Here is a 129,307-nt window from a genome sequence, read left to right as displayed (position 1 = left end):
TAGCGATTATATACAATAGTTGGTCTAACAGTTCAATACGTTCTTTTACACCTTTAAAAGTGGCTGATTCTACCAAATACATTTTCCAACAATTTTTGAAGAATCATGTGACATTTTGCAATATTTCCAAAACCTCTGTTTGAGCCTTTATTGTTTTTATTGAACCATGATTGATCTACAATTAAGGTGGCGCAAAGTGTTGTTTTAATGATCATGTTTACAAGTGACATTTTTCATGCAGAAATATACTGTATGCCCATTATTTTTTTAACCGAAATTTACCAATACATATTTAACAAACATTTGTCATTAACTACTACAGGGGGAAATAGCATAGTATAGATAGCTATGAAGATCACAACATAAAGTAATTGTCGCTAACAAAACAATTCCATACATTCTACCTCTTCTGCACTTCCTTTGGCTGCATAGGTCTTAAATTGGTCAACTTTGAAAGAAACACAAGTTATAGTAAACATGTATTTTCAATTAAAAACTCAATCTGGTACTACTTTAAGGTAAAGACAGTTCTCAGTCTTAGCCTTATTCACACTATGGGCCTCATTTACAAAAGGACACTAAACATGCCTGATCTGCAGTGCAATAGTTGCAGTTATGAAAGATTATACTACACAACATCACTATAAAAGTCTGCACAAAGCATCGTATTTTGAGTTTAGTGGAAATTAAAGAAGCTAAGGAGTCTCAACGAAAGGAAAATTACTTTTTTTTTTAACTTCAGAAGCCATTGAAAGTGCAGAATTACCTAAGTGGTAAGAAACTAAGTTGGTGGGATTACAACAGAGGATGTGTTAGGAAGTGTATGGGTGTGTCGCCTTTTTAAGAGCAGTGCAGAATGACATTTTCCCCCTAAGAATTGGGTGCCTGACTAGAATAGTCCTGGAAAAGGACAGGACTTGTTTACCAGAGGAGAGAACCAGGAAATGCAGACTTCCAGCAGCGCTGTCCTTACAAAGGTACCACCAAATGTTCCTGTCAGGACACTGCACTCTGATTGGTTATCATATTAGTGTTAATAAAACAATGAATAATCCTCTTCCCAACAACAAAACCCTAAACCTACAGCCATTAAACATCTACGTAGTTCATGTTTGGCAGTGAATAGGCATTTTTGTTACTTTAAAAAAAAAAAGTGATCGGAGGTGCTGACTTTTTCAGTTGTCCTGACAGGAACATTTCGTGGTACCTTTCAAGGCACTGCTCCAGCCGCATGGAGAACAAGCCAACAAGCAGAACTGAACTTTGGGTGCATGAACTGAGTGAGTGAGCAAGCAACACCTATGGAATTAGGACAATGACTGTGAAAGATCAGATGTGTATAGAAGGGTGACAGAGTTAGGTGAAATTGTAAGGCGGCATTGGAAAACCTTGGAACCTATATGGAACCTATATAGATTTATGTTCTGAAGTATTGCTAGTTGCACATTGAACAGTGTTACTGTCTGCAATCGTCGAGCACTGCATTAGTGGAGGACAAAGAACCAAGAATCAGGCAGAGCATCTGCATTGCACATACAGACAAACTGACCAAGAGGTAGAAGACCCAGCAGAGCAAAGGGCTGGGTGACCATGGGAGTGTATTGCTTTCACTACCAATTGTGTGCAAACAAGTGTTGCTGTGCTGAAAAAGATAATTGCTGTATTAACTGTGCTTTGCATGTGGTGTGCTCTTTTGCCCTAGCTGTCCTTCTGGAAGTGCCGCTGGGACGCAAGGGAGTGGACACGGCCCTGGGCAGTGACATCAGGGGGACCTGGAAGCATCGCCACACCTCAAGGCTGGGTTAATCAGTAACCACAGGGCAGAAAGTGCTGGAAAGCAATGCATAAAGGGCATTAGCCGGAGCATGTAAAAACTGAGAGTGACTGTGACCATAGAACTATATTACTCTGAGCCGAGTATCCCTCCTTTTCCTTTTCAATAGAGGTGGTGCTTCAGAAGGGAGCTGAGCGACCAGCAGTGAGAGAAGCGGGCCGAGCACACTACCTGTGATGTGCAGTGTTGGAGGATCCGGAGTTTGGGACATTCCAAGTTGCTCGACCACAGAGAGTGCTTGGAGTGAATCAGCAAGCATACTACAGATTGCTATTGCTACAGCATCTTTGTGAGTGACTCAGAGTCCTGCATCGGGTCGGGTTCCCGCGGAGCCCGCGGGCGACCCACAAAAGCGGTTCATGTCAGAATGTGAACTTTCACAGTTTGCTGTTCGTGTGCGGGTCAAAAAAAATAAATATTTGGGTCTAAATTTGAATCACCAAAAACGTTTTCTGTCCTTTCAGCGTACTCATCTGTAACCCTTTCCCAAAAGGTAAATGCACTAGTACAGTATTTCCTACACTAAAGCAGGAGGCGATTACTGAGGAGTCAGCTGACTAAGCATTGTTGTTCTCGCTTGTTTGATACGTCACAAGATTCTTTTATTATGTCTGCTTGGTGATATTAAAAATGTTTTTGAATGAGGTGAAAAAAAGATGGCACTCGGTTTATATCATGTAAGTGGATAATGGCTCAAGAGTTAAATCAGAAGTGTGGAATTATTTTGGAATCATAGCAAATGAAAATAATGAAAATGTGACTGTATACGTTGCTTGTAAATGACAGCCACAAAACTGGTACATCATCTCTGCAAAAGCACAGGTGTAGCTCCCTTTTTTCAACTGGTGGCATGAAAGGAATAGACAGGTATTTTAAAGTACAGTAAGTAGAGATAGTTAATATGTTACAATGTTAAAATATATGCAGACCACTAGAGAAAGCTACCACGCCGTATAGCCTATTGTGTAAACTCAATCTGTGGAGGATGTGAGAGAGTCGGTTGACACAGGCAGTAGATAAAGGACAAACACTTGCGGGTTTGGGTCGGGTTGCAGGTCTTATTAAAGTGGGATTTAGACAACTGGGGGATATTTCATAAGTTGATTGTCAATTTTAACTTGATTGTGCAATAAAGAATTATAATTTTATCTTGTGGTCTATTGGGAATTCAGTGCTGGGTTATATTAGGATTACTGCCAAATTAATACATGTAGTAGTTTTGTAGTAGAACCTTGACAGGTGCATCATATGACTGAGCAAAAGAGTGGTTTGGCAAGTAGAGTGCTGGAAAAAATAAAAGAAATACAGACGTACCCATTTTCTTACACTGGATTTTGCAACAACAGGCATTATGTGGAAAAATTACAGAATTAGAACACGTAATGAGTATTGTTATCAAGTGTAAGAGAAAAGAAGTGTCCTGACAAAAGTTATAAAAAGGTGCATTTCAAAATGGTACTGTTTACTATTTCACATTTTCACAGCTTGTTGGTATCTTTTTTTTTTTCAGTGCTGTTAAAAATGTTATATTTTGGAAGCTAAATATTGAGACTTAGCATTATATACTACTATTTGAGATTTCCACTGAAAGTAAAATACTCTTCGATTTCCTCCTCTATATTACATTTGTGATATTGAGTTTTTGTGTCCGAGTTTTAGGAAAGCTGCTTCTAGTTAATGTGTTTTGTGTAAAGTAGTATATCGGCCTATATACAATTTATAAACATTTTCACTTACATTACGGTGTATATATTCTTTAAGGTGTGGCCCACCAAGGGAACAGTCTTAACTTAAATGGCCCTTACTATCAGATTTTTCAGTTCAAACAAATTTTCATAACCAAGTAATACATTCAGCAAGATGTATTTATTTCGTGTTAGTGAATCAACAAAACAAATCTGTTGAATTGATCCACTAAACTGAATTAATCAAACGACTAGAGTCAGTAAAAAGAATCGAACAGCACATCACTAGTTTTCAGACCAGAAAAATAAGTTTAAATAGCGTGCTTATCAGTGGTTAAGGCCTGGGTCCAAACAAAGTAATTATCGCTCACTTTAATCTGAACAATACAGTTATCGCACTTTAGTAAATACGGTGTGAATGAAGCTCATCTCATTATCATTCAGAGCGGGGTGCCTCATTTAAATACATTATCCCGCATTACCATACAAATCACATATTCATTCTGATTACCATAGCATGGCACAATAAAATTAGTGTGCACCATAATATGCCCACCATTTTGTGCAATAATTAACAAAAATGCAATAGTAAATACGGAAATCATTAATCATTAGCCATTTCGTAAATGAACCCCTATATCTGATACATTTCCTCGGTCATTTCCCATCAGCACTGCGTTCTAGCTCAAAGCATGTTACTGGCTGAAAACATGTCAGTCAAAACAAGAAGCCGCTCTATTGAGGGGTGGGAACAGTTTCACCCGCTAGGTGAAACAACCAAGCAAGTGCAACACTAAGTAAAGCATGAGTGGCAAACTGATATTTCTTTAGCCAAGTGTAGTAGCAGATATCGGGCAGGATTTTCAAAGTTTTGCAAATGATAACGCAAAGGAAAGGAAGGCAGCGCGATGTTAAAGAACTCTAACGTTAAAGAACTTATACGCTCAAAACAGGAGCATAAAGAAACCCGGACCAGTAAGGTTTTATATTTAAATATTTATTGATTTATTTTTAATTCACTCCTTCGCAGGATACGATTTCTGAGCATCTATGTCAAATAAAATTACGAACAGAACCCCCCTGGGCATCCCTAATGGAGGCACATTTACAGTATTTGTTTTTATCGGAGTTTAACCTGTACACGAGGCTTAGAAGAATTATTATCAATACAAAACCATGTTACCTGAATTAATTCTGTGAACACCCATGCACACACATGTGCATACAAGCATGCATACACACAGTATTCCACTGGTTTGTATATAATATCCATGCCGATATTTTTTGAAAACAAGACCTGACAGTCCCACATTGTACTATTTAACTACGAAATATTTACTGAATACTTAAAAACTGTTGCTATAATCATGATTCATTTATTATTAATAGCGTTATCATTAAATTATACCAAATCACGTTTTTATTTACAATGAAGGTAACCTATACTGTGTTGCCCAAATGCTTACAAAGTCAGCAAAAACATGTTTTCCCTTTGTTGTAAATAAAAACGTGATTTGGTATAGTTTAATTATAACGCTATTAATAATAAACAAATCATGCAGCATAGTCCTAATAGCAGTTGTTAAGTATTCTGGAAACATTTCGTCTAATAGTCAAAAGTGCAATATGGGGCATGTTTTCAAAAGATATCGCCACAGACATGAATGCAATATCTAATATCTGGATTCAGTGCTACAGAGTGACGCACGCAAAACATATGCTACTTTAATTTTAAATTACAAAATACATTCATTTTTACATGCTAGTTTCTTTTGAAATGTTTATTTTATTATAGTTTTTCATTTTTTGAAGTAGTGCTTTATAGTGGTAAGTTACAAAATAAACCCTTTTATGTTTAATTGTTCATTTAAATATGGCGTTTCGGCTGTGCAGATGTTTGATAGGATGTGCTTGAATAAAACTTGAGTTGTATCCGATAGTTTGTTTTTCATTTTAATATTGATGTTGTTTAAAATGTAACCGTCATAATGACTGCCAGTGGTGGTTAGGTATGAGTATAACCGTGGCGGTTAAAGGGACATCTGTAATTCTTTCCAGTTGTTAAAAACTCAAGTCCTTTTGTATTTCTTTTTTAATAAGTGTAGTTATTTGAATGCAAGTCGTGACTTTTTGTTTAAATATTATGCACAACAGTGTTTTTAGTTATTCGATCTTCTGTTAAAAAAGTAATGTTTGTTCTTTATTTTGAAAAATACAACCTCAAAGCATTAATTATCATTGATAAATGCCTATACGATAATTGAATACGAAATTATGGTGCTGATTGCACCACTAGTGAATATACATTGATGCTGCATTTTCATCAATGAAACTTCATTAAGCATATTCATTTCTGCTGTATACAACTAATAGTGCTTGTTAAGCAAAGTGCCGGAGGAGAGGCAGCCCCAGCACTACACCACTTCCCCAGTGCTAGGTCCCTTTCCTCAGGGTATAAACTCCCAGCATTCCAGTCAGCCAATGGGGCTCATGTTGGCATCACCAGCCCTCCACTTCCCCCTTCCTGTACAGCTGCCCCCAGATTATATAAGTGGGGGTCTCGAATTGCCCTAAAATATCTATTATACAATTGTCTCACTAAGCCCAGCAATCAAGAGGACAAATAGTGTATCGATCCACTTGTTTCTATGTCTGTACATGCATTTGCAAATCTGTTTAATAAAATTGTGTTGTACTAAGTATTGGGGCGTTTGTCTTGATGTCCTGAATTTATATAGTTAAAATAAAAAATGGACATTTATCAAGATGTTTTACTAATTGAATCAACAAGTTTCTTCTTAAGTAATTGAAAAATGCTTTTATACCTGCCAATATCCATTGGTATCTGTGATGGGGGTGCAACGGGTCGGAGCTGTGGTCGATCCTCCCTATCGCTGGTGGCGTTGCGCAAAACGGGACGAGAACGGTGGAAAAGCAAAGGTTGAGCCGTCCGGGAACTCCAGAAAGATCAGTAACCCAGTCAGGGTTACTATGTACACCGATTAAGTACAGCAGCGACCGGCGCCGAGGCCAAGGGAGGGGTCGGGCAGTATTTAAGGGACGGTATGATCTGAGCTCGCTCTCTCAGTCCTGGGGTAACAGCGAATTTACTTCCCGGAAGAACGACCGGGGCCACGAAACAACCCTGCCCAGGACCGGGAGCCCCTAGAGGCCAGCGCAGGAGCGTCAGCGAAATATTTATCTTTATTTATAACTTATGCTTTAATGTATGTGCGGGACTTTTGTTAGTTTTACCTTTTTATTTTCGCCTCCTCCTTTATCATTGTTGGATACTGGTGGGGGATTTATTTTGACTATTTTTATTTTTTTTCCTTTTTGTTCTTTTTGGTTGGAATATTGGTCGGTGGCCACCTTCGGCCAGATATATAAAAACCCTGCTGCGGGGAAACTATACAAGCCTCCTGAGTATTTTTGCCGGTCCCACCTGACTCAGCCCACCAACCTCCCACAGTATCTTATGCATGACTTTCCTTGTCATCGATATCAGAGTGTACCCTTCACCCCTGCAAGATTCTAGTCATGTAGTGCAGTAGGTTGTCCTGCAAGTTCTACTTTCCCCAATGCTGTGTTCAGCACCAGCTCGTGTGGACAGCGCCTCTGAAATAATAAACTGAATCAAGCATTTATTTTTTTAGATTCACGTTTTCCACCCTCACCTCTATACTGAAGTAGCCTCTGTCTGCATAGTCACCAAGGAAGAGATATCTGGTATTGGACAGAGATCCCCCCACTTCAAACAGTTTCATCAAATCAAAGAACTGACCGTGAATATCACCACACACTGTAATGACAGGATAAGCCTTATTGAAGAAAGCATTTACTTCTACATTATTGCATTTAATATATAGGTTATCTACGGTTATATTGATTGCATTGTGATTGCACAGTATGTGTATATGGCAAAATAGTGTGAAAGGGGATTGGTGCTGTATACGTCTGTACCCCCAGATGGTGCTGTTGTACCACAGCCTTTCTGGTGAACCAGAGATGATTTTTGTTTTCTGCGTGATTATTATCAATATAGTAATAGTGGAAAGAATCTGCCATGTAATTTAAGTCCTTTTCAAAGATTTTCATTAAAACATTTTAACCACTCAAGTATACGAAAATACTGATTATTCTAATCCAAACAGTTACAATAAGTAATTGAATTTGGCCAAATTATTCAACGGCTTAAAATCAACACCAAGAGTAAACTGTTTGTCAAAAAAATATATTTTTTAATCTGGTGGTGCTACTGCAAATACAACTGACGAAACGCACCAAACTTTTATCTGCTTTTCTTTCTGTTTCAATGCTTTTACCTTTCTCTGCTCCCTGTATTTCATCTTTCAGCTGCTTTTCTTTTCTTTCAATGCTTTTACCTTTCTCTGCTCCCTGTATTTCATCTTTCAGCTGCTTTTCTTTTCCGCTTCAATGCTTTTACCTTTCTCTGCTCCCTGCATTTCATCTTTCAGCTGCTTTTCTTTTCTGTTTCAATGCTCCCTGTATTTCATCTTTTAGCTGCTTTTCTTTTCTGTTTCAATGCTTTCACCTTTCTCTGTTCCCTGTATTTCATCTTTTAGCTGCTTTTCTTTTCTGTTTCAATGCTTTTACCTTTCTCTGCTCCCTGTATTTCATCTTTCAGCTGCTTTTCTTTTCCGCTTCAATGCTTTTACCTTTCTCTGCTCCCTGCATTTCATCTTTCAGCTGCTTTTCTTTTCTGTTTCAATGCTTTCACCTTTCTCTGTTCCCTGTATTTCATCTTTTAGCTGCTTTTCTTTTCTGTTTCAATGCTTTCACCTTTCTCTGTTCCCTGTATTTCATCTTTTAGCTGCTTTTCTTTTCTGTTTCAATGCTTTTACCTTTCTCTGCTCCCTGTATTTCATCTTTTAGCTGCTTTTCTTTTGTTTCAATGCTTTTACCTTTCTCTGCTCCCTGTATTTCATCTGTGTGTCCTCCAATATCATGTCTAATATTTTCCCAGAGCTCTAGAGCTAATTATTTGCAATGATTTTCACTCAGTTTTTAGTTTTTGTAATAAGCCCTGACAACATTTCCTGGAAATTTTAAACAAAATATAAAAACAAAAGGCCTTCCCTGTAAAGGCATCCATTTAATTTGGAGAAATCTAAATCCAAGTATCTGTATTGTTAGGAGAATCTAATGCTTGTATAATGATCCCAGTGTTTTGGTTGTTACTGCTTTACCTCACAATACATTTACAGCTGGTTTCACAGAACGTAATTAGCACTAGTCTTTGAGCATTTACCTAAATCAACATTAACGCTAATCTGGGTCTGTGAAACCAGCCACTGGGGTAAAGCAGTGCTCCCTATCCTTTCAGGGATGGAAATACGTCTACAGGAAGCCATAATAGCAGTACAGTATTTCATGTTAGATTTCAAAATGTTACATTTTAAAAATGTTGTCAGTTTTTCATTAAGCATAAGGAAAACTACAAAGTGGTATGTAATTCAATATTTTAAAGTAACATTTTTCAGCCTTTGACTATATGAAGCAAAATTAGTTATTAATTAATTATTTAAGCTGATGCAAAACGTCTGGCCATACCTGTAGTTTGTAGTGCTGGGAAAATTAACTCTCCTACACTTACTGTTTGACTTCCTAGGTTAAAACTATAAAAATAAATAAATAAATTAAAAAAAAAACGTTGCTGTCTTAAAAATAGGTGAAATAACCCAAACGCAAGAAAAATGTTACACAAGAATACCCTAGAGGCACAGAAACACTGTGATTGGTAATAGTCTCTACAGAGGTCAGACCTCATCTGTGATTGGTGCTTCTACTTCTATCATAGTTTTCTCCCTTTGCAGGATCTCAGCGCCTTCGTTAATAATTCGAAGTGCAATTTCTTCATCTACCCATCCTTCTTTAATTAAGTGATTTTTCAAAATGTGCACCCTGGGTTTGCCATCAGCATCGAACACTTCTGCAGGCGCCAGGCTGTGCGTTGGTGGAAGTGGCACAGCTGTAATACACAAAGTATACAACAGAACAGAGAGAGGGGTTAACAGTGCTTTCCTGGTCAGTCTCTGGGGATTTCTTCATAATTGGACATTTCCTTTGGAACCTGCTGCAAAATATGGTATGACCATATTTTGTAAACTATGAACTGCTGTATAGATCGATTTTTTTAATGAATTATAGAAATAAAAATTTTCCCTTATTTACAATCTGGAATTCTTTTCTAACAATCTACAACAATCAGTGTCCTTTTGGGCAGGTTAAATTGCAGATAATTTTCTAGAGTTTTTTTTTTTTTTTTTAACTCAAACAGTATGGGCCGAGGCATGGATCAAATAGGTGCCCATGATAAGGAAGATAATTTTTAATTTCTTACTATAAACACACAGCTTGATAAAAGTAGCAGCCTATAACCAGTCAAGAAAACAATTAAATTAACCCTGGAAAATGCTCAAAGAAGACACTTTTAATTATAATGTATTGTTATTTTAAACAACTGTGTAGTTTCAAAATAAAAAAAAAGTCAGATTATTTAATTTTACAATTAACACAATGTCCCTCCATTTGAATTAATACCTATTGTCCAAATTAAAGGCAGGATACCTATAATGTTGTACGTACAGCACTATCACAATGCAATAGAGGTTTTAAACGTAATAGAGATAGTAATACATTTCAGTAAACTGGCAAAGTATTCTACAGCTATCCAAATGTCAATAGTTGTAAGATTTTTTTGTAATCACTGTGACAAAAAAGCAACAAAATTAATGCTAGTTTCAAATTACTTTCACAACAAATGTTCCATTTAGTAGTGTTCAGTTCACATACGTAACATTGAATATGTCTGAAGAAAACGTTTGCGCACTACATTTTCTTAATGTAATTTATTGCAATCATGAATGTTTATGTTAGCTAAATGCAGAACAGGTGTTAAGATTTAAAAGGTGTTTTTACAGGTATGGATTCTGCTGTTGAGACAGCTGAGGATGACTTATCTGAGGATGCTGATCTGTCAAACTACACAAGGATGCCATGTCTGGCACACACCCTGCAGCTCACTTTGAAGAATGCCATCAAACATCCCAGTACTGAAAATGTAATTAGCAGGGCTAGAAGCCTGGGGAATACTGTACATAAATCTTCAGTGGCCATTGACAAAATGATTTCTAAGTTAGGCAAAACACTAATTAAAGACTGTGACACATTGGAATAGTACTCTGAACATGATTAAGAGATTTCTGGAGACCAAGGTTGCTTGAAATCAAGTTCTTGATGAGCTTTGCATCGACACCTTGCTCAACAGTGATTGGTCCAAACTGCAGCGGCTTGTGAAGTTGTTTAAGCCATTTGCAGCACATACAGTCTCTGTCAGAAGCTGTGCCCTGCTTACTCAATCTAGAAGCACACTCACAGTAATCAGTAGTCTCAAAACCACTTGAACAGATTATGCTGAAGTCACTTCAGAAATGCTTTGCAGAAAAGCTGAACCCTCAATCAACAAATTTTGATGCCAAACCTGCAGCAGCTTGCCTAATGGACCCAACCGTTACATTTGCATTTTTCACAAGAGATGGAGCCCCTCATGAAAGCAGAAAGATCTTTTGTCCTTCAGCATGCTGCACACTACGGCAGCCTTTCAGTGTCACAGTAAGAATCCATTGTCAATCCCCAATGCGCTACCACTGCTAATGCTAATGAAACTGAAATTGGAATTATTATTAAAACGAAAATTGAAATAGAAATTGTTAAGAAAATTCACAACTAAACTAAAACTGAAACTGAAATTGGGGGAAAAAAATACAATAGAAATATAAATTTTAAAAAAAGTTGCAACTGAAATAACCTTGGTGAGCCCCCTCAGTAGGTGTCTCGAATTTAAAAGGCATGTCATATGCAGACAGGCTAAAAGAACTGAATCTGTTCAGTCTTGAACAAAGAAGACTACGCGGCAACCTAATTCAAGCATTCAAAATTCTAAAAGGTATTGACAATGTCGACCCAAGGGACTTTTTCGACCTGAAAAAAGAAACAAGGACCAGGGGTTACAAATGGAGATTAGACAAAGGGGCATTCAGAACAGAAAATAGGAGGCACTTTTTTACACAGAGAATCGTGAGGGTCTGGAATCAACTCCCCAGTAATGTTGTTGAAGCTGACACCCTGGGATCCTTCAAGAAGCTGCTTGATGAGATTCTGGGATCAATAAGCTACTAACAACCAAACGAGCAAGATGGGCCGAATGGCCTCCTCTCGTTTGTAAACTTTCTTATGTTCTTATGTTCTTATGAATGATCCTGTATGCCCTAATGGCCAATGCAGGATCACAGAAGCCCACCTGAAAAAGACTTACGCGGCTAAAGCCCAGGTGCCATGACTTGCAAACACAGGAGGCCTCTTGACGGCCTACCTTGATGGCATGTTGCACTCTGTTACCCTTCCCGAGCTGCTAGCTTCAGAGCTACATGCAGTCTCTGGCACTTTATTGCAAATATCAAGGTTTCCAAGGACAAGCCCTGGGCAGAAGCCTGGCAGGCTTCGTGGTGGCACACAGACTGTCTGTCTAAGGTGAGAGTCCCATATGCGGACAAGTCCACCTTACTGGACACGCCTATCTCCCCTGGCCGTACTTTTGGACTAGCAGTAGAGGAGATCCTGCAATGCTCTCACAGAGTCCCGAGAGGTGGCTGCAATGCTCCCCTCCTATGCCCTGGCACGGGGAAAGGGAGGCGATGGCGTCCGGCAGCTACTACAGTAACCCGGACTATTCCGATCCCTACAACGCCACAGGGCGACCTGAGGCATCGCCTCCAAGCCTCCACGGCAAAGAGCCATCAGCATGGACGGGGAAACGTCAGATGTGGGGCCCCAGCACACCAGTGCCTCTCCTTAGCCCCTCCCACATTCTCAAAGTGCATGGACACCATTCTAGCTCCCTTGCGGCTGTGAGGGAACAGGGTGATGAACGACGACAGGTTGATTTGTTCTCAGTCCCAGAAAGGGGCAGTGGCCTACATAGCGATTGTGATAGAGCATCTGTCAAGGCTGGGTCTCACCCTCAATGATGCGAAAAGCCAATTGATATCGGTGCAGAGTACGGTATACTTTGGCCTCTGGCTAGATTCTCTTAAGATGCGAGCCTACCTGTTGGACAACAGAGTACCTGCCACGCGCAACTGTCTGGCCCCGTTTCAACTAGGGTCCACAGTGCAACTGGTGTTGTGCCAAAAATGACTGAGTCTGATGGCCGCAGCTTCGTCAGCCATCCAGTTGAGGTTGCTTCACATGCGTCCACTAAAAAGCGTGGCTCCCTAGACGCTCATATCCTGGTGACCCATTTTCTAAAGGGTGCTCGGTGGTTACGTCCTCCTATAAATCCTCCCCGAATGGAGACTAGACGTGGTACTGGAGGTTGTCACTAAGGCCCAGTTTGAGCCTATACATTCCATAGAGTTTAAATATCTCTCTATGAAGACAGTCTTTCTATTAGCTATCACCTCCGTTAAGCGGGTCAGTGAACTACAGGCACTGTCAGTGCACAGTTCTTGTATGCGTATTTGGCACAATGGAAACAGGGTGATGTTGCTTTCCATCCCCCTCCCTTTGTGGAAGAGTCAGATAGGAGATTAAATTCCCCCTGCCCGGTTTAGGCATTGAGATGCTATGTGAATAGAACGAGAGCACTGCGTCGGTCTGACCAGCTCTTCGTTTGTCATGATGAACGGACCTGAGGTCAAGCCCTCTCTAACACTGGATGAAAAACCAAAAAATGTGTTGGGCTGCAATGTTTTACTTGGGTCTCTTAGAACAGTCCTTTTTCACCTGCATTATACCAGGCTGGTTTCCATTTTTTGTGTGGTCTCCACTTCATGGTTGCTGTACAACATATTTCCTTCCACGTTTGTAGGACTTTCGAAATTGATACATGGATACCCTTGTGATGCTAATATTTAAGGTTCAGCAGTAGTTCATTTTTTTTTAAATAGTGTTTCAGTGCTGTACAGACATTCTATGTCATTATCTGTTTCTCCAAGATGCAAATGCACCAGCTCTTTTTTTTTTTTTTAAACATATTCGCATTCTGTTGATCATTAATGAACATTTCTGTACTGTGGGTGTTGTCGAGTGATTGAAAACGAGACCTTTTGTGTTTGAATTGAAAGTGATGGTCTCGAGGGGTTGAAAGGGTCAAAGTTCAAGTATATTTTCCTTTTTTACTATAGTATAGGAGAACATATTTTGCACTGCATATATTTTCCAGTATAATGAAACATGTCAACATATTTTCCCAATATATTGCAATATACAGGATGTGGCAGGCTGGTGAGTGAATAGAGGCCCAGGGTCTGCAGTTCAAAAAAGTAACAATTTTACTATAAAAAAACACAAAAATAAAGTGCACAAGGGCAAAATAACAGATACTCAATCACAAATAAAGCAAAAACAAAACTCACAAAAATAAAGTTTCCAGGCTGGGCAATGCCTTCACTGGATTTATCAAAATTCAAAAATCACAAAACAACCACAAACACCAACCTACTTCCTCAGCTCCCTCCTCCTAAATGAGAAGCAGAGGCCTCCTTTTATGTCAGGTGGCTGGGCGCTGATTGACCGTTAATTAACCTAATCAACACAGGCAGGTAGGGGGAATTAACCCCATCCCTGCCAATTTAAAAAGGGCAGAGCTTTGTGAAACTTTTAGAAAGTAAGTTTACTACATCAACACACCATATCATTGATTTGGTAAACCTACTTTCTAATCACTGTGTATTTCATTTCCATAAGGGCATTCTGCAATGGCTTCTTTCACTAATCAACCCCTATTAACTGACATGCTTTCAGTTCGTAACATGCTTTGACCTAGGAAGTACAGGTGTAACAGATATCCTATAAATGAGGCATAGAAACCGATAACTTTCTTTAACCTAAAGTAGTACCAGAGATCATGTTTTAAAATGAAAATATTTGTTTGCTATAGCATTTGTTTCTTTCAAAACAGGCACATTTGAAACCTATGAAGCTAATACAAGTGGAAATCAGCTAAGATATGTGATATTATTTTGTTATATCTATAAATAAGAAATGTGTTGGGTTTTACCCCTTAAGCAGCCATGTATGTTTGTAACATAACTGAGCATGTGATTACTCTGTGCATGATTACTCTGTGCATGCCAAGAGCTAGTCATCAGTGCCAAGCAGGCACAACTGTTAAGATTGGAAACCGATAGAACTGGCGCCTCGAAAGAACACAGAGTAGGGCAGCAAGAAGACATGTTGAGGCTCCATTCAGCTGTGCTGGAACTGTCTGGTCCCCAGCAGCTAAAGCCTGCTGTGATTTCTTTTAGGTTACTAATTAATCACACAGTTTGTGTCGATTGGGCTACAGTATATTAAAATTCAGGAGGTGATAAATGTACAGCAGCCTCTGAAGGCTCCCCAGTATTTCTGCAGTAAAAGTACTATTCGTGTGCCCATCTCACACAGGAGACAGCTTGAATCATGCAGATTGACACAGCAAGTCTGTCCTCGACACTTGTGGTTAGATCTCGGTCTTAACTTTTGTTATATTAACATCTACTTGCATTTACTATATTTTTACAATACGTTGATATATTCCTTCCTCTCATTCACCACTGCACTTCACCCATCCAAATAAATCCTTTTTGCTAAGGAAACCATTACAAAAGGGGGCAAAGGTGACTCATTTTTGGTTAGACAGTAAAATGGTAGCGATGCCGTCAATGCTGGCTAGTGGTAGGAATAGCGACTACAGAGGCAAAGTGTATATATATATATGTGTGTGTGTGTGTGTGTGTGTGTGTGTGTGTGTGTATATATATATATATATATATATATATATATATAATTATCTATATATCTCTATATATAGACAACTATATATATATGATTATCCAAACTTATTGATTAGTATAACTTCCATTTCTCTGATTGCTATGTATTGATTGTAAGACAGTTCCATTTGAAAGAGAACAAATCTAAATTGAACAGACTTTTCATACTCCCCCCCCATGCAAACATTGACCCGTTTGGCGGATGCACTTATCCTTCAGAACACCAACTGCCGCAGTTCCACCAATGGAAGACAAACAAAGAAGCATGTAGGGCAACAACCAACCGGCAGAACAGGTGGCCACACCATAGGCTTGGATTAGCCTGCTGTAAAGTGATGGGGAAGGTGTTGGGCCGATCTCTATGACAGGAATTACAACAAGGCTGTCTATATATGACATCACAAAACCAAGAGAAGGGGAGCTGCTTCACATAAAATAAATAGTGTAAAGATTTTTTTAACAAAAAGCTGTTCCAGCTCTTTTTTAAATCAAAGTATTACTTTCGTTTACAGAATACAACTAAAAATGTTGGTACCAATTTAATATTTTGATAGAATTCCATCTATGTTCAAAATACTAAATATTTACTAAAACGCATTCAATAAGTTAAATTGTCTTGTTTTCTTTTTTTTCCAGACCAAAAATAATCTTAAATAAAATTAATTCGGCAATAATAATAATAATCTTAAATATAAATAATAATAATAATAATAATAATAATAATAATAATAATAATAATAATAACAACTTGCTAAACTATGCTAAATATTATAATAGATTCAAGAAATGTATAATTATTTTTTTCTTTGGGTAGCTCCAAATTCCATATTGACTAACATGTCCTGGTCTTGTGAATTCCATAGCCTATATCTTGTTTTCCTTTCAGAAATATGTATTCTGCCTACACCCCCTGCATATAAAACATACTCTTCAAGTACAAAACAGAAAGGCTGTAGCAATTTCCAAAACTCCTCTAGACAATAAGGTCACAGAAATTGCATGCACAGTCAGTAGGCACAATATCTGTTCAACAAAATATGGGGAACATGTATATTGTTATATACAGTGCCTTGCAAAAGTATTCAGACCATTCCTATGATGTCCCATTTTATGAAATTGCAAAATGATGGATACACATTCTTTTAACTTAATATTTTATTCAAAATGTGAATACTCAAACTGAAGACTTCAAGGGTAAGATAAGTTATAGTAAATGTCAGCAAAAACTAAAGAGAAAAAACTGAAACATGTTGATTGCATAAGTATTCAGACCCATCAACTCAATATTTGGTGGAAGCACCTTTGGCAGCAAAGCCGCAAGTCTTTTGGGGTAAGTCTACCAACTTTGCACACCGGCTTGGTGCAATGTGTGCCCATTCTTCTTGGCAGATTTGCTCAAGCTCTCTCAAATTGCTTGGGGATCGCTTATGACAAGCAGCTTTCTAATCTTTCCACAGATTCTCAAAAGGTTCAAGTCAGGACTTTGACTGGGCCACTCAAGGACATTCACTTTCTTATTCTTTAACCACTTCAGTGTAGCTTTGGCCTTGTGCTTTGGATCAATGTCCTGCTGAAAGGTGATTTTTCACCCCAGTTTAGCAGACTGAAACAGGTTTTTCTCTAGTATTTTTCTGTACTTTGCTCCATCCATTTTTCCTTCAATCCTAACAAGCTTTCCAGTCCCTGCTGAGGAAAAGCATCCCCATAGCATGATGCTGCCACCACCATGCTTGACTGCAGGGATGGTGTTGCCTGGGAGATGTGCTGTGTTGGGTCTGCGCCAAACGTAACGCTTGGCATTTAGACCAAAAAGTTCCAATTTGATCTCATCTGACCACAACACCTTTTGCCACATTTTTGCAAGATCATTCAGGAGCTTTGTTGCAAACTCTATGCAGGCTTTGAGATGGCTTATTTTTATTGAAAAAACAGGCTACTTTTGTGAAGTGTTCTGGATATTGTTGACTGATGCACATTTTCTCCCATCTCAGCCATTGAACTCTGTAGCTCTTTCAAAGTTCTCACAGTGGCATCCCTCACCAGTTTGGAGGGGCGGCCTGATCTAGGCAGTGTCTGGGTGTACAATGCACCTGCCATTTCTTGATGATTGAGTAGACTGTGCTCACAGGGATATTTGCAGATATTCAATATTTTTTCGTTCCCTTCTCCTGATCTGTGCTTTTCAATGACTTTATCCCTGACTTGCTTTGAAAGCTCTTTGGTCTTCATGGTTGAGTATTTGCTTGAAATTCACTACCTGACCAAGGAACCTCACAGAGACAGATGTTTTTATTCTGAAATCATGAGAACCTCTAATATTGCACACAGGCAGAGGCCATTCAACTAAAAATAAACTTATTCTGAAAGAAGATTATAACTTTTGCAAAGATTATATATAAACAGCAGTAAGAAATGCGCTCCCTGTTGCTATGCATGACTAGAGCAATGTATTTTACATGGGTGGTGCAAGGGAAAAGGTCAAACGAACTTGAAACAACCCAGCAACTAGTTTATCGTTATTATGTATACACTAACTACATAACTCTCTATATATATATATATATATATATATATATATATATATATATATATATATATATATATATATTAGCTCCGCTATTTTCACAATCACAAGTGCAGAAAAGTGTTACAACAATAAACTAGCCAGACTCACAGTTCATCATCCGTTCAGTGGTGGAGAGCAGTCCGTCCTCAGTGGACAAGCTGATGTGGTCTGTGTGAGATTTGTATTCTGTTTTTATCTTAGAGTATTTGATTCTCCGGTAGGCCCCCTTCCACACCTTGTTCAGTTATTTTGATAGAGCCACTGTGAACGTGTGTGCCTGTGCGGAGACGGGTGAGTAAAACGCCAACACACACACACACACACAGATACACAAACACACACACGTACGCTTCTGCAGCTCAGATCAACATGGCAGGGTCTGTGTATTCAGTGTGAGAGATATATTCCCAGATATCAGCGACACTCTGTGTGTCTCAGACGGACTGATTTCGGGGTGCTAATGTGAATTATAATACTCAATCAAGGGAATGGGTTCAAGGATATACTGTACAGCAACAGGAGTGAAGAGTATGTATGTCTAAACAGCCAGTTATTCTCAAGTAATGGTTATGCATTGAGTCCAGTATCCACACTTCTGGTCTCAGACATGGGCCGTGTCATCTGTTCTGACCTCTTCTTGACCTAGGCCTCTTGTCTCTTCACTAATGACGGAGGGGGGCAGGAATGTCGTTTTTATACTTTATTTCTGACAGTGTTTGTAATAATGGCTGTTAATAACAATAGCTACTGTACCAGGGCCTAGATTAAATAACAATTGTTGCAACACCATAACCATTATAAAGTATACTTACAGCAGTGCTGTAAGATTTGATTTAAACAAACGTAATCTCATTTCATAACTCCCAACCACAGGCCATCTGTGTACATGGATTGGGGAATGAGTAAGTGCAAACAGTCTCACTGATACAAGTGCTGTAGGTGTGTAATCTGTTATGGAGATTTACACGGATCCTGACGTTACAATCTCCAGCACATCCTTCTCACTAAAAGACTAGTGAAGCAACAGGGTTACTGCAGGCAGAACTATGCTTTTATGCCTGAGAAAGAAAACTAATTTAATAAAGTGGTCAAGCGTTGCCAAAGGCAAAAAAAGGCAACGTCAATTTATATAATTGACATTAAAGCTGTTTTTCATAACATTCTAAGTGTATTCTGAGCCAAACATCTTTCCATATGGAGCAAAGGAGTGTTCGTCCTTGAAAATATAATAAAATATATTTTTAGTCTACCAGTACCTTTAGGAAATCATCGCATTTGAAAACAGCAAATACGTAAAAGGAGAGCAAAGGACTTCTTCAGTCAAGCTGGTTGGCTTTCCATATATTAATCTGGTTGTTATCACAGCACACACCTCTCAATTTGTACTGCCTTTATATATAGATTATCATATATGGTGATATTTACTCGAGGTTGAGAGATGACTTGTCCTTTATTAAGGTCTGTAACTCAGGGAGAAGACTGTTCTTGTGATGCATATAAAAATGTCTGCTTGGAGATAGTGGCTTAGTAAAGTGACAGCAGTGGCTGTTAATGAACCAACGCCCACTCAAGCCACAGGTAGGCGCCTCAATACAGCACTTGTTTACATTTGCAGTTATAGTTTTTAGACTGTCTCGCCAGCAGGGGGCAACATCCACAAAAGCAGTTTGTCACATGGCTTTTCCACTTGTACAGTGCAAGCCAACTTAACAAGAACAGGTCCATCCAGTCACAAGGTGTCTGTATGTACTGCATGCAAGTTTCAGTACTGGTCAACTACAGTATGCCACATGACCTAACAGTACTTGTGTTTCTGACATCTCTTGAGAAAGCTGACTTTGCTCTGAACATGGTTTTACCCTTTGGTTATTTCCAATGGATAATACTCCCCCCTCACAGTGTCTGGGACAAGGAACAGCTCCATGCAGGTATCAATTTCTAGATAGAAATTCTGTAGTTCAGAAAGCAGTTTTAAAGCCTAGGGTTGGATGACATTGTAACGTCTTGTTAAAATGACATATTCAATTTAATATAAGTTGTCAAAACCCTGAAGAACCAGTTCAAGTGCTGTTGTTGAAATCATTTCATTGTAATTGTTTAATTGTTTTATTGTTTAGATAATCCCCTGCACCTGGTGCTAATTGTAAATTGGAGCCAGGTGCAGAGTATTTAAGAGAGGCAGCCAGTCTGTTCTGGGCTGCTGCTGAGTGAGGAGCCCAACTGTGTGTGAGAGCAATCATTTTGAAAAGGTATGGTGTGAAATTTGTGCGTTTTTTTTTGGCAGGTAAACGGCGTATCTATCCTGCCAGCTAGTCAGGAATCTGCAACGAATGTTTAGTCAGTGCTCTGAAGGAGCTAGGTGTTTGTTTTGTTTTTTTTTTAGCTTATTTTTGTTATTAAAGTTGCACATCAGTGCTATTTTTCTTTCAATCTTGTGTGTTGTCTGTGATTTTAGAAGGGATAAGTACCCAAGCGGGTCTGTTTGGTGAGCCGGCCGGCACAGTTCTATACTGTATATGTGACCCCAGTCTTGAAGAGTTAAGAAACCCAAAATGTCCCATAGCACATCTAGTTTTTATTCTCCTCCAGGGTTGCAGCTATGTAGTGGAGGTGGGCATTGGTACGTGCAGTATGTACGTCTGTATATCACACTTCACACATTTTAAATATATCTGGACAACCACTTGCTCAATTGTCATGAAACTTGGTAGTAAAGTTAGTATTAAGCTTTCCTAGATTCTGGGGATATAGAGGGATGTCTGTATGTCAAACTTTAAAATTATTTAATTGCTAATTCTTATTCTATCGTATTCTGTAATAGTGTTGATATTTCATGGTCAAAAACTTTTTCATCATGCTGATAGAATTTACAGCCGTCGCAGGGGAAGCATGTTACTACCATACTTGTTCATTGTACTATTAAAAAAGAACATTGTATTGTAAGAACGAAGAGGCACAGAGACTCCTGATAATGGAAGAGTTACAAAATGGATCAACAGTTTTTTTTTTCTTTTTGTTTTCAGCATTTGAGGAAACAACTTACAAACCTCTGTGTATTAAATATGTTATCACTGCAGACCTTACAGGTCTAAGAAAGGTAAATCCACTCAAAACAGTAAACTAATAATATACTAACGTTTATAAGAGAAATTTTAAAAAAATGTCAGAACAAATGCTCAAGTATACAGCTAACGGTGTACAGCTATGGTCAAGTTTTGCATCACCCTATATAATTAACACATTTTACATTAACATATTGAATTACATACTGCCTTGAAGTTTGCCATATACTTAAAGAAAAACTGATAAACTGAAAAATATATTTTCCAAATCTAAAATACTGTACTATTATAGCTTCGGGTAGGTTCTTTGATAATATGATGTTAAATAAAATATCTACATTGTGTTCATATGTTTTTTGTTTGTTTGTTTATTTTAATAATGTCCCAATTCTAAAATTATAGGTGATGCAAAACATTTGGCCAGAGCTGTAGATAACAAGGAGCCTACTAGTCTAGGCTGTAATGGTTTTGAGTTTGCCTCGTTTCTGGCAATGCACAAAACACATGATTAGGGGGTCTACTTAAATTGCGATTGCGCGGAAATCAGAAAATTGAGGTGTCACCGTAGAATTCACCTCTTTTAAGGGCCAATGCATACGAAGGAGAAAAAAAGAAACTGCTTTTCAACTGCATTTAAATGAACTACTGCACAACACAAGCGACACAAACTACGTATCTTCCTTCTGTAGATAGTCCTTTTTTTAATTCCTTCACCGTCCTGTGTGCATTGCACTTTGGCAAAAAAAAAGACAAATAAGTTAAAAAAATAAATAAAATAAAAATACTCTAAAGCAGTTAATTTATTGTTTGCTGTTCAAATTATGTTTTAATCAGTCTGTCAGTGTGTCTGTAGTAGCTTTTCTGTGACCTGTACTGGACAGACTGTAGGAGAAGGGACAACGTCAGTGCTGCATTGTTTTGATTTAGGTTGCTAAAATCTAGTTTTCAGCTTTGGAGGTAAAATACCAGAAATGGACGACAAAGCAAAAAAAAACTAAGTACCCTAACCCTAACATTTTGACATTTCCCAAAGAAACTGGAAGGAGGTATTGTTTTGCCATCTTCTAATGTGACTTTGGAGAAAATACGATCAATTGCTATTTAGGTTCAGAATCACACATTAAACGAAAGGCTATGTGGCAAAATGGTTTACTGCCCAGGTGTAGAGGTGATGTGATTACAAAACAGAAGACAAACAATAAAGTTTACTATCCAAACAGAAAACGTTTATTTATAATCCCGGTCTGGTGCCCACAAAGAGGAATCCCAGTCAATACGTAGCAATGTGTATTGCACTGTTTCCAGACAACGGATTTCTTTCCCATAAGAATAAACACAGTAGAAAACACACAAGACACACATAAGATCACAAGTCCAAAGTGAGTGCTAAAGTGCGAGTGTTGACATACAATTTATTCGTGCACAGTTGTGAAGTGTTGTCCGGGTTTGGTGCTGGCCTTAAACAACAGCTCTGGCTCCAGCAGTCTAACAAGAAAAAACAAGTATAATTTGGCACGACAAACAAACAAAACACTCATGGCTATTTTACAGTTCTCCTTTCTCTGTTAAACCTGAACCATAACAAAAGGAACAGATCACCTAGCCACATCCCCTATTTGTATTGTCGGTCACACCCCCTTGGTTAGCGAGTGCAACCGTTTCTCCTCCAATCTGCTGTTGCCACATCGCTTCCCTTCTGGGGTGATGACTTGGTGTACCGTAGCTCCGCCCCCTTTCTAGATGGCCGACATCCACCTTTCCCTGGAATGAATTATAGGACCGTTCAGTCCGGGACATTCTTTTCTCTTTATACAGCACCCTCACAGGTCGGGAAGGAAATTTATAACCAATATTCATTCTTTCTCTGTCACAGGCTACTACAGAGGATGCTAAATAGAACACAAAACAAACAACAGCTTTCAGAAAACAAACCTGAAAGTCACTGCAGACAAAACGTATTCCTGTCAGTTGTAGCCAAATTAAATCTGCACTAGAGGTACGATCTAGCGCAGGTACCTCAGTTCAAAGAACCTGCAGCTGTTTACTTTTTAAACGCAGTTAGAGCCTTAGACCTTTAGAGTTTTCTTTGTTTTGAGTTGGTACTAATAAAATAAATTCCTGGATTGGACAAATAACATGAAAATGAACGTGCTGCATATATTGCCTTTATTAAAGAATACCAGATGCCCTTGGGTAACTGAGTTTTGGGACTGTTTCTAATCGATTTCCACATCTGTATAACTTGGTAAAGCTGTGCCTTACTCATCCAAGCAATCCAGTGGATTCAGACGTACAGTCTCAATGTATGGACAAGTCCACACCAGACAGAGAATGTTGGCAGCAACAGCTGGGGGATGTTAAATGTTTTCCTTTACAAATGACAGCACTCTGTTTTAGTAAGGAACCAAGTACCACTATTTTTAGGCCTTTATAGTGCTCTGAAATATTATATACTGAGGTTTATTTAATGTTTAAACAGGTCCACGAAATGTCAGCAAAATTCTACTATTATTTCATAAACTAGCCGCGAAAAATACGTACATTAATCGAGATTTAAGTAGGCCCCTACACATTATGTAACTATATAGTTTCAGCAGTGGTTTTATTTCCAACCACAAGAGGGGCTGTAGTACTGTGATATCTTCTGTGTTTCTGTCCTTGGGCTGGGGAGTGATAGAAGCAGCCCAATAGGCTTGCCTGCCTTCTGTCATTGACAAATCCAGTTGAAAGTTTATCATTATTGTAAACAGAACAGGTCAAATACACGTCTCCGCCACCTCCACTATCAGGAGCAGAGCAGCAGGAGCTGCCTCTGCCTCCGTCACCTCCACCAGCAGAGGGTGAATGTCTGCTGGGTTCCCGTCCACCAGCAGAGGGTGAATGTCTGCTGGGTTCCCGTCCACCAGCAGAGGGTGAATGTCTGCTGGGTTCCCATCCACTAGCAGAGGGTGAATGCCTGCTGCTCCGCATCGCCTGCAGTTGCCAGCCGCTCCGCATCGCCTGGGGTCTCTGGAACTGCTTTGCCAGGGGTCACAGTCAGCTCTGCTTGGCCTCATGGGTCAGTGTGGCCGGAGCCCCACCAGAGGGAGCTGCTGGTATGAAAACAGGGGGAAAGGTCAGGAGACCACCTTTCCCTGCAGCAATTTCGCTACAGGAGTTCTGGGGACTGGAGTCCCCCCAGAGGGAGCTTTCGGCTATAATGGGGGGAGAGGTTAGGAGACCACCTTCCCCTGCAGCAGTTTCGCTGCCGGAGATCTTAGGGAGGTCTGGAGACCACCAACCCCAGCAGCTTTTCCGGTGCTGGACTTGCCCCTGCTGAAGGAGTCAGTCTGGGAGCATGTCTGCTGACAGCCGCACCATTGGCAGCATTTCCACTGCCAGTGGTACAGCGGGAGGAGAGATTCGCTTTTATTCCAGGTACTTCCTGGAGCCCAAAAGGGATGGTGGATTCAGACCAATTATGGACCTCAGGGTCCTCAACTTGTTCCTCAAACAGAGGAAGTTCAACATGTTGACAGCACAGCGTATCATCCAGTCCATCAACTGGATGACTGGTTCACATCGATCGACCTGCAAGACCCCTACTTTCAAGTCCCAATCTGCCCTGTGCACAGAAAATATGTGTGCTTCGCCTTTCAAGGTAACGTGTACAAATTCTGCGTGCTGCCTTTTGGCCTTTTTTCAAAGAGCATGGATGCAACACTGGCTCCACTCAGGCTGCCGGGTAACCCAACAATCCTTCCACTAGGGCTGCTGAGAATGCGCCCGCTTCAAGCCTGGGTAAATACACTCAAGGGAGAGAAGGACAGTCAGTGATTCATCAGTGCTATGATTATATATATATATATATATATATATTATTATATATATATATATATATATCATATGACAGGCACCTCACTTTATCCATAGATTCTCATGCTGTCAGTAATCTGTTTATGTAAAACTATAAAATGTCCAATACTAGCCTACAGCCATCACCTCTGTAATCCTCTTGCCTGAGATATGCAATTTCAGTATAAATAAATAAATTAAACAAGATGTTACAATGATAGCAAAACTTCAAAAGCATACTGTGTATATATACAATACGGTTTGCTTTTATATAGCGCTCTTCATATGGACTATCCCAGTGAGCTTTACAATAAAAGAAATAAAAGCTATTGGCCAATTAATCTACATATATATTGTTAATTTTTCAAACATATTCCTGGTCTATGGCATATGAAATGACTTGGAAAATAGAAAAGGTATTTTAATGTTAAAATCCTGAGTGTAACATTGAAGTGGTCTGAAAGCCCTTCACTGGACCAGTTTGGTACCAGGGTAGCAGAATGCCCAAAGTCTTGGGGGCACAGACTCCAAACCTTCCCGAAACTAACACAAGACAAAAGTTATCGGCTAGGCTTAATATTTCTATTACACTTCGAATCTGATAACAGAATCAATTAGCTGTGCAAAAATAGGGGGGTTTCCAGCAGCAGCTGATGAATGCTCTTGTCGGATCCCAAAAAATTATAGCTTGAAGAAAATCTTCGGGTCCCAATCAGATCCTTCCTTGTGTGGAACTATTGTGCGGCTGTGCTTGATACATTAGCGTATCACATCGTACAGTCAGGCCTGATGGATCCTTGCACTGTATGCTGTATATAACGTACATTCCTCATGGCCCCCTGAGAGGTTGTTAAACAGACTGGACTGTACATAACAATATGTTACAATATATCTCACTGTAGTGTTAACCTTTATGAATGTAACGATGCAAGTATTCCAGTCCATACCATACTGGGATAGATGAATACATGTAGAATAGCTTGTACAATATTCCCAATTATAGAAGTTTAAAGTAGTGCTGGGTATGTATACTTAATATTATCTTATAGTAACTCTTATTTAGTAAAATAAAACTGCCACCCCCATCAAATTATCTTAAAACAAAGAAAGAAACACTATTCAGTGGAATGTGTTATTTATTTCAGACACAATTATTCACTGGTTTCCTTTGCATTGTATCTTTTTGATACTGTAATGTATACATTTTGTTATAGGAATGAATAAAACATGTTTGCCTTTAAATAATGTCTTCTTGAATATTCTAATTAGGACTGTCAAACAATTAAAATAATTAATCACAATTAGTCGTATGATTTTCTGTAGCAATTAATCACAATTTTTGAATGTGCTCAAATTTGGACCTAAATAAACAATTTTCCATTTAAAAAGCAGTGTGTTATGTTAAAAGCATACTGTGTTTTATTGTAAGGGAAGGAAACACAAAATAATTTATTTTAAAACCAAAGTTCACTGTAATTTACAGTTTTTCATGCCCCCAATGTTAATAGGCCTACTTCCTAAGCGATGTTTTCGAAGTTGGAACACACATGTGCTTGTTGTTGTCTACAGTTAAAATCCCCAACGTATTTATATTTCCACACACTGGGGTATGCAAACTTTTGGCGACATCATATCTCTCTCTCTCTCCCTCTGGAAGCGACAGCGAGTGGGAGAAGTACAGCGTGGAAAAGTACAGAGCAGTTTCGAAGCAGAAAGGAGAAATTGCATCTTGAATTGCTTTAATCAGAAAACAGAGGACATTGGGGAAACATAGCCGCGTGTGTTTTTCTGATAACAAACAAGCTGAAACTCGGAGCAGCTGATTCAAATTCAGCGCCGTTTTGAGACACGGGCGAGGGGAGGAGCCGACAGCACAGCAGAACAACGCAGTTAAACGAGGCAGTCTTCCCAGCGACAGCGAGTGGAAGCGACAGCGAGTGGGAGAAGTACAGCGTGGAAAAGTACAGAGCAGTTTCGAAGCAGAAAGGAGAAATTGCATCTTGAATTGCTTTAATCAGAAAACAGAGGACATTGGGGAAACACAGCCGCGTGTGTTTTTCTGATAACAAACAAGCTGAAACTCGGAGCAGCTGATTCAAATTCAGCGCCGTTTTGAGACACGGGCGAGGGGAGGAGCCGACAGCACAGCAGAACAACGCAGTTAAACGAGGCAGTCTTCCCAGCGACAGCGAGTGGAAGCGACAGCGAGTGGGAGAAGTACAGCGTGGAAAAGTACAGAGCAGTTTAGAAGCAGTTTGAAAACAGGCTGACGGCTGCAGAAGAAACTAAACTTCAAAAAAAAAAAAAAAACCCTCAACATGGTCTTCAAGCCAGTAATCTGTGACACCTGCTTGATGTGGGAAATCCGAGAAAACCCAGCGGAGCTAAACCAAGTGTGCGTAAAGTGCCGCGCGATCCAGGATTTGCATAAACTAGTAAGCATGCTAGAAATGGAGCTGGAAGAAGTGAGACAGCAACAGGATCTTGAGGAACTGGCACACCCACAATTCATGGAAGTCTGCATCACCCCTAACAGACTGAAAGCCACCAGGGAGATAGAAGGTCAGAACAGCTGGGTTCAGGTAGGCAGAAGCAGGGAAAAAAAGAAACTTCGTCAAACACAACCACCAGAAATCAAAACAACCAACAGATTTGAGTCACTTCAGAATTGTGATGAGCAGAACCAACAACAAGAGAATGAAAGGAACAACATCCAGGACCCTATTGACAGTGGTGACCAGACAGCAAAAAGAAGGGAGGTCATGATTGTTGGGGACTCCATATTGAGAAACACAGCAAGTTCAGTTCGCAGTTTGGACCCCCTTACTACAACAGTGTGCTGCCTTCCGGGAGCCTCGGTCAAGCACATCACTGAAAACGTGGACAGGCTCCTAGAACGAACAGGAGACGACCCGGTAGTAGTCGTCCACATCGGTACAAACAACATTGGAAGAGACAGACCAAAATCCCTGCAAAACAAATTCAGAGAGCTAGGAAGGAAATTAAAAGAGAAAACAAAAACTGTGGTATTTTCTGGTATACTACCCGCACCTTGCAAAGGACCATATGGACAGCTGGAAATAATTAATCAAAACGCATGGCTGAAGACGTGGTGCACACGGGAAGGCTTCACCTATCTTGATCATTGGACCACTTTCTACAACGAGGACTATCTGTATAGACGGGATGGACTGCACTTAAATAACAAGGGAACCAGTCTACTTGGAGAAAAGATCCTCGAGCAGGTTCAGAAGCATTTAAACTAGAAAGGAAGGGGGGAGAAATCAACAAAAAAACAGAAGGGAGACCGCATCAAAACAAGAACAACAACTCAGGTAAGACAACCATTAAATGTATTTATCTAAATGCTAGAAGTATCAGAAACAAAATTCTAGAACTTGAAGCTACTGCACTAACAGGTAACTATGATGTGATAGGTGTTACAGAAACGTGGTTGTCTGAGAGTGATGGGGACGAATATAATATTTGTGGGTATACACTGTATAGGAAAGACAGGCAGGACAGAAGAGGAGGAGGGGTAGCGCTATACATAAGAAACAGTCTTGAAGCCCAGGTGTTAAACCTGGACAAAGAAAATAAAACCGAATCAATATGGGTCAGAATAACAGACAAAAATTCAAAAGGCATAATAATAGGAGCATGCTATAGACCGCCAGATTCAGACGGTGAGCACAATAATCTGTTATACAATGACATTAGAAATGTGTGTAGCAAAGGAGAAGCCATACTAATGGGGGATTTCAACTTCCCCCAAATAAAATGGGAAAACCCGGTGGGTAGCGCGAAGGATGAAATAGAAATGGTGGAAATGACAAATGACTGCTTCCTAACACAATTTGTCAAGGCACTGACTAGAGGGGAGGCATGCCTTGATTTAGTCTTTTCAAATAACGAAGATAGAATAACTAAAACAGAGGTCAGAGAACCACTGGCAAACTCAGACCACAACATGGTCTCATTTGAAGTGTTTTTTAAATCCTCAAAAGTAAAGACTAAAGCTAAGGTTTACAATTTTAGAAAAGCAAACTATGAAGGTATGAAACAGAGACTAACAGAAGTAGATTGGAGTAAAATAGAGAAAACACCCACAGAAGAAGGATGGTTGTTCTTCAAAAACGTAGTACTAGAGGCGCAAAACAATTATATCCCTAAAGTAGACAAATCTAAATGTAAAACTAAATTGCCAAAATGGTTTAATAGATCAATTAAAAAAAATATTCAGCGAAAAAAGGCACTTTACAGAGCATTAAAAAAGGACCAAAAAGAAAGTACGCAGAAAGAGTACACAGAACTGCAAATGCAAGTCAAAAAGGAAGTTAGAAAGGCCAAGAGAGAAATAGAAATGAACATTGCTAAGGGAGCTAAAACCAATTCCAAAATGTTTTTCCAATATTACAACAGCAAGAGAACATTCAAAGAGGAGATAAAATGTTTAAGAGATACAAATGGCAAAATCGTAGAGGAAGAAAAAAAAATAGCAAATATGTTAAATGATTACTTTTCACAAGTTTTTACAAAGGAAGATACTGACAACATGCCCCACATGTCATCCAGTTCCTATCCAGTTTTAAATAACTTTAGCATAACTGAGGCAGAAGTGTTAAAGGGACTAGGAGCTCTTAAAATAAACAAATCCCCTGGGCTGGATGAGATCCTCCCAGTAGTACTCAAAGAAATGAAAGAAGTAATTTACAAACCGCTAACCAAGATCATGCAGCAGTCTCTTGACACAGGGGTGGTACCGACAGACTGGAAAATTGCAAACGTAATACCGATCCACAAAAAGGGAAACAAAACTGAACCAGGTAACTACAGACCAGTAAGCCTGACTTCTATTATATGCAAACTTATGGAAACTATAATAAGATCCAAAATGGAAAATTACCTATATGGTAACAGGGTACTGGGAGACAGTCAACATGGTTTTAGGAAAGGGAGATCGTGCCTAACTAACTTGCTTGATTTTTTTGAGGATGCAACATCGATAATGGATAATTGCAAAGCATATGACATGGTTTATTTAGATTTCCAGAAAGCTTTTGACAAAGTCCCGCACAAAAGATTAATTCTCAAAACTGAACGCAGTTGGGATTCAAGGAAACACATGTACATGGATTAGGGAGTGGTTAACATGTAGAAAACAGAAAGTACTGATTAGAGGAAAAACCTCAGAATGGAGTGTGGTAACCAGCGGTGTACCACAGGGATCAGTATTAGGTCCTCTGCTATTCCTAATCTACATTAATGATTTAGATTCTGGTATAGTAAGCAAACTTGTTAAATTTGCAGACGACACAAAAGTAGGAGGAGTGGCAAACACTGTTGCAGCAGCAAAGGTCATTCAAAATGATCTAGACAAGATTCAGAACTGGGCAGATACATGGCAAATGACATTTAATAGAGAAAAGTGTAAGGTACTGCACGCAGGAAATAAAAATGTACATTATAAATATCATATGGGAGATATTGAAATTGGAGAAGGAATCTATGAAAAAGACCTAGGAGTTTTTGTTGACTCAGAAATGTCTTCATCTAGGCAATGTGGGGAAGCTATAAAAAAGGCTAACAAGATACTCGGATACATTGTGAAAAGTGTTGAATTTAAATCAAGGGAAGTAATGTTAAAACTGTACAATGCACTTGTAAGACCTCATCTTGAATATTGTGTGCAGTTCTGGTCACCTCGCTATAAAAAAGATATTGCTGCTGTAGAAAGAGTGCAAAAAAGAGCGACCAGAATTATTCCGGGCTTAAAAGGCATGTCATATGCAGACAGGCTAAAAGAATTGAATCTGTTCAGTCTTGAACAAAGAAGACTACGTGGCGACCTAATTCAAGCATTCAAAATTCTAAAAGGTATTGACAGTGTCGACGCAAGGGACTTTTTCAGCCTGAAAAAAGAAACAAGGACCAGGGGTCACAAATGGAGTTTAGAAAAAGGGGCATTCAGAACAGAAAATAGGAGACACTTTTTTACACAGAGAATTGTGAGGGTCTGGAATCAACTCCCCAGTAATGTTGTTGAAGCTGACACCCTGGGATCCTTCAAGAAGCTGCTTGATGAGATTTTGGGATCAATAAGCTACTAACAACCAAACGAGCAAGATGGGCCGAATGGCCTCCTCTCGTTTGTAAACTTTCTTATGTTCTTATGTTCTTTCTCTCCCTATCTTCCTATTCCTTTCCACTGAGCCAGTTACTAAGACAAACAAGCCTGTTGACATTTTCACCTGATAAAGCTATTCTCTTCTTCTGGACAATATGCCCAGAGAGAGAAAACAACCTCTCACAAGGTACTGATGTGGCAGGCGTTGTCAGGTACCTGCGTGCAATGGGGGCCAGCCTGTTTTGTGCCCCTGCATGCTGTGGAAGATAATTAAATCACTTCTGTCAATTGTGAGAGGCTTGTTGCACAAGGAAACATGCAAATACTCTTGCGCTCTCTCTCTCTCTCTCTCTTTCTCTCTCTCTCTCTCTCTCTCTCTCTCTCTCTCTCTCTCTCTCTCTCTCTCTCTCTCACACACACACACACACCCACACACACCCACCTCTCTCTGTCTCTCTCACTCACACACACACACACACCTCACTCTCACATCTCTCATTCACACACATCCCTCTCACTCACCCCCCCCCCCCCCCTCTCTCTCTCTCTCTGTCTCTCACATACACACATTTAGTATAACTGTATCATAAAAGCTATACCTGCATGGCTCCAGTAGTGCCTCCAGCTTCAGCAGTTTCTCCAGTTCAGCTGTGGTTGGCATGGTGATGTTGTTTTTTTTGTTGTGCCAGAGCATCCCTCAGTGGTTGTTGGTTTCTTTGCACACGTTTGACCATTTCCAGAGTGGAATTTGATCTTGTTGTGACGTCTTGTGCAAGTGACTCCTTCTTTTGCCCATTTGCAACTTGTGTTGTTCTAGCTCTGCAGCATTTGGTGGACAGTGTTTGAAATGCCCAACTGCTTTTCTGCATTTGGCTAGGGAATTGTCAAACCCGCTGTTCTGTAGGGACACTGTGACTGACCTTTGCAGACTGTGTGATGGTGGCTCTGTATGGTAATTCATATGTTGAGTCGTTGCTAGCCCTCTCACTACTGCTGCCGGCGTCAACTCTGTGTTTTGCTTGTAAATTATACTTCAGACTCGATGTACTTCGGTGATAAACAAGTTCACCCTTACAGTAGCTGCAAAGTTTGAGGAGTACTTAAAGAGTAATCTTTAAACTGACCTAATTTTGGTTTACAACAATGCAACTATTTCTTCTTGTTTTTGTGTTTCATAGCACAGGTCCAGTGTGAGGTGCTGATAGTTTATACAAAGGATGCTGCTGAGTGGAGCACATACCTGCAGAATGTGCTGGCTTCATGCAGACACTTTTCCATGAAGTCAGTCTTGTTATATGAGGTCGAGAGCCATACCCCTGTGGCCCAGCGGGACCTCAGTATCTTCCAGAGCAGCAGGTGTATCTTCCTGTTGCTGTCAGGAGAACTCTTGGATGTTCTTGGCAGCTTTGAGGTCTTGGAGAGCTTTCAGAATGTTCTGCAGCCCCCTAGTAAGATGGTGATGTTATTTTGTGGAACGTCAGAGAGTGAAATGCTATCGGAATGCTTCCAGGACTGGCATCAGTGGAAACAGCTCAGTCCTGAAGATGAAACGACGACCTACATTTCAGTGGTTCTACAGGCAGTGTCTGAAGGTAGGTGGCCCTCTTATTAAGATGTTCTTTTAGTGACAGAGATGCACAGTATATTTATGGAGGATTTGGTTAATTTTGTAAATTTGTCAATAGTACAAAACCACCATACAATTCAGCACAATTTGTACAAATACAATTCAAATAATATTCAGATGTATAAATGTGGTGCACTATTTAAGAGTAATAGTCTTCAATTATTTTGATTTTGTTTGAAACCAGAACAAATGGCTAATAATGAAGGGTAGAAAGCACAATGCTTCTTTAATGCCAGGTTTTCAGCATAAATGTTTATAAATTTACAAGCACAAGACAGCAGATTTTTTTAAAATCATCTCTTATCTCAAGCAATTGTAAAATATTAATGATACCAGCAATACAAAAATAAATATCTGTGACCAACGGCTTGATGTGTGACATTGCAAATAGAAGTTCAGGTTTGTAATTTGCATTCTTACTCACACTAAGACTTTGTCAGTTTGGGGTTCCATTGCCTTGTATTTTATTATAATTTTATTTTACAATTTTATTGTAATTTTTTTTACTTTGCACAACTTACACATTTCTTTCATAACTGTGGACATAAAGGGGGTCCCTTGGTCGGTAAGGATCTCTTTAGGGAAACCGACCCTAGAAAAGACCTGTATCAGCGCTTGTGCTATGTTCATTGAATTAGTATTCCTTAACGGTATAGCCTCGGGGTATCTAGTGGCATAATCCACAATGACCAGAATGTACTGGAACCGAGAATTGATTAGGGGTTTGCTACGCATGTGGACTAGCAGAGCTATACTGGTGTTCTTTTCTGAAAAGAGACTAATATTGCAGATAGCAGACTGTTTGGTTCAAATTGCATGTACTGCTAACCACTGATAGAGACGATGCGTCTACAAACTGCCCAACAATGACTGCAAGCTAACGAGATAACAATGCTGTGGACTAGAAGGGAACAGGCTCTAGACTTCAGAGAGATCAAAAGAGATAATCCCACTGGCATCAAAGGGGGTCGCAAGGAGATAACAAAAGGCAGATGTATGGACCTTTTGTCTCCAGGAGTGTGAAGAATGCACTGAGTTCAGAGGTTGTCACACTAGACCACACACACAGACACACACACATTAACACTCACACAATAAATTAAATTACCTTGACCATTGGTTAATGTCAGAGAAAGGGGAGGTGGACCATCTATACAGAAGGGTATTTAATGTCACGCAAACATTGTAATTTTGAGTTCTGTATGTCCTGTACCTGGGACCAGACTCCCTGCATATTTCAATAAACCTGGCAACTGATTGAAGAAAAGGACTCTGTGCATTTTCTTGAATCTACTTACTCACCATCATATTTTTTAAGTTACTTCATTGGCGAGCCACCTGCGGACTGTTTCCTGAAACTTTTTTTTTCCAAATACCGGGGGGTTGATACTTGATTACGGAGAAACCTTTTTTGCAAGCCTGTATCCCATGAAGAGGACCAGGACAAAGCAGACAGAAGGAGACTGTTTCTACTTTCAGCTCAGACGGTGTGGAGAATCTTTGAATCAGGACTTCAGATCGAACATATAACCACGTACATTGGTGAGTAGTTACTGGTTTTTTGTTTTATATGCAGTTTTTAGAATGTAGTGAGAATCAAGGGTAAAGTATGAAAGAGGACTTTTGACTACTTGATAATTCATGTACATTGAGGACACAATTAGTTAAGACTGCTTAATTAAAAGTGTATTGACTATTAGGACTTTATGTATGAAAGAGGACCTCTGGAATCCTAAAAAAAGTCATGAGTAAATCGTGTAGTGTTATGACGTGCCAGTAGAGTTTATTGGACTAGTTACACGGACTTGTATTGCTCAACAGGTACGGGCATACTCGGATTTATGTTTTATGTTTGTTTTTGAGAAGATTTGTTACACTTGTTTTGTCTTTGTTTGTACTGTTTGGTTTATATGTCACGATAAGGGGGCAATAGGATAAGCCTCTTATTTAACTGTCCACATTAGGTGGTACAAATAAGGAACAATCAGACAGTAAGTTCCAGTTAAGAACATTGGTAACAACGAGACAAAACTAAAAAGTGGTGTTTTTTTTTTTTTGTTAGTTTTGTTTTGTTGGGAGAGTCTGATCAACTCCAAATATGTTAAAATATAATATTGACGGTCATCAAATGGATGACTGGAGAATATGGAACATAGGCTATGTTTTAAAACATGGCAAAAAGGGAAGCTATGTACAGAACAGTAATGTACATGTTCATGTAACAGATCAGGAGTGTGTGTCTCGTAAGAAGAAAAAGACAAAGGCAATTCAAGACTGGTAGCCCACAAAAAACAGAACAAAAAAAAACCTGTAATGCTAAAGATTCTATATCAACTTTGAGGAATACATGTTGTAAAAATAAAATTAAAAGGTCACATTAAAATGTAATTAAGAAGTTGTTTATTAATGATTGTTTGAGTAATTCTGATTTTACTCAAGCGTGGAGATAAAGTAACTTCTTAGTAAAACTACGTACTAATAAGTTGTTTATTAATGATTGTTTGAGTAATTCTGATTTTGCTTAAGCGTGGAGATAAAGTAACTTCTTAGTAAAACTACGTACTAATAAGTTGTTTATTAATGATTGTTTGAGTAAATTCTTGATTTTGTACTAATAAGTTGTTTATTAATGATTGTTTGAGTAATTCTGATTTTGCTTAAGCGTGGAGATAAAGTAACTTCTTAGTAAAACTACGTACTAAGAACCAGCACGAATACTTATTGTGTTGCCCCGATCATAAGAGGGTTTGATAAGGGAAAGAGACCCAGGTTAATGGATGAATTGTTTGACTGCAAAAGAATGGCCAACCTTTGGACTGAAACAGTAACACAAATATACAAAGGAACAATGAAAAAGTTTGTGTTGGATTATATTGATATACACAGAGCTTTTTGTTTTTCTAAGGGTTAACTAGAAAAGAAAGTGCAGAGAGGGAGCGAGAGAGAGATAATGTAGAGATTGCTGCTACATTGACTGCTTGAAAAAACACTTAGGAAGAAAACAAATGTTTTTGGAGATCAATAAATCTGAAACTAAGTAAATCAACCTTGAAATATTTTATTAAAAATATTTTCATGAAGCAAGTTAAGTGTTTGTTTGTTTGTTTGTGAATTTTATGTTTAAGACACGGGTGAATTTTATGAATCACCTATGAATACATATTTGAAACCACAGATCACATGAGAATGAAATAGGAATGTTGGCGCAAGGGATTTTACAGTGCAGTATAGGACTGTAGGCTTGGTGGATGGTGGTACTGGATAATCAGCAGTACTGATTATGGAAAGTTTTTAGAAACTTATTTTTCAAGAATTAACAGATTTATTTGAAACTTATTTTTCAAGAATTAACAGATTTATTTGTAAATTCTTGAAAATGCATGGCGTGATATTAATCAAACTAACACGTTTTTGAAAAGGGTTTTATAACTTGATTTAAAAAAACAATAAAAACAGAGAAAGGAATCTGTTTGCTACAGGCAGATAAACTAACACAGAGAGACTAAATAACTTACCTAATAGGCTACTGTTTTATCAGCTGCAAGAGGGTGGGTTATTGAATTGAAAATTGAATAAGCCAATACCAATAACTTTTTTTTTTTTTATTACATATACAAGATATCACTGAGGGATAATGTATACTAAATGGACCAGCAACTAAGTGTAAAATCTTTGGTTGACATTAGGCTGTCTGTGTTAGTATACTATCACCCTACAGGGGTTTCTTTGTCAATTATAAGCACAAATCGAAGTAGTGCACAATTAGCATAGGACTAAGCCCCTACCTAAAGGGTTACAATTTCAAATTGGGGAACAAATGTTGCTTATGAAAAAAAAAAAAAAAAAATGGGGGATGGCTAGGGTGCCAATTGGGAAAGTTCCATATGAAACTATGGACAAACTTGTGCAAATCAATAAAGATTGTATAAAAGATATTAACTTGAAGTTTTTTTTTCGATTCTGGGTGATGTGCTCAGAAATAGCTGTTTTGTGATAAGACAAAAATAAAAAGACTTTGCACTTAAACACCAGTAGAGATCTTGTAAATAAATAAGCTTACAAAGGCTTAAACAGATCACTGGATTTAAGAAGCGAGTATTATATTTCTCTGTTACAAACTGCTTTAATAGCCTATACATTCCCAGATGAAATAAAGAAAATTCAAGGAGAGAATAACCCCATTGAAGGTTTAAATGAAATCAGATGTTATCAAAAGAATTAATATTGCACTTGATTTTTCTTCTAGGTTTGGAAAAGAAATAATTCTGATGGAGATTCAAGTATTGGGACACAGGTGGAGACAACGGTGAAACAACTGATCATACAGCAGGGGCTGTGAATGGGATGAGACCATTGAAAACTGCTGTGCTACTGAAGAATATTGTCAGCTATACTGGACATTCATTTTGAAAAGAACGTGACATTTGAATGATTCAGTGTTGTATATGTCTAAAATGAATGAAGGGAAATTCATGTTAACATTATTTGTAATAGGTTAGCAGTAGAAGTGTTGTGCAAAATGATTATATTTGTGGGGGTATTGTATAGAGAATATCACAAGATATAATTAAGGTTTTTTATAACTATGAGAAAAGAAACACTTACCTACTAATGTGTTACATATAGATAGTTAAGCATTCACACGCTATTTTAGTACTTGTTCAATGTATAGTGATCATTTTTAAGTCATAGTTTTAGTTTGTAATCAATCTTACGTGCATTTTAAGATTGAGATGGTCGAGCTAGAATATTGGATTCTAGAATGATGGAATTTTACATATGCAAGTTAAAAATAACAATGATTCACCTAAATGTGTAAGGTCAGAGCAACATACCAATATCCAGAATTGGCTTCAAAGGGAAATAGGTAGTACAATAAAAGATTACAAAGAGGCGAAAGCAAGGTAGATACCTACACATAATGGAGAGACTTAGAATAAAGGAACATGCTTCACTATAATATATTATACAAACACGTTACTTGATGTGACTACTCAGAACCAGAGAAGAGGACATCTGAGGGCTCGGGATCACGTGAGCAACATGGTTGTAGCGGGTCACCCCCCTCCATCTTATATTCTAAAAGTAGGGTATGTTGGAAAACATGGATTGAGAATTGATTAGGGGTTTGCTACGCATGTGGACTAGCAGAGCTATACTGGTGTTCTTTTCTGAAAAGAGACTAATATTGCAGATAGCAGACTGTTTGGTTCAAGTTGCATGTACTGCTAACCACTGATAGAGACGATGCGTCTACAAACTGCCCAACAATGACTGCAAGCTAACGAGATAACAATGCTGTGGACTAGAAGGGAACAGGCGCTAGACTTCAGAGAAATCAAAAGAGATAATCCCACTGGCATCAAAGGGGGTCGCAAGGAGATAACAAAAGGCAGATGTATGGACCTTTTGTCTCCAGGAGTGTGAAGAGTGCACTGAGTTCAGAGGTTGTCACACTAAACTACACACACAGACACACACACATTAACACTCACACAATAAATTAAATTACCTTGACCATTGGTTAATGTCAGAGAAAGGGGAGGTGGACCATCTATACAGAAGGGTATTTAATGTCACGCAAACATTGTAATTTTGAGTTCTGTATGTCCTGTACCTGGGACCAGACTCCCTGCATATTTCAATAAACCTGGCAACTGATTGAAGAAAAGGACTCTGTGCATTTTCTTGAATCTACTTACTCACCATCTATTTTTTAAGTACTTCAGGGTTAGGTTTTGCTTATTTTTCTTTTTTGTATTTTATAAAGTGTGTGTTTAAAACATTTATTTGAAGAAGGAAAACATGTGACTGGAGGGCAATCCATCACAAGGCAAATGGTGGTCACACCAAATACTGATTTGATGTAGTTTTTTCTTCTGTTCACTCACTTTGCATTTAGTTAATTGATAAATATAATCTATTAACATGTCTATTTTTGAAAGCATTCTTACATTACAGCATTTTTTCATACCTGCCTAAAACTTTTGCGCAGTACTGTATGTATGTATGTATGTGTATATATATATATATATATATATATATATATATATATATATATATATATATATATATATATATATATATATATATATATATGGATTGTCCTCCAGTCACACATTTTTCTTCTCCAAATAAATGCTTTAAACACAGGATGCCAGAAAAATAATAAACAAAACAAAACCTAATCCATTCTCAGGCCCTATCTAAAAAGTTCTTTCTCTAACTAATAATGAGGCAGGCTAAGCCTGTTCCCTCACCGCCCAAACCAAATCTTAATCCAAATCGTTATCTAAATACCTTTCCAATAGTTCCTTGTCTCGCTTCCACAATAACCCGCTTGCTTCCCAGCTTCCCAACTTCCCAACTTCCCAACTTCCCAACCAAACTCCACACATTCTCCCTCATCCAGCATCCACAAACACAGAGTTTTTAAATGCTACACAATTACATTGTTAAAGACAATTGACAAGACATAAATTGAATAATTAATTGAACTGGAGCCAACCCCTGACTCCAGTAGCTTCTACATGGCCCTATCTTTTTTTTTATTTAACTTTATTTACTATTTATTTTGGGAATAAACAAAACAATGATTAACTAACTGCTATTTGGCATCCTTTGTTTTGTTGTTAATTCCTTGGGGTAAAGTAAGTCCTACACAATTAATTCTTTACTCCTGGGGTATTTTTCTATTTTAACGTGTTATATATTGTAAGGTATTGCTTTTAAATCAAGGCACACACACAGGGGCCATGGACACGCCCCCTGCTCCTGCTGCTTTGCTGTGCCCGTATTCAGAGCAATATCATGGATTTTATTACTTTTTGAAAAACAACCACATATCTGGACAAACATTTAAATTCTGAGCGAATATCCAAACATGAAAATGCTGTGTTCGTCCCAGCACTACTGTTAATACATTTATCGAAGTATAAGCTGATTCGGGGAAACAGCTTTTCTCCATTGAAAAATAGTAACATTTTATTTTGATTTGAAGCTTTCAGCTTTTCTATAAATATGGATATACGTTTGTATTGCATTAGAAACAACCATTTATTTAAAATAACCGTTTATTTCCCTTAAACATCTTGCTGGTTGGCGTAACTTTAACATCAAAAACCAATGTGTCTGTACCTAGGAGGTGTTAGTAAAGTATAGTTGTTCTGTGTGCGAAAACTAACTTTATATGCAATTTATCATCCAAAGAATTGCAAGCTATGTATTACCATATGGAGGTATTATTATTATTATTATTATTATTATTATTATTATTATTATTAGTAGTAGTATTATTAGTCCTATTTAAATGCCTAAGAAGAGCTTTGTCAACTCCAGCTGTCAATACAGCGACTGGAGAAATAAATTCCAATTAGCATCCTCTTGAAAGAGGATGCTAAATAAGTAGGCATTTAACTAAATAAAGAAAAAAAATGGGTAAAAGGACTGTAAATTAAATGGTGAAAACAAAGGGGGAGGTGGTACAGAGCACGCCACCTAGATCCCACTGGTCGACAAAGGCCGACATGTCGCCAGCAAGCTCCGCGTGGGTGTGCTCTAACTTAATCCGGGACCGAACCGAGGCCCTGAACATGGCTCCGCAGTCAAAGAGACCCTCCTCGGTGATCTTACACTTCCTGATCTTGTAGATGCCCAGTCTAGCAAGAGCCAGGAGCAGATTCACCAGGTGGTCTCTCGCCTTGCTAGAGCCATGAACAGGGTGCCCAAGGATGAGAAGGGTTTAGGAGAATTGCAGCCAGAACTGCAGCAGAAGGTTCTTTAAGAGCACAAAAAACGGCTGCAGCCTGGCGCACAAATAATAAATATGAACTGCCGACTCAGACTGACTGCAGAAAGGGCATGCAGCGTCCGAGTCGGTAAAGTGACGCAGGATCTCTCCTGATGCAAGCTCTCCATGCAGCACCCTCCATCCCAGGTCCCCAGGTCCCCAGCTTCTCTCAGGACCAGCGAGGAGTACAGGGCCTCCCACCAAGCTGTGTCTCGGCGGAAGACGAGGGCGAGGAAGTGGAGGATGTGGAGCACCATCACGTACAGGGTCCTCCTCGACGTGGATCGCAGGGGTGTTGAGGAGAACTGCAAGATCCTACTCAGGTTGTTCTCGAGGGGAGGCTGAGGGGGGTCCTGCACCTTGGGTTCTATCAGCAGGACCGGAGAGCCAGGGGTAGGATGGGAAGCTTACTCTCCGGTCCTGAGGACCCCCTCGAGATACCTGACAGTCTGGGTGCAACGCTGCTTTGCACTCCTGGATCGCTCGGCGGGCCGTTCTGATGGTCCCCCGAGCTGCCCTGGCAACCAGCGACTCGGAAGTCAGCCACTCCGAATGGTTGTGATCCAGGAGGCTCTGGACTCCAGACTCTGGTCACCTTGGCCGAGATCAACAGTCTCTGCACCGAGGGGGACTCCAACGCCTGCGCACCTAGGTGGGGGTTGTGCAGCAGAGGCTCGTCCTTCGCCCTCGGTCGGAACAGCGTCTCGGCCGATATTGAACATGCTCCGGGTCCTGAGCAGGTCCTGGTAGAAGACCGGAAGCTCGGGGAGACGGATTCCCCGGAGATCGATCCAGAAGAGTTGCTGGTTGTAGCCCAGGTCGTGCAGCTGGTGCAGGAGGAGGCAAGCTAGCATGCACCACTGTGGGACCGGGTCTGCATACAGGAATCTCTGCAGGGTCTATAGACGGAAGGTGTGCACCTGACTCTTGATGCACACCAACCCCTGCCCTCCCTCGGCCAAAGGGAGGCATAGCACATCGACAGAGACCCAGTGCTTTCCAGCCCAGTCCGTCAGCTTCCTCTGAACCCTGGTGACAAACTCGGAGGGCAGGCTCAGGATGGTGAGTCGATGCCAGAGCATTGACATCACCAGCTGGTTGATGACCAGAGCCCTGCCCCTGAAGGAAAGCAGTTTCAGCAGATCCGACCACTACCTCAGTCACGCAGCAACCTTGTCCTCCAACTCGGGGGGACTCTCAGGTGGACTCCCAGGTATTTGAAGCTGTCCGTACTCCATTGGAACTGCTGGTGCGGCAGAGAGGGAGTCCATCCGCCAGGGACCTATCAATAACCTGGAGCATTTGTTCGGGACCATATAGGACTGGTCGGGGTGGATCACGTCTGCCAGCACAGACTTGATCCTCAGGGAGGCAGCCTTGGCCACGATTTTGTAGTCTGTGCATAGCAGTTATTGAGGCAGCGCAGATACCCTTTCTTGGGCAGCAGCGTGATTACTGCCCGCCTCATTGAAAGGGGCATCTCTCTGGTCTCGTAGGCTTCCACCAGGACCCGCGCAAGTCCCAAAACTTTTTGTAGAACTCCACGGTCAGCCCGTCAATGCCCGGCATTTTGTTGTAGGGCATCTGACTGAGGGCGTCGGTGAGCTCGGCCAGGGTCAGTTGGCCCTCGAACTCTTCGGCGACGTCCTCACTGACCGTGGGAAGTCCGTCCCACAGAACCCTGCATGCTTCGGAGTCGACGGGATCCGGAGAGAAGAGGGCAGAGTAGAAAGCTCTGGTCCTCTCGTTCACGTTGTCCGGATCTGTCAGAAGGGAGCCGTCCTCCACCAGGAGGCAGGTGATGTTCTTATGATCTCCCTTCTTTTTCTCCAATGTGTTGAAGAAGTATGTGCCGCGGTCCATCTCCCAAAGGAACTGGACCAGCGAGGGCACAAATGCCCCCCTGGGACCGCTGGAGCTACAGGTCCCGCAGGGTGTTCTTCTTCTCCTCGTACGTGCTCTGCTCAAGTTGGTCCCCATGAGCCAGGCAGCACTCCAGATCGAGCAGCTCCCTTTCCAGCCACTCAATCCGTGAGTCCCTCCGCCTGCTCGCGCCCCTCGTATACTTCTGACAGAGGATCTTGATCTGCACTTTCCCCACATCCCACCACTGACGCCACGTAGGGAAGCGAGACTGCCTGCCGTGCCAGAAAGTCCAAAAGTCCCAGAAACACCACTCAAAGCGCTCGTCCTCCAACAAGGCGTTGTTAAAGTGCCAGTAGGCAGCTCAGTGCCCAGCTGGCACCAGGGCCACTGTCATGGCCACCAGGTTGTGGTCTATGAGGGCCGCTGGCCTTATGTCAGAGGAGCAAAACCAATGAGCGTGGTTCAGTGAGACGTAGAACCTGTCGATCCGGGACTGAGACACCCGCCCCTCCCTCACCCTGGTGTACAGTAGGTGAATGCTGAGGTGTCCGGATGTTGCCAATGCCAGATGTTGAATAGAGAGAGCTGAGCAAGATGGGCTGGATTTCTGTTTTAATCTCCCCCAGGGCCTGAGCAGGTTGTCCTTCAGAAAAGGTGGGACGTTCGATAGGAGGACCCTTGTGCCCAGGCCCGCGAGCAGTTGGACGGGGTTAAACATCCCCGCCACCGCAAGATCCCTCTCACCTTGGCCATGGCCTTAACAAATCCCTCAATCGAGAGGGTGTCTTGGAAGAGGCACCTGACCCTGTGCTGCCTTGTTATATTTTTTGTTTGTTTGTTTGTTTGTTTGTTTGTTTTTTTCCTTCCATAAATGAAACAAAAAAACATTTTAAACTTAAATAATCAAAAAGAAAACAGGGCAGAAATCAGTTTGTCAGTTTACGTCCTCTCTATTTTTTCCTACAGTTTTTAATGAAGGGGCTACATGCTATCCAGATAAGTCAGGTGCAGTCAGATCAGTGACTGGCATTTCTTGACTAAACTCTGTTGTTTCCTACAGTTATAGGCATAATGTCATTTTTTCCTACCTTGTCACTAAGCATGCCCAAAGCTTTTATTCCCTTGCAGCTCAGGAGAGGTAATCCAATTTTGCTTGTACTGTTAAATATCAGAATTTGTTTCATTCTAATTATTCAATGTGATCATGGCTGCAAAGGTTTCAGTTATTTGTGACTACCTAACCAATAGAATTTATCCTGAAGACTACAAAAAAGCCGAAAAGCAAAATTTGAAACTAGGACATTTTGGCACAAGGTGAACAGCCATCCAGTTTTTCCTCTTTTGAATGTTTATACTTTGAGACAACATTTTGGTGCAGGTATTAAAATTTGACGAGTTAGCAAAATCTGACATGTTATACATGTCATATTTTGCTACCGGTAGGGAAATTTGATGAGGTAGCAAAAATGTATGTTACACCTGTATTAATGAAAGGGATACAGTCTGTTTGGATAAGTAAATAAGTAACTGCCATTTCTTGATTGAACTCATTAAGGAAATCAGAGTTCAAATCAAAACAACAAGAGAATTTTGAAATGATATAATTTCAACATTTTACAGTTGTTATAAAACACTTATATGTGGCAGCATTGTTTTAACTACCGAAACGCAGCCTCATGCTGAATTTCAGCAGCAGCACTGGATTGGAATGTAAACAAACACATTGAAAACTAGTCCCGGTAAGCATGTTATCACACTTTTGTTATCCCACTTAAGTGAGTTAACAAAAATATATCCCACACTAGATATACCAACGCTTGTATTATAAATTATATTATAATCACCTTCTACTGGTGAGAGCCTTAACTGCCACTGCAGGATTCTTCTTCTTCTTCTTCTTCTTCTTCTTCTTCTTCTTCTTCTTCTTCTTCTTCTTCTTCTTCTTCTTCTTCTTCTAACAATAATATGTAGTGGGAAACACAGTGAGTAGGTAGGGTAGCCTGATTTACTATCAATATTTAAACAATGTTCTGTACTAAATATTTTGACTGGATCTTTTTTATATCATTAACCTAAAGTGCTGGTATTTTATCTCTGTTAGTGGACTATATGGATCAGATTTGCTGAGGATATGGTTTGGTAGGAAAACTTGTACATGTATATATGTACAGTAAGTGTGTATATATCCTTTGGATGAGACGTGTGACTCTGCTGCAGCAGTTGCATAGACACCCCTAGTCTTTGTCGCTGTGGATAAAAGTGTCTGATAAATGACATTATTATTATTATTATTATTATTATTATTATTATTAAGAAGAAGAAGAAGAAGAAGAAGAAGAAGAAGAAGAAGAAGAAGAAGAAGAAGAAGAAGAAGAAGAAGAAATATATGCAGTCAAAAATGTTTAGCAAACAATACATTCCGTAAGAAAGCGCTGTGTACTATCCTTGGACAAATGAGGCAGGATGAACTTTCAGTTAAACTCAACCTAAAAACTTTGTGGAAACCCAGTTTAAGAAAGCTGTATGCTTTAAGTAGTTGCAGAAGGCCAAATTGGAACTCAGACACAAACATTAAACTATACCCTCCCGTATTATAATATGAATTAGGTTATTTGCATTTGGAACAGCAATTTCTCTGGCTAAAAAAAAAACTACATGGAGACACACAACCCGAAAGTACTACCAAAATAGCGTGAGAAAAAGGTGAGATTTCTCTTTTTTTATGGAAGTTGCACGTATGCCGGGTCCTTTTAAGATCTGAAAGACTTCACTCATGTCATCTTAATTCTTTTTTATACAAGGTTAAAAAGTTTAAGTTCTTTCTGCCTTTATTAGAATACACACCTGTATTGTATAACTTTATCTGAGATGAGCTTGTTGGGGTATTTGAGTGTGGTCATGCCGGAATCTGTACAACATTTATATGTAAAACAGCAGATACTTGGGTACTGTACCAGAAAACACTAAATGAGTGATCTATTACTGTCACACTGTTGTGCTGGGTATCTGCTCAGTTTAATTCCACAGCTGATAAATGACTAATAACTATCAAAATAATTGTTCCGTTAATAGAAAAAATGTGCCCCTTGCTAGATCCTCCATTGTGGTGTAAAATAATATATATTAACAATTAGTACCACTTTTATTTCTATTAGTCTAATGTTAGTGTAACATGATACCAGTGAACAACTCATTAAAAATAGCTAACAGTCTCAAACCACATCAGACGCAGTCTGTACTGTTAGTCTGTGAGACATATGCGTGTGGTCATTTAATGAAAGATAAAACATTTTCTATTGAATTCACAGCAATGCATATACAGTGCAGGTTTAGATGATCACTTATATACTGTAGTGTCACGAGAGCATTGCTAACAATGTCACTCTGAAGAGCTTCTCCGTTTACAAGAGACAGTACAAGCATAAATATACACTGCTGTGCAAAAGTCTTAAACACATTCAGAAGTTACAATATATATCGATGTAATGAGCATCAACAATTTACTCAAAGCCTCCACTAGTATTTTCCACTATTATAACAGCTTTGACAGTTATTAATACAGCCTAGTTTGGGTGAGAAGAAACCAAGTTTGTCATTTAGCAATCTTTAATGTACATTGATCAGAATCTTCAAAAACTTGTGATCACAGCAAAGTAAACTATACTTGAGTAGCTAATCCAGCACATTTACCCAGTGGTTCTCAACAGAGGGGGTGCAAGAAATGTCGTCCCCCCCAAATGTGCAAAATGTCTTTTGCACAGCAGTGTATAACTTGATAGAAAGACAGCAACCTTGTTTACTATATCATTCATATATTGTGTCTGTGTTCTGTTTTTTGAGCAAGACATGGAGGGAAAGAGAAAAACATTAACTTGAAACTCTCAGACCAGTTTAAACAGTGTATCTTGCATCCAGCAATACCTGATTTGACTGTACTGTCCGCTACACAGAACATTTGTCAGAGCAACCGTAAGTCAAAAGGGATCTGTAGGTTCAATTCCATGTTGCAAGCTCATTGTCATTTTTCATTTGTTTAGCAAATTCTCAAACAAACCCCTTGGCTGCCCTTGAGCGCATTGCACTGTTTGCTTTTCAATGGCTTCTCCTTGGTTTAGTGCTCAGTAAACTGTGTTCCCAGTTACATTACAATAATAACTCTTGCTGAAAGTTAAGTGATATGAACACAGAAGGACGCTCAAAGTCTTGCTAATACTGTATATCTATATTTACACACGCACACAGCACACCACGTCACCATCATGCTAGCTGTACTAAAATAAACTTGCATTCAATGACACTGAGAAAGACTTCTAGTTGAAACCTTTGTCACTGATAAGTTTATTTTAGTATTTCTAAATTCACTATTATTAAATGGAGTGAAGTGACCACCTGATATCCACCAAACCAAACTCTCTAATAAAACTGTTAAGTAATTGAGTAATTCTGTGTGGTTTTTTAGTATTTGATGATCTGTCCAAAGCCACATTTAAAGGTACATTAAGATCCTATCCCACCATTACCTAGGGTAAGCATGTTAATGTGATGAGAAACCTCTTTCAGGAACTGGTGAGATATCCTGAATGTGGACAGTTAGCTCCCATAGAACAGTGCGTGATTATCCCCTTTCAGGTTTCTGTGCAGCAAGTAGTTGTTTTTGAAACAGATATGCAGAACCAGACAAACAGTAATCTGTTTCCCTTTAGAGTACAAAGCATGCTTATACTGTATTTAGAATCCAGGAAGCCATTTTTTAAGGCTGTCTTTAAACAAAAAAAGGAACCGTTTCTAAACCAAATGAAAATATTTATCTACCTGGAGTGTGCAGTCTGCAGCTGTACCACCAGTATACAAAAGAAGCATAACACATGTGTAGTATCTGCATGGTAAAACACAGAACCGTCTAGTAAAGTATGTTACATGTCACAGTTAAGGAAATGCATCTAAAATAATGTAAACAGAAGCTGTCTATAATAAGATTCTTTGCTGTTAGCTATGGTTAGCCATCCTGCAGGCAAAGAAGTACAGAACTGGAGTGATCATGTGAAGGTCTTTCATAGTAAAAAAAAAGTCACTTGCGTAGAAATAAGCTAATCACTCTCATAAAAGGAAGTCCTGACATTCAGGATATGTGTCATTGCTGGCAGTTAACAGCACTAGACATTTCCAGAAAACTATTCACAGGCACTGTTACTGTTGAGCCAGCATTTTAGAAGTTCAGTTTTCTCCAGGCCAAAATTTGGAGAATTGGCATCTACAATAACACAATAATGAAAAAATGTCTATGTAACGTTTTGGATAAAAAAATAATAATAATAAAATAAAATAAAAACAGTCGTCTGGTAATATAGTGATTTGTTACTTTGCTGTTCACATGCATGGTGTAGTTTATCACGTGCAAGCAGGCACACAGGAGACAAGCATGTTGCACAGTCAGTGTATTGGTGCATGACTGGGTTGCATATGACTTGATATTTATTACATTCAGATTGAACACAGCTCAATCAACTGAGATGTACTGTACAAGGCTCAGGGCTGGATTTTCAAAAAACGGTGTTATTGTATCAAACTCATGGTATAGTAACGAGTGCTTTAGTAGCAAGTGATTTTCAAATGAAATGTGTTCATTAAATCAATCCGTTAATGCTTTGAAATTGAGTCAGTGAGGTCATTGATGAATGCATTTCGCAATAAAAAAGCTTAATTGCCACAGGTCACATAAATCACTTTCTGTCTCAACAACTTGATAAGGGGAACTTCTTAATCAAAATGCATGTTAACGAGATCAAGAAAAAGGAATAGAAGCAGAATTCGCTGTTATGGAAATTACTAGCGTACAGGGAGGAGGCTCTCCCATTAGGAAGCAGCAGCCAAATGGAAATAAAAAATAATGGGAATATCTATTTTTGTGTCAAAATTCTAAACATTTGTTTAGAACACGTCACATATAAAATGCTGATATACAGTTATCGGACGGCACGGATTAAAAAATAAATTAATTGAGTCCCAATAGTCGTTTACCCTCATTCGCGGGGATATTTTGCCACAGCATACTATATTCAACTGTAGTGAATTTGGTATACAATTTATTTATATATAAATTTCTCTATAGATGGACTGTTTAAGAACGTCCAAATGTTAATAACTGAGACACACCATAATAGTTTGGTGATATCATGTAGAACTCGGATTCCCTTGACAACAATTGAGATCCAAACAACGTGTCAAAAATATAAAACAATTGTTTATTTAAGAACAAAAATGGGTGCACAACTAATCTAATATTACAGAAAGGAAAGCTATTGGTTAGAGATATGCGTGAATAGTATACAGTTCATTGATTCCATAGTCAAACGATTACAATGACCATAACATCATTAGCATACATTATTAATATACTAATACTGAATATGTCTTATCACACAAAGTGTCTACTTTGCATTAGTATTTTCAATATCTGTTTCTTGTTGTAATCGATCATGTCAGTATGCACGAGAATTAATTAATCTTCCCATTCAGAACGGAATCCAACATTCCAGTACCTAATTTAGCAAATTAGTTTTACTGTGTTAATTTAGTTTAGACGTGATGTACCAAACTGATAATATGTTATTAACCTCAGTTGATTATATATTCAAATGACCTCAGAAATGGGGCAATGATCAAATTCTCTGCATTTACAAGGCAACTCCTTTGAGTTAAACGTAATACATTTCTTACACACTCTAAAACAGGAAGTTATATTCTATTCCTAGAACAGTTTCCACTTAACTTGATAGCATTTGCTTCAGTTACTTTCTTGAGTCATAAAGTATTTAATATTAGATATGTTGAATACTTCTTGATTTCCATATAGAGAAGTCGAGTCTGTATTGATGAACACTGCAGCTCTCGAGCCGAAGTTCCAATGAAAACAGCACTTGGCTGTACTCATTGTATTGCATGGGCTGACAATAAACAAATACTTCTTTTCAAATGAAGATTTCTCTAAGTCTTGCAGAGTTAGTTGTTGTTGTCGACAGTTCTCCAGCTGGGAATAGTTCCATTCATCAGACGTAAGTCAGTTCAGCATTGCAATTGAAAAGTTATGTAGTTTGTAGAAGTGTTCTTGTTGCAATTCTTCTGTACGGCTTTGCTTCCTTTTACTGTTTCAGTGTCTCATAGGCAAAACAGCTACGGTTCTCTTCAAAGCTGATTTTAGCCATTATTCAGAACATTGGTTCTTCCTTGCCTTCCGTGAATTCGAGCATGACTTCAGAAAATTTCTTCAGAGCAGTGTAGCTTCCATTTCGTTTCTCCGAAATCCAAGCCACTTCCTCTCAGCACCACTTTCTCTTGCCTGGAGCGCTGTTCCTTTTGTGTGGAACCCTTCTCTGTGTGGGACACGCATGAGTAGCTTGTATAGAAAGCTCTGTTGGGAAGCAAGCATGAGAAAAGCTCCACAATAGCTTTTGAGCACTTGAGTCGCTTGGAGCACACTTCCTTTGTCCAGCTCACTCTCTTTGAAAGTCAAGCAGTGAGTTTTTGTGATTCTGTCTTCAGCCCTCTGATTGGTTAGTTTGGTTATTTTGGTCTGTGCCTGGGTCCACGTGGGGTGTTTCTCATTGGTTGTTCTTGTTCAGAGACAGTCCATTGGTCTCAATGGGTCCGCTGTTCCACCCCCCTGTCGGCCAGATTTATGAGATGGTCTGGTCACTGTTTTGAGTATCAAGACATATTTAAAAATGTCTGGAAGTTGCCTTCTGCAAGATACTGCTGGTGCCTAAATGATTCATTAATTGAAAGGTAAATATAAAACAATTGTCCATCAGTTAGTTTACTACTCTTTCTAAAAGTTTTCTTTGTCAGTGAGGGAGTTTGTGACCAGACCAAGAAGACACAGAGAATAGTTTAAGATTCCCCTCTGCATAGTTCAATTCTGCTAGTTTCATACCCAGAATGATATTGACCCCCTCTGATGCTACACAACTCTTAATGTGCATGTTGCAATCTTTTTTTGGTTTAAAAGAAAAAAAAAATACTGTAAGTCATCTATTGTGGTAGAGCAGATCGCTGCCTGTAAATAATGTGTGTGTTTTGGTGGTTTGAGAATGTGGCTGGTCTCAAACGAGGTAATTGGTGCTAAGTGGGGCCAGCCACATGAAATAAGACGGTATCTTGAAGCTCCATTAAGAGAAACACCAGGGAACTGAAGAGAGAAGTGCTGTGTGTTAAGAAGAAAACCAGTGAAGGGTTTTGCCCAGCCTGGTTAAATTAAAAAAAACAAACAAACCAAAACAACTTTTTTTTGCAGAAAATGGCTTAGCGGTCCCAACCTTTTAGTTTAGAAGAAAAAAAAGTTCAGTCTAGCATTTCTAGAAGGAGTTAGGCTTTTTCAACAAAAAAACAGAAGGGAGACTGCATCAAAACAAGGATAACAACTCAGGTAAGACAACCATTAAATGTATTTATCTAAATGCTAGAAGTATCAGAAACAAAATTCTAGAACTTGAAGCTACTTCACTAACAGGTAACTATGATGTGATAGGTGTTACTGAAACTCGGTTGTCTGAGAGTGATGGAGACGAATATAATATTTGTGGGTATACACTGTATAGGAAAGACAGGCAGGACAGAAGAGAAGGAGGGGTAGCGCTATACATAAGAAACAGTCTTGAAGCCCAGGTGTTAAACCTTGACAAAGAAAATAAAGCCGAATCAATATGGGTCAGAATAACGGACAAAAATTCAAAGGGCATAATAACAGGAGCATGCTATAGACCACCAGATTCAGACGGTGAGCAAAATAATCTGTTATACAGTGACATTAGAAATGCGTGTAGCAAAGGAGAAGCCATACTAATGGGGGATTTCAACTTCCCCCATATAAAATGGGAAAACCCGGTGGGTAGCGCAAAGGATGAAATAGAAATGGTGGAAATGACAAATGACTGCTTCCTAACACAATTTGTCAAGGCACCGACTAGAGGGGAGGCATGCCTTGATTTAGTCTTTTCAAATAACGAAGACAGAATAACTAAAACAGAGGTCAGAGAACCACTGGCAAACTCAGACCACAACATGGTCTCATTTGAAGTGTTTTTTGAAACCCCAAAAGTAAAGACTAAAGGTAAGGTTTACAATTTTAGAAAAGCAAACTATGAAGGTATGAAACAGAGACTAACAGAAGTAGATTGGAGTAAAATAGACTAATCTAAATGTAAAACTAAATGGCCAGAATGGTTTAATAGATCAATTAAAAAAAATATTCAGCGAAAAAAGGCACTTTACAGAGCATTAAAAAATGACCAAAAAGAAAGTACACAGAAAGAATACACGGAACTGCAAACGCAAGTCAAAAAGGAAGTTAGAAAGGCCAAGAGAGAAATAGAAATGAACATTGCTAAGGGAGCTAAAACCAATTCCAAAATGTTTTTCCAATATTACAACAGCAAGAGAGCATTCAAAGAGGAGGTTAAATGTTTAAGAGATACAAATGGCAAAATCGTAGATGAAGAAAAAAAAAATAGCAAATATATTTTTAAGTTTTTACAAAGGAAGATACTGACAACATGCCCCACATATCATCCAGTTCCTATCCAGTTTTAATTGACTTTAGCATAACTGAGGCAGAAGTGTTAAAGGGACTATGAGCTTAAAATAAACAAATCCCCTGGGCCGGATGAGATCCTCCCAATAGTACACAAAGAAATGAAAGAAGTTATTTACAAACCGCTAACCAAGATCATGCAGCAGTCTCTTGACACAGGGGTGGTACCGACAGACTGGAAAATTGCAAACGTAATACCAATCCACAAAAAGGGAAACAAAACTGAACTAGGTAACTACAGACCAGTAAGCCTGACTTCTATTATATGCAAACTTATGGAAACTATACTAAGATCCAAAATGGAAAATTACCTATATGGTAACAGGGTCCTGGGAGACAGTCAACATGGTTTTAGGAAAGGGAGATCGTGTCTAACTAACTTGCTTGATTTTTTTGAGGATGCAACATCGATAATGGATAATTGCAAAGCATATGACATGGTTTATTTAGATTTCCAGAAAGCTTTTGACAAAGTCCCGCACAAAAGATTAATTCTCAAACTGAACGTAGTTGGGATTCAAGGAAACATATGTACATGGATTAGGGAGTGGTTAACATGTAGAAAACAGAAAGTACTTATTAGAGGAAATTCCTCAGAATGGAGTGTGGTAACCAGTGGCGTACCACAGGGATCAGTATTAGGTCCTCTGCTATTCCTAATCTACATTAATGATTTAGATTCTGGTATAGTAAGCAAACTTGTTAAATTTGCAGACGACACAAAAATAGGAGGAGTGGCAAACACTGTTGCAGCAGCAAAGGTCATTCAAAATGATCTAGACAAGATTCAAAACTGGGCAGACACATGGCAAATGACATTTAATAGAGAAAAGTGTAAGGTACTGCACACAGGAAATAAAAATGTACATTATAAATATCATATGGGAGATACTGAAATTGGAGAAGGAGTTTTTGTTGACTCAGAAATGTCTTCATCTAGACAATGCGGGGAAGCTATAAAAAGGCTAACAAGATGCTCGGATACATTGTGAAAAGTGTTGAATTTAAATCAAGGGAAGTAATGTTAAAACTGTACAATGCACTAGTAAGACCTCATCTTGAATATTGTGTTCAGTTCTGGTCACCTCGCTATAAAAAATGATATTGCTGCTCTAGAAAGAGTGCAAAGAAGAGCGACCAGAATTATTCCGGGCTTAAAAGGCATGTCATGTGCAGACAGGCTAAAAGAATTTAATCTGTTCAGTCTTGAATAAAGAAGACTACGCGGCGACCTAATTCAAGCATTCAAAATTCTAAAAGGTATTGACAATGTCGACCCAAGGGACTTTTTCAACCTGAGAAAGAAACAAGGACCAGGAGTCACAAATGGAGATTAGACAAAGGGGCATTCAGAACAGAAAATAGGAGGCACTTTTTTACACAGAGAATTGTGAGGGTCTGGAATCAACTCCCCAGTAATGTTGTTGAAGCTGACACCCTGGGATCCTTCAAGAAGCTGCTTGATGCGATTATGGGATCAATAAGCTACTAACAACCAAACGAGCAAGATGGGCTGAATGGCTTCCTCTCGTTTGTAAACTTTCTTATGTTCTTATGTTCTTATTTGGTTTTGAGTTTAATAAAAGTGCGCAACAGCGGTAAAACTGAAGTTCCATGTCTGGGTCAGTGATGTTAAAGGGTACAAATGAGCCCGTGCCAAGGGCTTTGACACAGTGTATTGGTTGGAATTTATTTTGTTATGATGACATTTACTTTTGTATGTATTTTAGTATGTACGACTGTAGGCTATATATAAATACATACTTTTCAAGTACCATTGGTGTTTGTAGTTGGGCCCCGTGAAATAAAAAATGTCCTGCTGAATTTCTCTTTACACACTTAAGGATTAGACACACAAATATCTTTACAGTGAAAATAACTTTTATTATCCTTAAAAATACCATTCAACCCCCCCTTCTCCCTGACTAAAAATGGTTTGGTCCAGGATTGACCGTTACTGATCGTATCGTGGCAAAACTATTTGTTAAAAACAATGTACATCCTGTGAAGCTTGCACCACTAGCATTTAAGCGTCCTGAAGCATCATTAGTAACTGAAGAGTTGAAACAGTTGCTCTGATTTGGTGTAGGAAAGGTATTACTAGCATCGCAATTGTTTCCCCATTGAAATTATTTTTGTGCTAGGAGTCTCTGGGCAGGGGCCTAAATCATCCTCTACATTGCCTGGGGCTATCAATATGACCTCCCTTGCCTGCCAGGACTTTAATAAATTTACATGTTAAATTTCACATTCATTACGGTGATTGGGCTGTCTAATTTCATAATTCACTTTTCCTATAGCTCGAATCACTTCAATGGTCCCATTTAGCACATAATTTCGATTCTGATGAGGGAAGCAGCAGCATTACCTTGTCTACTGGTCGAAAGGTTCGAATAAGTTCATTTTTATTAATAATGCTGCTGTTGTCGGTGCTGAACCGATTTGAGGTTGTCCTAGGCCAAACGACCAACCAGGAGATCTCTTAGTAGGAGCACATGCTTCACAACATTTTTAGACAAGCCTTTGTGCTCCTCCCACCCCTCTCTCAACAGATCGAGAATGTTACATTGCCCAATGTTTTTGCTCTTGTGTTATAAAACGTCTCAGCAGATGTCCTGATGGGACAGATTTTTTATATTTTATATACCTGCCTTAAGGTGTTAGACAAAAAAGTTCCATGATCAGTCAAAATCTCAGTGGGGATCTCTACTCTAGCCATAATCTGCACTAACTCTGAGGCTATTGCAGTGGCACTAGTGGACCACAATGGAACTGTCTCCAGGTATCGCATTGCTTAATCTACCACTACTAATATATGCATATACCCGGAGTCAGAAGGTAGCAAAGGGTCCACTATGTCCATTGCAATGCGTTCAAAAGGAGTGGAAATAATCAGCAGTGGAACCAAAGGAGCAGGGTGCACTCGACCTGGCAGTACTCCCTGGCAGTCTGGGCATGTGCTACATATTTCGACACATCAATATGAAGACCTACCCAATAGAATCGAACCAATATCCGCTCCAAGATGCCCCGCAAAAAGGATATCATGCGCCAGCCTCATGATCTCGGTGCCACAAGATGGAGGAACCAATAATTGTGTTACAGGCTGTCCTGTGTCCGCGGCTAGATTTACTCTATACAGTAATTGCCCCTTGATACTGAAGTGTGGAAATACTAGTACCCCAGTGCCATCAACATCCTTACCTTCAATAGACCAGACCTGCCCCCAAACGTGCACTAATGACGGGTCATTATGTTGGCCCCACACTATGTTTGCACTTGAGTACCACATGTCCAGTATATTGAGAGGGGCTGGAGTAGCATCTGCCATAGATGGCCCAGTAACCTCACCCTCTCGGTCACACAATGCGTTCCAACTCCCTTTGACTGGCATTTGTTACCATCTGAGCGCCCTCCTACCAGACCCCAGCCTTGTCTCAGTGACACTTCCTCCCATTTTGCAGTCCTTCTCGCTTTATTTGTTTTTCTAGGACGGAAAATAGGAGAAAACATTTTAGCTTGAAAAGGAAACACATCACCAGTTCGTTCCCTTTTCTTTTTTTCTGCCACATTTACGTGTGAGGCTGAGACTGCCGTTATTTGCATTAATTCTTTAAATTTTGTCCAGTCTCTGCCCAGAAAAACTTGGTGTGGCAACCTTTCCGCCACCCCTACTACCAGGTGACGTTTTATCGGTCCTACCGATAAATATATTTTTAATGTGGGGTATGCTGCCGTGTCTCCATGGTACAGGAGATGGCCATCTGACCTCGTGGCCGCCCAAGAGAGCTGTTCTAATAAAGGTTTTCTCACATCCTGTGTCCACTAATGCGTGGGTTTTCACATTTCCTAAAACCACATCAATCATACAAGGCTCCTCCTGACCATTTCCCCTGTGCTTACCTATCTCAGGTGGGGGCAGTGATTAGATATCTGTCTAGTTCCTGGTATGGCCCCGGGCAGGGGTGGCACCTCTACCCTAGCTGGGAGCCAACCTTGGTCTCCATGAAGGGGAGGCAAGGGGGCCCATTGGGGTTGGCAGTCTCGGAGGTCTGAGTCCCTGGGCTGATGCTGGTGGTGGTGGCAGAGGAGAGAGAGGAGGGGCTTGGCTATTCTGAAGGGCAGGAACTGACAGTATCCTGGTCAGTTTCACTGGGTCTTCCAGGGTGTCTGGGTTGTGGCGCCGTATCCAAGCTTGGGTATTGGCGCTGACCACATGGCAGAATTGCTCCACAATCACTACTTCCCCCATTTGCAAGTTGGTTTTCTTCTTGGGGGTCAGCCAGTGTACCATGTGGTCACACAACCTCTCCGCAACCACCCTGGGGCATCTCTTCGGGGATCTTAATTACTCCCTGAACCGTACCCTGTGGGTCTCTGCTGTAATGTTGAGGTGGTGGAGAATGGCCAGCTTGACTAGGTTGTAACTGGTAGGCTGTCTGAGCCTCCCTGATCAGGCAGGGTCCTAGCTGCCTTGCCCAGAACTCCCACGGCCACGACGCGTGGTAGCCATTCACTCAAACGCGACTAGGTACGGCTCTGGGTCATCCTCCACTGACATCTTCATCGTCCAAGTCTTCAGTGCCAACATCGCTGGTGTTCGTTTAGGTGCTGTGGGAAAGTGCCAGCCCTACCCGTTCAGTGAGCACAGTGTAGCGCTTCTCCCTCATTCTCTCCTCTGTGTCCCATCTGCTGTCCAGTGCCTCCAGCAGCTTTGTCAGTGCATTGTGGTCCATGATCCTGTGTTCTGACATCAGTTTGACAAAGTGCCTGAGTGGAAACAGGTGCAGGGGTGATGCAGTGCAGTAATTAAACAGACAGAGCCTTGTAATCCAGTTTGGAACAGTGAAACTTTATTTTATATTCCAGGTCTGGTGATCTAAACAATAATACACACCGATGTGTACTGCACGGGGTAAACAATAACTGGATTGCAATGGAGTCCCAACTAATAAACACAATATCTGACCCACACTAATACATACACGGGCACCAGTCCTGAATGCGTGCAGTAGTGCTCGTGGTGGCTGATAAAGTTTATTTAGTGACTCTTGGTAAAGTGCCATTCTGGCATAGTGCTGGCTCTAGGTGACAGCTCCAAAACGGTGTTAGCTGTCTGGTAATGTGCAAGACAAGGCAAGGCAAAACAAACAAAACACTCACTGTACTTTTTTATACTGTGGAACAGGGTCTGTCACAGTCCTTCTCAGTTTAGTTACAAAAACCAGTGCGAAGGAACAGATTACAATTCTCCTTCCCCTTTGATGGTGTCACACATGACTCCTTGGTACGAGTGCAACCGCCTTTCCAATCTGCGGCTGCCACGTTGTTTCCCTTCCGGGTCAATACGTTATTGCAACAGAGACTCACCCCCTTCCTGGCTGGCTGACTTCCCTTGAACCCTGGGAAAGAACTGTCAGGCCAGCCCATCCAAGTATCCATCCTTGTAAAAAAAAATAACACAAAAATGCTTAACCTGTCCTATGCTGCATATCAGTCTGTCAGAGGGCAGGATCGCTCACTGTATGCAACCCTCTGATTGGTGGAAGTATTATTGGAACCAACATAGACGTGGAGTTTGGTGAAGCTGAGTGATTGGTTGCGCTCAGCATTTAATTATTAAACAAACAGAAAATAAAAGGTTGAAAGACAAACAAAACACAGGACTTGGCACTTTAGCCAAAATAAAGAGACAAACAAAACAGACTACACAAATAGACACGTTGAGCTGATATTATTTTAATTTTAAGTATTCTTATTACCTCTGTATCCAATCCCGTTCTCCACTCACCGTACACACAGCCCAGAGTGAGCGAAAACATGCTGCTTTTAAGCAGCTGTACCGGGACTCGATTGCTAACACTATGTAACACAATTTTTGTTCCTGGGTAGTAAGTGCTATTTCCTAATTGCTTATGGCTCAAAAGTATAGAAAATGGCTATTATTCCCCACAAACTTTGCTTTTGTGACCAGGACAGGTAAATTTCAAAATATCACTATTTCCAATGAGAAAACGGGCGAATTTGTGTCTTTTCGTTCACATAAAGTCAGAAAAAAACAACATATGAATCCAAATTAACATGTATTTATACTAAAGTAATGACTACAAAAGATTTAGAAGTGAGTAGTTTTTTGAGATTTACGATTATACTGTAAATTCCTGTTAGATGATAACCATGCTCTGGAGTAGAGATTTGCAGAACATACAGCAACTTTTGGACAGGTACAGTCTTTAAATGTTTTTTAATCCCTGATATAATTGATTATTTTTTGTTTGTTTTCTATTGGTAATATAAACATAGAGCTATGTTATAATTGCACTTGCACACATTGTACACTTGGTGGTTGATCAACGCACCAAGGGCATACCAATTCCAGCACAATGCAGAGCCCTAATGCTTACGATGTTACAGAACACCCTGAAATGAATTACTTTATCCTCTATTGTCTGTATCACAAATTCAGATGTGCTGTTCTTATAACTGGAAAATATTCTTCTGGTATAAAATGTATAAAGTATACAACAATGAACAAAGAAAATGACCTGGTAGACACACCTCTATATTTGCAGTGTGCTACTCTTCAATAAACATTAGGGCAGACAGAAGTGGGAGGTAGGTGGAACATAAAATATAAAGAATGATTCTACAAGTTGGAAATTGTAATAAACAATGACAAAGCCCTTTAGATTACTACATATTAAATAATGGTCTTCAGCTAGTAAATCAGTTGCAAATTGTGTGTGTGTGTGTGTGTGTGTGTGTGAGAGAGAGAGAGAGAGAGAGAGAGAGAGAGAGAGTGTAAAAAGAGGAAGAGAGTGTTTCTGGAGTAATTTAAGAGTTATCAGATATTTTTTCAGTGTTATGAACCTGTGATTTAATGTCAAGGTTGGTTTTATCTGGGATCACAGTTCCTTGAGGAGAAATACTGTACAGTGTGATGAAGTGGAGGATGTCGGATCTGTTGGATGAGACCAAGTGCAGCCTTTTAAATCTGAACCTGCACAGAGGTGTGTTCTTTGTTATTGTCATGGAAGCAAGGAGGACACAAGGCCAGTTTTCTTTAATTATTATTTTTTAACATTGGTATTTAAACAGGAATTATTTTTCATTTTAGTTGTATTTTATGAAAAATAGTCTTTAGATATTACCAAACCAGTAAAAGCCACTTAGGTGCACTTAAATGAACCTTCTTGGGTGTTTATTTGTTGTCAAATTGAGCATCACTTATTGCACTGGGATACAATGCTTTAAACAGTGGCAAGGGGTGCACATGCATCCTAGCGTGTTTAAAATGAACTTCTCACAGCTCTTTGAAGATGGCAAGATAACTTTACATGTGATTACACTTGAATTGCTTAGCTTTATTTTGACACCAAGAATACCCTTGTCCAAAATGGTACACTTTCACCTCTTTCCGCCTTCCGAGGGTTACAACAAATTGACAGTTTTTCACAGACCACAATCACAGCTCCTGATTACTGTCAGAATAGATTGTTGAGAGTTGCAGGAGAGCTGAAGGAGATGATGAAAAAATGTATCACTTCTAACATGATTGATTGATACCTAAATATTGGTGTAGCTAATCGTCATTTTAGTGAAGCTGTGCATCTATGTGTGTATAATACATTCGCTTCCAAGACTGTATTTGATACCTGCATTCTTTACAGTATCCTGATACAGTACAGTATTGAAAAGAGGCATGTCATTCATTTACTGTACATGCTACCATGTGTTCTTGCAGAATAGAGTGCTGAGGGTTGCAAGGGATAGATGTAGAAAAGACGTACCCCTTCTAAAATGATTTATTTAACCGTACAGATAAGTATCAGTATCTTAGAATGAGCGTGTGTGTATAATACGTACGTTTACAACACCATATGATTACTGCTTTTTTAAAATAGCCTAGTTATTACTTCTTACAGTACATTATTAAATTATACTGCAAGTTTTAAAAAAGACATCTTTCATATACTGACTTACCACTATTGCACAGTCCCTGTTGACTTACAGAATCAATGCGGTCAACAAGACACGACTTCTAGCGTAAATTCTAGCTTGTATCATGCAGCTTCCTGTACGATATATATATGTGTGTGTGTGTGTGTGTGTGTGTGTGTGTGTATATATATATATATATATATATATATATATATATATATATATATATATATATATAAAATGAAAGCATGGTAAGACAGAAAGTAGTTACTAGTTTATTATTAAAATGGTAACAGAGGCCTGTATCATTTTAAGGTTCAGTTTTTATAACATCACAATTATTTCTAGTCTGCCTCTTCAGCTGGAAGCTGCACATACTTCCTCAAACAACACTGTGGTTTAAAGAGCTTTCATTTATAAAGCTGTTATTGTGAGGGCAAATATGCAGAAGGATTTTCTAGTGCCATCTTCCACACATTACGACATACAGTATTGCATCATATTGTGAACCAGACTTGGAACTGAGAAAAAAAACAATGTCTATGCCTAAGAACTGGGACACATTGTTGTTAATTAGCATGATGTTAAAGCCAACACACTGTTTTGAAATTAATTTAACAATTTCTTAGAATCAAAAAAACAGATTTGTTTCCACTGATTGGAAACTATTAGCCTGGAAAAGGTGCTTTTAAATATGACAGTAGGTAATAACCGACGTGGATGTCTTCCCAGCGACAGCGAGTGGAAGCGACAGCGAGTGGGAGAAGTACAGGCCTGGAAAAGTACAGAGCAGTTTAGAAGCAGTAAGGAGAAATTGCATCTTGAATTGCTTTAATCAGAAAACACAGGACATTGGGGAAACACAGCAGCAGCTCAAAGTCAAACAGCCGCGTGTGTTTTTCTGATAACAAACAAGCTGAAACTCGGAGCAGCTGATTCAAATTCAGCGCCGTTCTGAGACACGGGCGAGGGGAGGAGCCAACAGCACAGCAGAACAACGCAGTTAAATGAGGCAGTCTTCCCAGCGACAGTGAGTGGTAGCGACAGCGAGTGGGAGAAGTACAGGCGTGGAAAAGTACAGAGCAGTTTAGAAGCAGTTTGAAAGCGGCTTGACGGCTGCAGAAGAAACTAAACTTCAAAAAAAAAAACCCTCAACATGGTCTTCAAGCCAGTAATCTGTGACACCTGCTTGATGTGGGAAATCCGAGAAAACCCAGCGGAGCTAAACCAAGTGTGCGTAAAGTGCCGCGCGATCCAGGATTTGCATAAACTAGTAAGTATGCTAGAAATGGAGCTGGAAGAAGTGAGACAGCAACAGGATCTTGAGGAACTGGCACACCCACAATTCATGGAAGTCTGCATCACCCCTAACAGACTGAAAGCCACCAGGGAGATAGAAGGTAAGAACAGCTGGGTTCAGGTAGGCAGAAGCAGGGAAAAAAGAAACTTCGTCAAACACAACCACCAGAAATCAAAACAACCAACAAATTTGAGTCACTTCAGAATTTTGATGAGCAGAACCAACAACAAGAGAATGAAAGGAACAACATCCAGGACCCCATTGACAGTGGTGACCAGACAGCAAAAAGAAGGGAGGTCATGATTGCTGGGGATTCCATATTGAGAAACACAGCAAGTTCAATTCGCAGTTTGGACCCCCTTACTACAACAGTGTGCTGCCTTCCGGGAGCCTCGGTCAAGCACATCACTAAGAACGTGGACAGGCTCCTAGAACGAACAGGAGACGACCCGGTAGTAGTCGTCCACATTGGTACAAACAACATTGGAAGAGACAGACCAAAATCCCTGCAAAACAAATTCAGAGAGCTAGGAAGGAAATTAAAAGAGAAAAACAAAACTGTGGTATTTTCTGGTATACTACCGGCACCTTGCAAAGGACTATATGGACAGCTGGAAAGAATTAATCAAAACGCATGGCTGAAAATGTGGTGCACATGAGAAGGCTTCACCTATCTTGATCATTGGACCACATTCTACAACGAGGACTATCTGTATAGACGGGATGGACTGCACTTAAATAACAAGGGAACCAGTCTACTTGGAGAAAAGCTCCTCGAGCAGGTTCAGAAGCATTTAAACTAGAAAGGAAGGGGGGAGAAATCAACAAAAAAACAGAAGGGAGACCGCATCAAAACAAGAACAACAACTCAGGTAAGACAACCATTAAATGTATTTATCTAAATGCTAGAAGTATCAGAAACAAAATTCTAGAACTTGAAGCTACTGGACTAACAGGTAACTGTGATGTGATAGGTGTTACAGAAACGTGGTTGTCTGAGAGTGATGGGGACGAATATAATATTTGTGGGTATACACTGTATAGGAAAGACAGGCAGGACAGAAGAGGAGGAGGGGTAGCGCTATACATAAGAAACAGTCTTGAAGCCCAGGTGTTAAACCTGGACAAAGAAAATAAAACCAAATCAATATGGGTCAGAATAACGGACAAAAATTCAAAGGGCATAATAATAGGAGCATGCTATAGACCGCCATATTCAGACGGTGAGCAAAATAATCTGTTATACAATGACATTAGAAAAGCGTGTAGCAAAGGAGAAGCCATGCTAATGGGGGATTTCAACTTCCCCCAAATAAAATGGGAAAACCCGGTGGGTAGCACGAAGGATGAAATAGAAATGGTGGAAATGACAAATGACTGCTTCCTAACAGAATTTGTCAAGGCACCGACTAGAGGGGAGGCATGCCTTGATTCAGTCTTTTCAAATAACGAAGACAGAATAACTAAAACAGAGGTCAGAGAATCACTGGTAAACTCAGACCACAACATGGTCTCATTTGAAGTGTTTTTTAAAACCCCAAAAGTAATGACTAAAGCTAAGGTTTACAATTTTAGAAAAGCAAACTATGAAGGTATGTGTAGCAGGGAGAGATCTGTGCTGACTCTGCTGGCGTGTTCACAGTACTGCAGGAAGAGGGCAGCAGTCTTCCAACAACCTCCTGTGAGTCATGGCAGTGACACGGGGAGGTGGGAAGGTAGGTGTGTGGACTTTCCCCCTCTCTGAATGGCTGAGAGGCGCGTCTTGACAGATTGCTAGCCCTATAAATTAACGCTCTGCTGTTTCCTCAGGTCTGCCCACGTAGACGCGCTGAGAGTGCAGAGGCTCTGATTCAGGACCGGGAATCAGCGGGGAGAAAAGAAAGAGGTTCACAGTGAGACAGAGAGAGCAGGGAACCCTTGGGCAGACCCCGGCGTATTGTAAAAGAGCAAGCTAGTTAGCCGACAGAGTAGGACGGTGATCCGGGTAGTGCGGGTAGCGGCGACCGGGATAACGCTGCCGAGAGCAGCACCTTTTATTTGTAGTTTTATTACTGTTTTATTTTCCCTTGTTCTTTTCGCCCTCTGTTTTCATTATTATTTCTTTGAGCATCTGCAAGGCGCCGATATTGTGTACTATCGCTTGGTATGCCCGTGGTTCTGTTTACATTCGTTGGTAAATCAGACCACGGACCCATAGCGCCATCTGCGGGACTAAAGAAAAACACCACCTGAAATAAAACTAGGCACCTGTGCGGTGTTGCCAAATTCACCTGTCTGTCTCCTGTGTCAGTGAATTACCCACCACGCTTCCACAGTATGAAACAGAGACTTACATAAGTAAATTGGAGTAAAATAGAGAAAACACCCACAGAAGAAGGATGGTTGTTCTTCAAAAATGTAGTACTAGAGGCGCAAAACAATTACATCCCTAAAGTAGACAAATCTAAATTTAAAACTAAATTGCCAAAATGGTTTAATAGATCAATTTAAAAAAATATTCAGCGAAAAAGGGGACACAGAGCATTAAAAAAGGACCAAAAAGAAAGTACGCCGAAAGAGTACACATAACTGCAAACGCAAGTCAAAAAGGAAGTTAGAAAGGCCAAGAGAGAAATAGAAATGAACATTGCTAAGGGAGCTAAAACCAATTCCAAAATGTTTTTCCAATATTACAACAGCAAGCGAACATTCAAAGAGGAGATTAAATGTTTAAGAGATACAAATGGCAAAATCGTAGATGAAGAAAAAAAAATAGCAAATATATTAAATGATTACTTTTCACAAGTTTTTACAAAGGAAGATACTGACAACATGCCCCACATGTCATCCAGTTCCTGTCCAGTTTTAAATAACTTTAGCATAACTGAGGCAGAAGTGTTAAAGGGACTAGGAGCTCTTAAAATAAACAAATCCCCTGTGCCGGATGAGATCTTCCCAGTAGTACTCAAAGAAATGAAAGAAGTAATTTACAAACCGCTAACCAAGATCATGCAGCAGTCTCTTGACACAGGGGTGGTACCGACAGACTGGAAAATTGCAAACGTAATACCGATCCACAAAAAGGGAAACAAAACTGAACCAGGTAACTACAGACCAATAAGCCTGACTTCTATTATATGCAAACTTATGGAAACTATAATAAGATCCCAAATGGAAAATTACCTATATGGTAACAGGGTCCTGGGAGACAGTCAACATGGTTTTAGGAAAGGGAGATCGTGTCTAACTAACTTGCTTGATTTTTTTGAGGATGCAACATCGATAATGGATAATTGCAAAGCATATGACATGGTTTATTTAGATTTCCAGAAAGCTTTTGACAAAGTCCCGCACAAAAGATTAATTCTCAAACTGAACGCAGTTGGGATTCAAGGAAACATATGTACATGGATTAGGGAGTGGTTAACATGTAGAAAACAGAAAGTACTTATTAGAGGAAAAACCTCAGAATGGAGTGTGGTAACCAGTGGTGTACCACAGGGATCAGTATTAGGTCCTCTGCTATTCCTAATCTACATTAATGATTTAGATTCTGGTATAGTAAGCAAACTTGTTAAATTTGCAGACGACACAAAAGTAGGAGGAGTGGCAAACACTGTTGCAGCAGCAAAGGTCATTCAAAATGATCTAGACAAGATTCAGAACTGGGCAGACACATGGCAAATGACATTTAATAGAGAAAAGTGTAAGGTACTGCACGCAGGAAATAAAAATGTACATTATCAATATCATATGGGAGATACTGAAATTGGAGATGGAATCTATGAAAAAGACCTAGGAGTTTTTGTTGAGTCAGAAATGTCTTCATCTAGACAATGTGGGGAAGCTATAAAAAAGGCTAACAAGATGCTTGGATACATTGTGAAAAGTGTTGAATTTAAATCAAGGGAAGTAATGTTAAAACTGTACAATGCACTAGTAAGACCTCATCTTGAATATTGTGTTCAGTTCTGGTCACCTCGCTATAAAAAAGATATTGCTGCTGTAGAAAGAGTGCACAGAAGAGCGACCAGAATTATTCCGGGCTTAAAAGGCATGTCATATGCAGACAGTCTTGAACAAAGAAGACTACGTGGCGACCTAATTCAAGCATTCAAAATTCTAAAAGGTATTGACAGTGTCGACCCAAGGGACTTTTTCAGCCTGAAAAAAGAAACAAGGACCAGGGGTCACAAATGGAGATTAGACAAAGGAGCATTCAGAACAGAAAATAGGAGGCACTTTTTTACACAGAGAATTGTGAGGGTCTGGAATCAACTCCCCAGTAATGTTGTTGAAGCTGACACCCTGGGATCCTTCAAGAAGCTGCTTGATGCGATTTTGGGATCAATAAGCTACTAACAACCAAACGAGCAAGCTGGGCCAAATGGCCTCCTCTCGTTTGTAAACTTTCTTATGTTCTTATGTTCTTACCTGACTAGTAATGCCCTGCAGAGGCTGTTTTTTTCATACTTTTTTTTGTTTTAAAAGGGGATCTGCACTGTGTAATCATCCAGAATAGAATGTTAAATATTAACAGCGTAAGAGGATGTGAGTTTAAATATACTGTAAAAGGGTGAAAGACCAATAAGGTTTTCTAAACTCACACAACTCACCTTTCATTGGATTGTTTAGGGTCTTACCTTTCTGACGGATTTAGTTTATTCACGGCCTAAAAATGTCCAAGGATCTGATAACAAAATTCTCATGAAAAATGAAATATCTTTTTTTTGGGGGGGGGTTGGGGACTAAACTGTAGCTATCAAATCTTTATGTATAACTGTTGTTACCTTGCCCAAAACATTGTTTTTCAATTTTTGAAAATCTTCAATATGAGATTTGTGGTCTAACTGGTCAATGTTTCATAGCTGACGCCTACAGTTAATTTTCTTAAAACAGAAAACTCTCCCCACCTGAAAGACAATGATTTGAATAGCTTTTTATTATTCAATTTTCCGTGATATTGTGCGTATTTACAGAATAAAGCATTATTCATGATATTGTTCATACCAATTTTAAACGTCACATCATAGGACGCTACACTTAAGTTTGGATGATATGATAATGATTTGCGAAATGACAAATGAGGAAACACAAGGTGAACAATGGGAAACATTTTTAAACAAAATAGAGCTTTTTAATTTTGTTTTTGTTTTTAAAAGTAAAACACGCTGAACATAAAAGTACAGTAAGTATGGATAGCAACAGCCAGCCCCCTTTAGGGACAAATTATTTTCTTTTAAGGCACTTCATGGCCAATTTTAGCAGCATTGACAAGTAAATAACATGAACTAGTAAGCAATATTAAATAACAGGTCACATGAAGTATAGTAAGTAACAAGTTACGTAAGGAAACAAGTACCATTAAGTACATAGCCTTTTCACACTTGCACACCCGAGCCAAGCCGAGCCGAGCTGAACCAAGCCGAGCCCTCACGGTACGATTAGTTTCACACTAGCAGAGCTGGAACCGTGAAACTCTGGCCTCACAAGATATCTGGTACTGGCATGGTGGTGAGCAAGGCTGGGGGCGGGGTTAACTCGTACTGTCCGAAATGATAAAGTCCACCAAAAAATTTCACAGGAATTGAGAAATATGGGCTTAACCGCAGCGCGAAACAGTGTTGTGAAAAAATTAATAAAATAAAACAGGATTACAAAAAAAGCCAAAAGACCATAACAATAAAAGCGGGTCAGAATACAAAAAAAAGTAAATATTCTGATTTATGGACGCAGTTCTTGGTCGCAGACCTGCAATGACCGGCACCGATATGTTGAATTCAGCGACTTGTCTTCTGGAATCGATGTGCAGTCCCACACGGAATGAAGCTAAGTTTACACATTACAACATTGTTTAAGCTTTGCAACTTTTTTTTTTTATGTATTTCTCCTTTAAATTGTTTAACGCTGACATGTATCTTTTAAAACAAATTTTTAAAGGGGAAAAACTGACCGCAAAAAGCCCCGTAATGTGTGTGTTCAGCACGGCCGTACTCAGCGTCAAAATAACAACCTTTTTTATAAGACTAATTAGGTAAAGCAGGCAATAACGCAATCAACCAATTTAAATACCCCTCACCACAATTAGCAGTGGAGAATTACACACCTCTCACAAGAAATAGTGGATTTGGGACAACCCTGCATGTGTAGGCTACACATTCCTAAAGAAAATGAATGACACACAAAGACTTCAGCCTGGTACTAGCCATGGTGATGAGGATGCTCAGAAGTGAAAACTGAAATTTACCAATAAAGAATTGGAGATTTTGGCGACTGTACTTGCTCTAGCTACAAACTAACTGTGTCATCTGTCCCTCTATCCTTTTTTTACCATTTTCTTTCCAACTCGAATTCAACAATACTGCCTGAGCCAGTATTGTTAAATACCAGAATGCCATATTACAAAAAATACATTCTGTAGGCATTAGTAAAATAACGGTGGAGGATAAGCCCTCATTGTATTTGAGACTTTTTCTTTCGTGCACCTTCGAATATCGTTCCATCTTTTCTTAATCCCCTCCACTTTCCTTTCGCCTGCACTCTAGAAGTAAAGGCTCTCGTTAGAACCTTGCTTTGCCACTGTGGGGAGACCTTTTCAGGTGCTTCTAAGAACTTTTTTACACAGATTCTGTAGTCTCTATTTGCAGACTTTCTGTTTTGTCATGCAAGCTGTGAAATATGTATTGAAAATTGGAGTTTGCAAAACAATACGGTACCGGTATTATAAACCGTAGTTTACAAACTGACTTGATCAGAAGGGTTAAAAAATGAGCTCTTTGCAAAATGTTATTAACTGTTTATTTGTCCTTGAAAACAATGTCTCTTTCTCGCTGCAGACAAGTCTCCCACATAACCTTGTTTTGTATATAGCTTACTGTCTGACTGCGGCAAACTGACGCCTGCTTTTCAGAGCTCTTAAAATAATCAAGCAAATATGAGGCCCGCAATTACCGGCAGCTTTAATAAATTAGACAGGATATTTAATAGACCTCATTTGCAAAATCCCCTCCCAATTTTAGGTGTTTCATTCAAAAATGCCCCAGAATTACATATGCATCAAGGGCACTGAGACATTGCCCCCGCAAATTAAGTCTTAATTGCGTGTTTATGCCATTGCGTGTGTTTTATAAATCCCATCCAAGAATTCAGAACCCTCAGTGCCCGTTTTACTGTCGTAAAACATGTGCAATCCTTTTATAAATCTGGGCCTCTGACCTCCTTGGTCACTGTCATTGTGACACTCAGAACTGCACCTACCTTTTCATTCAAGTGCTCTTGTGACTCGTGTGGAAAAAGGTACAGCATGAGAGATTTAAATTAAATGAATAATGTTAATGCATGGAAATGTATTTAATTTGTTTCCCCTTAGACCATGGGGGAGGGGTTTGTTATACTAACCATATTCACTTAAGCACAGTACCTTTGCTAAATGTCTAAAGGTGTGATAACAGTACTTTGTTTGGAAAGCAGGCGGTTTCAACTTAATCACAACATAAATAGGGCAGCCCACTACTAATGCCATTCGCAAAGTCATATCCGCAACATACATACGAGCATACAATAATAATAATAATAATAATAATAATAATAATAATAATAATAAAGTTAATTTTATTACCTTGTGTTTAAGCTGCAAACTGCTTTGCGTGTCCCTCTTCAATGAGATTATTTTATTCCCAAACTGCATCGAATTTGTATTCTAAACTATACACTTGAATGTGAACATGTGGATTGGAGTTTATTCAAAGCTCACTTTTGACCACTTCAACACCTAGGCGATTCGTTTAGTCAGTCCAAAGGTTTAACATTAAACTGAAAACTCGCTCCAGGAATGCCTTACTGCATGGCACAGAAACATGCTGAACTATTTTCAAGATATTTGGTCCTTCTACTGTCTTGAAAAATTCTGGTGATACCTTCATCTTCCATTATGCCAGGGGCAACAGTCGAGATAGAACTTCCTATACATGAGGTCCACTTTATTGTAACTGTTTATTTTTGTTGATCGCCTGCTGAATAGAAGGCTCTTAGGCTAGCATTGTGATGGCTAGTACAGTACTTTTCATTGAGACAGGAACTGTGTTTAAGAACTGAACACGGTAGCCTATTTTATGAAAGGTATGTCAGAAATTATTTCAGTTGAAATGTGTATATTTTGTGACAACTGTAAGTTTCCCTGGGTAGGGGCGTCTGCTAAGAAATAAATAATAATAATAATAATAATAATATAATAATAATAATAATAATAATAATAATTAAATCAGGATAACATTGCTATTGCAGGCATTACTGTAGATTAATTATGGTTTCTGAATATATGAGATGTCGGGAGCTACACACCAACCTTTTAATTATTGGAAGTAAAAAATATTGTGGGAAAGTACATCGGTCATCAGTACCAAATGAATGTTATTTATCATTCATTCATTCATTCATTCATTCATTCATTCATTCATTCATTCATTCATTCATTCATTCATGTGCTGCTTTGAAATATAAATGCACTTTAATCTCATTGATGTATTTGTTTTTACATGGAATGTCTTATATTTATACTCATTTAGTGTATAAATGGAGAATAGGATTCTATTGTATTTCGAGTTGGATATCTCATACAGAGGCACCTTAACTTGTAAATTGGCACTCTGTTTAGCCCATACTGCATGGCATGTACGGTGTGTTACAAGGTGTATGCTAATTAGATGGTTACTCCACCTTATTTTTCACACAGTATAATGTCCAAACACTGCCGTTTAGTGAACAAGACCCAAAAAGTTCAATCTATCAATAAATTAAGCAGCATATATAAGAGAAAATACGTTTCTATTGTTTACTGTATATTATCATTTTTTTCTTGGTTGGCACAACACATATACAGATGCTCACCAGTAACTGTATATACTGTTTCATTTATTCTCCTTGCTAAAGCTTATTTTCCAGCATATTTCAATCTGTTTTATATGTTTTAAAGGTAATTCTGAATATTCCAAAGTACCTGATCAGTTGTGACATCTCTGTTTTCAATGCGCAGTTTTGTAATTTTTTTCAATAGGGTAGAATCTCAATATTGTCCGACACGATTGATGTCATAAATGGTTTGTTAATAAAGTGTGTGTGGCATACAGTACAAAACATGAAACTCAGGCTCTGGTTTTCAGCTTATATACAGTCTCTGATATTGTAAGCTAAATGGACTACAAGGAATTCATTGGGAACCAAATGTGTACTTCCTTCCTTTATTTTTTGTTTACTATTTAAGTCACAAAACGTGTGTTGAATCTTCTACACATCAAATAGTTTGTTACAGAAATGTACCTTATGCCACAACATCCTCTGTAGACAAACTCGTTGATCAAGTCTCTCAACAGTCATCCAGATTTATTCCTTAACTGTCATACTGGATTGAGACCACAATTCTCATTTGAAACCCTGGCCTTTAAAGGCCAGAGAGACAAGCTTGTCTGCAGCTTCATCAGACCTCTTGACGGCTTGCTCTTATCAGCAGTTAAAAATACAGGGAGGAAAACTAGAATTCTCTTTATGGACAGATCGAGCCATTGGCATCTCATCATACATACTAATTTGTTTTTGTATAAAAGTAATAAGCATTCAAAAAAAGTGAAGAAAAAATATTTTTGCTGTTCCTCTTATCCAATTGTGATGAGACTTGCTGAGACCATACTTGCACACAGGTTATTGCTGGGGGTGTATGGAGGCATTTATAGTATCTGTATGTGTATGTCAAACTTAAGTATGTGAATAAGGTAAGAACACAAGAAAAACATCAAAACATTTCTGAACAAGAGGAGGCTATTCTGCCCGTCATCGGGTTCCTAGTAGTGATCAAGTTGTAATACCCGAGTGAAAGTAAAATGTGCATACAGTAGAGAAGCTTTCTTTCTGTTTTTACACAGATACAGTATTTCCACATTACAAACAGATTCTTATTTTTAAGAAAAAGAACAGCTCCATTGCTGACAGTGTAAACCCAGTGACAGTGAGTGTGGAAAAGCTATTCTCAATGAGACTCACTCACCAAACTAGATATTTTTCAGGTTACCCCAACAAGAAAATGACTTGAAACTATGCCATTAAACCGGCTGTGTTGGAAATTGATCAAAACTACCATAAAATATATTTATATTTGAAGAACATCACATTGAATGTACCTGTATCACAAGGGTTGACTCCAACGCTGTACCAGCTGCCAGACCAGGGTTCAATTACAATTATAATTCTAATTACAATGACAGCAGAATTGTTTGCTTAAATTGCAATTACAATTACAACGATGCTGCAATAATTACAATTATGATTAAAATTACACTGAAACATAAACAACTCCCCACATTAACATGTTTTAAATAACCAAGCAATAATCACAGGTACAAATACTGACACATACTATAAAACCTTAATTTTTTTCAACCAAATCAGGTCACCAGAAGTGGTTGAAAATAGAGAATAATGATCGAATGACCAATACATGCGTAATTGAACTGTGATCGATCCATTTTATGGTATTATTACAATTACAACTACGTAGGTGTGACATTGTAATTGCAATTATTTATGAGTTGTAACTGACCCCAGGTCTAGCACTAGTACCAGTGATCTCCCTGCTTACTTTATTGCAAAGGCCCAGGCTGCTGGTGTGTTACTGAAGTGCTCTCTGTTCTCTCATGAGACTCAGGTTGTGACAGCGTGACTGACCGCGAGGCAGAGGTGGAGGCAGAGGTGGAGACGGAGGCAGAGGAGGAGGTAGTGGTGGAGTCAGAGACGGTGGTGGTGGCGGAGGTGGAGATGGAGAAGGATGCAGAGGATGAGGCGGAGGCAGAGTCGGTGGTGGAGGAGGTGGAGGCAGAGGAGGAGGTAGTGGTGGAGTCAGAGACGGTGGCGGAGGTGGAGACGGAGGTGGAGGATGAGACGGAGGCAGAGTCGGTGGTGGAGGCGGAGAAGGAGGCGGAGGCAGAGTCGGTGGTGGAGGCGGAGGAGGAAGTAGTGGAGGAGGTGGAGGCGGAGGCAGAGGAGGAGGTGGAGGTGGAGGATGAGGCAGAGGCAGAGGAGGAGGTGGAGGAGGAGGTGGAGGCAGAGGAGGAAGCGGAGGCGGAAGATGAGGGGGAGGAGGTGCACACTGAGCTGGTGTGTTCCACAGAGTCCCTGCAACATGTGGACCCCCAGCCCCAGCCAAACATGCCGGTCCATGGGAACTGCATCATCCAGCCAGACAGAATAAGATGTGGGGTAAGCACCAGCCATCACTCTGGACAGTACACATGCCAGGTAGCAACTGATCTGAGGTTGGGTACCTAAGTTAAAGAAAAAAAGTTTGCTTGCTTTTTTTTCATGCAGTCACTTCCAAGGTAATTTTACCACAATGTCTTTTGGATCAAAACTTGTCAGTCTGGTTAGTTAATTACAAGAAATAGTGGAGTTGCAAGACTAGTTAAAAGTACGGCCTCTAAACTGAGCTTTTATGTTTTTAACGTACTGTAGTACTAGATTATTTTTTTATGAAAATACATGTTTGCTATAAGATGGCCTTCTTTCAAAACTGCACATTTGAGTCCTAATAGCAGTGTTTCTCAACCTTTTTCGTAACAACGTCCTCTAAGGATCAGCTGAGCTTAGTCATCCCTCCTTTGTCACTTAAAATAAGTAAGCAATAAGACACGACAGGGTGTAGGATGTGCTGGAATTAACCACACGCCAAGGGGCGTCATAAGGCACAAGACTATAGGCCGAAAATAATGAAACCCCAGTCAATGGTATAATCAACATGTAGATACATAGGGCCTCATTTACTAAAGGTTAACAGTGTTATCCAAAGCTAAGATAATCCTGTATTTATCAACCATGATAAAGCGTGACTTAAAGCATAAAACGTGAGTTAGCATGCAAACCTTAAAAATAACACAATGGATAGATTAACATCTGCTGAATATGCAAAATGCATGGTGATGTATTCAAATGAAGTGGCATAAGAGCCCTAATTAGGTAATAGTCAGACAATATTTACTAAGCTGTGCTAACCATGAACACCTTAAATTGTGTGCTAGATAGTAGTGATGGAAAACAGGTGTTACGAGCCAAGATCTGTCTTAAAGCTGTCTGTCAGCACAAGGTACAGGTATATGTATGTACGATACTAACATCCGAAACTCTGTAAATAAGTAAGACAAATTTTAAAATAAATGCGTTTATATACCGAAACGCACATATATCAAGTGACTGCATAAAATAATTAAATAAAGAAAAACTCATTTTGAAATGCGTATTTATACAGGTATATTGTGATTAAATAAAACTGTACAAACAAAATAATTAACAGGACATTGAAAATAAATCTGTTTATGTAGCCTGTAGACATAAAAAGCTTGCAAAAGCTTACTATGCAAACAAGAAAAAAATGGTCATAACTTACCATGCAAATGAAAAAAAAAGACATAACTGCCTTCATACAGGCATAATTGAAACACAGTAATATAAATAAAGAAAGAAAATTGGGTTTACAATCACAACAGCACATAATATCCTAAATCACATACCTGCTTACAGTGCACTTTTTTTTCTCTACAAGATTTTGGAACAGCTGTACCATTGCATGTGTCGGCTGGCACTGGGGTCGATACCTACTGCATACCTGCTTTTATTTTGTTACAAGTAATTCAATGCCTGAAATATGCCACCTGGTCTAAATGCCAACTCCGTACTTCTTTGTATTCACAGTTTCATTAATGTAGCCTAAGGGCTGCAGACTGATCTGATCAGTGATGGATAAAAAAAAAAAAAAAGAATAGGCTACTAGTACTATACTGTATAAGCGAAATGCTTTTTATATATACTGTACAGCCATGACAGTGTCTAGGTAGGATTGTTTATAACTTTTTATTAATTTATTTTTGTGATCCTGCCTTTCAAACGCCATATATAATACATCTATTTAGTAAAAGTGAAGAACTGACAACTGCGTATCTCAATCTCTGCTCATTCCATTATAGTCAGTGGCCCCTATGTCGTCATTTCGTTAAGACACTCCTTCTCTTCTGTGATAAGACACGTCTTAGTATGCTAATGATTTCCATAGCATGCGTCTTAATAAGCTCCATTCATATTAGTAAAACCAACTTAATTATAGTTTCAAGACACGCGTTACGGGATTGTGTTAACACGAGTCTTGTGGTTACTTTTCAGAACCTGAGTGGATAGAGGCCCAGAGACAGACTAGTTCAAAAAAAATAACTATTTTATTATAAATAAACAAAAATAAAGTGCACAAGGGCAAAATAACAGATACTCAAACACAAATAAAGCAAAAACAAAACTCAGAAAAATAAAGTTTCCAGGCTGGGCACCTTGCCTAAACTGGCCCATTACCTGCTTCCTCAGTACATAAAATGTGTACTATTATGGAATATTGCTGCCATAGTACATAAAATGTGTACTATTATGGAATATTGCTGCCATATCTTTGCCTACGCCATTGTGTGGAAAACAATAATAATAAACTGTGAAATTCAGCATGGCAACAGGCATAAATGGAATGGCTGCTGCTTTCTGATTGGACCATGTTAAATTTGCATGACAAACCGGATATCATAACTCGCAGTGACGTTGCTGCGTAGCAACAGATTTCTGACTTGATGTTTACACAATCTCGTAGTGCACAAGTCTCTGGCACATTGTGTGTAAGTAGTTAATCAACATTTTGAAATAAAAGTTACCTTAAAATTTTAAATAAGAAGGAAGCATGGCCCTTTTTTAAGATGCCCCTTCCACAGTAAATCCACCTTTTTTAGTTGGAAAAAATGCCACATTTTAGTATGTGGAGGGTGGGGGGGTGGGAGAACCTTTATAGCCCTTATTTGGCTTCAGAATGCCCCTTGGGGAGCGGTAGTGCCCACGTTGAGAAACACTGCCTTATAGTGATTTATTTTGCTTGCTATAACCTTTTTAAGTTAACTGCCATTATAGTGGGATAATCTGTCTCTAGTGACCACCATAATGCATCTCAATGTGTATAGTGCTCAATTATATCAAAACCACCTCCCTACAAATACATTATTTATATGGTCCCTTAGACATTTTACATAGGGTAGAATGGTTACTGTTTGTGTGCAAACATGTTTTTTTTTTTAAATACCTTTTCTTACGTGAATACATATTTGTTTATATTCTGTGTTGCTATGGAAACAGAAACAATATATCCTTGTAATCTTCATGTACATAGGTAGGTACGTGTTTTCTGTTTGTGAAAATCCTTTGTGGTCAGTTATTAAAATACAAAAACATTAGCATACTGCACTCATTTACGTTGGTCTTATGTTTTCCCACTGTTCTCCTCCAATGGCAGTATTTGAATTACAGATTACATCTATTGAGGTGAGCAGATAAAACTTGATCCCACAATACAAGTCAGCCTGACTTCCCAGATGTACTTCGCAATATTTTTTATTCTTTTTTTTTATTTTTAGGAAGACTGCAGAATTCCAAAATGTTTTGGTCAAGCTTTATTTTAAGGGCCATTTTTTTAGTTTATTAACTGTTAACAAGCATTGTTAATTTTTAGTTAAAGGTTAGAGTTAGTGTTAGTGTTAGGGTTAGTGTTAAGGTTAGGGTTAGGGTTAGGGTTAGGGTTAGGGTTAATAAAAACTTGATTTAATTTGCTAAACATTACTACAGTAACAATGAGAACCGATTTCAAGCATATAATCGACTGGGTATTGATCATCCATAGGGCTCTGGTGTTTGCAGTTTTAGCTGGCCTATTATATATTATTAACTAACAGTTAACAGAAAATAAATAATGTACATGAACATGTTTATTAGCTGTTTGTTACAGTTAATAAACAAAAAATGCCCTTAAAATAAAGCGTGACCAACTTTGCAAATGTTCGTAATATTTGTACCGAAAAACACTCTGAAGGTTTAATTATAATACTGGCTCTTTTAAAATAAGGGTCATGTTTTTGCCATACACTGTTTTTGCGATACAACCCATACACTGAACTGAATGAAATCACACAATATAAAAATATTTGTTTTTTCCACCAGCATCTTGACCGTAATAAATATCAGTTTCTCACTTTCGGTATGAGCACTCTTCAGCTCACATTTCCCATCTCAGCCCAGCTTCCTGTAATGTTCTGTGCAAATGTATCTGTCACAAAGTTGCAATGTTGATGAGGGTCACTGGCACTGACATCTGTTTTAGGGGAAAAACATTTGTGTTCAATTTTAGTAGTTAATATGCTGTGGTTTTTGAATTTTAAAAAAGCTCTGCTGAACAAAATGGTACAGTATTTAAAAAAGTAACAGTATTTGTACAAAAGTCATGTTCTAAAGCATAACATTTTTAACAGAAGGAATTCAAACATATGTATGTGTAACTTTATTATACCCCCACCCCCCCCCACCCCCCTTCAGTGGTTCAAAAGATTAATCCAGAAACAAATCTGTTATTGCATTTATGCATCTAATTATGCTGCCTTTATGTTTTAGGCACAAATGAAGATATACCTTATTCTGAAATGTAAGCTGGACAACCAGGTAAAAACTCAAGTGGAGTTCTCCAGCAAAGACTGTTCTTCCAAACGAGAGTCTGTAGTACTTGAAAATGAATACACTGTGTCAGTCAAGGCTCCTGGTAAGTATGTTAGCTGCTGGGGTCATTTGTAAAAGAATACGTTGCAATTTAAGACATTGAGGGGTAGATGTTGCAGCTGTTGCAATGGTCACAAACCAGTTGCAAAAGAGTCAGAAGTCTAGTGTGAAATGTACTAAACAAGTACAATGCTGTTAGCGACTTTTTAGAGAGAGCTTTGGTGCAGCAGTTTTTCTTTGCGGTTCAACCTCAGATGAATATGTAATTTTGAGTGTTCCTGCATAAATTCGCAAAACTGGGGTGGAGATAGTGCAAACAAGGTTCTCAGATATTAAAATATACTAAAGCTGCTGGCAATTGCAACACTTACGTTTGCATCAATTTGTTAAAAACTTTTGAAAGCATGTTTTAAACATTCGCAATTGTTGCTGGCAATTCCAAGTCCACTTTTTATTTGCACCCCAGCATTTACTTACAATATTTCCCAGCAGCCCCAGCGCCTATTGGAGACCGGCGACTATTTGAGACTCTGTGTTTATTATGTAAGATCACTAACATCTGCAAATACTTCAGATGCAATCATGAAAAAGCTGCCTGAACACAACCTTATAGAAACGACATAAGTAAATTACAACATTCCAGCAACATCATTAAAGGTTGAGTCAGTGGGTAACAGTTTGAATTGTAATAATAATAATAAAAAAAGGTAAAATCCACTAAAGACAGCCCTGTAAATATCGGAACACAAGCGTGTATTAAGGTAGGCTTGCAGCACAATAAAAAACAAACATGGTTTTAAAATTAATAAAACCCCCCCTAACGCTTTAATTTGTACTGACGCCGGAGATATATATTATTCGTTTAAGCGTGCTGTCCCACACCCTATATGAGATCAGTATAGTGTGAGGGGCCCCACGTGGCTTTATTTGACTGACCCCTATACGCTGATATATATATATATATATATATATATATATATATATATATATATATATTATATAAACGACAACTGTCCACTGAAACTCCAAAGATGTGACCAAAGTAAACAGGCACTCGCAAACAGGGATGGAAAGACTCATTGCATAGCGGTTTGATCCATCCCTCATTTTACTTTTGAGTTTAATAAGACACACCTGGGCGTGTTGCCTATGTACTCTGGGGCTAATCAAGCTTGTATTAAAACGTGGAACTGCTATTCAGTAGGAGTCTTATTTCCACACCGGACATATTACATTGGTGAAGTATTTATTATATGACATTTGAATTCTTTGCCATTCACCTGCATTGTGATTCCAAATCCTGTTGGAATATAACATGGCACAGTTATATAAACAAATGTTCCTATTGACAGCAGAGTGACATTACTTACTTGGTTTCATTCAGAGCTGAAGCACCACATGGCTTATTTTATTTATATATAAGGCCAAACACTTGTCATATATAGTTGTCATCTAAATATTTGAATTCCAAGATTAACTTAAAATCTTCCTTTGCTTTGAGTTAAATAATTGTAAGTGCAATGTTATGAATGTTACATACAGTAAATACCAGGGAAAACTAACTCATAGACTGGGATAATTTATATAATTATTTTATAACCCAATTTATATTAATAATGTCTAGGGGGTGTATCGGATATCAGTCTCACGCACTATAGTATGGAAGATATCCCCTATTTCATTTCACTCTCACCAGTAATACAGTTATATCACAACCACGTTAATAACTTTACATTTCTCACCCCAGTTGTCTATCTAATAAAAACACAGGATTTATAAACAATGCACCCTTTCACTTACACTGAGTATCACAGCAGTGACCTGTTTTACTCTTACTTTTACTGTCTGAGATAATGAAATGCACTGGTTCTGATTTAAAACAAAGAAACAAGGAAAATAATAAAACATGAATTCAATCCAGCAATAAACAGCAGTATGATTAAACAGAGGCAGAATTTATTTTCAATTTTCAAATCTTATTTTTTCTTTTTTAACTCTGTTCTCACTGCTTCAGTAAACCATCAGTTTCGTTTTCAATATCGAAACTCCAATTCGCTCACTGCACAATATAATTTTTTTTTTTTATAACTAGTCAGTAGTCTAGCTTAATAGCCTTTTGAAATAGCACAATACAATTTCACAGTATTGAACATTTACAAAAAAACAACATCCAGCACTTCATTCAGTCCCTTTTATTTACTCACAGTCCTTAAGCAGTAGTTATCTTATTTAAAGCACATAATAAAAAAATCTTCCTTAAGCAAAGTCCTAAAAATAGAAAATATCCTTTTTTTATTATTATTTTTTTTTTTTTTTATTTAGTCATCGGCACTGGTTTTTACCCCGGTTTTCTCCCCAATTTGGGATGCCCAATTATTATTTTTTATCCCGGTTCACCGCTGCAACCCTGTCACAAAGACGGCCGGAGTGGGTGGCGTCAGACCAGAAACTAACAGGAAAATAAACAGTGAGAGAGGTGGATTTTGGTGGAGCTGAGCGAATGGGTTCGCTCAGCATTTAATAAATAAACAGAACAGACACGGCACATTTGCCAAAATAAACAGACAAACAAAACGGACTAAACAAAACACGGTGAGCAGATATTTTACGATTATTATTATTCTTATTATTCTCTTTACCTCTGTCTTATTCTAAATACAAATATACATTTTAAACACTCGTGTTACACAGACCCGTTTATATCCCATGTACCAATGACTACACCAACATTTAACACACCACACGCAACATATAACAGATAATATACACAGGGGAGGGAACTTTGTCACATGTAACCCCCTGTGCAAAGCGCACATGGCCTCAATGGCCACCTCCCCCCTTAAAAGCCCAAAAGTCCAGCACAAAGTCCAGGGCCAGGACCGGAGGCTTCAAGGGGCACACAGGTCGTAAGGCTGTCAGCAGCAATTCAGACAGCGGGGTGGCATACTCCTGCCAGGGTAGTCCTGGCAGCGGAAAGGCTGCTTTGGGGGTGGTCTCCTGACCTACCCCCTTCTTCGGAACCGGCAACTCCCCTTTGTGGGGATCCGACCACAGTACTTCCAGCAGTGAAGAAGCTGCAGTGGGAGCAGGTCTCCGGACCTCCCCCCCGATCTCCGGCAGCGAAACTGCTGCTGGGGGTTGGTGGTCTCTAGACCTCTTCCCCCTTCTTCGTGGCCGGCAGCTCCCCTTGGTGGGGTTCCGGCCACAGTATTTCCTGCTGCAATGCGGAGCAACAGGCAGCCCCAGGCGATGCGGAGCGACAGGCCACCCAGGTGATGTGGAGCGACAGGCCACCCCAGGCGATGTGGAGCGACAGGCCACCCCAGGCGATGTGGAGCGACAGGCCACCCCAGGCGATGTGGAGCGACAGGCCACCCCAGGCGATGTGGAGCGACAGGCCACCCCAGGCAATGCGGAGTGGCTGGCAACCCCAGGTGATGCGGAGCGGCTGGCAACCCCAGGTGAAGCAGTTCCAGAGACCCCAGGCGAAGCAGTCCGAGTAACCCCAGGCGATGCTGAGCAGCGGGCAACCCCAGGCGATGCAGTTCCAGCGACCCCAGGCGATGTGGAGTGGCTGGCAACCCCAGGCGATGCGGAGCGACAGGCAACCCCAGGCGATGCTGAGCGACAGGCAACCCCAGGTGATGCGGAGCGACAGGCAACCCCAGGCGATGCCTGGCAGGCATCCTTGGGCAAAGCGTGGCAGGCATCCTTGGGCGAAGCGTGGCAAGCATCCTTGGGCGAAGCGTGGCAAGCATCCTTAGGTGAAGCGTGGCAGGCGTCCGTGGACGAAGCGAGGCAGGCATCCTTGGGCGAAGCGAGGCAGGGAGTCAGGACAAGCTGGGGTGCGGGTGTTGGCCCTCTTTTTGGCCACTGCGGCCGGGCAGTTCTTCCCCGTGCTTCCCTCAGCAGCCTATGCAAGAGCTGCTGAGGACTGCCAGCATCCAGTACTGGTCCTTCTGGTGCAGAGAGAGGCAGTTCCTGCTTCTCTCCCCTGATGGTGATGGAGGCAGAGGCAGCTCCAGCTCCTTTCCTCGTGATGGTGAGGGAAGTGATACCAGCAGGCATTCATCCTCTGCTGGTGGGGGAATTGCTACCAGCAGGCATTCACCCTCTGCTGGTGGGGGAAGTGATACCAGCAGGCATTCACCCTCTGCTGGTGGACAGGGACCCAGCAGGCATTCACCCTCTGCTGGTGGAGGTGGCGGAGGCAGAGGCAGCTCCTGCTGCTCTGCACCTGCCAGTGGAGGTGGGAGCGGCGTGTAGTCTAATCTTGTTTCAGGGGACTGGTGTGGCTCTCCCTCTTTTGCAGGCGACTGGTGCGGCTCTCCCTTTGGCTCTGGAGGCAAAACCAGCAGGCATTCTTCCTCTGCTGGTGGAGACTCCTCTCCATACTGCGTAGGGCATATGGCTAACGTGTGCCCATAAGCCCCACAGCCAGGACATAACTCTGCCGCGAGGTTCTTTAAAAAAACCTCCCAGCTGATGATGGGGGAAGACTGAGGCGACCCCTGCTCCTCCCTCTCCTGATGGACAGGGCAGTGGGCCACGTAGTGCTCACCTCCGCAGTTGGGGCATAGTTGGGGTAGCTGTCCGAGGGGGTACCAGGGGCAGTTGGTCCTAGAATGCTCAGGCTCAGCGCAGCAGTAACACCCAGGCTGCTGTTCCTCCAGCTGGTATTGTGGCTGCTGCCTTCTGCCATTCTTTCCCATTTTATTATTTTTGTTGTTGTTGTTGTTGTTGTTGTTGTTGTTGTTTTTATTATTATTTTATTTTAAACAACAAATTGCAGTTCCTGCTCTGGTCTGACGCTTGGAGGCGATGTTATCCCACTGCTATAACCACGTGTCACAAAGACGGCTGGAGTGGGTGGCGTCAGACCAGAAACAGGAAAATAAACAGCGAGAGAGATGGATTTTGGTGGAGCATTTAATAAATAAACAGAACAGACAGAAAATAAAAATCTTGTACAAACAAAAACACAAGGACATGGCACATTCGCCAAAATAAACAGACAAACAAAACGGACTAAACAAAACACGGTGAGCAGATATTTTACGATTATTATTATTCTCATTATTCTCTTTACCTCCGTCTCCAATCCCGTTCTCCACTGAGTGGGTGAAAACATGCTGCTTATGCAGCTGTACCAAGACTCGATTGCTAATCAATCATTCAATTGGAGTCTCGGTACAACTGCAACGTGAATTAATAAAGTGCAATTCCCTGTGCTCACATATTATTACTTTTTACTTGCACGTGAAGTGCTGTGCAATCCTCGTGCCTAAATACAAATATACATTTATATTTTTTATATAAATGTATATATCCCGTGTACCAATGACTATACACCAACATTTAACACACCACATGCAACATATAACAGATAATATACACAGGGGAGGGCACTTTGTCACAAACCCCCAGGTGACTCGGGAAATGGAGGCTGAAACACGCGTCCTCTGAAACTTGTTCCTGCCAATCTGTCATTTTTCACACTGCGGATCCACAGCAAAGCCACCAGACAACACAGATCTGAATGGCTCCACTGCAGACCTGCAGGAGCCCTGTCAGCCACAAGGCTCTCTGGTGCATGGTAAACCATGGATTGCCCTGCTGACTTAAGCCCTCCCAATTGTGCGCCGCCTAGGAATATATCCTTTTTTTCCTTCTTTTAAGCAAACAAAATATATCCTTGCAAAGTATCAAAAAAACATAAAAATATCCCCAAAAATGAAAAACAGCTGGTATGTTTACATGTCCGAATCCCTCACATGTGCTGTGCATGTGTGTTCCAAAGATGACTCCGCAAACGACCCAAAGAATGGTAAACTTCAGCAATTTGTAGATTTTTAAACAAACTTCTTCTGGAACAACTGATAATAGTGACTAATAATATTCTCAAATAATAGCGATTAGATTCTGGCATGCGCCTTCAGTCACCAAATACTATCTTCTTTGATTTTTTAAATTTTTTTATTATTATCTCTTTTAGCTATTTGAACACTCAGTTTTCACAAGTCATAAACTGACAATCTTAATGCTATAGAATATATATATTATATATATATATATATATATATATATATATATATATATATATAGAGAGAGAGAGAGAGAGAGAGAGAGAGAGCGAGAGAGAGAGAGAGAGAGAGAGAGAGAGAGATTCCAAGTGACTCGGAACGCAATGCACTTCATGTGTCTTTCAACAGTCCCATAATTCCTTACGAAATATGCTTAACATCACTCTGTATACTGTGTACTGCATAGAATCTAAACGATTAGCATAACAGTTACTACTAGTACTTAGAGACCTCCATAGTATAGTAATATATTAAGTGCTTTGTCCCTTACATAATAATAGTGAACTGTAAAAAAATCAGGTCACTGAAAAATAGAATCCTTTACTATTTGCTAACAAGACATATCAACAGTTACTGTGCAGTGAAACATTATTGCACAGTTCTAGTTAGAGTGCTGCAGCCTAGTTTTTATTAATACAAGTTGTCTATGAGTACTTGGAATGAATGATTATTTTTTGCTACAGATATGCCTTATGGACCTGTTTCTGTGACTCTCTTCTCTGGGGATTTAACTGTGTGTTCAACATCCGTAACTTATTACACTGACATGGAAGAAATCGGAAACTACCTTCTAAGTGCCATCAACCCAATACAGTTTATGTGTCAGGTAAATAGATCAACAATTTCACAATGCTGTAATTTCTCATTTATAATAGTACCCCCAGATATGTTTAGTTGGGACTGCAGCACTTAAAGAGCAGCTTGGTTGAGTAAGTGTTTAGATACATTCTTCTGATTTAGATAATTTTTGTACATACTTTACTGTTTTAAGTCATCAGATTAGGTGCTTTAAACTCTTTTGGCTAGTTCCACATACATCTGGTTTGCCCGGATCTTGACTACCAAATGCTGCTTTAGGTAAGGTAGTGCTAATTGGGGTCTGTGTCGCTGATACACCAGAGTGTAACTGTTAACAAGTTCCCCTACAACACTGCACCTAGTGAATGTAAGAAATACTTAATTGAACAAATGTGGTATTTCTTACATCCACTGGGGGCACAGTGTTGCAGAGGGGGACAGGTTATTGGTTACACTCTGTGTACAAACTGAATTTATAGGCCGTAGGGGAGCTTCTAACTTCTGAGTTTTAAAAAGTCACTAGGATATGATAACTCAAACAGAAAATGATCTACAAATTGATTATAAACAAGAAACTAGGCTATTTAAGATAACTGTGATATTTCATACCTGTATAATGTTAAGAGACTCATCAAATCTCAGAAGCAGAGCAAGGTTGGGCCTGAACAGTATCTGGAGAAGATATCTCCAATGGACACTAGGTGCTGTAGTGTATGAAATGGTGGAGATGGCTCTGAAGGTCCTACACAAATATCATGTCAAAGCACCGGCATTTGCCGCCACACACACACTTTTTACAACATAAATGTATTTAAGGGGTAAAGATGCCATATCAAGTTAATTACTCATTCCTTTATTATTAATGTTATCTTTTAAACTGTGTTTTCATGTGATCCTAATCAAGATGCAACCTGTATCATATCGTAAATAAAATAATGGCTAAATGTACACTTTTAGATTCATATTTTATAAAACTCACTAGAATCACTATTGACAGTTGCATGAAGAAACGGTAATACTGGTCTCCCAAAAACAACAAAAAAGTGTTTGTAAAAAAACATTTAAAAACATAACTTGTCATTTTCATAACAAAAGAAAATCGAGAGGACGTAATTCCTGATTGATCTCAAAACTTTGTCAAGTCGGGTCTTAAAGGATCCAAGTAATCTGCCTCAACAGCATGACTAGGCAGCCCATTCCATACCCTCACCACGCTGTGTGATTAAGCATCTCCTTCCCTCTATCCAACTGTGTCTTCTGGTTTCTGTACTGCACTTAAAGTATCAGGTATAAAGTATTAGGGTTAAACAAGTCAACTGCTTTTAAGATTTGAAAGACACTCATGTCCCTCCTATCTCTTCTTTGTTCTAGGCTACAAAGATTCAGTTCTTTCAGCCTATCTTCATATCATGATCATAGCTCTTGATTTACCACATGAATCACTTATATTAGTTTTCTTTTTTCTTTTTTAATATCTAGGCTTTTAAAATCACAACAAATAATATAGAAGCTCTGGACAACTTATTGACTGAGTCGTTAAAGAACAATATCCCAGCGACTGGTCTACAGCTGTTTGGCATAAACCAGCTAGAAGAAGAAAATATGTCCGCACGTAGGTGATTTTTCAATATTGGGTCATGTCTTTATATACACTATTAGAGGCAACAGTGTCAAAACATAGATTGTGAAAAAATGACTGTGTTTATAACAGCTGATGTTTGTTGTTCAAGTTTTAAAAGTAGAAGTACAAAATAAAAAATTCTCACCCTCATTTATAATTTCCAATCTGGTTTTATTTCTGTTTTTCATTAAATCCTATTTGAGCTCCCCAGTTAGTTAGTTAGTTAGTTCCCCACAAAGGCTTTGTACATCATCCATATAAGACTAAATGTAAGAGATTGAGACTAATTTGACTATTAGTCTCACCTTCAACACATCTGCAACACATCCCCTCGTAAAACCTAGGTCCTTTTATGACTCAGCAGCAGCTGTAATTCATACTTCAGCCTCTAGCAGTAGAGAAAATATTGCTATGAACCATGCAGAACTAAAACTTTTGTTAAAAAATGATTAAGGGTGTAATGAAAAACTGAAGCAAAACAAGAACTGGAAACCAAATAAATGGAATGTAACTACAAAACATTTTAAAATGACAGTAAGTAGCAGCAACGAGGGTATATCCATAACAAATGATAATATTACAACTAATGTTATAAACAGAGGAAGCTTAGAGTTAATTTTTATTTTACCCTTTAAAAAGCATGTATTTTGCCATTACAGTAATCCGTCGTGTATCCACCTGTCACATATCCGGCTTAAGCGTTTATCCACCATGATCAATCTCTTCAGCAGTGTTTGTTTATTATTGATTATTATTAAGATTAGTTCAGAGATTGTAGAGCTTACCAAAGTTTTCATACACTGTGTTGTATGTGCTCCGTGCGCTGCCATTGCTGGTAGTGTCACTTGAGCTGTTCAGTGTGTTGATATGTAAATAAATGCTGTTCACCTGTGGGGGGCGTATCAACTTCAACCTCAGTCTCGATCTCCTGCCTGTCACTCAGCAGCGAATACACTCACCCACACTGCCGACAGCTGCTCTGTCACAAGCATTAATACCCTGTATCTTTCTAAACAAAGGATTTAGGAGAGCTCCCTAATAAAAGCTGAATCTCACAACAATAATTGTGTGAATATAGTCATTGTTTCAGCTGTGTATAATGGTATTTAAAACAGGATTCATTTATCTGCCTTTATCTGCAGTTGGATAACCGATGGATTACTGTAGATGTACAATCCACAACATGAACCAAATGACACACCCACTTTCATTATAAACTACAAACAAAACCAGATCACAGACTAGAATAGGATACTATTACTATTTTAATCCTAATTGTAAATGTCATCAATCAGACAAAAAAAAAAAGCCATCTTGTTACATCAGCATGACAAACAGGAAGCACTGTCTGTTTATTAGGCATAAAGCAGGCATGTAGCAAATAATGCCTGTTGTGTTGACTTCTTTAACAGACCAAAGGAATGAAGAGCTCCCGACTCTACTTCATTTTGCTGCTAAGTATGGTCTGAAGAAACTCACAGTGCTTCTGCTGCAGTGTCCCGGGGCACTGCAGGCCTACAGCATGGTCAACAAGTATGGTGAATATCCCAGCAACATTGCAGAGAAGAACGGCTACAAGGACTTGCGCAAGTTCATGGATGAGTATATGGTAGGGAATAGCCATGTACTATATATTCAGCGGGACTTCTTTGAAGCTGGCTGTTGTAATTATTTAATTGATCAACTTAATTTAAACCTTGTAATGCCCATTTCTGTATCACATATGATACAACGCTTAGCCACCCCTCAATTATTATTATTTTTCCAGCCATACAAGCCAGTATGCAGTATTGCTGTTTTGTACAAGAAATTGAATGTACTTACATCAATAAAATAGCTTTTCTCATTTAAAAAATACTTGGGCTTTATAGGGTTAATTCACACTGCCTTGAAGGGTGAACTTGTCAGATCCCTTGAGTTAAGCTATGTTAGGTCTCATTGGTGCTTTGGTGATCGTCAAGAAAAAGCAGGTGCTGCCAGGGTCTTCCCTTCGATCCCAAGCTCAACCAGTTGAAGTTTATAGAAAGGGAAGGATAGGAAAAAGTGTTCTAAGCGGTTGTCATAGCTTGAGAGAGTGCCCGTTTCACAAGCTGGAGTTTACCTGAAATGACAGCTACAAATAGAGTTGGGGTCAGTTCCGTTTTTCAATTCCAATTCCATTTCCAATCCCAGTTCCCTTTTATACAATTCCAATTTCTATTCCGTTTTACAGCATAGCCTTTACTGAGGTTTATGTCATGGGCTTTATCAGGTTACCTGACAAGTTCATTAAGTTGTATACAGTATTTGTTTGCTCAATAAAGCCTTTGTTGTAAAATGATTGTAATAGGAATTTGAATTGATTAAAAGGGATTTGGGATTAGAAATGGAATTGAGTTTGTTGTGTTACAAGATTTAAAAGGCATTAAATATCCCTTGGAGCACAGTCAAGTCGATCATTAAGAAGTGGAAGGTATACGGCACCACCCAGAATCTGTTTAGAGTAGGCCGTCCTCCCAAACTGAGCAGCCGGATAAGAAGGGCATTGGTCAGAGAAGCCACCAAGAGGCCAATGACAACTCTGAAAGATCTACAGCATGCCATGGCTGAGATGGGAGAAACTGTCCATGTGTCAATGATAGCTGAAGTACTCAACAAATCTGGCCTGTATGGAAGAGTGGCAAGAAGGAAGCCATTTCTGAAAAAATCCTGTGTAAAATCCTGCTTGGAATTTGCAAAAAGGCATATGGAAGACTCTGAAAAGATGTGGAAAAAATTCTGTGATCCGATGAAACAAAAATTGAACTATTTGGCCTAAATGCAAAGCGTTATGTCTGGCGCAAACCCAACAAAGCACATCACCCAGGTAACACCATCCCTACTGTGAAGCATGGTGGTGGCAGCATCATGCTATGGGGATGCTTTTTATCGGCAGGGACTGGGAAGCTTGTTAGGGTAGAGTGCAAAATGGATGGACTAAATACAGGCAATCCTTGAGGAAAACCTGCTTCAGTCTGCAAAAGACCTAAGACTGGGACAGAGATTCACCTTTCAGCAGGACAATGACCCAAATCACATAGCCAAAGTGACACTGGAGTGGCTTAAAAACATGAAAGTGAATGTCCTAGAGTGGCCCAGTCAAAGCCCGGACTTGAATCCGATTGAGAATCTGTGGCAAGACTTGAAGATTGCTGTCCACCAACAATGCCCATCCAACTTGACAGAGCTTGAACAATTTTGCCAAGAAGAATGGACAAATATTGCACAGTCCAGATGTGCAAACCTGGTAAAGAGACTTACCCCAAGACTTACAGCTGTAATTGCTGCCAAAGGTGGTTCTACGAAGTATTGACGCAGGGGGGTGAATACTTATCTATCCAAGGCATTTCTTTTTTTTTTCATTAACTGTAGTTTCACAATACAAATTCTCTTGCCTCTTCAAAGTGTTGAATAGGTTGTGTAAATCAAAAAATCCCATTTAAATGTATCAAGATTTCAGGTTGTAACACACCAAACTGTGAAAACGTCCAAGGTGGGTAAATACTTTCTATAGGCACTGTAACTGCAGATTCCCTTGTTACTATGTGCTTGATTAACCTCATTCTTCTAACATTGCAACCAATTTCCCAGAATCAAACATTCCAAATTGATGCTAGATTCTCAAAGTTAATTGTAATTAGCAAATTTGAGAATTGCGCCTATTCTATCTCGCACCTCTGTCGGTACATACAGTAGCAAGATAACCCAACTGTTCTGCTTTATCAAAGTAAATGTGAATGTGCTTGCAGTGTAGTAATTCTAGCCACAAACTGGTACTTGCAGGAGACTGCTGAAATGCTGAAGACCCATATAAAGGATAATATTACACAAGGAGAGGACGAGGAGACATATGAATCCATGTCCAACATATCCAGAGACACTCTGATGAATCCAGGATGTGATGAAGACATCTACGAATGTATGATGGAGCTGCACCCTGATGGCATGGAAGATATATGTAAGTATTCAGGAGATGTGTACAGACCAAGATATTCAGGAAACAGCATTCTTTTCAATATGTTGTGTTTAATAAAAATGGTTGACAGCACACTTTTCCTCTTTAGATGAAGACATGGAAAAACAACCAGAATCATCACGGGACATCCCAGACCCTTTTTTTGCACAGGAATCTATGATACACAAATTCTTAGAAGGTAAGCCAATAAATTAACAATGGTATGGTCTGCTTGATCTGTCATAGATATTACAGTTCTCTGCTGGGTTGCTACTCAAAATACAAGTTAACTCTCACACTCGTCACAGGAAAATCCAACAGGAGTTTTGATTCTACTGAAGAGGGGGGGCAGGAGGAGGAAGATCCTTACAAGCTCTGTATAGATGAAGACGTCTATGACACTGTGGAGCCGGGGGCCAGCAACCCACCGGAAATCATAAACCGACCTCCAGCACCCATCCCAAGACCCTCAGTCAACCTGGAACCACAGGAGATGGAGCCATACATTTCCAAAGGTGAGTGAACATTAAAATGATGCTGGCATTTCAGTTACAAAGTTTTATATCCTGACTGCTAGAAGACGCAGAATAGTTTTATTGCTAATTCATATAAGACTTTTTTAAATGCCTCCAAACAGACTGTAAAAGTAACCCAGCCTTAATCAGTTTGGTGAATGTGATATTGTTACCTTGCCATGTTCAACAAATAATACCAGTACTGCCTTGGCCAGATACTCAACCTTTCCTTTGGTACAAAGTGACTGGAGTGATTTTGGTCTCAGTGGTTGAGATCTTAAATAACTGTGTTCTAATCGTTTAAGCATTTCATCTTAAATGACCCTATGTTGTTGTCTGGGATGCCCTTTAGATGATTCAGTCCTGAAGTTCTATAACTTGCTGTATAGCATTTTAATTTAGAATTCTGTTGAAATACAGAACTTCTGAGCAAGAAATAGCTGAACTACATTTAGCTTGTTTTTATCATTGGTAAGTCCACCAGGTAGTCTCGCAGTCCACAGTGTACCAAGCAATAAATGAGACACAGCTAATACTCACATTGTTACAAATTGGGGTATCTTGCAGTGTTTTCAGCCAGAGAAGAGGCCAAACTGGAGAATCTGTATGCTCTCGTAGAACCAAAGTCAGGTAAGGTTTGCAGGATTTTAATTAACAGAAGTTTTTGAGAACAGTTTGGTTTCGCAGTCAGGAGGAAAGGACAAGTGAAGAGATCATTGGTTCAAGATCTAAATGTTTGGCTTTGTCTGGCTTGTATTCCAGCTTCTATTTTTAAAGCTTGAACAACTGACCATGTTTTGCTTTTACTGCATTTGTTGCAGATGTGGTTTATATGTTTAACTGCCAGAGTTCAATATGTTCCTTGTTAGTCTATCCCAGTACACAGTGACATCACAAGGGAATTTTAGGGGTTAGAATGCCCATTATACCTTTCCAGTGTTTTGGAGATCATTGATGTACATAGGTGTTAGTGGTTCTGCAATCAATGTGTCTACTGTCAGCTGGGATCTTGTTTGTTTGACTGGCTGGTCTAGAAATGATCAAACTCAAGTCCCAATCTTTTCTGTTAGTTCATTGGGTTATTGCAGTGTCACGTCAGGTTTAATTTATCAGTTTCTGTATGCCACAATGCACTCTGCTCCATTGTTTTGTGAAAGGGAACTGTCAATGTTACAAAACCAGACAAAGGGTCAGGACTGAGGTGTGCTTGCAGAAGCTCTCATGGTACCTGCCTGCATCTTGTAGCCAGTGCCATTGCCGCTCACCTTTTACAAACACCTACAGTTTATATATTAATGCATACAATAAGTGACATAGCATCACGCTGGTCAGTAGATGTCAAACGTTGAAACAACCAAAACAAAATATCACAGTGGGGTTTATTCAATTGATCTAAACTTTGTCAAATCGAAATGCCATTATCATTTAAATAACTAAACAGGATACCTCTCTGGAATTAATTTTACGTTTACAGAGAGAAATGGACAAAATAGATTCACATGCACTGTTAAATGTTTCCTTTTCATAACCTTATTTGTCAAATTTTAATTCTCTCTTTAGATCAGTTGAATAGACCGCAGAGTGTGATGATAATATTATTACAAAAACTTGATCAAGTCACTGGCAAAATGCCCCGCCCCATAGTCATTGGTACACGGGATATAAACGGGTCTGTGTAACACGAGTGTTTAAAATGTATATTTGTATTTAGGCACAAGGATTGCACAGCACTTCACATGCAAGTAAAATATAATAATATGTGAGCACAGGGAATTGCGCTTTATTAATTCATGTGCAGTTGTACCACGACTCCAATTGAATGATTGATTAGCAATCGAGTCGCGGTACAGCTGCATAAAAGCAACATGTTTTCACCCACTCGGGGTTGTGTGTTCGGTGAGTGGAGAATGGGGTTGGAGACGGAAGTAATTGTAATAATAATAATAATAATAATAATAATAACAGTTAAAATAGAAGCTCATCATGTTTTGTCTGTATAGTCTGTTTTGTTTGTCTTTTTTTGTTTTGGCGAAAGTGCCGTGTTCTGTGTCTTGTTTGTCTTACAACCTTTTATTTTCTGTCTGTCTGTTCATTATTAAATGCTGAGTGAGACCATTCACTCAGCTTCACCAAACTCCGCCTCTGTTGTTTATTTCCTGGTTCCTGGTTTCTGGTCTGATGTCACCCACTGCAGCCGTCTTTGTGACAGTCACACATTTCACTTGAAGGAAATGTGCCTAAAATTCTGTTCACATTTTCCAGCAGCAAAAATCTAGTGATGTCACTAACCATTACATTAAAAGCATGGATCAAAGACATGCAACAGTTTGTCACTGAGATATCCCTGTTGTTCCTGTTTGTGAACACACTGCCCGTCCTCTGTCTCACAGGGTCAGTGAGACCCGTCAGGGACAGGACTTCAACCACCACCTATGACACCTACGATGGTGTGAAGACTCCGGGTCAGCGGCAGCTGATTGCCCTGCAGGAGAAGGTGAAGGAGGGGATTTTCACTGTGGAAGAGGCTGTACAGCAGTTCAAGGCGTGGCAGCTTAACCAGAAGAGCAGAGCAGAGTCCTTCAAGTTCCAAGAGGTAGTCGTCTGTGTTTTTTTAAATGTAAAACTTGTTCCCAAAAACAGCTGTGTCTCGTCAATTTAAGTGACATTCCAATTTGAATATAAAGTATTGACAATGTTCACATTGATCAGTCCCACGTGTTTGTAAGTTTCACTGATCTGCACATTATTCAAGTTATGTTAAAAATGCTGTGCCTCAGAACTTGACTGCTTATTAACCAGCAGCACAGCTCCCACGCCTCTACACAGCAATGCACTTGATTGCTAATAGCTTTACTTTGAGCTGTGACCTAACATAGTTTGCCATATTGTAGTTCCCACATCTAATTCTTTGACAGATTGACTTGGCTCAATGGTAATGTGTCATTTTCTAGGTCAAGTTTTATCTGGGTATTGCACAAAAAAAGTAAAAGCTTTGTGTCAGTAACTTTATACAGCACTGTACAAGCCTCATATCTCAGTCTATTTTAAGCATTGACTTCATATTTTAAGTTTTTTTTTTTTTTTTTTTTTTAAACACTACATGCTTAATTTGTTGGCAACCATGACATTGACCTAAGATCTAATGGGGCTGCTATAATGAAATCTTGTGGCTAGATTGCAGGGGTTATTCAGTTCAAATTGAGTTCATCTTGCAGATATAGGAGGGGGAATTCCACCAGACTAGCAAGTGCCATTGTCCGTCACCTTTCGTAGCACACCATGTCATCACTGAAAGCAGAAATAAATGCAGTTCCCTAAAATAGCGAAGAATGCAACATCACCAGCATTGATTCTGAAAAAATATTAGCTGAATGTGCTGGTGTGGAAGTGGTGATAGAACAGAGGAGCCTTGTGACTCAAACCCATTCACTGTAATTTTACAGTGTGTTAAACAGCAGCTTCTGTTGGGTATGAAATATCACAGTTATCTTACCTAACAAATTCTTCTTGATGTTTAGATTCACTATGTAAATAATTTCCCATTTCCTTCATTACATTCTGCTGCTTTTTTTACTACCCACAAGTTTAAAGCATTGAATGCAAAAGGCTGAACTATGGAAGGAGTTATCCTGGGAATTATTGAATATTTTATGTAATGTCTTTAATACACCGCCATAATTTTTCATTGGTGAATACCATATTTTATTGTTTTTATACAGAAAGTAAATTTATTAGCTTGTTATACACATCATTGCTGTAATACATTTCGACATTTTATATTTGAGAGTGTTTAATCCAACTGTCTCTTGCAAAGGAGTGTAAGGCCAGCGCTTACTCCATTGCCTTTGACTAGCATGTTGTGTAAAGATTAGGTTTGTCACTGCTACCACATCTTATTATTTCAAAGTATATTACTTCTATCAGATGCACGACCATCATCACAATGATCTGGGTAGATTGTACTCTACTGCCACCTGCAGGTACAATATCTTACTGCAGTACAACATCTGAATTCTCTTCAAGGATAAAACCCTCCAGCCTATTCAAGTTAACTATTGTATCAAAAACAGAATAAAGGAAGTTGTTTAGATTTAATGGAATTCATTAGTGCCTAGAGCTTTGAAAGGGCTTTCAGAGAAGTATAACCGATGATTTTTGTGTTGCAGGAGAATTTGAGAAAGTTACGGGACAGCATAACAAGAAGACAAAAAGAAAAAAGAAAAAATGGGAAATCTCTTGGTAAGAACCACACACATTTACACACAGATTAAACCAATTGTAAAAAATATACTACCTTAGATCTCTCTTTGTATTAGTGCTTGCACTTTTGAGATATACCTGTGCTGGCCCTGCGGGCACAAAGTGAATAAAATAAACATACATACAAATAAAATATGATAATGTGTAAGCAGGACTGCTTATGAAAGTGAACTGATTGAAGAATATGAAATTTAATATGACTAGGTAACCCGCTTCACAGAGGGGATGGAATGGGCTACCTAGTCATGTAGTTAAGGCAGAATCACTTGGATCCTTCAAAGACCCATCTTGTCAAAGTTTTGAGATCAATCGGTTACTAGTAACTGGACAGGCTTAGCTCTTCTTATGGTCTAATAATACTTAAATGTGTAAATTAAATATTCATCTCTAATATCTTCACCCTTAGATCTGCAGATTACTGCCCCAATTCAGCATTTCCAGGGCCCACCCATGAAATTAGAATGTGCTGTATATGAATCCAACCCCAGAGTGTTGGCAGCCCCACCTCCGCCCAGTCACACCAACAGGGGCAACTGGCAGACTAGGAGCACAACTAGTACATCCAGTAAGTTTGCAACACTTCAGTACAGAGTTGGTCACTTTATTAGGACCTGTCTACCAGGTTGAATTACCGGATCACTGTCCAGTTTGCAGTGCTGCTGTGGAATATTCCACAGTCTTCAGAAAGGGAAAGGGAACTGTAGAAAGGCTTTCAAATCTATTTCATGATACTTATGGCTATAATCTGTGTTTTATAAACATACATATTTTAATCAAATTGCATAACAGACAGTACAGGAAAAGATATTTTGGGATTAAACAAAACTTTAAAAATGTGACTGCAAATGACCGGACAAACATTGATTGTTGTTTGTAACTTGTCTTACTGTATGTTCCAATGTTGTGGTAACCAGGCAGTGCAAGCAATAGATCCAGCATACTCAGTAACATGAGCTTCAGCAGTGGGGCCGAAGGGGACAACGAGGTAAGTCTGCAAACTGTAACTGGCTCTAAGTCTGGCGTGGGAGCTTTCTTACTTTGACTGTGTCGTGGTTTTATTGATCTGGCAAAATGATTGTGGCAAGGTGTGTTGCCGTGCGCAGGTGTAGAGGTGATGCAGTGTTCAAGTAAATGGCATAAAACAAAGTATTGGTGAAGTGGTGGTTTTAATTTGTAATCCAATAGTCTGATGACAACAGTAAACAATAAATGGAGGACTGGCAGTACACAACGATGTGTACTGCTCAGCTAAATAAACACAGGGTTCAGTCCCGAAATAGTAAGCAGTATTTAAACACACACAATACACAAACACGATTCCAAGTCCAGGGTAAGTGCTATTAGTGCTCGTGGTACAAATACAATTTATCCGTGAACAATAGTGCAGTGTTGTCCAGGTTTGTGCTGGCCTTAACCGACAGCTCCGGATCTTGTTAACCGTCTAATAAGTAACAAACAGTACAATTATAACCGATAAAACAAACATTAAACACGCATGGTAATATTTCACTTGTCCTTTAGCGTTCGCTTAACCGTAAACAAACAAACAGATCTTCTAGCCACGTCCTCTGTTTGTACCTTCAGTCATGGCCTCTTGGTTAGCGAGTGCAGCCGTGTTTCCTCCAATCCGCAGTTGCCACATCACTTTCCCTCTGGGGTGATGATTTAATGTATCGCAGTTGTGCCCTTTTTAGATGGCCAACTTCCACCTAACCCCGGGAATGAATTGTCAGGCTATCCAGTCCAGGGCACTCTGTTCCCTTTACACTGCAACCTCACATGTTGGGAAGGAGATTTATCACCAAGAATCATTCTCTGTCACAGCTTCCTCACCTTACCAAAATGGCAGTTTCAATCTACCACCTCAGTATAGACTTGCCATAGTTCCTAAATCCTCTGTATATCCTTCAGATAACAGCCCTCACTGTCAGGTGATTAAATACACCTACTCATAATCTCATAACCCATTGCACCTTACAGCTTCATATTTTCAGTGTTATGGAAACTCCTTGTGCAAAGTTGAACAGCATGTATTCTATATTAGGCACATTGCCCACATTGTAGTTTTATATCTTAATTATTTTCTGAGCAAAGTTTAGGGATAGAGAACATAGTGTATGGTTCTAATAAACGTTGAGCCATGAAACTTGGTAAAGTAACTATACTTCATTAATCTGGCAGTGAGTAAGACTTACTGTATGTGTTTATAGTGTGAGCAGGGAGAGGTTTAATTTCCTCCCTGCTAAAAAATAAATAAAAAAATGTGAGAATGCACATTTGTGTTTGTTGAATGGTTTAATTAGTGATATTTGTGTTAATTGTTTGATTATTAATTATCTGATGATTATTGTAAATTAAAGCCAGGTGCAGGGTATTTAAAGAAAGCAGACAGTTTGTTCAGGGCTGCTGTGTGGATGGCCCGGTTTCAACCTTACAATTTTTTTTTGTTTGTTTTTTTTTATAACAGGTAAACAGCCTAGCTGTCCTGTGTTATAGTTAGGCTTCTGTTTGTTCAGTTAGTGCTCCAGTGGGAGCTAGGTGTTTATTTTATTTCATTTTGTTTATTAAAAGTGCACGCAAGCGCTGAAACTTCCATTTCTGTGTCCTGGGTCTTGCATGGAAAGGGGCAACGAACCTTGGTGAGGTGCAATCTTATTACAATAGATATAAAAGCTTCTTGGTCAACCTTTCAGCTAGCTTTGATTTCATTATTTTAGGTTTTTTTTTTGGTTGCTTCACTTGTTGCAATGCTAACAAATATCATTCGCAAAGTGAAACAAACAAAAATAAATTAATCAAAATGATACCGAAGAGAGCTGCAATATCTGTCAAGAATAGAGGGTAACTACATGTCATTTCAAAGTGTTGCTGTTCTTACCCGTTCCATGTTTGACCTAATTAAAATCTGTCATACCTGAGAACCTGCCAACACACTTGTAAATTCATGATTCTAACCTGCCATGACGCACATGCATCAACATGTGAAATGAACAGAATAAGAGAAAAGCAATAGGCAAGCATATGTCAATAATCTATAATAATAAACGAACTGACAAACTAACGTTAATAAACGAATTGACAAACTAAATTAACAAAGTACCCCTACATGTGAAAAAATTGCAGCAGCGGCTCTAATAATAATTATGAATATGAGAATGCATTTGAACACATTGGTTATTAACACAGCACCCCTGCACATGTTAAAAAATGCAGCAGCAGCTCTAGATTACTGTTGCCATTTTAATTTGAGTCTGATGATGATGAGTTATCAGGTTACAAAACACTATTTTACCAGTTTTGAATCAGTTAGCAACGAATCTCTACCGGTGCAAAAAAGGTGTTCTTATAAGCGAAGTTGCTGTTCCTATAGGCGGAGCGTTTACGAAGTGAAAATTCAGTTTCACCACAAAGTGTTCTCTTAGGAGTTTTTCCTATACACAGAGACTACTGAAATGCAAAACTTGAATGTGTTTTTAATTTACAAATGTGTGCATATTAACCCAGCCATGGTCCTTTTCTTCACAGGACAATGTAGACAGTTATCGGAGCCCCAGCCCCCTGCTTCATGCAGCAGAGAGACGACCGGAGCTCCCCCCACCTCGAGTGCCTCCCCGGACCCTTACAAGGTATCTCACACAGTACTGCAGGTCTTCCTTATAGATTAGACTATGCTACTAAACTGTACATACATTTACTGCATGTCGTCTAGCAATTAATTATTAGTTGTTTGTGATGCTGTGGATGTACCATTAACCCCACACACTGCTTGCTGATTTTATGTTTTGGTATCTCTGAACAATGTCACTATTGCAGAAACCCATTTTCTATCACATGCCTGGTTCGCTTCAACTGCTACGACTTACTCACCGTAGATGAGCATGGTTGCGCTGGGATAGCTGGCTTTCAATCAGAGTTGTGCTTGGCTCAGTGTTTTTCCTGATGCTCGCCGTGGATTAACAAATATTGGATAATTTTGCCGTTGACCGCCCCTTAATTTACATACCTCAGCTAACTCTTCTTCCAAAAAGATACACACCAGTAATGGCCTCTGTTGTCAACTTTATAAAAGGCTAAAAGATATCCCATGCTTTGGCAGTGATGTCTTGCTTTATGGAATCATGGACAAATTACAAGTAACAGCAGTTGCTGCTTGATAGTGAAGGCAGTCAGGAATGCTGTACATATTATACAGTACAATATTTGAACTTGGTTGGAACATTATCTGTTACAGGCCTCCACAGAATAAGAATATGGATCGGTATGTCCCTTGTCCAACTCGTCACATCCCTGGTCCTATACGCTGCAGCCCTCCTCCACCAATACCACGCAGAACTCGTTAACTGAGTCTCCAGGCTGCGCTGGTGGATCAGTTACACCTGCACCATTGAGATAATCATTCAAGGAATTATGTGTAACTGTTCTGCGACATCACCTAGGATGGAATTTACAAAGTTACTATGCATGATGCAGACAGTTTCTGTCACTGACAGTCCACTTCCGAACGCAAACCTGAATGATATATTCAATCAGACACATGCTAGTCACAAAATAGGTTATAGGGTTTCCAGAGAAGTAAACTTGAATAGAAAGAGCTACTGGCTAAACTATGAAAGCTTTATCAAGACGTTTTTCTTGTTTGCCGTGTAAATTCGCTGCTTCTATCATTTCACTTAAGTGAATATTGACCAGCATTTGTTTGTTTTTCTTTAATAGTTCATTTGAATTTTTGACTTGGACATATGTTGCAGACAAATAACAGAATGTGTAGAGGTTTGCAAAGAAAACCCAGACTCAGGGTGGACACTATTTATTACTGTAGAATCCCTGCGAATAGCCAAGCATGTTTCCAAATGAAATTGCCCTAATAAATGTTTACATACATTGCTAAGTGTACGGGAAACATGGCAAAACATTGCTAAGTGTAGGGGAAACATGGCAAACCATTGGAAACCATGATGAAGAACTATGGTAAAACAGTAGCATAAGCTTTTACTAAGCTGTTATCAGAGAGGGACGTCACAGCCTATAACAACATTGTCGTAATCTGAATCCATGCAGCTAGCAAGTGCATTTATAAACAACAAAAAGCAGGAGGTACATCCACTGTACAGTACATTTGTATTCATACATTTACCTACTTTCTTCTGCACTTAATGTAACAGTATTTAAAAATATAGCAACAGAGCCCTGTTCACTGAACAATGTTGGAGCTCAATGACCAGCTATTGTCAGTTCCATACCCCCTGAGCAAGTGTACTAACCTCCTTATGTTGTTTATTTAATCATCTTACAAACCACTTCTATTTAGAAACATTTACCATAGTTCAAGCACAGCAAAGTGTAATAAAGCTTGGTAAAGCATATGTAAGCATTGTAAAGCCCAGAGAGGTATGGTAAAACATGTTTTAAAAAAATATGGCAAATCATTGTAAACTATGGTAAATTCATAGTATGGCCATGGGGATGGGAAAACTGCACCTTGTCTGGGCATAACTTGGTAAAACTGACTAATTTGGGGTTCACTGCCCACCTGCCCCCCCACCACCACCTTCTCCGTGGTTATAGCTTTTTAACATTTTTTTTGTTTTAGTCAAATGTTCAATTTTGTTGTTGTTGTATCAGGTACAGTCTGCAGTTTTATTTTTAAATAACAAATTACTGTAGACCTCAGGTAATTAAGAAAATTGAGTTCTGTCAGTCTTGAAATTAACAACTATATACAAGACCCTCATTAGTTCTAATCTTGGGCAGCGTTACAGGTATCTAAATAACATGGACTCGTCCAAGATCAGGGTCTGAAGTCAGCATTATTGAATTATACTTTTAGGTCAATTACGTGATAAGCCTATGAATATATAATTATTATTATTTATTTTTTTCGGATCATTAAAAACTTTTGAATATACAGTACAGCCAAGGTCATTGCATGCTTAATCCATTTTTATCCAGCTTTAACATGCAACTACAGTAATATTAATTTAACAAGCATGCATATTTATTACTGTATTTTGCATACCAAGTCTGCAGTTGTTGTAATGACAGTGATACATTGATTTTTATGTGTGTTAAAAATTATTATGAATCTTGTATGTATCTATTAACATAAAATCAAATTTTGCCGTCTTTTCCATTGTGTACGTCCCATTGAAGGACGTTTTAGTTCTTACAGGAAAACACTTTAGAGCTTTTATTTTATATATAAATGGCTATATATAGTTTCCTGCATGGAGCGATCAACACACTTTCTTCACTAATACCGTAGCTTCTGATAAATTAACATTAAAAAATGTAGAGCTCCCTAATAATGACAATACATATTAAGTAAGATTTAATATAATTATTTTGCTAGCTCTGTGTACTTTCTTATTTTTAACATGATAAACAGTTGTAGTTCAGTTTTAAATCTGGTACTGGTTAACTTCAAAATAATTTAAGTACAGCTATAAATTTACATTTATATATTGAAATAATGTCATCTAATCGTTCACAATCTGTGCAGAAAATCTGATCTGTGGTCATAGAATAAAATGGTTTGTCTTGAAAGTTTTCCATTTACTAGAATGAGCCTGTTTGGAAAGAATTAAAAGCTATGTGCACTTTTGCGGTACGTTATTTTAAATTATTTAATCATCAGCAGTATTGTGCTGTTTGCTTTGCAAATATTCCAAGTGCCTGATCGGTAATTGCATAGTAACAGAAATAATAAACAGTATTCAATAAATCTCCACTTTGGGGAAACAAGTTGGATTAATATCCCTTTCGGTCACAATTTTTAAAATCATTTTTTAACAAAATCAGTTTGTGTGAACTCTATGGTATTCAAGAATGCATTGACAAAATGTATATGCATTATACAATAGATACATAGATAGGAAGCATAACATGGTACAATTATGCACTCACCGATCAAAGGGTTTATAGAGGGGGTTTGTATCTGCCACTCTTTATGTCATTAAAATAACACCACTGTAGCTGTTGTCATTGCCTCCTCAATGAATCTCTGTATCTATTTATGTTTGCCAAAATATATCTATTACTGATACATGTTTCATTTAAAATTTTACTCTCATAATGTAAAAAGAACAAAATATATATTAGGTGTTTTTTTGTTTTTTTTTCAATCGTGAAGAGCTTTTTTATGTATTCCAAAAGGCCTGTTTTTGTTTCAATTTTATTAAAATAATTATCAACCAACTGGGATGTTGTGTATTTTTTTTCTTCTTTGGTAATTTAAGCTGTTGCTGTCTTGTTAATGGACTGTTTGAGCTAGATTCTCAAAGCTATTTAATCCAACTAGTCAGTGTTGTTTTCTTTTACATTGTAAAACGACTACTCATAGATTTGGTAACAGATTTCATGTGAGTTTTTACAGCCTGAAATTAAACTTGCTAATGAAGTTTTGGAGCAAATCTAAACATGTTTATCTTAACGCTACCATGGCATTTTATCACAGGATAACAGGATTGAAGATCACAGTGAAGGCCTGAGAGATTCCCCTTGTTATATAATTAATGATAACTGAACGTTAATGCAATAGGCATGTGGCATCGCACTCGTTAATCAGTCACAACTCTCTGATCTTGAATCAAGCTTCAAAGCATTCCATTCTAGACCAGACACAATTAGCCTACACAGTGGACTGTGTTAAACTATAAAAGCACAAATATATTGAAACAGCGCAAACATTGTTTGACTTGATTGCTACTATTTAATTAGCTTTTTAGTTTTAGTAAACTACACTCCAGGTTTGTATTTTATGTATGGCCAAAGAGGAGGTTGGACAGTTATGGTCCTCCCTTAACAAAGACTATAATTGAAAAACTGACTATTTTTTTCTTGCTTGTTTTACTGTATATTGAATGTCTCTGCTCTGTTCCTCCCCTTACGTATCATATGCACAGTTCAGAGCAGTGGTATTGTGGTATGTTCCTCAGTAATAATTTCCTTGTTCAAAGATTGACTCAGCAGTTCCATTATTACCTCGTAACACATCATAGCAATACAGTTATCCCTTAAAGGAGTGATAATCAAGACTGAAGTAAATAAAAAGTTTAAAACAAATCTTAGTTTTTTTCTGCTATTTCTCTAAAATGTTCTTCTGAATAAGCAGTGCATTGCTTTGTGATTATGGCTTCTTATTTTTTACTTTAATTTCAAGAACCACTTTTAAACTGGTACATTTTACTTCCCGTGTCAGACTTACTCACGTGATCTACCAGAATGAGACTCAATGACCAGACCTTGGAAATTAACCATTTCCACAGGAAGTGATATGGTACCAGGAATAAGAGTTCATAGACTTGTTTTTGCTACAGTGTGGCACTTATAAAGAAAGAAAAAAAATATTTTGCACAAAAATATGGAGACCAGATATAAAGTTGACAATAAAATACATAGTGAAATTTATTTTAAAGTTTTGGTGATCACTTCTTTGAAATATTTAATTTATAGTTATATAGTATATTTTCGTTTAAGAAATCATTTGGGTCCCATGTGTCAAAAGCAAGGACATTTAATGAAAGCCAAGCTAAATTATCTACAGGTATTTATGCTATAGCATGGTAGCAGGGGGTGGAGGGGCAAGTATTATTTGTTAATTGTTTTGTTGTTTTGGCAGTTGGCCTTGTTATTGCAAATTCAGGCCAGCTGCCAAGTATAAAAGGAGAGTGGCCAGTCTGCTCGGGGTTTCTCCTGTGTGAAGAGTCCCAACTGGATGTCGTATAATAAAGTACCACTTTTTTGTTTAGTTTTATGTCAGGTAAATGGCTTAGTTGTCCTTCGAGTCAGTGCACTGAAGGAGCTAGATGTTTGTTTTGTGTTGATTAATTTTGTACCATTAAAAGCAAGCCTGTGTGTGTGGTTGGGTCACATTTTTAAAGGGACGAACGAACGAACGAGTGAAGCTCTCTTACTATATATATATATATATATATATATATATATATATATATATATATATATATATATATATATATATATATATAAATGGAAATTTATGATTTCTAAAAATATCTCGAAAACAAAGAATTTTAGGAAAAATCTTTTGTAGCAAACTTTTTGCTTTTGTGAATGAGGAAAAAAAGTTAAAATTGTTTTGCAAAACTCAAGCAATTCTAATTCAAAAGTATTCATACGCTTTGATGCTATAATAATATTGTCTACACTGTGCAAGAAATTTCAATGTGATAATGCAGAACCCAATTTTAGCAGGGTGAGGAGCCATGTACATTTATTTGTTTTTAGAACGGGGTTCCCCCTCCACCCCTGTGTAATTTATTGTTTTGTGTTTGTTTGTATTGTGATTTATTTATTGTATTTATGTATTTATTTTAAAATGTTTGTGACGCCATAGCCGTGTGTTTTGTTTTTGTTATCGCTTTGTTTCTGGCAGAGGCGAGATTGGCAGCTCAGTTTTAGGCAGGTGTGAAAAAATGCTGTAAAGTAAGAATGCTTTCAAAAATAGATATGTTAATAGATTGTATTTATCAATTAACTAAATGCAAAGTAAGTGAACAGAAGAAAAATCTAAATCGAATCCATATTTCGTGTGACCACCCTTTGCCTTCAAAACAGCATCAATTCTTCTAGGTACACTTGCACGAAGTCAGGGATTTTGTAGGCATATAGTCAGGTGTATGATTAAACAATTATACCAAACAGGTGCTAATGATCATCAATTCAATATGTAGGTTGAAACACAATCATTAACTGAAACAGAAACAGCTGTGTAGGAGGAATAAAACTGGGTGAGGAACAGCCAAACTCAGCTAACAAGGTGTGGTTGCTGAAGACAGTTTACTGTCAAAAGTCATACACCATGGCAAGACTGAGCACAGCAACAAGACACAAGGTAGTTATACTGCATCAGCAAGGTCTCTCAGAGGCAGAAATTTCAAGGCAGACAGGGGTTTCCAGATGTGCTGTCCAAGATCTTTTGAAGAAGCACAAAGAACTACTGTCTGGAGAAGTCTGGTCAGAAGTGGCCTTCATGGAAGACTTGCAGTCAAAAAGCCATACCTCCGACATGGAAACAAGGCCAAGCGACTCAACTATGCACGAAAACACAGTAACTGGGGTGCAGAAAAATGGCAGCAGGTGCTCGAGACTGATGAGTCAAAATTTGAAATATTTGGCTGTAGCAGAAGGCAGTTTGTTCGACGAAGGGCTGGAGAGCTGTACACGAATGAGTGTCTGCAGGCAACAGTGAAGCATGGTGGAGATTCCTTGCAAGTTTGGGACTGCATTTCTGCAAATGCAGTTGGGGATTTGGTCAGAATTAATGGTGTCCTCAATGCTGAGAAGTACAGGCAGATACTTATCCATCATGCAATACCATCAGGGAGGCATCTGATTGGCCTCAAATTTATTCTGCAGCATGACAACGACCCTAAACATACAGCGAAAGTCATTAAGAACTATCTTCAGTGTAAAGAAGAACAAGGAGTTCTGGAAGTGATGGTATGGCCCCCACAGAGCCCTGATCTCAACATCATCGAGTCTGTCTGGGATTACATGGAGAGAGAAGCAACTGAGGCTGCGTAAATCCACAGAAGAACTGTGGTTAGTTCTCCAAGATGTCTGGGCCAACTATAAATGAGAGTTCTGCCTATACAAATATAAATATATATATATATATATATATATATATATATATATATATATATATATATATATATTATATATATATATATATATGATTTTGATTTTAATTAGTAACACAACTGCAAATCACTACAGTTTGTTGCCCCTTTCAAAGCAGACCCAGGACACAGAAACGTGATTTTTCAGCGCGGATGCGCTAGTTTAATAAAAAAAACAGAAGTACACAACAAAACAGAAACAAAAACCTAGCTCCGTTTTGGAGCACTGACTAAACACTGACAGGTCCCTGACTAACATGCAGGACAGCTAAGCTGTTTACCTGTCAAAGCACAAGGACTACCCTTTTTTACGTACGAGTGCACACACTTACCCAAACGGGCTCTTCTCACAGCAGCCCTGAGCACACTGGCTGCTTTCTTTATATACCCTGCACCTGGCTCTAATTTACAATAATCACCAGGTTCAGGGGATATGTGGCAGAGCAAAGCTCTGCCCTTTAAATTGGCAGGGATGGGGTTAACTTCCCCTGCCTGCCTGGGTTTATTATGTTCAGGTGGCTGGGGTTGATTAGTTGATTAGGTTGATTAACGATCAATCAGCGCCCAGCCACCTGATATAAAAGGAGGCCTCTGCTTCTCATTTGGGAGAGAGGGAGCTGAGGAAGCAGGTTGGTTTTTTTTTTTGGGTTGTTTAGAAAGTTTGAATCCAGTGAAGGCATCGCCCAGCCTGGAAACTGTTATTTTTGTAAGTTTTGCTTTTTATCTTTTTTGTGTTTAAATTGCTTTGTTTTGGCCCTTGTGCCCTTTCATTTTGTGTTTATTTATAATAAAATAGTTATTTTTTTGAACTGCAGTCTGTCTCTGGGCCTCTATCCACTCGCCAGCCTGCCACATTTGGTGTCAGGGTGGGATAGCGCCACCTAGAGGCTCAGAGCAGTATTTTTGTTTTGTTTTGTGGAATTTTTGGGATAAATTTTTTTTTTTTTTTTTTTTTTTTTTTTTTTTTTAAAAAATGGGAAAGAGCAGACAGCGACAAAAGCAGGAAAAGCAGCAGCAGCTGAAGAAATGTAAGCTGCTGCAGCCACCGCTGGAGGACCCGGCCAGCCTCTTCCCCTGGTGTTCCTGGTGTGGGAAGGAGGACCATCGTTGGCGGTCCTGCCCAGACGTGCCACCGGCAAACTGGTGTGGCCGGTGTGAGGAGGACGGCCACAACTGGGCAGGATGCCCCTACAACCAGGCCCAGGAAGAGGTGCCGTGTTCACCCCGGGCATCAGGGGCCACCCCACTACCTCCAGCACCACCACCTTCACCACCTTCACAGGAGATCTGGGACTGGTTGATGCACCCTGAGGCAGACCTCGTCCACGATCTCTCCATAGTTATCAACACGCTGTGGCGTCGAGATGGGGAGAGGTGGGAACAGTGGGAGCAACAGCACCACCCGGTCTCCTTCCCTGTAGACATGGGAGATGCCCCGGTCACTCCAATAAAGAGGGGTGAGCCGCCTTCCCGAGAGCCAGAGAGGGGTGAGCCGCCTTCCCGAGAGCCAGAGAGGGAGGAGGAGCTGCCGTCGTCCCCAGAGCCAGAGAGGGGTGAGGAGCCGCCGTCGTCCCCAGAGCCAGAGAGGGGTGAGGAGCCGCCGTCGCTCCCAGAGCCAGAGAGGGGTGAGGAGCCGCCGTCGCTCCCAGAGCCAGAGAGGGGTGAGGAGCCGCCGTCGCTCCCAGAGCCAGAGAGGGGTGAGGAGCTGCCGTCGCTCCCAGAGCCAGAGAGGGGTGAGGAGCCGCCGTCGTCCCCAGAGCCAGAGAGGGGTGAGGAGCCGCCGTCGTCCCCAGAGCCAGAGAGGGGTGAGGAGCCGCCGTCGCTCCCAGAGCCAGAGAGGGGTGAGGAGCCGCCGTCGCTCCCAGAGCCAGAGAGGGGTGAGGAGCCGCCGTCGCTCCCAGAGCCAGAGAGGGGGAGGAGGAGCCGCCGTCGTCCCCAGAGCCAGAGAGGGGTGAGGAGCCGCCGTCGCTCCCAGAGCCAGAGAGGGGTGAGGAGCCGCCGTCGCTCCCAGAGCCAGAGAGGGGTGAGGAGCCGCCGTCGTCCCCAGAGCCAGAGAGGGGTGAGGAGCCGCCGTCGTCCCCAGAGCCCGAGAGGGGTGAGGAGCCGCCGCCGCTCTCAGAGCCCGAGAGGGAGGAGCCGCCGCCGCCGCTCTCAGAGCCCGAGAGGGAGGCCGCCGCCGCCGCTCTCAGAGCCCGAGAGGGGGAGCCGCCGCCGCCGCTCTCAGAGCCCGAGAGGGAGCCGCCGCCGCCGCTCTCAGAGCCCGAGAGGGAGGAGCCGCCGCCGCCGCTCTCAGAGCCCGAGAGGGAGCCGCCGCCGCCGCCGCTCTCAGAGCCCGAGAGGGAGCCGCCGCCGCCGCCGCTCTCAGAGCCCGAGAGGGAGGTCGCCGCCGCCGCCGCTCTCAGAGCCCGAGAGGGAGGAGCCGCCGCCGCCGCTCTCAGAGCCCGAGAGGGAGGAGCCGCCGCCGCCGCTCTCAGAGCCCGAGAGGGAGGAGCCGCCGCCGCTCTCAGAGCCCGAGAGGGAGCCGCCGCCGCCGCTCTCAGAGCCCGAGAGGGAGCGCGCCGCCGCCGCTCTCAGAGCCCGAGAGGGAGGAGCCGCCGCCGCCGCTCTCAGAGCCCGAGAGGGAGCCGCCGCCGCCGCCGCTCTCAGAGCCCGAGAGGGAGCCGCCGCCGCCGCCGCTCTCAGAGCCCGAGAGGGAGTCGCCGCCGCCGCCGCTCTCAGAGCCCGAGAGGGAGGCCGCCGCCGCCGCCGCTCTCAGAGCCCGAGAGGGAGGAGCCGCCGCCGCCGCTCTCAGAGCCCGAGAGGGAGGAGCCGCCGCCGCTCTCAGAGCCCGAGAGGGAGCCGCCGCCGCCGCCGCTCTCAGAGCCCGAGAGAGGAGCCGCCGCCGCTCTCAGAGCCCGAGAGGGAGCCGCCGCCGCCGCCGCTCTCAGAGCCCGAGGGGGAGGAGCCGCCGCCGCCGCTCTCAGAGCCCGAGAGGGAGGAGCCGCCGCCGCCGCTCTCAGAGCCCGAGAGGGAGGAGCCGCCGCCGCCGCTCTCAGAGCCCGAGAGGGAGCCGCCGCCGCCGCCGCTCTCAGAGCCCGAGAGGGAGCCGGAGCCGCCGCCGCCGCTCTCAGAGCCCCAGAGAGGGAGCCGCCGCCGCCGCTCTCAGAGCCCGATTGCGGCCGGTGTACGTTGTACATGGGGGGAGGTGTGTGGCAGAGCAAAGCTCTGCCCTTTAAATTGGCAGGGATGGGGTTAACTTCCCCTGCCTGCCTGGGTTTATTATGTTCAGGTGGCTGGGGTTGATTAGTTGATTAGGTTGATTAACGATCAATCAGCGCCCAGCCACCTGATATAAAAGGAGGCCTCTGCTTCTCATTTGGGAGAGAGGGAGCTGAGGAAGCAGGTTGGTTTTTTTTTGGGTTGTTTAGAAAGTTTGAATCCAGTGAAGGCATCGCCCAGCCTGGAAACTGTTATTTTTGTAAGTTTTGCTTTTTATCTTTTTTGTGTTTAAATTGCTTTGTTTTGGCCCTTGTGCCCTTTCATTTTGTGTTTATTTATAATAAAATATTATTTTTTTGAACTGCAGTCTGTCTCTGGGCCTCTATCCACTCGCCAGCCTGCCACAGGATAATTAATAAAACAATTAACAAACAAACACAAATGTACATTTGCACATTGTTTTTAGCAGGGAGGAATTAACCCTCTCCCTGCTCACACATCCTCCCCATGTCTTTTTAAGACACCAGCCATTTAACAGCCATCTCCCTCCACCCTTAAAAGACCACCCACTCAAGTCCCATCTCTTTGATTTTCACCCTCTTCCACGGGCAGACTTGAGGGTGGGATGGTCCCTCCAGTGCTTCCAGGGAGGGACCGCGAACCGGTGACACGGGACCCCACCTGATTGAGTGGGGCGACGGCCGGGGAACAGGCGTCTGCAGCAGCAGGCAGAGGTCTTCACCTGGTGACCGGCGCAGCGATGTCCGATCACCCACGGGGAGTGAAACAGCAAACAAGGGGTGCACAAGCTCTGTCTGGCAGCAGCCTAGCGATGTCTGGGTGCTCGGGGAGAGTGGAGTAGGGAACCGGGAGCAAAGCTGTGGCCGATGATGCAGACTCCAGGCCTCCAGGTCTAGTGCAGGGAGGTCTTGGCAGACCGACAGGGTGTCCAGGAGCAAGGTACCACTCACATTAGTGCCGGACTATCACAGGGGTGGTGGTCGGGGCTGTGGTGAATGTGGGCTCTTCATCTCCTCCCCTTATTTGTTGCTTCTCCCTCAGGCGCTGGATACAGCGGGGCTTCTGCCTCAGGCGCTGGATACAGCGGGGCTTCTGCCTCAGGCGCTGGATACAGCAAGGTTTCTCGTGCCTGCTCCCATTTCTGGAGCAGCAGCGCCGGCTTTGTTGGCTCCTGCTCCAGTAGCTCTAGCTCCAGTTTTCACTTCTCATTCTGCTCCCATTGAGCAGCGGAATTCTTGTTGATCAACTCTTTTAACTCCATTTTTCTCTGGGTCGTGTTGGCGCCGACACACGCTGCCATCATATGTTACACGACTGCACCTCACCACAGTTAGTTGCCCCTTTAAAAGCAGGACCCAGGACACAGAAACTTGATTTTTCAGTGTGGATGAGCTAGTTTTATAATAAACAAAACAGAAGTACATAACAAAACAGAAACAAAACCTAGCTCCGTTTTGGAGCGCTGACTAAACACTGACAGGTCTCTGACTAACATGCAGGATGGCTAAGCTGTTTACCTGTCATAAAACATTATAAACACAAGGACTACACTTTACCTTTTCTACGTCCGGGAGCACACACACAGGCTCTTCACACAGCAGCCCTGAGCACACTGGCTGCTTTCTTTATATACCCTGCACCTGGCTCTAATTTACAATAATCACCAGGTGCAGGGGATAATTAATAATAAAACAATTAACAATCAAACAAACACAAACATTTGCACATGTTTTTTGTTTTTTTTTTAGCAGGGAGGAATTAACCCTCTCCCTGCTATATATTAGCAGCAATTCCCACTAATCAGGGTTCTATTTCTTAAATATATGAAGACACTTGTTTATTTCACTAATTTGAATATATACAATTTCCAGATCACTTCTATGAAATCAGTCAGTACAGAATTCTGACATCACTTATGACATCTTCTGCTGTCACAATGCATGAGCCAAAACTAATCTTCTGAAACATGTAATTGAGTTCTAGAATTTTCAGTACGGTATCTCTTAGATGATGTTTGAATTTTATGAGAGTAAGGTGTTTTTGTGGTAATTTTTGTTTAGAAAAGTGTTTTATATTTTTTTCTGAAACAGTGTCTTTGACTCGCTGGCCCTCTAGGAATGTGGCGCATTTCCAGGGTCTCTTATGAAGTGACTGTTTGTGTGCCAGTGCCTGGTTTCCGCGTGCGGCCGCTTCTCTTTGCAGCAGGTCTGGCTGTCGGGGCCTGTACGTGTGCCGCTGCTTCCTACTTCATGTACCACTGGATGCAATGGACAGAGCCTGCTGAGGGGGACAAGAACAATCTGATGGAGAGCTGTATGCGGGAAGGTAAATATTTACCATATGGTTTCTCGTCACTTAAACAGTGTTATAAGATTCATGTCAGAACTTTTTTATTTGAGGGTATACTGCATTGGAGGCCCCTATCTGTATATCTTTCTACTTTTTCATGATACCAGTGACTCCAATTATGTTTTTGTTATTATGCCTAAATAAGGATAACGAATAAGTTAAAAAATAACAAGATTCAGAAAATTTCAAAAGTTGAGTACCCTTGTTTTGTTTCCTACTTCCTACTGTGCTTCAAACAATATGAAATATTTAGTATAGTAGATTCTTTGCTGTGGCAGGTCTGTTATACACAGAGTGAAAAAGCTAATCCACTCTCAACTATATTAGTGGTAGTCACTGAGCATTTGTAAACGTATTATAAGTCATTATATTAAATATAAACAGTCAAAACCTGATTTTAATGTATTTAGTCTGTTTATGTATATTATGTTGTGGTTTAAACATTTACAATTATTTGTCATTGAGATTTTGAGAGACTACACTCTCAGCGAAATTGTAGTTACTACTAAGAGGTTCCAATGGGAGTGTGATTTATAATTATCAATAATATAGACCATATGCTTTACAGCAGCTGTACTGATTCACCAATGATACAGATATTTTTCACATACCTTCTATCCAATTTTCTTTACAAACTATACACTCAGAGATGCCATTCCCTTACATTATAACCTGTGTATGCTTTTTAGGTTTGATATGGTTGTCTGAAATATAAACACATTTTAATTTCAGAAGCACAAGACTCTCTTTTGAGGTTGCAGCCAGCTGACGAATTGAACATAATCAGCATTTTCAAGGTAGGCTCTTTGGTATTCAGTTTAGGATACTGTTTAAAACTGCCATGTTGTTTAATAGGACCGCCAATATCAAACCCAGAGAGAAAATACGTTTGTCATCTTTCACTTCTGAGAAATTTTTGAGTCTTTTAAAGGAGGAATGAAAGAGGCACAAAAGAGATTTTAAAGACAATTGACACGCTGTAATGAATTTGAAATGCATATTCCTTAATTCACTGGAATACATATGAATATGATCTAATCTACATTTTAAGAAACTGTATCTCTCAAGTAGAAACAAATTATATTTAATACAGCATATATTTCAGAAGCAGTGAGAGAAATAAACTTTAGCTAAAGGTGTGAAACGAAAAAGAGAAATACATTTCTAAAATTGTGTCTGCTCTATAGAATGTACATAGTGTCTTTCACAATATAATAAAATATATCTGAAAATGTTTATATCAACAGAACAATAAACTGTATCCTGTAGAACAACATTATAACTACTATTTTAATTGTACACAAGAAAGCATACATTCCCCTCTGTACAAAGTATTGGGTCTCAAAACAGCTCTCTAGTAATTGGAGTGCAGCGTGTACTAGAGAACAAAGTGGTCTATTTTATACATCTATATTGTACAATTCTCTATTGCAGTTGCCAGGTTTACCAGCATTAACAACGAATGCCCCTTTTCAACTACTTGGCCTCATTGAAAGACTAAATAACATACTTTTCCTAAAAGCTGAATTTCTGAAGACAGCTGGTTTTAGAAATGGACACTTAGGAAACTGTGTCATTTCTTCCTCCTCTTTAATTATAACTTGAGATGAGACAGAAAGGGGCAAATTACAGCTGTATTTCAGGAGGAAGACTGTGGTATTTAACTGTAAAATCAGCTTTGAAAGTCTGCTGCTTTGACTGATCTCAAACTGCACAAAACAGGTCATTGTTACTGGTTTAGTTTGTTGTACTGTATGTGATTTATAATTACTGCCACAAGCATCCTTTGTCAGAATTTAATTTTTCTTTGCATTGCTTTGTTTGTGTGTTTTTGTAGCCTCTGTGTTTTGAAAGTACGAGTTCTGCGCCCCCAGCCCTAGTTCTCAGTGAAGATGAAGAGATTTCAGAAGATCACACATGGCCATATCCTCAGGTGTGTTTCTATAAGTTATCTAAGCTTGGTATTAGACTGTCTTTACATGAGCAATCAGGGTGGTAAAGCAGAGGGAGGCAGAAAAACGTGTGTTGTTTCAAGCAAAAAAGGAAAAAATAATTTGTGAAAAATCAGTCTTAATTCCCTATAGTGTTCTTTTTAACCAGCAGTCAGCTTTCCATAAAATGCATGATATCGCAAATTAGCTATTAAATTGTTCCACTGTCATCCATTGCTATTGAAGTGTGAATGATTTAGAGTGTGGATTCACAGTGCAGGCACTCTCAGCGGAATTGCACTGCAGTTACCACTCATGGGTGGCGCAAAAAGGCTTTTTAGAGCCCAACCCCTGTGTTTGAAAAAGATAACAATCTCCTGGTGTAGACTGGTCTGTCAATAACTTTAAACAAAGAGACTGACTCTTCTAAAAGTCACTGTGGCAATGTTGTCCCGCCCCTAGGTGTATTTCTGTGTTGTGTGTTGCATGTAGTGTGTTAATGTTGGTGTATAGTCATTGGTACACAGGATGTAATATGGGTTCAGAGCAAAATGTGTATTTGTATTTAGGCACGAGGATTGCACAGCACTTCACGTACAGGTAGAATGTAATAATATGTGAGCATGGGGAATTGCACTTATTAATTCACATGCAGTTGTACCGAGACTCCAATTGAATGATTGATTTATTTTGGCTGCAAGTGCCGTGTCCTGTTTTGGTGTCAGTGTTTGTTACAATCTTTTTATTTGCTGTCTGTTCATTTATTAGATGCTGAGCACAACCAAGCGCTCAGCTTCATCAAACTCCACCTCTCTGTGTCTCTTCTGTGTTGGTTCCTTTTTCTGGTCTGACGTCACCCACTACAGCCGTCTTTGTGACTGTCACAACCTTTTAAGTATCTTTTAATTCCTGAATTCATAAAGTCTCCTTTTGTTTGTTAGGTTGAGGTTAGAGGACGGGCTGTATCAGCCCCATCTGTCGTGGCTCCTTTTAAATTAGAGAGAGAAACTTTCACCCGGAACAAGCCTATGGTAAGATTACTAGCCACTGGCTTGGGTTTAACATACTAACTTCTGGTAATGTTTTTCAGTACTGGCTGCATGATATTCATATGATTGTAATAAATTGCTAATCCCTTATGGAACAAACATTTCTTTGTAATATATGATAGAAAAGTATGCTCCTATATTTTTCATATATAGGAAATGGCCCCTTTTTATATAGTTAAAATATATTCTAGCATGTAATCCATATATTTATTTTATATTGATTACAGACTAATGAAAATATATGGTGCACCATATATTTTCAACATATAAAATAAATATATGGATTATAGACTAAAATATATTTTAAATATATCCCATAAATTTTAAATATATAAAAAAGGGGCCATTTTCTATATATGAAAAATATAAGGATCATACTTTTCTACCATATATTAAAAATACATGTTTTTTCCATAAGGGGGATTGGTAAACGTTATGTGGTTTATAAAACACATCTTGGGTAAAGACATATTGAGCCTGCATACTTCCCTCTTCCTTTTGTCCTCCCTTCCCCTTACTTCTTAAATACTGTAAGAACCTCTGTTGGAATGACTCTGCAAGGGATACTAGCTTCAACCATAACCTTTAATATGCTTATTAACACTTAACAATAGAATATTTCAACAGTCTGTACATTGTCTATTAACAGGAGTTGTTTAGGTGCAGCTCTGCTACCGATGCGTTCTCAAACTCTGATCCCGGGACAGAGTCGGACTGCGCTTTCTCAAGACCACTTTCCAGGGTCCTGTCAGCCTCCTCAGTCCTGGTTACCCTTGAGTCTGAGGAAGTAAGTTGCTCTATGTGGACTTGCTGGTGCTTAGTGAAGCCCTTGTATCATTAATATCCCCTGCAGGGAATATAATGGAGGTGGTCGTATGTACGTGTATCACACTTCACACACTGTTCCATTAATTAAGAGAATTGCTTATAAAATTGTGATGGATCTTGGTATTAATAATATTATTTACTGTAAGTTATTGTGAGTATCAGGAGGTGTCTCTCTGTCTGTACTTCTGTCCGCTTGTATCTCAGACTTACATACTTAATAAGGCTGCCACATATACAACATTGCATAAATGTGTACAGTACCTGCAGTAAACTAAAAGGCACAGTTTAAATGATAGGCTGGTCCTTTCCAAGAAAAAAAGAAAATACTAGTATATTAAATTAATATAAAAGATTGGGCTTTCAATTGGGCATTAAACATTATTTCCCTTTTACTATAGTGCTAAGCAATGAATAATACACGTATCTATTCAGGTGGAAAAATAAAATACTTACATAAGGAAAAGCTAATTACACACATGTGCTTCTGTGTTGGAATATACATCATTCCAAAAACCTGTTGCATTTTTTTTTTCTAGAAAGGGAGACTCAGCATTATGTACATATGTTTTCTTTCAAGTTATTTAACATTCTATGATGTCATTAAATTCTGTGACAGCTGCAAATAAAGCATTTTTAAATTTGAAAGACAATACACAAAACATATTGTTTTCCTTTTGGACAGGATCAATTTTGTATCAGGAATGAAATTGTGATCCAGAAGGAGCAAATAAAGAAATGTTCCTCAGCCTCTGATATTACAAGAACAATGGCTCAGTTTAAAACACTGCAGAAAGAAGAGTTGGTAGTAGAAGTATTGAAGCCTGCCATATTGGGCACCTGTGAGGTAAAACAAAACACCAGGTTCTGCTCTTAGAATGACTGCAGCTGACAAAGTAATTTCATGCAGTACATCTCACTTGTTTTGCAACTCCATTAATGACACAGCAGGTCTCAAATGTGCAGTTTTGAAAGAAACACTTTATAACAATTAAATTCATTGTGGTTATCTGCATTTGCTCAAAGTTCACGAGCACTAAAGGTATACACCACAGAAATAATTTTGCATGACACAAACATTATATTAAATAATATTTGACTTATTGTTACAGATGTTCCTACCCACAAGCACATCCACTCCATTACCTCAACCGCTAAAATACAATTGTGTGGATTCAGGAAAAGTTCAGAAAAAGAAGTTGTTTGTTTATGGTGAGTAAACTTCACTGTTGAGTTATCTAACATTGAATAACATTTTCATATTCAGTAGTCTTAAGTTAATATTTGATTAGTTCTCTGTCTTGCATTCACTGAAATCCATCGACAGAATGAACGGGGGAGTCACAGTGTTTTAAATGATGCTGCGCTGCTCAGTAGATGCAGAGCTTGATCTAAGGAAAGCAATTTTCCAAAATCAGCTATTAAATATATTGCTTTTAAAATATTTTCTTTTGAATACATTGCTGTGCTGTGGCTATTTCACCAATAAGGACAGTCATAAAGAACCCAGGGTTATTTGTTAATAGTGTATCATCTACAGCTGTGGCCAAAAGTTTTGCATCACCCTATAGAATTAACTAATGTGCTTCATAAAGTCGAATGAAACCGGCTGATTAATTTTATGTTAATATATTGAACTACATACCGTTTTGTAGTTTTCCATAGTTCTTTCACTGAGCTCCTCTAAGCAGCTCGGTTACTTAATACATCCATCGTTCCATATTTACAATTTACCTGGACTGTTCAAATATTTCAGGTGATTTGTGATTTTGCATTTCCTGTAAAATATTACAAACAAATACATGTACATAAAAGTGAGAAAAGGTGTGCTCCCATTGTTAATTGTGTTGCACTTATGCAGGAGGAGAGTACTGCTGCAGGGCTCTGCGCTACTTTGAGCGCACTTGGACTCTGCAGAGGCAACACCGTGCGAGTGAGCTCCAGGAGGTGAAGTCTCTGACAGCAGGAGAGTCACTCTATCACGAATCTGTGCAGGTAACGAGAAAAACTCTAAGGGGTGTTACAGATGGTAGTCTCACAAAAAGCTTTAAGCCAACCATAGTAAGCTCACCCCCGCTGACTGATACCCCTGCATGTCTACAGCTAGGGCCAAAAGTAATCAAAGAAAACTACAATGAGATCTCAAACGTCTACCAGAAGCCATAATTGTAGTACAGTATTTGTATCAATATATGTTAATTTTTTCATTAAGTATATGGAAAACTGCAAAGCGATATAATTCAATATGTTAATGTAAAATTTTTTAACAAGTTTCATTCAACTTTATGAAGCAAAATTAATTCATTCTGTTGGGTGATGCAAAACTTTTGGCCACAGCTGTAAATAGCAGCTTGTTAATGATGCAATATTTACACAGAACCAGCATTACTAAACATGAGGCAATGGCCAAGTGTAAATATTCCACATCTAATGAAACATTAAAGTTTACAATTATCTGTACGGTTTTAGAAAGAACACAGGCTGTGAGCTCGGTGATGGGTGGTCCAGCTGTATATAGGCGGCGAGTTATTGATCTTTAGTAACAAAATGTCCTGTGTTTGAACTGAACCAAGGCATATTAAATGTGTCTCATTTAATTGTGGTGCAGGTTTCATCCAGGGTTGTAGCACAATTGAATTCTGACAATTACACATTTAAAGTATAACTGCATGGCAGAAGGTATATTTTATAGGGTCTAGGGTTGTTGCTGCATAATAACTGAATGGCTGTCTGTCTTCTGATTGGGTGAAGCCACCTTGAGCTTTGTAAAATTGCCAATACATTCAATGGGGTAACATGTGAGGGGTTGTGGAAGTTGTCAGTGTAGAGTTGCTGGTTTGATCAGGGATTAATATGAGTTGCTGTATAATTACTGTATCGTTACTGTATAATTCTCAAATCCACCTACTGAACATGTTACCCATTACATTTCAAAATAGTACTGTACTAACCTAATTCTAGCTGGGTGTCATAGCCATACTGACAGTTTTTAATACTAAATTGCCCTTGTGACTAGAATATTTTTTAACTGTGTCAACTATTCTGACAGGAGTTGTCCTAATCACTCTCGTATCGTATAATTTTACATTTCCTCTCTAGATACAAAAGACCCACAAAGACCTTTCTTTAAACAAAAATAATCATATTTTTTAACCCTTTTGTTTATTTCAGGGTGATGGAGACAGACGCTTGTGGAAAAACATACCAACTATCCTGCGGAGCACCATAAGCGTTCTTGAGAGGATTCTTGACAGCAACAGCACTAGGAAGATTGTTGCAGAGAAACCAGACTTTTGTGAGTATAACAGAGACTAGGCAAATCCTTTCTGAAGCTAATAGCTATTTAGGGACCTGGTGCCTATCCATGATGATGCAACAAAGATCGTAGATGGTATTATATCTGTTATGAACCACTCACACAATGATATTTACTGGAATACAAAAGACAGCACAGAACCCTGGATTCACAAAGAATAGCACTGTGCCAAGCCTGTTGTCTTTTCATAGTGTGCAGAATCCTATCTATTATAAAAGCAATACATTTAAAAGGTATTACCCAGAAGTGGGGGTATTGACTTTGGAAGATCACCCTTGTAACAGTTTATCAAATCTTCCCCATTGCACCCCTAAAGGTCATTAGTGCATATCCCTGAGAGTCTAAAATGATTTCCAAAAATGATATGTGATGGTACAGGAGCTTTTAGCTAACTCCACTCCTGTATTTGTTTATATATGCGTAGGTGGCACAACTTGGTACTCATGATATTTTTGGGAGGATTGCGTATCACATGGATAGTTAAAAAACACATATTTATCATATTCTCTAACTAGGTTTGAAAAGCACAGCGTTAGAAACGGAAGTCGCCTCAGATGATGACAGCACAAGTTCTGATGACACATACTATACCTGCGTTGAGGTAGAGACTGACAAAACCTCTGACGGCAAAGTATTTCCTTTTCAATTCTTGTGGTGTACCATCAAAGTCATTTAATGTGGTTTTAGAACACTGCAATCTAAAGCAAGTGTGTAATCACACAGGAACAAAAGGAAATGGCACACAAGTCATTGCTCATGAGTGTAACATTGTTTAAAGACAGTTAAGTATATGAAAGTAGTAAGGGCTTAAGGTTAGAGTTAGGATTAGGGCTGGGGTTAGGGTTTGGGCAATGGCTCTATGAAAATTAATGGACTATTCTGTTTATGTAGAAGTACAATGGAAGGGAAAACTAAAAATGTTAAAACCTCAAAACACTGAATTAGAAGAATTGTCGTTCTTTTCTTAGGTCAAGCTGCACATTTGTTTAGAAATTTGGAAGAATGTGATTTCACCAGTCAATCTGTCATTGAACTTGAATGAATGTAAGAAAGATACTAAAATGAGATCAGATGGGGGAAAAAAGTCACTCAAATATGAAAATCCCATGCTAAATCTCTCAGCACATTCATGGCTCACTGACCATGTTTGATTTGCCGATGAAAAATTAAAAATCTTACAAAATGTATGTCTTCGGTCTATCAGCTTTTCCTGAAAACATAGTAGGGCTGATTTTCCACTGTAGTCAAATCACATTTACTTTGGAGGGGGCAATATACATGCGATTCGTCCATAGGGGTAATTTAGACTATAAAATTTGAGTTCCACTTAAAGCATTGTGTTAAAGAAATTAGAATGCAACCAAATGTAAGAGCTTTGCTTTATGTTTTAGTATGCAGATGCAAGAGGAGATGAAATGATAGGCAATAATAATTCTCCAGATGGTATACAACAGCTGAGGTAATTACAGTAAATCCTTTTGCAATTGTAATAACCAATGGAAAACAATGCACATTATATCCTACACAGAGGAGATTTTTCTTGTTTTTATTAGAGGATACACCATAGAGTAGGTATTGTGGATTTAGGACCCACAACCCCCTTTGCAACTATAAGCTTTTAAATAAAGAAGAGTGATAGCCCTTAATGCCTCATCTCTATATACCTTCTCTTGTTCTAAACAGAACTGACATCACTCTTTCTATTCCTCCTGTAGACTCTTTTATTTAAAATGCCAGGGAGATACAGAAATGTCAGACAAAATCTACAAGATACGTCAAGCTTTTGAGGTACATTAAAGGAAACGTTTATTTTACAGTGAAATAACCAAAATATAGCTTTCCTTGATAGCAACAGAACTCATTATGTTCCTATTTTACGTTTCAGCTCTTGTTCATGGATTCAGAAGTCAGGCGATTTGTGAGAGACGCTGGGAAGATTATTTTAGGAGGGATAGTTACTTTGGGAAAAAAGGTATTTGATGCTAGCATACAGAGGAAAAGTATATGTGTGTAAGACTATGGTATTTCATATTTGCTTTTTTTAAATATGAAAAAATATTCCCACCTCTTCTACAAATTGTATTAATCCTGTGATGTGAATGTATATACATATAATTTATATATGTATAAAAATATTTTTGTGGTAAAATGCTAAATAAAGAATGATGCATTGGTAAATGCAACACAAATGTTCTTATCCTGATTTGTCCATCTCTGATCACTAGTAAAGGACCATAAAAGTTATCCTTCAAATTACTTTTAACATCTGTTTGAAACCAATCTTGATCATTGGAAATCTCTGTGGCATACATCCTCTGAATGTGGTTGATTTTTGTACATCATGTTTAGGTATAATGCTTTATCTAATTAGAGTTCACAAAATGTCCAATTTCAGAACATGCCAACAACAATTAGTGCAGCTCAGATTTAATTCTAATAATCAGCACTTTTCTCTTATGTCCTTATGTAGAAGCCTACAAACTTTTTCAACTATTATGACCAGCTGACTGAATTTCTTGAAGAGCCCTCAAACTGGGATACAATTAGAAGAGAATTATCAGCAGCAGGGGTGAGTATAGTTAGCTCTTGACCAGCATTTCCGTGTCCATCACAAGTATTCTGTTTACAGTATATAACACGTGCAAAGTATAGAAAATAACATTTAAACCTAAATTAAACAGCTGCATTCAGAGAACTACTTTCCTTAGATCCAACTTACCTGCTTAGCAATGCAGTCTGATTTGAAAATGCAATTCTCCTGCTCATTTTGCCATTGAATTTGAATTAACAAAAGACATTTAAAAATGAGATCCAGTTAAGAAAAGATATATATTCACACTGCAATATTGGATATCAAAAAGGTATATGACACTAGATCTCTCAGCTTCTTCTTTATGTTTTCTTATTGTACTTTTTTTAACCACCTTGACCATATGAAAACCAGCCAATAAACTCTGAGCAGCTAAAAACCAGTGATGCCAGAACTGGAACTGTTTTCATGGATTATAGAACATTATTTATGTTTGGTATCTGGCATAGAAGAATTAAATGAAAAGCACATAGAACAATATCTTTCTTAACCCCTCAGTGTTGTGATTTATTGAAATGTCAGTTTTACACAAAAAGCAAACTCACTATATCCACTTGTTTTTCAGATGAAGAATTTCACGTTCTATGATATTTTCTTTGACTTTATTGCACTGAATGTGATTGCGGACACTGAGAATGTACCAGCAGCTGTAAAGCAGCCATTGCAAAACCGTTGGATTTCTGTATCGATGAAGAAAACTGTAAGTCTGTTTTGTCATATGCACCGTATGAATCATAGGTAACAGACCGTGTTATTTGTGTTATACATTCTATGAGAAGACAAGTGCAAGTGAAATGGCAGATTTGAACACTTTATCTAATGCAATACATACAGCAGAAGTACAGTCGAGGTACATCCTGTAATTCAAAGATTGCACTAAATTAACTTTTTCCATTAAGTAAACAAGAATTTGACTGTACCGTACCCACGGGAAATGTGAGTGTTTACAAAACATACTGTATTATAAAGTTAAAGAAGAAAAGTCCCTTGGCTTGGTGCCAGAATGCACAGCCAAATCTGAATTTCTTTTAGTTAAAGAATTACAAATCATGTTGTTTTTCCAGAATGGGCAGGTTCTGGATTTGTTTGGGACATATGATGCTGAATTATACAGAATGTCAGTTTGTAAAAATGCCAGATTAATGGGGCTCTCAAGTGGCGCATCCAGCAAAGGCGCCGGGAGTTCCCAGGAGGCAGCGCACAATTGGTCGAGTGCTGCCCGGGTAGGAAGGGCTTAGGAGGGCTTGTGGCCAATAGGGCGCCCGTGGTTCTGCAGTGGAGCCTCCAGACCTGTGTTGTCCTCCGGCACTATAGGTCTGGTGGCCTCACTGTGGATCTGCATTGTGAAAAATGATGGATTGGCAGGGGCACGTTTTGGAGGATGAGAGTTCCAGCCTCGTTCCCCAAGTTGGCAGGGGGGTTGCGAGCAGTGAGCTGAGGATACAGATAATAATTGGGCACACTAAATTGGGGAGAAAACCGGGGTAAAAAATTGGAGATTTTAATTTAAATTAAAAAAAAAAAGGGGCTGGATTAGTCCAGGTTTTTACTGCATAAATTAAATCCTAGAACAAGGTAAAACCATGCTCTAACGAATATATTACATGACTTATCTAATTTAGTTAGGTCAAAAAATAAGCATGAGAGTATAAGACGAGAGCACAGTGGATACAATCCAAAACAGGGTCTAGGCTATTCTTCGATGAACAAGGTATTAGGAATCTACTTGCACCTAGGCATGTATAGGGGGTCAGGTGGGATTCTATTTTCTGTAACACAGGATGTGAATGTGCAGAGGAAACCAACCATCCTTTACAGTGTCTTTACAGGATGCTAGCAGGATATATATATATATATATATATATATATATATATATATATATATAACATTTTTTGTTTTATTCTATAAACTACTGACAACATTTCTCCCAAATTCCAAATAAAAATATTGTCATTTAGAGCATTTATTTGCAGAAAATGACAACTGGTCAAAATAACATAAAAGATGCATTGTTGTCAGACCTCGAATAATGCAAAGAAAATAAGTTCAGATTCATTTTTAAACAACACAATACTAATGTTTTAACTTAGGAAGAGTTTAGAATATCAATATTTGGTGGAATAACCCTGATTTTCAAGTACAGCTTTCATGTGTCTTGGGATGCTCTCCACCAGTCTTTCACATTGATGTTGGGTGACTTTATGCCACTCCTGGCACAAAAATTCAAGCAGCTCGGCTTTGTTTGATGGCTTGTGACCATCCATCTTCCTCTTGATCACATTCCAGAGGTATTCAATGGGGTTTAGGTCTGGAGATTAGGCTGGCCATGACAGGGTCTTGATCTGGTGGTCCTCCATCCACACTTTGCATTATTTGAGGTCTGACAACACTGCATCTTTTTTGTTGTTTTGACCAGTTGTCATTTTCTGCAAATAAATTCTCTAAATGACAATATTTTTATTTGGAATTTGGGAGAAATGCTGTCACTTGTTTATAGAATAAAGCAAAATGTTCATTTTATCCAAACACATACCTAGAAATAGTAAAACCAGAGAAACTGATAATTTTGCAGTGGTCTCTTAATTTTTTCCAGAGCTGTATATATATATATATATATATATATATATATATATATATATATATATATATATATATATATATATATATAAACTTTTGAAAAAGTGAAAAATAAAATACATTTGTGAGAGTTGCCTGATATTTTGTGTTATTGGTTTCTTTGGGTTTTTTTCATCATCATATGCTCTTTTTCTTTCACAGACTGTTATGTTTTACACCTGGTCACGGATAAAGACCAAGAGGGCATACATGGTGGTAAGAAAAAGACTGAACTGTTTATTTAATACATACTGTACATACAGGCATGCCTTGCTTGATTGTTGATATTTGTGGAGACGGGATTGGTCACATACTCAAAAAAACTATTTTATATTTTTTAAGATAAGACTGCCTATGTTGTGTAGCAAAATCTTCTTGCATTTTATTTACTTATTTCTTTCCATCTCTCCCCAAGGAGCCCAAGGGTTTCTTCTACCATTTATATGAAGTTTATGATTACACACACCCTGAGATTATGTGGGCAGCTTTTGGACCAGAAAGCAAAACAAAGGATTTTTTTTATATACTGAAGGTATGCAGAGCAGCTTTGTGTGGGGCTTTGATTCATGGACATTTTAAAGAACCTTTAATACAATAGCTACATTTGTTGTCTGCCATGTTTTGCTCAGACATTTTCAACGCACTTTCCAGTGTTATCATGCTCATAAATTTGAACCTTTCCTACTTATGAAAAGAGGTCTTCATAGTCAAGTCAGTGAACCGGCTATATATAGGATTAAGCTATCCATGCCAAAATCTCACTGACAATGTTATACAACCAGCAGGAAACTACTTAGAAAGGTAAACTGATTGCTTCTACCTAAACCCAAGTTGTTTTTTGCTAACATTACCAGTGCAAATTGTCAAGTCTTTCCACGCCTACTGTGGACTTGGAAAATGGAAATTGAGGTTAGCTATAACTACAGGGCATCTCAAGTGTACCTCAAGTTTTTATACTAGCATAAGAGACATCTCCCAGTGCACTCAATGCATCCTATGTTTGTTGCTTTTAAGGGACTGTAGTCTTTCCTTTATTAAAGATGTGTCTGCACAGTCAGAGAAATTGGATCCAGTTTCTTTGAAGCAACTTTAACTGTGAAACAATCTGTGAAACAATCTCTTTTGAAGAACTCTGAACATGCTAAGACTCATACAATTTATTTCAAGAGTGGTCACTGAAACATCACCTCTTAGTTCCCTGTGATTGGTTGGTAGGCTTGCAGTGACATATTCAGTTTGTTCTTGGCATGCTGTGTACCATTTCAATGAATCAAATGCCTATTTGTATATGGTATAGGGGTACAAAAAGCCTGCCCAATGTAACACACAAACATGGCCTTTACACCTAGATTGTAGTAAAAGTAAAATGCCAACAAACAGACCTTTTGTCAAATTGTATGTCGAATCTACATTTTATGATGTGACGTACTGTATCTGTAACTACTGTAGAAGGAATATTAAACGTGAACATTTTTTCTTTAAATATTCTAATGTTTTCTGACTGCTATTGGTATATTTTAATCCAAAATGTGATTGTTGATTAAAAGTTATTTTCTTAACAAACATTTGTTTGAGTGATACTTTGAACACTTTGAATGACTCATACAGTAAAATTTGTGGTTCATAATATTCCATTACGTATAATATTCCCTCATGTATAATTGTTGTTCTTATTAGCAACATTTGTAATTTTGCCTTCTCCATTTATTTTCTTTTAGGGACAAATCATTTATTTTATGAAGGACATGTTCAGCTTTAAGAGCCACCAGTTTGATACCCCAGATTTGCTGGCTAAGGAAATCTTTGAAAATCTGGAACAGCGAGTGGAGCTTCTGAGTTCCTACCTAGACGAAGAGCGCAAGACATAAATTACCAACTCTTCATTTTTTAAAGAGACATTAAAGTCGCTTATCAGTGAAAAGGACAAAGAAATATCTATAAAATATAAAACAGCACTATAAAACTATTTGTGGTAACACTCTTACCCTAGATGATAATGGCTTTACTAATTTAGCAGCCTAAATGTGAATGTTATTTTATAGTCAACACAGATTTCGAAAGAGTGGATTTTTAAATGTTAATGAATTCTATTTATGTACGCCACTAATCAACCATGCTAAATATAATTTGGACCTTGTATTCCACAAACCTGCCCAAATGCATTTTAGTTTCCAAAAATCTACATTCCGATACTTTGATATAGGGTCTCCAAATGATCTGTTTCATATCTTCCATCCAAATGATCTGTTTTAACACACCTGCTTCCTAAGCATTGCTGTTTTGAATCTCTCCTGATACTGGGATCGGATCCAAACACCTGTTGCTCTCATTTGTATTTCAAGTTTGGTTGTTTTGTCACCAGATGGCAATTGTAATACCAAGTCATGAAATGTTGTATGTAGGCATTCTTTGGTTAACAAATAAAAATATTAAGGTCAGGAAGCTTTATTCTCATTTGTTTGTTCCTGCAACTTGAGACTGTTTGTTTTTATTTGACCATGGTTCCTAAAAGGTTAAACATCTGGTTAGACAAATATTTCCTTCACAGCGCAAACATCTGTTTGTCTACTTTACATGTCACTCACAAAGGGAGGTAGTTGTTGAACAAGTTAACCTTTAAAAGCCACGCAGTGCTGATATGTGATGCACACTGACCAGTGGTTGAAGTACCACACAACAATCTGTACACTGGAGCAGACCTTTGAGAATCTAGCCCACAGTGTATTTATATTTTGGACGAATGGTCAGCATATGCATTGTTACTGACAGACACTGAAAAGAATATTCAGAGTTAAATGACTGATCAGTATCAGGGTGTATTAGTGTACATTCACCACCCTGCCGTAGCAGTGTACTGTAACTGCTTCGCTTGAAGAAAGGATAGAGGCAGGCAATTTAAGACAAGTGAATGTTTAATTAGGGTGTCTACAGTATTTGCATTATGTATATTGCCAAAGTTTAAATCAAAACAAATTATTAGGGTAAAAAGTAGAACCGCAGCTTTTATTTCTGGGGAAAGAGCAAGTCTCTTATATACAAAGTGATCTATAATTTGCACAGTAGGCTTCACCTGAACAACTCTCCGGTGCCCAAATGGTACGTCACAGGCTTGTTTTAGATGCAGGTCAGAAACTTCAAATTCTCTCTCCATTATAATGAGAATGTGACGTAGCACGCACATACCAAGCGCCTTCCTCACACTATAGGAAGGGCATGGTCAAATCATGGTACGGCTAAAAAAAAGGGTGGGTAAATCACATTCTCATGCTAAAAAGCTGCGCAAATTGACTAAAAACAAGTTCTATACAATAACATAAACCCCACACACAGTGTATTAACATTGAATCTCAGGAGCCTTATGTTGGTAAAATGTGCTGCATTATTACAGACAAAATTGGAAAAACTATCAAAATATGGAGGATGAGTACAATATGTGTGCAGTTGATGGAAACAACCAAACAAGAAACTGAGAAAATAAGTGTTTGGATTCTGGGAAATTTTATTTTATTTTCTGTGATTTCAGCCAAATTTATGAACCTTCCTAAACTTTCCCCACCTCAATTCTGAAATCAAAATCTGATATTATTCATTAATTATTTGTTTAGTCTATTTAATTATTGGCTGCCATTCTGCACAGGCAGATGGTCATTAAGACAGTTGGCAGTATCATTCAATCCACCCATCAGTCAGTGCATATGGGTTTAATATTCTCTGCAGTTGGTGCATCTTCTCCCAAATTAACAACCTGTGCACCACCATACTCTATAGCAGCCCCCCCCCATATACATATACACACACACGTAACAGAGTTAAAAATGACCTGCTTATAAATGTAATTTGTACCAAAATGATTCCAGTTAGTGTTCTTCCTAGTTGTTTTGCTGCCTAATTGAATCCTACAGCATGTCTATTACAGCGAACCCACCACTGCGCGTCCATCACCCAGTCACCCAGTACAGTGCAATTGCGCGACCCGATACAGCACAACCACATCACTGCTGGACCCCTTACCGTTGGACAACTTTACAGCGACAGACCACCAGCGTGAGCCCCGTTACAGCACATCACCACGCACTTTATTGCTGTATGTGCTGCATGCCCGAGATGCATTCAGGGTCTTATTGTGAGAGATATTGTGAAGTAGCTGCATGGTGTGTTTCAAGTTTTTGTTATTATTTATTATTTTTATTGTTTTACACATTACCTTAACAAGTTGCTCTTCTTCATTAAATATGTATTTTCCATGCAGAGTTTCGATAAAGGACACTTCAGAAGCAATTCATGTTCACTTTTTTTTTTATTATTATTATTTGGCATACAGTACCAAAATAAAGTCAAAACAAAGTGAAACAACATTCTGCTTCTCTGTCTAACAAAAATGGCTCCAGTGTCACACTAAATCTGCTCAGTTGAAAAATAAAACTTAAAAAAATACATTATTAATAATAATAATAATAATAATAATAATAATAATAATAATAATCATCCTGGTTTCTTTTCAAATAAACATGGTTCCTCTTTTTTGTGCTACTTTACAATATGCTATGGTAAATTAATGTTAGCCATTGAACAAACAAATAATGAAAACACTGCTAAATAAAATATCTCTGAAGATTTCTATTTAACTAGTAAGCCCAGTTTTTTTAACATTCCTACATTATTCAATTCAAACAGTTTAATCAACAAAATAAGTATACTTCTGGACAAAACATGACTATTATTATTATGATATGACCTTGCATCTGGTCTAGGTCATGCAGTTACCTGCAAATTATTATTATATATAAAAATTATACACTGCTGTGGCCACTGACTGTGTACAAGTTTTCCTTGGTAACAATTGAGCTTTAATCAGTTCATACATCAGGAATGGTTGGGAGTTCCACGCTGCCTCAGCAGAGTGGGACTTTATGGTAAAGGAATACTGTAGATACCAGTCACCAAGGTCCGACTGGAAATTACATTAGTAGATTCAAGCAGCAAATGCGTAAGGGAGGCAGAAGCTATATTGAAAACTGGAATAAAGTGGGCAGCAAAGAAAGCTGTGGAAGATGCTAAAGCTGCTCTTCGAATCAGTGATATTATGGGGCAAGTTTAGCATTGAAGAAGGGGTCTTGGTCTCAGTTCAGCACCTCTTACATGGCAAAAGGCAACCCCAGCTCAACAGAGGAAGTTGGTAGTCAACAAGGTGCAAAAGCAGGAGGAGAGGATTTGTAAAGGCCATTTCCCAGGCCAAGCAGGGAGAATGGATGAGATGGGAACAACACAAACTTGGCTGGCGGGACCTATGGACAATGGAACAGAGCAGGAACAGTTTCCTCATCAGATCAACATATGGTGTTCTCCCATCATCACAGAACCTAAACCTCTGGGTGGGTGAGGATCCCTCATGTCCTTTGTGTTCATCACCTGCAACATTAAGGCACATTTTGACATGTAAGGTGGGTCTTAACCAAAGATTGTTTACTTGGCGCCATGACCAGGTGCTCCAATGTTTGGCCTTAGCATTGGAAGACAAGCGTAACTTGACCAATAAGTTGCCACCAGTTCCATCAAAGCATTACACACAAAAGACAATATTCCTCCATCCAGGAGAGTAACCACTAAGAAAAGGTGTTAAAACCTAGCCTCGCCCAGGACAACTGGAAGCTGCTAAAGACTAGAAAATGCTGGCAAATGTTGGTTAACGGCTTATTTTTACACCTAAGATTGCCACCAACTAACCTTTGACCAGACATTGTCTTGTGGTCTGGATCAGCACGCCTTGTTCATATGGTACAGTTAATAGTGCCATATGATGAGCGTATGCTCAAATAGCTGCTGAAGTGGAACAGCAAGGATGGAGAGTCCGGGTTTACCAAGTGGAGGTGGGTTGTCGAGGATTTGTGGCACAATGCAACTCGGTTTCTCAGAGATATCGGGGGTTCAGTGACCAAGAGTTGTGTCACACAATATGGAACTTATCTGAAGCAACAGAAAGGAGCAGCAACTGGCTGTGGCTAAGACAGAAAAAGTCTTGCTGGGGATCTCAATCACAATAGAAAGAAAGCAACGCTGATGTACAGGTAAGTAAGCTGAGCTGAGTTGAGTGGGGGATGGAGGTGGGTGATGCTGGGACACCAGAATCACTGTTGAGCCCTCTTGAGGTGTTGTGGGCTAGTCGACAAAACACAGACGATGGAAGGTGCCTGTTATGTTTATGTTTTGATGTTTAGTGCTGACTGCATCCTAGCCAGCTGCTGTTTAATCTGTTTTGGTTTCACAGCAGTTCCAGTTGCGCTACTGCTTTACGGCTGTCGTACAGCACAGCATGTTGAGACACTGAGTCTAACTGCTGTAAGTTGGGTTGAAAGTACAAACGTCAGAGCTAGTGTAATAAATACGTTGTTGATGAATTAAGCATCGTCTGTGCTTGTTTATGTAGATAACATTTGGCGACAAGGATGGCAGATTTTTCGCTTACCCCACCACCTCCTTTTCTAGCACTGCCTGGAGACACACCGGTTCCGTGGAATTGCTGGATTAAATCTTTTCAGACTTACCTAATTTCCATTGGCCTTGATGTGGTGGAAGATGCTCTGAAGCGGACGATCCTCACACACTGTCTAGGCATGGAGGGTCAAAGGATCTTGGTAACACTCGGCATGGTAGCCACTTATGCTGAAGCTACCAACGCACTTGCGGCTCACTTTGGATCTACTCAAAGCATCCTCCAGTTCCAGTTCAGGTAGCACTCACAAGTCTGTTTCACAAAATTGGTACTCCGTATGAAGAAATGATCCATGACCAACTGAGTGAAAAGACATCTAGTGCTCAGCTAAGAGAACGGTTATTATTAGAATCAGACGATCTGACTGACTAAAGCTCTTCAGATTGGTCTGCAGGTCGAGGCTGCTGTTAAAGGAGCACAACTTTTATCTGCTGCAGTTAAAACTGAAACTGTAATCAAACAACCTGTTCAGAAAGTGCAGCAGCAGCAGTACACACAGCCTAAGAGATGTGGGAACAATGGTTCAATCCGACATGAATCCAGATCGCCTGACTGCACCACCCGCGGTCAACAGTGCAGAAAATGCAACAAATATAACCATTCTGCAAGATGGT

At 39.5% G+C, this 129,307-nt stretch overlaps 2 protein-coding genes across 2 annotated transcripts; both read left to right on the top strand.

The window, feature by feature from the left end:
• Nucleotides 1-12,236: 12,236 nt before the first annotated feature.
• Nucleotides 12,237-100,816, top strand: LOC121321676 (phosphoinositide 3-kinase adapter protein 1-like). Its single transcript, XM_041260665.1, has 19 exons — nucleotides 12,237-12,449; nucleotides 18,144-18,213; nucleotides 32,124-32,537; nucleotides 71,721-72,073; nucleotides 72,116-72,277; nucleotides 76,535-76,679; nucleotides 83,184-83,326; nucleotides 84,778-84,910; nucleotides 86,332-86,528; nucleotides 88,721-88,895; nucleotides 89,002-89,091; nucleotides 89,201-89,407; nucleotides 89,975-90,037; nucleotides 91,798-92,000; nucleotides 93,574-93,646; nucleotides 94,074-94,232; nucleotides 94,582-94,652; nucleotides 97,193-97,293; nucleotides 97,899-100,816. The coding sequence occupies exons 1-19, from the start codon at nucleotides 12,237-12,239 to the stop codon at nucleotides 98,005-98,007; spliced, it is 3,081 nt and encodes a 1,026-aa protein (XP_041116599.1). The 3' UTR covers nucleotides 98,008-100,816.
• A 19,341-nt stretch (nucleotides 100,817-120,157) lies between these two features.
• On the top strand, nucleotides 120,158-124,631 carry LOC121321456 (mitoguardin 1-like). The gene is made up of 4 exons (XM_041260417.1): nucleotides 120,158-120,286; nucleotides 122,366-122,419; nucleotides 122,619-122,735; nucleotides 123,922-124,631. The coding sequence occupies exons 1-4, from the start codon at nucleotides 120,275-120,277 to the stop codon at nucleotides 124,069-124,071; spliced, it is 333 nt and encodes a 110-aa protein (XP_041116351.1). The 5' UTR covers nucleotides 120,158-120,274; the 3' UTR covers nucleotides 124,072-124,631.
• Nucleotides 124,632-129,307: the final 4,676 nt, after the last annotated feature.

The sequence above is a fragment of the Polyodon spathula genome, chromosome 10 (genome assembly GCF_017654505.1).
Source record: "Polyodon spathula isolate WHYD16114869_AA chromosome 10, ASM1765450v1, whole genome shotgun sequence".
NCBI lineage: Eukaryota > Metazoa > Chordata > Actinopteri > Acipenseriformes > Polyodontidae > Polyodon > Polyodon spathula.
Note: the sequence above shows the minus strand (reverse complement) of the source record. Positions and strands in the feature narration are given on the sequence as shown.

Excerpts from the sequence above, each read along its gene's own strand:
- LOC121321456 (XM_041260417.1), top strand. Across the intron at positions 122,420-122,618 it reads CCAAGAGGGCATACATGGTG|GAGCCCAAGGGTTTCTTCTA; the intron begins GTAAGAAAAAGA and ends TCTCTCCCCAAG. Across the intron at positions 122,736-123,921 it reads ATTTTTTTTATATACTGAAG|GGACAAATCATTTATTTTAT; the intron begins GTATGCAGAGCA and ends ATTTTCTTTTAG.
- LOC121321676 (XM_041260665.1), top strand. The coding sequence starts at position 12,237 with ATGGCGTCCGGCAGCTACTACAGTAACCCGGACTATTCCGATCCCTAC. Across the intron at positions 72,074-72,115 it reads AGGCAGAGGAGGAGGTGGAG|GTGGAGGCAGAGGAGGAAGC; the intron begins GTGGAGGATGAG and ends GTGGAGGAGGAG. Across the intron at positions 89,092-89,200 it reads GATACACAAATTCTTAGAAG|GAAAATCCAACAGGAGTTTT; the intron begins GTAAGCCAATAA and ends CACTCGTCACAG.